The sequence below is a fragment of the Bos grunniens genome, chromosome 1 (assembly GCF_055505025.1).
Source record: "Bos grunniens cultivar Pamir isolate PY7600 chromosome 1, Bosgru_T2T1.0, whole genome shotgun sequence".
NCBI lineage: Eukaryota > Metazoa > Chordata > Mammalia > Artiodactyla > Bovidae > Bos > Bos grunniens.
Genome location: NC_141165.1, coordinates 27,861,579 through 27,966,157, shown reverse-complemented (window position 1 = coordinate 27,966,157; position 104,579 = coordinate 27,861,579). Strand labels below are relative to the sequence as shown.

At 43.1% G+C, this 104,579-nt stretch overlaps 1 protein-coding gene, 1 long non-coding RNA gene and 1 other non-coding gene across 3 annotated transcripts; 2 read left to right on the top strand and 1 right to left on the bottom strand.

The window, feature by feature from the left end:
* Window positions 1-17,891: 17,891 nt before the first annotated feature.
* On the top strand, window positions 17,892-49,375 carry RBP2 (retinol binding protein 2). The gene is made up of 5 exons (XM_086369429.1): window positions 17,892-18,041; window positions 24,416-24,538; window positions 39,011-39,189; window positions 47,514-47,615; window positions 49,126-49,375. Exons 2-5 carry the CDS (start codon window positions 24,466-24,468, stop codon window positions 49,174-49,176), a joined length of 405 nt encoding a protein of 134 aa, XP_086225555.1. The 5' UTR covers window positions 17,892-18,041; window positions 24,416-24,465; the 3' UTR covers window positions 49,177-49,375.
* LOC147379193 (small nucleolar RNA SNORA33) lies at window positions 43,284-43,412 on the bottom strand. Its single transcript, XR_015135405.1, has one exon. It is a non-coding gene; the product is annotated as a small nucleolar RNA SNORA33 (small nucleolar RNA).
* An 11,878-nt stretch (window positions 49,376-61,253) lies between the features above and the next one.
* Window positions 61,254-73,106, top strand: LOC147379191 (uncharacterized). Its single transcript, XR_015151867.1, has 3 exons — window positions 61,254-61,848; window positions 71,830-71,937; window positions 72,098-73,106. It is a non-coding gene; the product is annotated as an uncharacterized LOC147379191 (long non-coding RNA).
* Window positions 73,107-104,579: the final 31,473 nt, after the last annotated feature.

Below are 104,579 nucleotides of genomic sequence, written 5' to 3'. Positions count from 1 at the left end.
CTCAAAGTGATGTCTATTGAGTTGGTGATGCTATCTAACCATCTCATCCTCTCTGCTCTCTTCTCCTTTTGCTTTCAATCTTTCCCAGCATCAGGGTTTTTTCCAATGAGTTGTCTCTTCACATCAGGTGGCCAAAGTATTAGAGCTTCAGCTGTGAATCAATACATGTGATTAAATGGGCTTCACTGGTGGTTCAGTGGTAAAGAATCCATCTGCCAGTGAAGGAGCTGCAGGAGATTAGAGTTAGATCCCTGGGTTGGAAAGATCCCCTGGAGGAAGACATAGCAACCCACTCCAGTACTCTTGCCTGGAGAATCTCACAGACAGAGGAGCCTGGTGGGCTAGAGTCCATAGAGTTGCAAAGAGCTGGACATGACTGAGTGACTGAACATGCATGCACATACACAAAGACATACAAAAACTGAGGGCATGAGAAAAAAAAGGTGAAATCTGAGTAAGTTCTGTAGTCAATTGTATTAATGGTGCCAGCCAATTTCTTGGTTTTGATAATGTTCTATAATTACAAAAGATGTCGCCACTGAAGGAAGCTGCTGCTGCTGCTATGTCGCTTCAGTCATGTCCAACTCTGTGAGACCCCAAAGACAGCAGCCCACCAGGCTCCCCCATCCCTGGGATTCTCCAAGCAAGAACACTGGAGTGGGTTGCCATTTCCTTCTCCAATGCATGAAAGTGAAAAGTGAAAGTGAAATCGCTCAGTCATATCTGACTCTTAGCGACCCCATGGACTGCAGCCTACCAGGCTCCTCCATCCATGGGATTTTCCAGGCAAGAGTACTGGAGTGGGGTGCCATTGCCTTCTCTGTGAAGGAAGCTAGATGGTGGTTATATAGGACCTCGTCATACTCATTTTGCAATTTCTTCTTAAGTCTATAATCATATCAAAGTAAAAAGCTTTAAAAATAACACTACTTATAAAATCCTAAGGGATGTGATTTAAAAAGAGCTCAGAGGAAATATTCATATCCTTAAGTAATTAACACTCAACAAAGAAGTTATGAAAATAATTAAATTATGAATTTGGTAGTTAGGAAAAGCAGTAAAATAAGCATAAAAATAATAGGAAGAAGGAATTGATAAAGCAAAAAGCAGACATTACTGGCACTGAAGATAGAAAAAGAACAAACTTGAGTGTTGGATCTTTAAAATTAAAATATAGAAACCACTGTTAAGTGAAGTGAAAGTCCCTAAGTCATGTCTAACTCTTTGCGACCCCATGGACTGTGCAATCCATGGAATTCTCCAGGCCAGAATACTAGTGTGGGTAACTGTTCCCTTCTTCAGGGGATCTTCCCAATGCAAGGATCAAACCCATGTCTCCCACATTGCAGGCAGATTCTTCACCAGCGAAGCTACCAGCGAAGCCCAAGAATTCTGGAATGGGTAGCCTATCCCTTCTCCAGCAGATCTTCCTAACACAGGAATTAAACCAGGGTCTCCTGCATTGCAGGCAGATTCTTTACCAGCTGAGCTACTAGGGAAGCTCCAGAGAAACCACTAACCAACCAAATTTTTGAAAAAATAAGAAACCATAGTACACAAAATTAAAATTGGAATGAAGAAATAGCCACTGATACAAGGAAATAAAAGTAATTTCAAGAAATGGGAGCTTTTCAAGTAAAATATTTTTCAAAACTCAAAACTGACCTTAGAATAAACAGAAGATCTAAAGAGATCTTTAAATTACTTAGTTGAAACTGAGTAAGCTGTCAATGAACTACCCTTCCTCACAAAAGCACCAGACCCATAAGGTTTCAAAAGCAAATGTTACTAAATCCTATAGGAATAAATAATGCCACTTTGTTTATTTTTCTTTCAAATTTTCATGGCATTTTTATGAATATACTTATTCCTTTTTTTCTTTGTACTCTCATTCCCTGTATACCATAAGCTACCATCTTAGTAAGTTTAGTGTTGGCATATTTTTGCAAGATATGCTTTGTTTTGTGATACTGTATTTTTTATTTATGTAAATGGTATTTTGTTGTATATGGCTTGTGCTGCTGAAATTGCAAGAAGTATCTCCTTGCCCTTAGGTTCAAAAACAGTCCCCTACATTGTCATTCAAAAATGTTACAGTTTTACTATTCACATTGAGGTCTTTAATTCACTTAGAATGCACGTTTGCATGGGCTATCAGGGAAATATATGGTTTTATTTTTCTCTGTATATTGAATCAGATTTGCTTGCTCTTTGGCTCTTTCCCATTGATCTGTGGTGTCAGTTCTATGGCGTATTAACTTCCTGTGCACACAGGGCTCTTTCTCTTAGTTCTCTATTGTGCTCCTTCTGTCTGTGTGTACTTGTGTACTTGTGTATATATTTAGTGCATTTATGACTTTAGCATTGTAATATCTCTTAACATTGTTAGGACAAATCCCCATCTTTCACTCTTCTTAGACTAAGCTATTCATGGGCCTTTATTCTTCAATATAAATTTCAGAGCAAGTTTATCATGTTCCCCCACCAAAAATTTCCACCTAGAATTTTGTTTGGGTATACACTGGATTTATAGATGAATTTGTGGGGGAATAGAGGCCTTCAGAATGCTAAATTATCTAATCCAAGAGTATAACACATCTCCACTTTTATTCAATTATCTATGTGACCTTTAATTGAGGCTTTTAAGATTTCTCCAAAGAGATTGTGTATGTTTTCATTTTTATTTCATTTTTCATTTTTTCCCATATTCTTTGTGGATTTCTTGCCCTTGTAAATAATTTCTCCTTTTTTATTATACTTTCTAGTAAATTATGGCTGACATAAAGCAATGCTATTGATTTTTGTTATTTCCCCTTATATCTGACCAAGTTTCTGAAGTCTCTTATCAGTTCTAACAGATTGCGTGCTGATACCGACTTTTCCTAGGTAAATGATTATATCACCTCAAATAATGACAGTTCTAAGTCTTCCAATCCCTATACTGCTTATACAAAGCAGTCAAGAGCAGAGAGAAAAAGAAGAAAAGCTTCCAAATTCATTTTAAAAACTAGTGCAGTATTTATACCCAAAGCAGACAAGATAGTCTAAACAGAGAAAACTACGTATTAGCCTAATTCATAAATATCTGTGTAGACATCCCAAATAAAAATAATCAAAATGTACTTTAAAAGAACAAGTCACCAGGAAAAAAGGTGTTAATTCCTAGAGTGTAAGGAAGATTAAATGTTATTCACCATGTTAATATGTCAAAGGAGAAATTGATATGACCATCCTTTTGGATGTGGAACATCCATTTCTAACCTAAAAATGAAAGTTTAGTAAAATAAACATGGATGACTGACTTAGGTTAAAAACTGATCAGTCATATTGGCAAGACATTAAAAACATTTCTATTAAAAGTCAAGAATAAGCTATAGATACCACTAATATTTTCCTGGAAGGATTAGATATTGCTGTTAGACAATCAAAATGAGTAAAGGTGTAAATTGGAGTCACGTCCAATAAGAGTCATGTCCCACTCTTTGCAACCCCATGGGCCATAGCTCGCCAGGCTCCTCGGTCCGTGAAATTTTCCAGGCAAGAATACTGTAATGGGTTGCTATTTTAGGGGATCTTCCCAACCCAGGGATCAAACTGTGCCTCTTGTATCTCCTGCAATGGCAGGTGGATTCTTCACCACTAGCACCACATACAGATGACATTATATTCAGGAAAATACAAGAATACAAGCAAACCAACTGAGCAACTATTACAGATAATAAGAGAATTCAAAAAGGCCACAAAATATGCTCATAAATAGCTTTTCTATATATGAACAAGAATTAGAAAATACGGAGGGACAAAAATATTCCATTTACAGTGGTAACAACTGACAAAATGTTTAGAAGTAATTACCAAAAATAAGAAAGATATATTTACAACAAACTTTAAACTCAGTCTTCATATAAAATAAGATGTGAATTAATGAAAAGCTCTACCCTGTTCTTACATAGGAGAACGCAACATTATAAAAATGTCCTTTCTTCCTAAATCAATACATAAATGGAATTTGAAAAGTTTCTCATTTTTATAACAAAATGGAATTTTAAATTAGTGAGGAAATGACTTGAAATGGTGCTAGATAATCATTCACACATTTGCAAAAATAAGTAAACCGAATCAAAGTTTATAAGCTAAAACTGAACATGTAAAGGTTCTAGAAGTAACAGGAATTTTTTGTTTGTCTTTTTTAAATTAATCTTAGGGTAGGGAAAGCCACTCTAAAACACAAACTTCAGAACCAATGAAGTAAAAGTTTGATACTTATAAATTAAAATGTCTGCACAAAACTTTAAGTCTAAAAATTTGCATTTAATACACAGATTTATCACTGTTTTTTCCAAAATTTCACTTAGACAAAGTGTTGAAGAAAACATATTTTAAAGAAGAAGAAATCATGACCCTCATACAACGTATACACTTGGCAGAGATTTTATTTAACTTCTTAATTAATGAGGGAACCAGTAAGATGCTACATTTCTTACAATGGAGGCTTTAACTTACAGGTTTATTATACCCCACCTAACAGAATCTATTCATTTTTGCCACATTCAGAAGTCATTTGCATAGTTATAGACTGGAAACATTTGCACTATTATTATTTTTTAGAGGTTTTTTAAAAATTGAATTTATTACAACATTGCTTCTGTTTTATGTTTTTGGGTTTTGGGCCACAAAGTATGTGGGATCTTAACTCTCTGACCAGGGATCGAACCTGCACCCCCTGCATTAGAAGGCAAAGTCTTAACCAGTCTTAATCAGGGAAGTTCTTGCATTTTTATTAGTTCTAACTTCTATCCCTGAAGTGTTGGAAAAGAGCCTAGTCAAAGACAACCAAGGATAATTTGGATGGCTAGGCTAGACAGGACACTTAATAATATTTTTTTTGCCCATTTCAAAGACTTTTACAATTTTCCTGATACTCTCCCCTACTTGTAATCATCATAATCTCAAGAAAGATTATTCCTGATGACAAATAACACTCTTCTCCTAAGGTTTGACCTGATTATCTACATAGGTGCTGGAGGAGTGTTCAAACAGGTCTCTAAATTTTCTGTGTGGTATCTAGAGTAGCCTGCCAAAAAGGAGACACAGGTTCAATCTCTGCATCAGGAAGATTCCCCTGGAGAAGGAAATGGCAACTCGTTGCAGTATTCTTGCCTAGGAAATCCCATGAACAGAAGAGCCTAGTGGGCTACAGTCCATGGGATCACAAAGAGTCAGACATGACTTAGCAACTAAAGAACAACCAACAATATCTAGAGCAAAACAAATTTGAACAATTACAAGATTATCTTCTATCTGAAAGTCTTCATAAGGCAACTCAGATTGAACTTTCAAAAACATCTATTATTTGCCATCCCATGGCTAAGAAACTCTCTACTAGATTTTACTTGCAAAGTTCAATGACTCTCTTTTTCTCAAGGCTCCTAAAATAACTTGGGTTTCTTCCCCTAAAGGAAGTCACCTTCCTTACTATCTGTGAGTCTGGACCCTGTAAATAAAGCACTCAGACCTGTTTTCCTGGGAGGCCATAATAGGCAATGTCTCTTTAAGTACTACCAGACTTTGTTCCTTAAGAATGACTTGTCATGCCTGATTAAAAGAGCATTGTACTCAAATATAATACTACAGGAGGACCTTGGATGTTTAATCAATTTGTTTAATTATGTTCTCATATAAAGAAAAAGTCTTATTAAACTTACACAAATAACTATATTGCCATGAAAAGGAGACTCAGAAAGAGCTTCTGAATTAGTTGGTAAATTAGATATCACTTTTAAATGTTTCATTTTAGTTTAAAAAAGCAGAGTCTACCAATTGCTATAGGCCACAGGGAGCATGAGAAGACACAGAAAGGGCATCCTTTAGATCCGGAAAATATATAGATCTGGAAAAACTCATATGACATCAGCAATATTCCAAACAAATAACCACAATAAAATGTTGCACATCAGCTCATTCAGTTCTACATAATTAATTCTTGCTCCACTGGATCTTGGGTTAGTAGTCTCACGAAGCCATCTGTTTCCCAGTGGAAAGAGCTCTGGAAATCCCAAATCACTCCACTGATATGGTCTGAAAGTTGCCTAAGTGATTCCAGCTCAAATGCTTCTATCCAAGACTTGATATTTTGAAAGGTCAATATTTTGCAGTACCTGTTTTCACAAGTCTCTGAGATTTTCCTTGTTTGTTGAAGACACAAACTCTGGCCTGTTGCTTGTAAAAGAGACTTTAGCAAAAGTTAGAGTAAAACACAAGCTATTTATAAAAGACAAAGTTATCGTTTTTTGTCATTGAAAAATTTCAAGCGTAGAAGGACTGATGAGAGTTTGTAATAAACAAAAGAATAATACAACTGGGACTTCCCTGATGGTCCAGTGGCTAAGACTCCATGCTCCCAATGTAGGGGACCTGGTTCAGTTCCAGGTCAGGCAGTTAGAGCCCACGTGCTGCAACTAAAGATCCTGCATGCTGCAACCAACGCCCAGTGCAGCCAAATACATAAATAAATATTTTTAAGAAAAGAATAATACAACTGACAAGGATATTTGGGTGTTTGGTTGGTGGCATGCAAAACAAAGATAACCCATTCTCCAAGAAAACATTAAAAATAAATATATCTTAGCTCAATGATAAAGTCTATTTTCTAAGAGGCCAGTGAATGCTGCCTCTGATTTATAAAATTGGATTTTATAGGGGTAAATATCTTGAGAGACGACACACGATAATCCTTTGATATACTATATAATGTTCTTAGACTGTTGAGTAAAGAGATTCCATAAACCTGAAAGGGCTTAGACACCTATATAGCTGTAAAACTTCAAGATTACATCTGATGTGCATTGAGAACCACTGGCCTAAAGGTTACTCAGTTTGAAGTCTTTTTAAAAAGAAAAAAGACTGGCAATCAATATGCTAAATAATAACTGAAATATATTGTTGCTCAATATTATCAGGTACTGATAACACTACCAAGATTCAGATAAATAGGGGGAAATTCAACAGGACAATTTTATAAGACCTTCAATCAGTGTTTTCCCTGAAATTAAAACACACAGAAAGTGAGGCACTGAAAAATCTCCTGGAGCATCCCATAAAGCATAACATTTCTGAAATGCTTTTATTAATAACACCTTACCTATAAAATTTAACTCAGGGAAGGGTGAGCATCTCTTCTGATTTAACTCTTTCCACACAACTCTCCAAACCTGATTATTTCTAGCATCCCTTTTTATAAGGTTAAAGGGCAAAATTTTGTGAGTTTCTTTAGGAATCCTATGGGAAATCTCAAAGGCTGCTTTAGGTGTATAAGACATCTGGCCATTTTTATTATCTTCTATTTTTCAGACCTGATTTTTAAAAGGCAGAAATCAAGAGCTGTCAAAGGAGATTTGGACACTTGATTAAGACATAATAACAAGTACCTGAGAAACAATACTTGGTTGCTTATGAATCAAAGGAACAATAAAACATTTTAAAATAAACAAGAACCTTAACACTTTAATAATTGAGGAATCTTTTTCTTTCTCCTCTTTTTTGGTAATTAAGAGTATAAAGTCAACATACAGCATGTAAAATTACTCAAGTTAATCACAGAATTTGTGCTTTCTAGGTAGATTATACAGAGAATATATAAAGTAGCCAGTCATCCTGATTCCCCCAAAACCGTCCTGGTTTCAGTACAGAAAACTGCATATCCCCAGAAACCCCACAGTTCCAGGCCAATCAGAAAGGTGGGTCACCCCAGAAAGAATAACCATTCAAACTGTAGGTGAAAACGTTAATCGGAAAACCAATGGAGCAAATCCATCAAGACTGAGAACTTTGCAAACATTTTAACAAATTTTGTAGCTTGTGAGATTTAGTATTATAAATCAAGACAAGTAAAATTTACTTGTTTGATTCAGGACAAATCCAAGTTTTATCTTTTATTATGCTCTTTTATACTCACCAAGCCTGATTACTTCTAGCATCTCTTTTATTCTAACACAGATCTCAAGGGGTCCATATGTTCAAAACTAATTTCAAAGCAGTATTTAAAGGCTGTTTCAGTTAGCATGCTATGCATTCATCATTGCTGTCTTCAAGTGGATAAATGAATATCTTAAGTCTTTCTCAGTTTTGGTTTTTAACAAACAAACTGCTGCTGCTAAGTCACTTCAGTCGTGTCCGACTCTGTGCGACCCCAGAGACGGCAGCTCATCAGGCTCCCCCGTCCCTGGGATTCTCCAGGCAAGAACTGGAGTGGGTTGCCATTTCCTTCTCCAATGCATGAAAGTGAAAAGTGAAAGTGAAGTCGCTCAGTCGTGTCCAAGTCTCAGTGACCCCATGGACTGCAGCCTACCAGGCTCCTCCATCCATGGGATTTTCCAGGCAAGAGTACTGGAGTGGGGTGCCATTGCCTTCTCCATTTAATAAACATAACTAGCTATAAACACATAAATAAAAGTGTTTTGTGCCCTCAATAGGCACAAAGTGGTTTAAAAAACAAAAATCCCAAGAACCACTGCTTATGGAAAAGCAAAACCATACTCTCAGTCATATTTCTGTCATTATTGCAGTTGTAACCATTCATATTAATTATAACTTTTCACTAAAGTAATTAACTTCTATTTCACAGAGAAAATAATTGAGTGTTCTGTCATACTGAACCATTTTAGCAGATTAGAAAAGTTTATAATACATTTTTTCCAGACACATGCATTCCTGTGTGGCAAAAAATAAACACATTCATTAACATGACTCATGTCTATAGCTTCTCTTATAGCACGTACAAATATGCAAAATTATGCTTTGTAATCAGTGTGTTAGTGTTCTAGGCTCTTAGTACCTAGATATCCATCAATTACGTAATTAATTTAATTTAATATTAGCTTAAAATTTTAAGTTACCGAGAGATCCTGGAAATGATCTTCAAGCTGACATACTACAGAATACAATTACTGCTGAAATTGTTTATCAGAATCATGATTCGATGGAGCTGGACATAAATTTACATTTTCCATCCTCAAACATTATGGAGGAGTCATGTGAGCTAATTCAATCAACAAACCTGTAATCATTTGGGGAAAATATACCCAATTAGAAATAATTGTTTGCTAAATTACAGCTGACACTTGAACAATGGGAGGGTTAGAAACACCCATCCTCCATGCAACTGAAAATCCCCATATAACTTTACAGTCAGCCCTTCTTGTCCACAGTTCAGTATCTGCAGAGTCAACTGTGGATCCTGTAATGAAAAAAATTATTTAGCAAAAAGTCTGTGTATAAGTGGACCACTCAGCTCAAACCCGTGTTGTTCAAGGATCAACCAGATACTTAACAGTGATAACTCAGAGAAGACAAAGTTGTTTTTATTAACGCACATTAGTAAACTGACCTTGTTTGCCAAACATTTACTTTAATTATGTGAATTTGGATTCTTAAAAAGGTTTCTGAGTGAGCTGCAGAAAGAACAATTTTTAGCACATTTAAAGTGTTAGAAGTTTAATTATCCTATTTTTCAGGACTTTATATCAGCACTTATTTATTCCATAAACCAATCACAACAAAGCTTCTTTCATTCAAAAGATTTTATAATCGAATTAATTTATACCCTCCAGAAACAGAAAAATATACACAAGCACATTGAGAGGTAAAGTTCTTTCTAAATTACAGACAGAGAACTTACAGCTTCAGTTTTATGACTTGTCACACAGGTTAAATGATGCAGACACAGAAATTAAAGAAACTTTTTTTTAACATTTTATTTATCAAAAACAACTGCTCTCTTAGTGGGCATAGATTTTTTAACTAATTTGTATTCAGACACATGAAAAAACAAATAAATAGCCCGATTCTCTGTTATCTCTCACCCAGCAGAAAATAGATATCCATCATTCATCTACAAAAATCACCAAATGGTCAGACCATTAAGCCAAGTTCCCAGTCATTGCTGTTGGCAATGAGGTATAATTTATGGGCTCTAAGTGAAATAAAACCAAAATTAATTGAGAGGGAAAAAAATCCCAGAGAATACAGAGCTGGAAAGGTTAAAATTCTATTGACATTTGGAATTCACCTCTAGGAGCCAACAAGGAAATAGGCTCTGGCTGAAGCCGTCCATGAAGGATACTCTGGGCACAGAGCCTAGGTGACTCTCTCAAGGTGAATCGATTGTGTGTCTGAGCAGCAACTCCAAAATTGTTAAAATATGTTTTTTTAAAAAGATGAAATCATAGCTCTCATATAAATATAAAATGAACACTTAAATTAACTCATTAATTAATGAGGCAACCAATAAGATGTTACAACTGGTTCAAATGAGGATTTAACTTACAAAGATTTGTAATCTCTATTGGACAAAAAAAAAATAATATATATATATATAATATACATATTTATACTAGACCATTCAGGTATGACCTAAATCAAATCCTTTGTGACTATACAGTGGAAGTGAGAAATAGATTTAAGGGACTAGATCTGATAGACAGAGTGCCTGATGAACTATGGATGGAGGTACATGACATTGTACAGGAGACAGGAATCAAGACCATCCCCAAGAAAAAGAAATGCATAAAAGCAAAATGGCTGTCTGTGGAGGCCTTACAAATAGTTGTGAATAGAAGGGAGGCAAATTGCAAAGGAGAAAAGGAAAGATATACCCATATGAATGCAGAGTTCCAAATAATAGCAAGAAGAGATAAGAAAGCCTTCCTCAGAGATCAATGCAAAGAAATAGAGGAAAACAATAGAATGAGAAAGACTAGAGATCTCTTCAAGAAAATTAGAGATACCAAGGGAAAATTTCGTGCAAAGATGGGCTCAATAAAGGACAGAAATGGTATGGACCTAACAGAATCAGAAGATATTAAGAAGAGATGGCAAGAATACACAGAAGAACTGTACAAAAAAGATCTTCATGACATAAATAATCATGATGGTGTGATCACTCATCTAGAGCCAGACATCCTGGAATGTGAAGTCAAGTGGGCCTTAGAAAGCATCACTATGAATAAAGCTAGTGGAGGTGATGGAATTCCAGTTGAGCTATTCCAAATCCTGAAAGATGATGCTGTGAAAGTGCTGCACTCAATATGCCAGCAAATTTGGAAAACTCAGCAGTGGCCACAGGACTGGAAAAGGTCAGTTTTCATTCCAATCCCAAAGAAATACAATGCCAAAGAATGCTCAAACTACCGCACAATTGCACTCATCTCACACACTAGTAAAGTCATGCTCAAAATTCTCCAAGTCAGGCTTCAGCAATACGTGAACCATGAACTTCCAGATGTTCAAGCTGGTTTTAGAAAAGGCAGAGGAACCAGAGATCAAATTGCCAACATCCACTGGATCATGGAAAAAGCAAGAGAGTTCCAGAAAAACATCTATTTCTGCTTTATTGACTATGCCAAAGCCTTTGACTATGTGGATCACAATAAACTATGGAAAATTCTGAAAGAGATGGGAATACCAGACCACCTGACCTGCCTCTTGAGAAACCTGTATGCAGGTCAGGAAGCAACAGTTAGATCTGGACATGGAGCAACAGACTGGTTCCAAATAGGAAAAGGAGTACGTCAAGGCTGTATATTGTCACCCTGATTATTTAACTTCTATGCAGAGTACATCATGAGAAACGCTGGACTGGAAGAAGCACAAGCTGGAATCAAGATTGCCGGGAGAAATATCAATAACCTCAGATATGCAGATGACACCACTCTTATGGCAGAAAGTGAAGAATAACTAAAGAGCCTCTTGATGAAAGTGAAAGAGGAGAGTGGAAAAGTTGGCTTAAAACTCAACATTCAGAAAACTAAGATCATGGCATCCGATTCCATCACTTCATGGCAAATAGATAGGGAAACAATGGAAACAGTGGCTGACTTTATTTTTCTGGGCTCCAAAATCACTGCAGATGGTGACTGCAGCCATGAAATTAAAAGACGCTTACTCCTTGGAAGGAAAGTTAGACAACATAGACAGCATACTCAAAAGTAGAGACATTACTTTGCCAACAAAGGTCCATATAGTCAAGGCTATGGTTTTTCCAGTGGTCATGTATGGATGTGAGAGTTGGACTATAAAGAAAGCTGAGCACAGAAGAATTGATGCTTTTGAACTGTGGTGTTAGAGAAGACTCTTGAGAGTCCCTTGAACTGCAAGGAGATTCAACCAGTCCATCCTAAAGGAGATCAGTCCTGGGTGTTCATTGGAAGGACTAATGCTAAAGCTGAAACTCCAATACTTTGGCCACCTGATGAGAAGAGCTGACTCATTTGAAAAGACCCTGATGCTGGGAAAGATTGAGGGCTGGAGGAGAAGGGGACGATAGAGGATGAGATGGTTGGATGGCATCACCAACTCAATGGATATGGGTTTGGGTGGACTCCGAGAGCTGGTGATGGACAGGGAGGCCTGGTGTTCTGTGGTTCATGGGGTCACAAAGAGTCAGACACGACTGAGCGACTGAACTGAACTGACTAATATCATATATGTATGTATGTGTATGTATATATATAGAGAGAAAGAGAGAGCAAATAGAGGACATGAATGTACACGTGGGAAGGGAAGGAAGAGCTGGTATGAGTGTTACATCTTCACCATTCATTGACAGAAGTCAACAAAAAATGTTTAAAATTGATATAATTTTGAAAGTGATACAATTTTTTTTACAACTGCAGAGGCAAGGGCCAGCAAAACAACTAAAAGTCATTAAAAATAAAAAAAGAGCATCTTCTGAAAAGTAGGAATTTAGTAAGTAGGAATGGGATAAAAGACTTCTACATTTAAAAAAGATTTTATTGAGATATAGTTGGTATATTTATACAATATTATGTAAGTTTCAGATGTACAACACAATGATTCAAAATTTTTAAAGGTTAGACTTCATTTATAGTTGTTATTAAATATTGGCTATAGTCCCTGTGCTGTACAACATCACTGTAGCTTGTTATACATAGGAGTATAGTAGACCTCTTAATAGTCGTACCTCTTAATTCCCTACCCTTATCTTGCCCCTCCCTCTTCCCTCTCCCCACTGATAATCCTACTTTGTTCTCTCTCTATTTCTTTTTCATTATATTCACTACTTTGCTTTATTTTTTAGGCTCCAGATGTAAGTGATATCATACACATTTTTCTTTTTCTGACTTATTTTACTAAGCATAATACCCTCCAAGTCCATCTATGTTGTTGCAAACAGCATAATCTCATTCTTTTTGATGACTATATACTATTCCATTGTGCATATGCAAAGCACATCTCTATCCATTCATCTGTTGATGGACACTTAAACTACTTACATATCTTGGCAATTATAAATAATGTTTCTATAAACATTGGAGTACATGTATCTTTATGAGTTAGTGATCTGGGTTGTTTTGGATATGTATCCAGAAGTGGAACTGCTGGGTCATCTGGAAAGCTTATCCATTTATTATAAGCTTGTAGTGCTTCAATTTTTGTAATATCTGCATGCACTCTTTTCAAAAATGTAGAAAAATATGAAAAAAGTGTTGTAACGAAAGGTAAGAGCAACTAAGAGAAATAATCATAAGAGTTGCACAGTAAGATTAATTTCCTTAATATATAAAAAGCTCTTTAAATCAATAAGCAAGACTAACAGCACAATTTCAAATGAACAAAGGGCATGAAAAGGAAGCTCATAGAATAAGAAAAGTGGTTCACAAAAATTTGAAACTATGTACAACTGTACTTATAAGAATCCATTTTAAAACAAGAAGATACACTTTTTTAAACCTATCTGACAAAGATTTTTTAAATTATTTTCTCATACACGGGGCTGCCAAGAATGTGATGAAATAAGATCTCTCATAACCGGGAAAACCTACTTGAAAACCACTTTGACATTTTCCTTAATGTGTACAAAAACATATGTACACAACAGAGCAGAATAGCACAGTTTGTCATTACGAGTAATACTAACAATCCGAATGACCTTCAGCTCAGAACCAGCTAAATTAAGTATGGTACTTGCAATCAATAGGATACTATACAATGGTCAGGAAGAACGAAAAAATTCTCTCTGTATTGTTATGGAAAGTTTGCCAAGATAAGTAAAAAGAAAACTGTAGATCGAAGTTTGTATACTTTCCTTTTTGGATAAACAGGCAAGAGGGAGAAAATATTTCATATTTGGCTTTATACACATAAAGAAATTCTGAAGAGATACACAAGCAATTGATACAGATGGTTTTGCATTTGGCAGTGGCAGCAGTGGGACCTGAACATAGGTGAACGAGCATTTTCATTGTGTTTTCTATGTTTCCATACTACCTGAATTTCTAACCATGTGAATATGTTACCTGTTCAAAAATGCAATAACATATGAATAAATAAGTAAATAAGAATGAAGTAGATCATGTATGCTGATTTGGAAAGATTTCCAAGGTATATTAAATGGAAACTTCAGGCAGTCCTTAGGACTGGTGGAAGGAAAGCTCAGTGGAAGACGTTTCCATCAGGTGTGACTTTCAACAATAATCCAGGGATTCTTGGAGAGGAAGGAACAGCCCACTTGGGAAGAGGTGGTCTGGGATGACCCCTGCCAGCTCCTTACCTCCTCCTGACTATTGGTAAGAGGATGAGGAGGGTGGACGACAAGAGAATTGCAATTGGGCCCCTTCCTGGGCCAGAGCAATTTGATCCTGATATGAGGGTTTGTGACCTCCTGCTCTCCTAGCCTGCTTTCTGGGAGCAAAGTTGGAGAAGCACAATTCACATAAAACTAAAGCCAGACACAGTGCTGCCTGGTGGCTAAAGGAAGTCTCAGATCTCCTTCTCCCTGTGTCTTCAGGTGAAGACAAATTCAATGGCTTCTACCCGACCTGAGTAAACAAAAATTTACTCAAGGCCACGTGGGGATCTGGGTCTGGAGTCCCACCTCTGGCAGCAGGGGGCACAGACTTACCTGGTCTCCGTAATCTCATAGGAGCATCTGGTTGGGAAACATTCAAACAGATTCACATCCATGGCTGAGGTTGGGCAGTCTGCTCAGCCAAGGGCAGTGCAACCAGGCGCTCCTCACCAGCCCAGCATTGATTCAAATGCAGTTACATGCTCCTATGTGGCTTCCTTGAGGCCACTGTGGGCACAAGGGTGGCCATGGCCATTACTAATACCTATTTCTGAGGTTTGGCTCTCCTGAGTCCAGGGGGCAGCACCTGCAGAAAGTGCTTTTGTGGTCCCCTCTTATGAGGTTCCTCATAAAAGGGGACCATGAAAGGCTGGTGTAGGGACTTTCCTGGTGGTCCAGTGGTTAAGACACAGGTGGTCCAGGGGACATGGGTTCGATACCTGGTCCGGGAAGATTCCATATGACACAGAGCAACTAAGCCTGTGCACCACAGCTACTGGGTTCACAGTCTAGAACTGAAGAGCCAGAACTACTGAGCCCATGTGCCATAGCTACCAAAACCTGTGCGCCCTAGAGCTCACGCTCCACAACAAGAAAAGCCGCCACAATGAGAAGCCTGCACACCACAGTGAAGAGTAGTCTCCACTCACCCAACTAGAGAAAGCCTGAGTGCAACCAGCTCAGCCAAAAATTAAAAAAAAAAAAGAATCCCTGGTCAGGGAGCTATGATCCCACATGCCCCGGAGCAGCTAAGCCCACGCACCACAACAAAGATTCCATGCCGGCAACTAAGAGCCAACACAGCCAAATAAACATTAAAAACAACAACAACAACAAAAACGAGTGCTTTTTCTGGCTCAACATCTTTGGCTACCCTCTGCTCTCTTTTCACACATGCATGCATGCATACTAAGTTCCTTCAGTTGTGTCCGACTCTTTGTGACCCCATGGACTGTAGCCTGCCAGGCTCCTCTGTCCATGGGATTCTTCAGGCAAAAATACTGGAGTGGGCTGACCTCATTGGAATTCATACTTGCTTGCTTTTTTCCTAGCTTCCCCATGTTTTCCCCAACCATTGATACAGCATATTAATGGTTCTCCCACTTTGGCAGGTATCAGAATCAGGCCTGGGGAGGAAATAGGCACACAGAAGCTCAGCATCCTTACAGTAGCATAGGGCCTGCCCTCTGTGTTTTTACCAAGTTCACCAAGTGATTCCTATAGGACCAAAGCTGGAGAATGACCGCACTAAATTTTTTCAGCCATCCAATTTAATCTTCAATACTGCTTTAGGCTGTAACCACTCTGTTTCTCAATTAGAAAATAAGATCCAATCAGCCAGATATAAAAGTGTCTGGATTCAAGTCTACCATCTTCTTACTAGCTGTGTGACCTTTGGGAAGGCACTTAACCTCTCTGAGCCTCATCTTCATCATCCTTATAGTAATATCCCCCTATCTAAAAGGGTTGCTAAGAGAGTTAAAAGAAATAAGCCAGGGCAAATTCTCAGCACTCACAAGGTCATAATTGTTTTGTAATCGAGGGTCAAGCCGCTTATTGGAAACAAAACACTATGTAATAAAAGTTCTTGAATTGGAACCTCTTCATTGATTTTAACACATCAAATGGCATTTGACAAATTGTTGGAGAGTATATGGACCAATACATTATTGATTAACTCACCAATGCTTTCATTTAATTTGAAGTCTTAAAAAGAAAGATTGTCAGTAACTCATAACTCCATTGGTAGTCAAAGTCTTTCTGCTCTTCCTTCCACAGAAAATTGGGTCTTCTGCTGCAGAAAGTCCCTCTCCTATTCACACGCAAGATGAGCAGTTTTCACTCCATGAACATTTGTTGATTTCTCATCTGCCATTTCCTAGGCAGTGAGGATGTGGTGGTAAATAAAACAGAAAAGGCCTCTTCGTCTCAGAGAGACAGACAGTAAATAAACAGATTTTGCCTAATTTGGGAAATGTGAGACATTCCTTCAGTCTGGTGAAAGGAAAGGTTAGTGGGAAGAAGTTTCTATTGGTTGTGAAGCCAGTGGCAACCCAAAAATCCTTGGAAGAAAGGCAGGAATAGCCTCCTTGGGAAGAGGTGGTCTGGGGTGACCCCTGCCACCTAAGGACCTCCTCTGGACAGTTGGTAAGTCGGAAGGGGAGGCAGAGGATAAGAGAATTGCAAATGGGCCCCTTCCTGGGCCAGAGCAATTTGATCCCTGTGGCCCTGGGAGGGATGAAGGTTTGTGACCTCCTGATCTCCTGGCCTGCCTTCTGGAAGCAAAAGTGGAGAAGTACAGTTTGCATAAAACTAAAGCAAGACCCCAGGTGGCTCAAATGGTAAAGAGTCTGCCTACAATGCAGGAGACTTGGGTTCGATCCCTGGGTCAGGAAGATCCCCTGGAGAACGAAATGGCTACCCACGCCAGCATTCTTGCCTGGAGAATTCTATGAACAGAGGAGTCTGATGGGATACAGTCCATGGGGTCGCAAAGAGTTGGACATGACTGAACGACTAACACTTTCAAAGCCAGGCCCAGTACTGCTGGCAGCTGGAGAAAGTCCCATGACCCCTTCCTCTTGGGTCTTCAGGTGAAGACAAGTCTGAGGGAAAGTCTGCTGCTGCTGCTGCTGCTAAGTCGCTTCAGTCGTGTCTGACTCTGTGACACCCCATAGACGGCAGCCCACTAGGCTCCTCTGTCCCTGGGATTCTCCAGGCAAGAATACTGGAGTGGGTTGCCATTTCCTTCTCCAATGCATGAAAGTGAAAAGATAGTGAAGTCGCTCAGTCGTGCCTGACTCTTAGCGACCCCATGGACTGGAGCCTACCAGGCTACTCCATCCATGGGATTTTCCAGGCAAGAGTACTGGAGTGGGGTACCATTGCCTTCTCCGAGGGAAAGTCTAATGCCCATAATCGGCACATTTTGCTGGATGAGACAAGCAAGTCAAAAGGGTGTTGCTCAACAGAAAGGGGAGGAGAGGAAAGGGCTCTGCAGAGAAGCTCAGTGAACACCCAGTTGGTGACATTTGTCTTCAAAGGGCACACCTTTTCACCTCATGAGAAGGAGAGAGGATGGAGCTGGGCAGGCCTGGGCTGGAGAGGCTTCCTGGCTTCCCGGAGCCAGCCTGGAGCCCAGCTGCCTACAGTCAGATGCTCTGAAGGACTTCAGGTAAATACCTGGGGATCTCTGCTGTGTGTGCTCTCAGCTGAATAATTTATCTCAGATCCAGGCTTCTTGAGAAGTCCACATCTTCACTTTTTAGCGTGATCTCAAGAAAGTTTCTTCCAGCTTAGAAAGATTCATCTATAACTGATGAGTTTTCCCAGTCCTCAGAGTCACCTGAGGATTCTACAAAGAGTCAGGTAAACAAATGCCGTAGTGGAGACACCCAGGGACCTAAGAAGATGCAGCATCCAAGTATGTGATTTGTTAGTATGAGTATGTTAGTAGGTTAGTATGAGACTAACTAACAGGAGACTTAAGGGGCCCTATGCTGTGCTTAATCGATCAGTCGTGTCCGACTCTTTGCAACCCCATGGACTCCAGCCCTCCAGACTCTTCAGTCCATGGGAATTCTCCAGGCAAGAATACTGGAGTGGGTTGCCATGCCCTCCTCCAGGAAGGGGCCCTAAAACAGAACTTTTGAAACTGGAGCTCTGCTGCCAATTCTAAGATGAGTGCATTCATGTTAGTCACTTCAGTCACGTCCAACTCTTTGCGACTCTATGGGCTTGTACCTGCCAGTCTCCTCTGTCCATGGGATTCTTCAGGCAAGAATACTGGAGTGGGTAGCCATTTCCTACTCCAGGGGATCTTCCCAACCCAGGGTTCAAACCCAAGTATCTTGTGTCTCCTGCATTGGCAGGTGTGTTCTTAACCACTAGCACCACCTGAGAAGCCCTCTAAGAAGAGTGGTCCTCCGTGAATAGAAGGTGTAGAGGAGTGTAGAGGACACTCCTAGCTGAGTTGTTGAGTGACAATTGCTTTCTTTCAGTGGTCCCTCAATTTTCCCCCTTAGAACCCTCTCCTGTTGCCCCCCCCATCCACTTCACAGACAGATCTGAGATGGAAGATCGTGCCAAAGCTGTGTTTCATTGAAGATCTGTCACATACTTGCTAGGAACTTGAGCTATGACCCTTGCCGTTGCCACTACCTTGGAATTAAACCTGTGCTATGTGCTGGGAACTCTGGCAAGAGCTTTATGTTTATGACCTCCTTTAATTCTTACATGAACCCAAGACTCAAAACACAAATCTGAAACTCAACTAAGTTTCCAAGGATCCCACTGCTAGGAAGTAGTGAAACTGGATTCAACTGGGTGTGCCCAGCTCCAAAACTTTTTAAGATTTTATTTTTCCATTGTTTCCCTTTTTTTCCCCCATTACTCTCTAACAGTAGTTCTCAAATTGTGGTCCTGGACCAGCAGCATTAGCACCACCAGGGAACTTAGTAGAAGTGTAAATTCTTGGGTCGCACCCCAGGCCCTTTGAATCAAATTCTAGGGGTAGTATCCAACAATGTATGTTTTTATAAGCCCTCCAAACGAATATGATGTTGTCTGGAGCTTGACAACCACTGCTCTAGAGGCTCCTCTTAAGTTTTTAAGATATTTACACCTACGTTTCTTATAAACGTCTAGTCAATCAACCGTTATAGCTTCCTTTAGTACCTGTTTACTTCATGTCAATCAGCTAACGTCTCATGTGTTCAAAACACAAGATTTTAGTTTGGGTTGAAACTAAATGTTTTTTACATAAACAATCATGAATGAACTCATGAATAAAAACAGTTGTGTTCATTTTTGCTAAGTAAAATTTACATACATTAAAGGAATATATATTAATTGTAGAGCTTGAGTTTTGGCAATATTCTTACAATCACCATCTTAACTATAGAGCATTTCTATCTTACCTCTCTAAGAAATTTTTCATGCGCATTTTCCTATCTTTACTTCTCTTCCCATAATATCAGATCACTGACCTATCTTATTATCATTGTAGATAAGATTTGCTTTTTTCTAGACTTTCATATAAGTGGAACCATGTAGTATGTGATCTTTTGTGTCAAGTTTCTTGCCTTCAGCATAATGTCTGAGATTCACCCATGCTGTTATATATATATATATATCAGGAGATTGTTCCTTTTAGCAGTATTCCATTTTGTGAATATATCCCAATGTATTTATTAACTTGCGGATGAATGTTTGAGTTATTTCCAGTTTGAGGCTGTTAAATGTGAAACTATTTTCGTTTTTAAAATCCTCACATTTTAATGACGTTTGCTGGGTCTGTAATTTCTATACCAAACTATTTCCGCTTATCACTCTCAGATATTATTCCTTCGTTATCTTCCATCAGAGTTGTTTAGAAGTGTGATATCAATTTGATTATTGTGTTGTTTATGGTAATCTATATGGTTGTTTTTGTTTTCTCTGTAATATTTAAAGTTTTGTTTTGATGTTCTAAACTTCCGCCAGTGGTTTCTGTGTTACATACATCCTGCATATCTGTCCTCAGCTGTATTTAATCAGTTATTTAACTCCTCTGTTATATTTTAAATTTTAATGACTCTATTTTAAAATATTTACTACTCTCGTCATTTTTAATCTATCTTTTTAAAAAATCATTTTATCCTTTTTTTATGTTTTTAGGTGCTTTAAATTTATTTAATTTTAACATACTTATTTATAGTTTATTCGATTATTTTTATTATCTGAAGCTCTTGGAAGTCTAATTGGACTGTAAGTTTCTGCTGATGCTCGCTTTCTGGTGGATTAATTTAATGTGTGCTTTGTAATTTTGGATTATGAGCTCACATTCAGCATGGCTTTATTACAGGACATTCTGGTTGGTCTGGTTTGAAGGTGTGTCCCTCTAGACAGCTTTTACATTTACTTCTTTCCAGCAGCCTACAAATATTACAAGCTTAAGACTCCATTTATTTTAATATATTGGCTACCAGGAAACATAAATTCAAACCCTAAACCAGAGTGAGAGCAGGGAAGAACCTTTTTTTTAACTTAAATAATGCGTGCTCAGTCACTCAATTGGGTCTGACTCTTTGCCCACCAGGCTCCTCTGTCCATGGAATTTTCCAGGCAAGAATACTGAAGGGGGCTGCCGTTTCCTATTCCAGGGAATCTTCTCAACCCAAGGATCGAACTCCTGCATCTCCTGCATTGGCAGGCAGATTCTTCACCACTGAACCACCTGGGAAACCTAACTCACATAGAACCCAAGCCAAATAAACAAACTTTCTTGTTGTCTCTAGGTAGATTTTGGCCTTCACATTCTCACTGAGGGACTAATCCATCAAGTGTTTTGACTTTACGCAAGCCTCTCAGTTTCAGCTTCCCGCTTACACAGGGTAAATGCTCCCCACCCCCATCCCCAAGACCTATGAAACTCAAGTCCCTGGCTTTTTGCAGTTGGCAAACCCATTCTTTTTGTCAACCTCCTTTCCTACCAGCACAGGTTTTTTTGTTTGTTTCGTTACTTTCTTGCAAGGAAGGCCTATAGAGCAGGAGCCCCCAACCTCTGGGATCTAATGCCTGATGATCCGAGGTGGAGTTGATGTAATAATAATAGAAATAAAGTGAATAATAAATGTAATGTGAGTGAATCATCTCAAAACCATCCCCTTACACCCAGTCCATGGGAAAAAACGTCTTCCATAAAACCAGTCCCTGGTGCCAAAAATGTTGGGGACTGCTGGGAGGGGTCCCCAGGAGACAGGTAGGGGTAGGAATCTGAACCTGGAGGGGAATACCTATCTCTTCAACCCAGGAGGCTGAATGCTCAGCCTACAGCAGGTTCTGGCCAGACTTCAAAGGATGAAGCCCGAGGCTCCCTTATCTGTCCACTTCTGCTGCCTTCACTTATCCTCCATTTGTTGTAAAGTTTTCCCTTATTCCTCTTTCCCTTTCATCCTACATTGGCCTTTGGACAACAGATGGGCCATTTTTTTGACTGTGTGTCTTTCTGATTCTAGTATATTTACTGAAAAAAAATAATAAATATACTCTTTTATACCCCTAAACCACACACACTGTTACTAAAAGGCATGGGGTCTGGCTGCTCACCACCCAGAAGTCAATAAACAGGCCAGGCTGGTGGGAAGGAGAGTTTGCTTTATTTCAAATGCCAGCAACTGGTGGGGAGGGCAGACATCTGTCCAAAGGCCAACTCCCCCTACTGGCAACAAGTAGGGTAAGAGTTTTTATAGACAGAAGTGGGGGGGCTACATGTAAAAACAGCACAGTCAGTTCTGACAGTCATTTTCATATTGGTCATTGACGGTCTGATCAGTGCATGTTGACTGTTTCAGCTACAGTTAATCTTCAGTTCTAGGATTGGTGAGTTTCCATTTCTTTGAAGCCAGTTCTTAGAACTGTGGCAGCTCATGTCATGGGTACAGTCTGATCATCATGTAGTTAACTTCTCCACCTGGGGTTTTCAGTATCTCTAAGACAGCTCACCAGAGAAGGCAATGGCAACCCACTCCAGTACTCTTGCCTGGAAAATCTCATGGACGGAGGAGCCTGGAGGGCTGCAGTCCATGGCGTCGCTGAGGGTCGGATACGACTGAGCAACTTCACTTTCACTTTTCACTTTCATGCATTGGAGAAGGAAATGGCAACCCACTCCAGTGTTCTTGCCTAGAGAATCCCAGGGACGGGGGAGCCTGGTGGGCTGCCATCTATGGGGGTCACACAGAGTCAGACATGACTGAAGCAACTTAGCAGCAGCAGCAGCAGCAGCAGCAAGACAGCTCACAGGATATGGCTCAGAATATTGTCTATTGCCCTTGAGAAAGAACTAAAGATCCTTGACTATGCTTAATGAATACAGTATTATTATTTGGTCTTCTGTGACTATTTTCCTTTGCTCTTCTATGTTCTCATTTCTCTGATTAAACTTTTTCTTTGATTAAAGTTTTACTCTGGCAAAAGGCAACCAGAGGATGTGGGGAGGGGGCAAGGACCATAAGGTCCTTCCCTGTTTCAACAGCAGAACCATTTGCTTAGATTTAGAGCTTAGAGCTTTAAAGCATCAAAATTAAAATCAGAGACTTGTGGTTTATCCATCTCAGTCCACACCTCCATTCTTCAGAGTGTTGTTAGGGCTCAGGTCACAACTCTCAGAACCATGTGTCAGAGCAGTAAGTCAACCTACCTTCTGACCTACTGGTATAGCCCATTTGAAGAACAGTTCAGAACCAAGAGTTCTTGTCCAAATGCCAGCCATGCACCCCTCCTTGGTCAAGGTAATCTTCAGCTCTTTCCTGGGGTCTCAAGCAGAGTCCCACTACCCCCACTACCTTCCATCTGGCCTTCCCCAAACATACTTTTCTTGAGTAACCCCACTGCTTAGATGCCTTGGGGAAACTTACTGGGAAACAAGTGAGAATAAGGTTCTCAAATCAAACCCCAATCCAAGCTGCCTTTTCCAAGCTGAATTTGTTCAGTCACTCAGTCGTGTCTGACTCTTTGCAACCCCATGGACTATAGCCTGCCAGGTCCTCTGTCCTTCAGTATCTGCTGGAGTTTGCTCAAACTCATGTCCATTGATTTGGTGATACCGTCCAACCATTTCATTCTCTACTGCCTCCTTCTCCTGCCTTTAACCTTTCCCAGAAGCAGGGCCTTTTTCAATGAGCCAGCTCTTCACATCAGGTGGCCAAAGTATTGGAGCTTCAGCTTCAGCATCAGTCCTTCCAATGAATATTCAGGACTGATTTCCTTTAGGATTGACTGGCTGATTACCTTGCAGTTCAAGGGACTCTCAAGAGTCTTTTCCAGCACCACAATTTGAAGGCATCAATTCTTCAGCACTCAGCCTTCTGTATGGTCCAACTCTCACATCTATAAATGACTACTGGAAAAACCAAAGCTTTGACTATATGAACCTTTATGAGCAAAGTGATGTCTTTAGCACCCTGTTTTAACAAAACTCTTTTCCTTAGAGCATTGGAGCCAGACAGACCTGGATTTGAATCCCAGGTTGGTCAGTGACCAGTAGTTACTTGGCATGTGATTTCACCTCCTTGATACTTTTTCATCTGTAAAATGGAGATGTTTAAACATAGCTCAGAGCTCTTGTAAGAAAACAAGATGAAGGATGTCTGGTGCCCAGCCCAAAGTAGAGTAGAGGTGCACAGGTGTGAGTTCTCATTTCTTGGCTTCACCAGCCAGGCCACAAATGCTGCTGCACAGCCGAGAGACTCCAGCTGAGGTCTGAAGCCTGGGACCGGTGGCCTGTTGTGCATGAGGGGTGAGCACTGGGTATTTGCTGGACAGTGTTCTGTATGGGGCCAGGGGTTCTGTGGGAGCCCAACCAGACAGAAATGAGGTCACCAGGACACCTATGCCTGGCTGTGCCAGGTTCTGAGTGTACATTGCTCATAGTCCTGCTGAGCTTTGCAAAGGAAAGGAAAGTTCCTTTGGGTTGTACTTGTGATCTTTGAGCTTGTTATCTTCAAAGTCGTAAGCCTGACCCACTGGATTATAAAAGTAGCTCATTCTAACATGTTCTTCCTGCAGCTTGCTCCTTGCCATCCAGCACATACCCACGGTAACCAGAGGCCACCACCATGACAAGGGACCAGAATGGAACCTGGGAGATGGAGAGTAATGATAACTTTGAAGGCTACATGAAGGCCCTGGGTAAGGTGGGAGAGAGGGGAGGTGAAAAGGGGAGACAGAGGGCAGCTTTGTAAGGACTGTGATCTGACCCCTCTGACAGTGCCACTGTGGAGTTCCCCAGACCTGTGTGCAAGTCTTGCTCCCCACTTCTTACCAGCTGTATAGTATTAGGCAGGCCATACTCATTTGCTGAGGCCCAGATTCCTTGCTGGCAAGCTGGGAACGATAATAAATGAGGCTATGTCTAGAAGGTTCTTGGCACACAGAAAAGATTCACTGAATGGAGAATGCACATACACACACACACACACACACACACACATATGCACACAAAGGCACATGTATGCACACATGAGGAAAGCCAGACTTGAGAGGAAAACACAGCAGGTCTCCTTGCCTTGTGATCGCCACCAGCTGGATCTGATATTATACACAGATGAGCCCTGCATTGCTCCTTTGTTAGTCTTGCAGTGGAGAAGCAAAAAAAGAGTGGCTAACAAATCTCTCAGCCGAGGAAAAGTCAGGCCCACAGAAGGCTAGGAAGGGCTTTCGTCACATAGATCAAACAATCAGAAGCTCACCTGACTTCTGAACTAGACGCCAGCCCAGGGGCTCCACCAGCATGTGTACTGAGTTAATCTCTTGTGGGATCTCTTCTGGGGCAGGCAGAAAAAACATGAAACCAGAGGAGCTGGGCCCATGGAGAGGAGTTCACTTTTGGGGGCAGCTACTATAGGCCCCAGGTGGTGCTAGTGGTAAAGAATCCTCCCGCTGAAGCAGCAGACACAAGAGATGCAGGTTCAATCCCTGGGTTGGGAAGATCCCCTGGAGAAGGAAATGGTAACCCACTCCAGTATTCTTGCCTGGAGAATCCCATGGACAGAGGAGCCTGGCGGCCTACAGTCCAAGGGGTCTCAAAGAGTCAGACAAGACTGAAAGTGACTTAGCACACACTGTAGGCCAGGCCCCAGACAAGGAAGCTTGCCTGTTCTTGTTCCTGTGATGGCTTCTAGATCACCTTTTCTAGCTTTAGATCTCTCCACATAGAGAGTTCCCAACTGGAACTTCTCTATACCAAGTAAGAGAAAAACGGCTGCAAGTGGAGTTGGAGGCCCAATAATTTGGATATGATGATAGACTGTCTCATCAAGAATGGGAATCATAGGTTTTTCTGTGCAATTCACTTCTACCTTGATGACACTTCCACCGTGGCAATGAATAAGGAGAGCTCATGTGACATGTTGTGCAATTTTCAGAGACTGGAATTTTTTCATGGACTTTAGACATGTTTCCAACACCGAATGGATTTTTTTCCTCCTGGCTACAGTGTTGGGCTTCCCAGCTGGTGCTAGTGGTAAAGAACCCAGCTACCAATGCAAGAGGCATAAGAGATGTGGGTTCGATCCCTGGGTCAGGAAGATCCCCTGGGGGAGGGCGTGGCAACCCACTCTAGTATTCTTGCTTGGAGAATCCCATAGGGAAAGGAGCCTAGGAGGCTACCATCCATAAGGGTTGCAAAGAGTCAGATTCAGCAGAAGCAATCCAGCCTGCACTCACGCACAGAGTGTTACCAATATACTTGGGAGAGGAGGGAGGAGGTAAAAAATCCTCCTACCAGAGCCCTAACCCTGTTGCCTCTGCTTTTAATACTGAGTGAGGATAGAAAATGGAATCCTGCCTCTAACACGTGGGTAAATGCTCTGGAGCTCAGCTCAGGACTAGGATTCTGAACAACACCATACAGAGGAGGAAACCAAACCAAAAGGTCAGCTGAGGCTTTCTCTCTGACCAATTTTTTAACCTTTCTGACCCAGTCTCTTCATCCACCAAATAGAGATAGCAGCCTTGCCTGTCTCTCCAGATGATGTTGGATGTGCTTGTTATTTGGAATGACTGAAAGTACTTTAACAAGAGCTATTTGGTGGGTTCAAGCTTTCTGCAGTAAAACTGCACAAGCCCAACTCAGGGAATATAATCAAAAGGCAATTTTGTGTCCTTTGCTGCTTATTCTTAAATAATAAAAAGTCCTGTGGCGACTTTAGGCACAAAATCAAGTCTCAGTTTAGTTTTCTTCTGTACAGGGTGGGCCCCTGGAGCCCCTCTTTCTAGGCTGGAGGTAAAAGACATGCAGTCCTGTTACCATCCCCTGACCCCTCTGGGGGGTGCCAGGAAGCAGGGCACCCTGTCAGCTCTTTCAAACAATCCTCTTCTAAAGCAGCCTTCCACTGGACTCTTTCACCTCAACTTACAGCCTCCTGATGGAGGAGGGGTGTTTGGATTGTGAATGTGATGTGTGGATGTCTTGTTGCAGGAGGTTTTGGAGGGAGTGGCCTTTCTGGTTCTCCTTGGCACTGGACACCTCTTATCTCTTAGAGCTGCAGTCACGACTTTCCATTCAACATCTTACTATGTTGATTTCACTCTAGCGAGCCACTGGGTTGGCCTCTTCGTGCCAGTCTCTGCAGTGCTGAGAGGTGGGCTCACAGTTCCGGGTGGAGACTAACGCCATAGGGAATGGTAGTAGCTAACCCCAGAATGCGGATGTGGGGTGCCTTGGCTTGCCCAGCTGCCTCGGTGTTCCTACGGTGTCCTAGGAATGTGCCGCAGCTCGAACCCATGACTCTGTGCAGAAACGCTGCTGCCAGAGTCACCTTCCGACTCCAAGAGAGAACACCTGACCCCACTCGTCTGCCCGTGGGGATACAAGTGGGCCAGACAGGCGCTGGCGGTGACTGGAGACAGGTCTCAAGGGCTCAGCCAGAAGCAGCTGTGCGGGGCTCCCCGACCCACTCCCCACCCTTCAATTGAATCTGCTAACAGAAACCCAGCAGATCCATACAGTTCCCTCCACATCCACCCCGCAAGACAAACGTTACTGCCCCAATATTGACAAGCTGAAGCCTGACTTTCTTGCCCCTTGGAGCATGAGGCCCATGGCATTTGGGAAGAACATATGTGGAGATCCTCCCAAGTCCCCAGAAGCAGAAATATCACTAAGTATAATTCCAAAGAGCCTTCACTTTCTTAGACCTTAGTCCCTAGCACCAAGAAGTCGGCTTTCTCTGTGAACCTGGAAGCTAGTTCCGGAGGAAGGAAGTACTCTTTTTTAGCGGGGGAGGGGGGTGGGGGACAAACTGGCTTTGTTCCCAGCTGGCAACTCACTCCATATCTGGCCTCCCCACATGACCTAGCTGCCAGCCTCAGCAGTGACATGTCAGGGTAACCTTTGGGCTTGCCCCAAATTAGCCAGATCATTAGCTGTTCAGAGAGTGAGTGCCAAGGGTCAATGGTACCTTGTTTTCTGGTGTTCCTTAAGGCCCTAGATTCTTTCTTGACAGTAAGGAGAGCAGCCAGTGAACTCCTCTTCCCTGAGGAATCTGTCATGTCCTGAGGTTCTCCTTCAACTTGGATCAGGGGGTCAGAGAATGGAGGAGCGATCTTCAGTCTAAGGGACAGACAAAGTGAGGTCCCAGTGCTGTGACAGAACAGCAGGGGAGAGTCCATTCACTCTGCTCCAGAAGAGTGAAGTCAGAACTGCACGTACATGGGGGATCATTCAGTTTCTCTACCAAAGCTTTAGATGTTGCCGTGGAAGCCAGGGACTGTGCCATCTGAGGCAGGCCCAGGCCCAGTCTCTATTCTCAAAGAGCACAAAATGGTGCAGCCAGTCAAGCTATAGCCATGTACAAGTTGCATTCCTGTTTTCTATTACAGTGTGATTAAATCGCCCCCAAAACGTAGAGGCTTCATTTTCTTACACAGCGATTTTATTATTGCCTCTCTTAGATGTGGGAGCTGACTGGGTTCATCTAGAGAGGTCTTGCTAGGAGGCTCTCACTCCATTGTAGCAGGACAGTGGCTGGGGCCATCTCAAAGGCTTCCTCGTTCCTGTGTCTAGCATTCAGTGCTGGCCAGCCCGAGACCTCAGCCAGGGCTGTGGGTGTCTCCCTGTGGTGTCCCTCATGGCCTGGGTTTCCTCACATCACCCTGGCTGTGTGCAAAGAGAGAGGAGGCAGCAGCTGAACGACCTTTTATGACCCAAACCCAGAAGTCACATAGCATTACTTCTGTTGTATTCTATTGGTTGAAGCAGTCCTGAGTCCACCTATATTCAAAGGAAAGGTACATAGACCCCGCCTCTCAAAATGTCAAAGTCACATTGTAAGAACATCCAGTAGGATGAGACGTAGTGTTGCAGCTATTTAAGAAAGTATAATCTGCCACAGAAGGGACAGCAGGTGATTCTGTCCCTTGGGCCTGAAAGGACTATAGTGACGATGGAACAATGGTGGCCGGAAGTGTGTGAGCTGTGTGCTGACGGGCGGTAACCAGGCTTGTGGTGAGAATCACTCTACAGCCTACACAGATGTTGAATTATGATGTTGTACATCTGAAATTTACATAGTTTTTTTTTTTTTTAAGTGTGTGTGGTTGGGGGTGGTGGTGGGAGACCTACAATAGACGGGTCATTGAAGGCTTCCTGGGACTTCCCCGGTGGTCCAGTGGCTACGACTCTGTGATTCCAATGCAGGGGGCCTGACTCTGATCTCTGGTCAGGGAACTGGATCCAACATGCTGCAATTAAGACCCAGCACAGCCAAATAAAATTATAATAATTTTTTTAAAACCCAGTTAGCTAAAATTGTAGATGCTTATTCTTTGGACTTCCCTAGTGACTCAGTGGTAAAGAATCAGCCTGCAATGCTAGAGATACAGGAGACTTGGGTTCAATCCCCGGGTCGGGAAGTTCCCCTGGAGGAGGAAATGGCAACCTACCCCAGTATTCTTGCCTGGAAAGTCCCATGGACAGAGGAGCCCAGTGGGCTACAGTCCATAGGGTCACAAAGAGTTGGACGTGACTGACTGACTGAGCAGGCATGCATGAAGTCTTTCTAAGTACTTCTGGATGGAGTTTTGAAGGAAGGAGAGGAGTGTTCCACACAGAGATGGAGTTAGCTCTGGCCCTGTGGGCACATGCCAAGTTTGGGTTGATAAGGATGTTTGTGGACAAGGGAAGCAGGAGTCATGTTACCAAGGCAGTGGGGCAAGAAGAGTCAAAAAGGCACCAGGGCTGGATCATAAAGTGGTGTGTCACCACAGGTGGACGTCACCCAAGGACATCATGCAAGAAGAGAATCCTGGGAAGAACGATAGAGAGGAGAGAGAGAGAGACCATGAATGCCCCAACAGCCAGGGTGTAAACAGATGTAAACAGCAGAGATGATCAGAGAACTGAAGAAGCGGTTACAGTGGCCCTGGGAAGATGCCAGAGCGGTGCCAAGGAGGGCCGCCGGGGGGTTGTCCATAGCAGGAAACAGACTAGATTTGGTGACTAAGGGGAGAAGAGGCAAGAATGAGCCTAGAAAATAAAACACCACCATGTAACTTTAATCAGGAAAATAGGAACGTATAATGGAAGGCATCTGTTCTGAAAATACCCAGTTAACTTTGAACTTAGAATCTTTGGGGAAATTTTTATTCCAAACATTGTACACATCAGGAAAAATACAATCCCCTTAATTCACACAAAAAAGTGAGAATCATCTTCTATGAAGAGCATCTTTTCATTGAAATTTTCATGCACAGATTTAAAAGAGCAGTGGCCACTGCACAAGTCCTAGTTGCGGCTGCTGCTGCGTCGCTTCAGTCGTGTCCCACTCTGTGTGACCTCATAGACGGCAGCCCACCAGGCTCCCCCGTCCCTGGGATTCTCCAGGCGAGAACACTGGAGTGGGTTGCCATTCCCTTCTCCAATGCATGCATGTATGCTAAGTCCCTTCAGTTGTGTCCAGCTCTTTGCGACCCTATGGACAGCAGCCCACCAGGCTCCTCTGTCCACGGGATTCTCTAGGCAAGAATGCTGGAGTGGGTTGCCATTTCCTTCTCCCATGTGAGGGTACTAATATGGAGTTATGGGAGAGGGAGCTTCAGAGTGAGCAAGGTTCGTCAGGATGAGGACCTCCAAAGAAGGCAGGAGAAACATTCAGAACACTGCAGAGACCCTGCAGAAACACTGCAAGTGAATAATTCAGAGTCCCTGGGTAGAAATGAATGAACAAGTGAATATGTGAATGAATGTCTGATGACCTAACAAAGAGTTAGTTTCACGACATTTAAATTGCTGCTGGTGCTCACAAATCAATGAAGTTAGACACTTGCGAAAATCTTTACTTGATTGCATTTTCACACAGGGACAGTGCTGTGGGAAAAACCCAGGTGAAGATAAGTTTGGTCCCTTTCTATGGGTCTTCCCTGGTGTGTACTGGCAGCCCCATCTCCCTGACCTCCATCCCAATGGTGGGGACCAGACTTTGGGTGGGGCACCAAGCCATTTTTTCAACCTAGAGAAGGAGGAGTGTTTGATTCAATTTGCATAGAAATGAAAAGTACAAGGGGGCATGGAGACACCTCAGGGTCTCCAGCCTGCCTCTGCTGCCTAGGGAAGGCTTCGAATATATTTGGAGAAGTCCATGAGGGTGAGAGAGGAGGAGGCAGGAGGGGGCAAGGACAGTTCCTCTCTTAATGGATTATCCAGAGGAGGAAATGGCATGGAAAGATGGAGAAGATTGCTCTTTCACTCTGCTTCTCATAACTGCCTGAGTGCTGATGACTTGTGAACTAAGAGTCGAGGTTTGAAGTCCACGGAAGCTGCACTTGGAATGGGTCTCAGATTTCATGTGATGAATCCGTGTGCATCCCTGCTCTTTAATTTACAAAGCTCGCCTGCCCTTTTAGCCTACAACTTTAGCTTTTTCCACAAGCACATTACAAAGCATTTTTAATGTTGAGTAGCATACTCATATTTCAACTTTATGGCTTGCATTGTTCAAAATGCAGTTATGAAAAGTATGCTTTAATAAAGTCACTTCCGTGGGTTTTTTTTTTTTTTCTTTTGCAGCAGCTACAAGCCATATATACTATTCAGAAATAGCTTGCCTTTGGACCTTTTCCTCTGAGATAGAAATTCATTTCACCTGGCTATAAATCAAGCTCAGAGATACCTTTAATCCAGAAAAGCAGATCAAATATATTTGATAACCCTGGTGTTAAAATACCGTATCAGGAAAACAATTTTCCCTGCAAAGTACAAAGAGGAAGTGTTTTTGTAATCTCTGTGTGTGTGTGCTTGTGTATTCTACAGCAGCAGTTAAACCTTGCCTTTTGATTAGAAATATCGAGAATCCAGCAAGAGAACGTTCGGCTCCCTTCCCTGGGGTGGAGCAGAGGTGACATGATTAACTAGCCAGCGCACGTGGTAAAGGGTAGCCAAGAGACCAAGATATTTTTCAATCCAGAGAAGAAACGATGCTTGATTCAATTTGCATAGAGCCCCTAATAAGATTCCCTGGCTCTGGTCAGAAAGACTGACTGGGGCTGGGATTTCCAGGACAAACCCGCTCTCTTGGCAATAGACATTTTTAGGTGCACTCTACCTCTCTGAACTACCAGGGACAAGCAATAATTTCTGTTTGGGGAGCCTTAGTTGTAAATGATAAACAGAATGTACTTGTAGGCAAAGAGTCAGGAGGGTTTCCTAGCTGGGTACCTCTGAACTGGTCACTTAAATTCTCTGAGCTTTGATTTCCATATCTGTGGAGTAAAAATAGACTTGCTCTCTGAAGACCACTTACATTTAGATTTCTAAATTGCTCTGTAATTCCCAATTCTTCCTTAGTACAGCTGACCCTTGAACAATGGGGGCAGGGGGGTGGGGGGGCGCAGTGGGGGCATGTTAAGGGTCCTGACTCTTCACGCAGTCAAAACTGTGCACAGAACATAGAGCTGGCCCTCCTTTTGTATGTAGTTCCTCCGTGTCCGTGGTTTTGCATCTGCAGATTTAACCAACCACAGATGGTGTAGTTCTGTAGCTACTATTGAAAAAAATCCATATATCAGTGGACCTGCACAGTTCCAACCTGTGTCATTCAGGAGTCAGCTGTGGTTTTGTATGACACCCTCCCCTCTGTTTCATCTGGTTAACACATGATCCGTGGTTTTATTTCCTCATCTCCTACCTATGACTCCAGCAGGGTTTAGCATAGCCTGGACCTCACTCAGCACAGAGGGCTAGAGCAGGAACTCAAGTTTCTACCCTTTGGCCAAACTATGGAGTGAGGAAACCAGTCCATGCAAACGAAGGTCTGGTCAGGCTGGATTAAATGCCCTTGTGGCAAGCCGGGGCTGTATGAGGGAGGGAGAGCTTAGATTAGTCAGCATTCTGACTGTTCCTCCAGAACCCAGGATCCTTGGGCTGTGTGGAGTGACAGATGGCTGTGGAGATGCATAAATAGGATCTGAATGCTGATCTGGCCACTGTTTTGTTTTTTAAGCATTAAGAAAATATTTTTATTTATCTTTGGCCATGTTGTGTGGCTTGCAGGACCTCAGTTCCCTGGTAAGGGATTGAACACGGGCCCTGGCAGTGAAAGCCTGGAATTCTAACCATTAGAACAGCAGGCCTCCCTGACCACTGTTTGGCCAGAACAGAAAAGACCAAAGAGTGGGGGCCAATTGCATCAAATACCCACCAGCTCCTTGGCACTGGGTAAAGCACTTACTTATCATTCTAAGGGAATCCTTACATAAATAATGCTATGAAATGAGCTTTCTTTCCCCACTTTACTATGAGAAACAGACTCAGGACAGGAAAGTGACTTCTCTGAGGTCACACAGCTGGAAGATCAGAGACAGGACCTTTGCCCAGACCTCACCCTCACTCTTTTATACCAGGGATTCTAAACGTGTACATGTGCAGAATTACTTGCAAGGCTTGTAAAAACAAGAAGGGCCCAACCCTCTACTGTAGGTTTAGGGTGGATCCCAGAATATACATTTCTAAAAGGTTCTCATGTACTTGCTTGCGGGCCCAGGGGCCTCACTTGGAGAACCCTGGTCCTAGACCACAGTGCCCACATTAACCAATCCATAAGTATCTCTTGAGCTCCCACTGTGTGCCCAGCCCTGGGTCTGGTTCTATGGGGACACAGAGCAAAAAGCCAACATTGTCCTTGTCCTCATTGAGATGAGACTTTGGAGAAAAGAACAACGAACCCCATGAAAAAGAGGAGAATATCAGGTAGTGCCTCCTGGGAGCTAAAATTCTGGGCCTGGAAAGCAGGTGAGGAAGGAGGCAAGAAAGGGTAGGACGTGCTGGAGCAGGTGAGGCTGGGTTGAGAGGGGAGCAGAGGGAGCAGAGGTACAGGGAGTATCTGGAAAAATGCAAAGGACTCTGAGGAAACCAGCCTCTGCAATCAGGGGGCTGATTTCAATGATGCCAGCAGCTACACTTAAGGAGCCATTACCATAGCCACCGGATCCCAGGCAGAAACTCTCCTACACCATCACATTTAATCCTCAAAATAGCCTGATGCAGTTTGTAAATAACTCCACTTACAGCCGCTGCTCTGTGCTGCTTCCAGATCTGGACCCTAGTGACCAGGGATGTGGCTGAAGTTAGACCCCCAGACATCACCTGGCTCATTAGGCTGTATTTCTGGGGCAGAAGGAGAGAAACATGAGTCGGAGGATGATATTAGGCTCTGCCTAGCATAAGCACATGTTTATACCGACTGGAAGGTGGAAGACATTCTTTTTCAGCTTTTTGCAATTTTAAGGAAGGATTCATTTTTAAATCAGAAATATTTGACCACTTGGTCCTGTTCCTCCATTCCAAACAAAGCAACTGTTGCCTTAAAGGGAAAAAAATTGAACAGGGGATATTTTCACAATTGCAGGGACCAGGAGACAGAGATAAAGGCCTCAGGAGGGGTTTTGTCAGCCCTTCCTGTATTATGTTCTGTGAAACCCTGACCAGCTGGAAAGCCCACCATGGAGGGTTCTACAGCCACGTAAGGTTGGGAAAGGGCTTCCCAGGTGGTGCTAGTGGTAAAGAACCTACCTGCCCATGCTGGAGATGTAAGAGAAGCAGGTTCGATCTCTGGGTCAGGAAGTTCCCCTGGAAGACAGCACAGCAACCCACTCCAGTATTCTTGCCTGGAGAATCCCATGGACAGAGGAGCCTTGCAGGCTACAGTCCATAGGGTTGAACAGAGTCAGACACAACTGAACGACTTAGCACACACGCAAAGTTGGGAGAGGCTACATCTTGTACCCTGCTGTTGGAGCTGCAAAGGATCTTTTCCAGATTAAAGGCTCCATAAAGTTTTTCAGCATAGAAAACAGCCAGACTGTCTTGGCTTTAATTCCTCGTTTCTCAAATTTAGTTGATCATGAGTTCCCATTTGAAAATAATTTTGACCACTAGTCTTTTATGGACTGAACCCATGGCAAACACCATGGGGCACCCTGGGCTCTGTGAATGCTGGTCAAGATGCCCAGGGGCTTCACAGTGGCAGAGAGGGCATTTATCTCCCCCCAAACCCGGGGCCTATATACCTTCCCCCCAAACACCCAGGCTGTATGGCTTGAAAGTGCCCAGGTACCATTTTGTAAGTCACAAGGCTGAAGCTATCAGAAAACATTCAGGGTTGGAGTGTATTTCCTCCAGTTCTGAATTCCTGTAGAGTCATAGGCCTAGTAAGCAATTGATGAGTGGTGGGGACAGTTCACATGAACTCTGGGGAACATCAGCTGCTCCAAACAGGGAGGGCTCACACAGTTGGATCAAGAAGCCCTGTGGCTCCAGGGGAAATGTAGAATCAGAAGTTCTTGGTATCTTGGGTAGCTACTGGAAGCACACAAATTGGAGTGGTCTAATGTGATGCGATGCGCCAGCCCAGAGCTTGTGGAGCACAGAGCTGGCCCTGGAGACAGGCCATCAATTACAGGTTCTATTACCACCTCTATTGCTTCCTCACTATATAATCCAAGGCAAGTGGCACAGCCTCTGTAAGCCAGGTTCCTCATTAGTAAAATGGATATAATATAGAATTGATATTCATCTGTGGGTTTCCTGAGAGAATGGAGTGAGTGAAGTTTCCCAGGGGAGGTTCTACCATGGGGCACCATTCCTGGTTGATTCCAAGGCATGTCTTAACTATCACCCCGAAGGTTCTCACACAGCATGGCCCCCAGAGTCACCTTAGCTAAAACTTAGCTCCTAAGTGCCCCCGTAAAATTTTTTCTCCAATTTGTCTGGTTCTACCTTGGTTCCCTAAGCCCAGAACCTCTGTTTTAACCTCCCAACTTGATCTTCCACACATCCATCCAATTGTCAAACCCTTCTGATTGCTTCTCAACTGTGTAACCTTAGACAAGTCACTTAACGTCTCTGGGCCTCCATGTCATCAGAGAGATTTGCGAGTGAGATGCCATGAGAGATTTCTGCCCTTTGAGGAAAGAATTCAACAAAGAGACCAAGATTATAAAGCAAGCACAGAGTTTCTTAGAAGCACAGTATGTGTGGAAGAGTGTACAAAGAAGCAGTTTATTTAGGGCAGAAGCTGAAGTTGGATCCTCGAAGAAGAAGAGCACAGGTGTTCTTACATGGAGGGGTGTGAATAGGGGTAGCTTAGTTTGTGAATATGGGCTTAATCTTCCCAGGCTTAGGTGGGAGTGACTCCCCTTTCCCTCTCCTATGATTGTATCATCTGTAATTCCTTATTTGGACTTCCACCAGGCTCCATTTTGAATCTTTCCCACAGCACCTACTCGAAACCCACAGGCATGGGGGTGGGGTCAAAACCGCAATGCTAATCATATTATGATGATATTACAATGTGGCCAGGGTTATTAGAGGACGACTTGACATCCTCTCTGCACCTGTGTTGGGTGAAGAAATCCTCTCCATCACAAGAATGAGGAGGCTGCCATGGCTGATTTGTCTTTCATCCAATCATCTGCAGTCTGTACATTTTTATTGAGCCTGCTCCACGGTTTTCATGTCAGAGTCCCTTGCTCAGATGCTACAAAGTTTTTGTCTTGAGTGCCATTCCTCCATCATGGCCTCATTAAGTGCAGAACAAGGAGATGGCTTGCCTTCTGCATAATACCTATGCATGAGGAGCCTGTTCTCGGGCCCAGCCTTGACTTTCCCTACCTCATGCTTAAACAGCAGCTTTCAAATTTCTTAAACAATTGAAGTCTTTCCCCAAAAAGCAGCCCCCTAAGGAAATCTAAGGTCTAAAATTGTCCAGAGGTTCAGGGTCTGAGATGAGGCTCAGAAATCTATACTTTTTACATCTTCCCAGGTGATGCAGATGGGCAGTCAGTTTTGGGTTCCATCAGTGAATTCTTATATGTGGCAAGTTCTCAACAAATAGTATTAATAATGAACAGTAGTTGAGCAAGGAGCTGGCATTCATGTACCAGCTTAGGGCAACTTGAACCTTTTGGTCTCTTCAATTTATGGTATGTAATCCTTTTACCATCTGGGTTGCCTAACATAACTTGAAATTATTCCCTTATGATTAAAGTGTTTGTTGCTCAGTCGTGTCTGACTCTTTGCAAACCCATGGTTGTAGCCCACCAGACTCATCCATGGGATTCTCCAGGCAAGAATACTGGAGCAAGTAGCCATTCCCTTCTCCAGGGGGTCTTCCCAACCCAGGAATCAAACCCAAATCTCCTGCATTGCAGGCGAATTCTTTACCATCTGAGCCACCAGGGAAGCCCCTTATGATAAAAGCTGACTTTATATTATTTAGGACCCCAAAGACCATGCAGTTGAGATCCTTCCTGGATTCTACTGTGGTCCAGGCATCCAGCTTGGACCTCTTCTTGGTCCTTTGTGAAAGAGAAAGTGGTAGTGACCAAAGAGGGATTCAGAAAGAAACGGGTCAGAAAGGAAATGGGAGAAGAAGGTGAGTGAAGTGATGCTTCACTTCAGGGAAATGAATCGCTGCTATACAGGGAAGGATAGCAGAAAGAGTCGGGATGCAACCACTGGAGCTGTTCATTCTCTAAACTGAAAGTTACTCCATGAAGTGTTGATAACTACTGGTCTCACTCTTGGGCACAATAGTGTTTATCCCCCAGCAGATAGTACACAATGTGAAGTTTAATCACCTACAACCATAGAGATGGGACTGGAATTCTCAAAGAAACAGCACTCAGTGAATTTGAACTGTTCTTATTCTTGAAGTCATTATTACCTTGGGTTATGAGAGAATCAATCTCAGTGTGTTTTGAAATCATCTAGGTAAACTGTCTCTAAAAAAAAAAAAAATTAAAGATTTAGATCGACATCCAAAGATTCTGGAGAATTCACAGCGTGTGTGTTTGTTGCTCAGTCATGTCTCTTTGCAACCTGACCTCTTTGCAGTCTGACTCTTTGAAACCCCATGGACTATAGCCCACCAGACTCCTCTGTCCACCAGGATTCTCCAGGCAAGAATACTGAAGAGGGTTGCTATTCCCTTCTCCAGGGGATCTTCCTTACAGGGGTCAAACTCCGGTCTCCTGCATTGCAGGCAGCTTCTTTACCATCTGAGCCACCAGGGAAGCAAGAAAATTCACAGGCATTAAGGTCAAATATCAAATATGATTTGGCTAGAGACTGAAAACTTAATAACATTTGTAACAAGGATATGAATGTAACAGTTCTTGTATTAGCCTCTGTTTCTACATCATTTTCACAGGCCAGTAACATTTTGGCTTGGGTGCCATTTTATGTACAGAGGTTAGCAGGAGGTGGGCTCAGCACTTAGATTCTCGCTGTAAAATGAAAAGCTTAGGAAATGAAATACACTATTAAAGGACATGCTCCCTTTTGCTTACAAATAGTGTCTAGGAAATGAATAAGATTTTCTTTAAAATATCAAGGCAAAGAAAAGGTGTAAATGGAGTAGCTGCAACAAAAACTGGACAGTAGTGAACACTGCATGGTGAGTGTGCTGAGTTCCTTGTACTCTCCCCTCTACTTCGGTTTGTTTGGAATTTTTTGTAATAAAAATATAAAAAATTATTCATCTTTTCCTTAAAGACAACAAAAGAAAGCTCTGAGCAAGTGTTGGTTAAGTGTCTGATGCATGTTTAAGCTGCGCTAGGGGCCATGACTAAGGCACAACAGCCTCCTAAAGCTGCTATAGAATGGACATTTGTATGTATGCTTCCTTTTGGAGAGCATGAACGGAAGTTCTGTCTTTACCCAGGATCTAGACTGGTTGCTTTTAAACAGTCTTTTTTAAACCACAAAGACTTCTGTTCAGCAGACTCTTGGGAGGAAACCAATATGTCAGTAGATAGAAGGGAGCTCCTGTGGGGGAGGGGTGTGTCCACGTTGTATATATGTATGTATGTGTGTGTATACGTGTGCACACACACACCCTGGGGAGTTGCAACTCAGGGGTGAACCCTGCCTGCTATCTCCTGTTCCCATCAAGGCTCCCAAGTAGATGCGCAGAGACCCTGGGTTTCCTGACAGTTGGCTGAGATGCCTGGACTGGCCGTATACAATACAGCTCTTGCTTCCCACTTAAGCGAAGAAATGTGGCCAGCCTGAGATCTGCACCTCTGGTCTTAAGTCCTTGGCCTTGTTAAAGAAATGAGTCTGGCTGAGCACCTCATAACCTCCACAACTCCTTGTGCCAACAGATATTGATTTTGCCACCCGCAAGATCGCCCTCCATCTGACTCAGACGAAGATCATTGAGCAAGATGGCGATAAGTTCAAGACGCAAACCAAGAGCACATTCCGTAACTATAATGTGGATTTCACAGTTGGGGTGGAGTTTGAAGAGCATACAAAGGGCCTGGACGACCGGAAAGTTAAGGTACTGACTGGGCTAGAGGTTTCACTGGCGTGCTCTTGGTGCAGGGGCTGGGTTTTGGCTTTACAAGGGAACAATGACTGAAACAACCTGGAGGCATCAGGAGAGTGGCACCAGGATGGACTCAATGATGCTGGATAAGCAAGTACTGAAAGTTTAGTGGGAAGAAGCAGGCTGGCCTCTGAACAAAGCTTATAAGCCAAGGAGAGATTAAAGGATACTGACCTCTCAAGTATCCAGAGTAAGAGACTGACTCATAGACTGACATGGGCCTAGAAGGCAAAGGGAAGAGGGCCAGGGGGAGACATAGGGAAGGATGATAATGGTGCCAAATAAACAGCATAGCTTCATCACAGGGCAGCCCTCCTCAGCAGCAGCCAAGCATTGCCATAGAGGATGAAGCCCTCATGTTGCTAGAGTTTTTATTCTTTTCAGGAGCTGTTGAGCATTCATATGTTCTTACATGAAATATCTCCATTTTCGATGATCCCAACTGATTTATCTATTTATCTTTTAGAAAATTGCAATGCAAACCACACCCAAAAATCAGTAGACTAGATGAAGTCAGGCTTTCTCCAATCCTAGTAACTCAGAGAAATCTCTGTCAAGTTTGCATTTTCAGTCTCAGCCTCACCTTAACTTGCAGGACATAATCAAGGAAACCCTCTGTGCGTCAGAAGGCAGACTTCCAGCTGCTTAAACTGTTTGAATATAGGGAGGCACCTAAGGCAAGCAGACGACTGAGTGCAGAGTGGGAAGTGATCTCCAAGCCTGAGAACTGGAGTCTGCAGAAGAGGCAGGCCCTCACCCAAGGGGCCTTCAGGAATAAGGCAGAAATTGGTAGTAGCAGGGAGAAGTGGGGTGGTGGTGGGGAACATGAGGCCAACAGCAGGTCCTTCTCTCCTCCTGTGTCACCTCATGGTATCACAGCCCAGTGACTGACTCTTGTACTGTCCACGCTCATGCTCAGTGTGAATGTCTTTGGTTTTCCAAATGCAATTACCTGGGTAGTCCCAACAAACACAAATGGGGAGAAATCCAATCTCAGTCATGTCCACACTCACAATCAGTGTGAACGTCTTTGGTTTTCCAAATCTAATTGCATGTGGGTAGTCCCAACAAACACAAATAAGGAAAAATCCAATTTAAGGATGCCCACACCCAAATCTTAGCATCATACAAGTGCCCTGAGATTGCACAGTCCAGCACAAGCCCGTGCAGTTCATACAGGAGTGGGCAGCTTGAAGCCTCATGGTACCCACTCCCTCTCTGCCAATGCGGCCACCAGGACCTCTCTCTTGACTCCCAAGCTGAGGAGAGCTGGACTAAGGCTCCTGTGCCCAGTTATCCATGCTCTCACCTCCACAGAGAGCCAGCCTCTTGGAGGGTCACAAGGAAGCAGGACCCACCAGCCTGTGCTTCCCCTTTCCCTGTAAGCACCTCTCACCCCAGAGTCCCACTCTGGTGCTTCCAGGAGCTCCTTCAAAGTTGCAGATCTCAACTCTTCCCCCAGAGCTCTGGCTCCTCTCCTGGCATGTGGAGGAAAAGAGGTCATCATTCTCTGAGGACGACTCTAAAGCCAAAAAAGCAATATTTTATTTCTCAATCAAGTTGTCCTGAGACATTGATCATCTCAGCCATTGAGTCTGGGTTGAATGGCGTTTAATGCCCCTGCTGAAGAAAAGTGGGAAATGGAAAGCACTTTGGAAATGTTTCCATCAGAGCAGTCTTGGCAGGAGACCCGAAGCTCAGTCCTTGTGGAATCACTCCCCCAGGGTTTGCTGGATCTTCAAGGTTTTTCTGAACTGTGTAGCTGCAAGGCCAAATCATCAGACACCAGAACTGATAGGAAGATTTGTCTCAGGATTTTTGCATCCCTCTGCTGTTCTAACCTAATCAGTTCTAAATGATTCATTTTCCCCTCACTTCTCAGTTTTGGGTGTGGGCTGTTGAAAAGCAGGCCTGTCCTCTGACTCATTCTTTTATCACCTTTGATGTTGAAGAACTCACTTTTGCTGAAATAGATCATGTCCTTTTGATCCTTCATGACTCTTAAAGGACTCCATCTGATTATGCCTACCCTTCTGCCTCTCCCTTCCGCACACTGTCCCCTCTGAGAGCCATCCATCCTCTCTCCCAGATCAGCTCTTAGCCCTGCAGAGAGAGATAATTCTCCTTTCTCACTTCTGGTTGATGTTTTGCCTGCAGCAAAAACCCAGGGCTGATAAACATACATAACACACACACACACACACACACACAATGGGGAGGGGCTGAGAAGTACCCAGACAGTTTTCCCAGCCTCCAGCATGGGCTGTTCCCATGAGAAATACAACACAGAGCAGGTGCCCTCAGCACTACCTTCTTCTTGTAACCTAACTACAACCTTTAGCTGAAGAGGGAGGGGAGAAAGTGGGTGAGTCTAAGTCTCTGATTAATTTCTATTGCTCACGCTTGATAGCACACCCGAGTGCACGCAGAAATTGCTCTGTATGCATGTGCACGTTTGCGTGTAGTGCTCCTCTACTCCTCATCCTCTTAATCTCCAGGATCCAGGACAACACTTTCTTAACTCCTTGGTCATTTGCATGAGCCCCTCTGAAAATCTCGTCCAGCAGTTTGGAGGAGAGAGGTTGGGGGTAGAGTTGCAGCAGAGGCCCTTCAGGGCCCTGCAGGGCCCAGTTCTGTGATGTCCAAGGGCAGGAGTGATGAAACCACATTGATCATGCATTTGACTCTTTTCTGAGGGACTCAGGGACCGCCTTCTTCCTTCCTGTGGGTTGTATACATTACTAGCTTCCTACACTTACTTATTTCTCAGAATTTAAAGCTCCATAAAAAATACGCAAGCTAGGGAGTTTTGGGGAGAATGGATACATGTATAGGTATGGCTGAGTCCCACTGCTGTCCACTGGAAACTATCACAACACTGTTAATTGGCTATACTCTAATATAAAACAAAAAGTTTTAAAAAATAAAATACACAAGCTACCCAAAGTAAAATAAAACTAAGAAGCAGTAATTGATGTTCACGCCACAGAATGTCATGCAGCCATATAAAGGAATGAAGTGCATTCACACATACTATAACATGGATGAACTTGGAAACTGTTATGCTAAGTGAGAAGACAAAGCCAAAAGGCTACATATTGTATCATTTATATGACATGTCCAGAATCGGTGAATCTGTAGAGACATTAATGGTTGCCATTACTAACAGGTATTGGGTTTCTTTGGAGAAGGCAATGGCACCCCACTCCAGTACTCTTGCTTGGAAAATCTCATGGACGGAGGAGCCTGTTAGGCTGCAATCCATGGGGTCACTAAGAGTCGGACACAACTGAGCGACTTCACTTTCACTTTTCACTTTCATGCATTGGAGAAAGAAATGGCAACCCACTCCAGTGTTCTTGCCTGGAGAATCCCAGGGACAGGGGAGCCTGGTGGGCTGCTGTCTATGGGGTCGCATAGAGTCAGACACGACTGAAGTGACTTAGCATAGCATAGCACTGGGTTTCTTTTGGGGTTGATGAAAATGTTCTAGATTTAATTAGTGGAGATGGCCTTACAACCCTGTGAATATACTAAAAATGACTGAATCATATGCTATAAAAGGCTGAATTTTATCTTATCAGAATTATATCTCGATTAAAAAATAATGGAAGGGAAAACAGATATAAAGATGGTGGTTAGAGTCATGATTTTGAGAGGACCCATGAGAGCCCAGGGAAAACCGACTCTGCAGGAGGGGCCCTACCTAGGGAGGCAGGAGGCAGAACTGCCGCTTAGAAGAGAACAGATGTACTGGGGAGGGTTTTAACATGCTAATAGTGTCCTTCACTGCTCATAATTTAAAGAGCTGTTACTTTCCTTTAAATAAAACTTATTTCGGAGTGATTCAAATTTACAGAGAAGTTTCAAGAGTATAACCAAGACTATCTGTACACTCTTCATCAAGAGTGACCAATTGTTGACATTTTGCCTCATTTGCTTTATCATTTGTTCTTACTCTTTCTAGTATATACACATTTTTTTCTTTAACATTGACACAATACCTGTATCTAATTTACCACAAAAGGTTGTTGTTATTGTTGTTTTCTTGTGGCCATTTTCAGGGGCCTTAATGACTTCAGTGTCTTATAGTCTCATAACATGGCTTTTGCCAGCTTTTTCTAAACGTGTTTCTGCAGAAACACATTCAGGTAAGCAGATTCATTGACTGGCTATCATGGGCTGTTTTTAATGGTGTTAACTTTGTGGGCTTCCCTGGTGGCTCAGATGGTAAAGTGTCTGCCTGCAATGTGGGAGACCCAGGTTCAATCCCTGGATCAGGAAGATCCCCTGGAGAAGGAAATGGCAACCCACTCCAGTACTGTTGCCTGGAAAATTCCATGGACAGAGGAGCCTCATAGCCTATAGTCCATGGGTTCCCAAAGAGTCGTACATGACTGAATGACTTTACTTTGGACACGGTGATGGGGAAATTGCAGTGTGAGGCCAACTGCCTTTTCTAATTTCCTACAAGTCATCCTCTTCATCTTCATGGAACACCACTCTCCCTCTTCTGCATGGCCCAGAACCAGTGGTTTTCCACTCTTATATCCATCTCCTCAAACTCAAGATCTGTGAAGGCAATTAAATCTCTTTTTAAAGCCTCTTCCAATGCATGGATAAAGGACACCAACTAAAAGCAAATTGAGTGGTGGCATTTTAGTTCCTATAACCATTTTCTTCTCCCTTCTGATTGTTTGCTTCATGTAGGAGTGTAGCTACAGTATTATAGGTATTACCACAATTCATTAGTAACCAATTTACTCTGGGGTCAGAATAACTTTTAGTTAATCTTGTTCCCTAACATGAGTTATTAAAAGAAGACATTGGGACAAGCCCTCATGCGCCAACATTTTTCTCCTTTGTTCCTTCCACAAATTTGTTAAACCCCTACTACCTGTGAGGCCTGGGAGCTATTGATAAATAATGAATCAGACCCCCTTTCCTGCCCTCAAAAATCTCACAGCCTCTTGAAGTAACAGACAAGTAGATGACAATTACCATCTAGTGTCCATGTTAATGGACACGTGTACACTCCGGTGATACCAGAACTAAAGCAAGAAGGCGGGATGACTAAGACACTGTCAAGAACTATCAGTGAAAAACATATACACATGCTCATTTATTTCCCCATGTGGATTTATCCTCAAGATTCCATTTCAACAAAATCATTTAATCACAGACTTATTCAGCAGTGCTTCTCAGGGACCTCCTATATGCTGATGACTATGCTGAGTCTGGGGCTGAAGAAATGAACAGCTGCCATGGCCTCTTCTTTTATGAAGTTTATTGTCTATTGGAGACAGACATTCCTTCAGTCAACATGCATTAGGTGTCCTTGGTGTGTAAGACAATATGGGCTGGGGGACTAGAAGACACTGTCCTTGCCCAAACAGAAGATGTGAGTCCTTTCTTGTCTATTTGGGAGGAATCTCTGGAATATTCCAGATAATAAATTCCTTCCAAAAGGACAAAAAGAACAACCTATGAATTAAGTTTCTCTAAGACATTAAAAAATGTGAGGCTTGGGATGGCCCTGAAGGAAGAAGAGATATATTTTCTTTATTAAACATGTAAAATTTTATTGCTAAATTAATTGGGGGAATATTAATATATATACACATTAAACAAAAAATTAAACACTAAAAAGTGAAATTCCTTCCTATCCTGGCCCCCAGCCCCTCAGTTCCTTCCCCAGGGACAACCACTATTAAAGATTTTCTTGCCTCCTTGCAGAGAACATATTCAAAACATATGCGTGCATCCCCAATCCCTCTTTCTTTCATGTACATGGCCTTCCTCCTTGCTTCTTTAACTTAAACTATACACTATGGAGATTGTGCTTCTCCATAATATAGAACTGCCTCCTCCTTCCAAGGACTGCAGAACAGGGAGGAACCACACTATATTTAACCAGTCGCGCACTGATGGGATTTATGAGCCTTCCAGGCCTTTGCTGTAACAAACAATGCTGTGATGGGCTGAGGAGTCAAATAAGGAGAAATAAAATTGTACATAAAATATTTAATTTGGTCAAGGTCAAATATTATTTTAGAAATAGATAGACTTAACAATCTGTAGAAAACAGATTTCTACCAAAAAAAAAGATAGACCTGAAGTTGCAAGGACAGTGAATTAAAATAAACACACAGATTTGTTTATCACCAACTGGGTGTGCAAGATAGAGGGGAAATAAATGTCTGGTCCTTAGTATAATATCATTCATAGAGGTATAATATGGTTTGCACATACTTGGAAGAAAACCAGCTCACATCAGGGTCATCCTTGAAGAATGGCAGTACCTACACACCACCACTGCCTGGATGGGAATGATATCATCACTTCATGTGCAAGCCTAATGTGGGCACAGAGGTGGGTGGCTTGGAGGACCACTTAGGGATAGCACAGACTGTCCTTAGGCAAGTAATAAGACAGGTAAAGAGGGAAAAGAAGGAGGAGAAGTGGGGCGGGATGTGAACTTGGTAAATATATAAATTTAATAAGAGGTTGGAGCCTTTTGTGGCATCTCCAACCCGCTGGTCAACTCAGCCAGGTTGTCCATCACAAGCTCTGCATCTCTGCTACCTTCTCTGTGCTAATTGGTCAGCAGGGCTGCCTGGAGAAAACCCAAGACCAAGGGAAAGTCCACCTCCTGGTTCTGGATGACAAGGTTAACTTTGGAGTGATCCATGCAGCCCCCTGCTAACTAGGGAGTTTCCCTGCCTTTATTCTTGCCCTCCAATGGGCAGTCCTCCAATGTGTTTCCTGCAGGGAGAATTCCCAGAAGTAGAATTTCTAGATCAATGTTATATTTCCAAAGGTAATGTAAAATTGCCCTCAAAAAGATTCATACCGATTTATATACCCACTGGCCCTGTATGAGGGCCCATGTTTCTCAGCATCCCCTCCAACTCAATGTGTTATTAGACTCTTTGATCTTTGACCACAGGATGAATTGTATCTGAAAAACAAACAACCTTAAAATGTGCATCTCTCTTATTGTAAGTGAGGTTGAATATGTTTTTTATGTTTAAAAGCCACCTGCTAGGGTGGTTTTGGTTTTGGTTTTGTTTTTTTTGCCTGTACTTTAAATTTATTTATTTTTAATTGGAGGACAATTGCTTTACAATATTGTGTTGGTTTCTACCATAGATCAACATGAATCAGCCAGAGGTAAACATATATCACCTCTTTCCTGAACCTCCCTCCCATTTCCCACTCCATCTCAACCCTTCCGGTTGTCACAGATCACCGGGTTTGAGCTCCCTGCAAAACACAGCCAAACTCCCACTGATTATCTATTTTACACATGGTGATGTATGTTTCCATGCTACTCTCAGTCTGTCGCACCCTCTCCTTCCCCTCCTATGTCTACAAGTCTGTTCTTTACATCTCCGTCTCCACTGCTGCCCTCCAAATAGGTTCATCAGCACCATCTTCCCAGATTCCTGTGTGTGTGTGTGAGTGTGTGTGTGTGTGTGTGTGTGTGTTAACATATGATATTTATTTTCATCTTTCTGACTTACTTCACTCTGTATAATAGGCTCTTAGGGTGTTTTTTTTTCTCCTTATAAGTTGTTGGTTTGGTGTCCTGTGTTGAATTTCCTATTAGATTAATGATCTTCGCCTCATTGATTTATAGGAGGGCTTCCCTTGTGGCTCAGCTGGTAAAGAATCTGCCCACAATGCGGGAGACCTGGGTTCAATCCCTGGGGTGGGAAGATCCCTTGGAGAAGGGAAAGGCTACCCACTCCAGTATTCTGGCCTAGAGAATTCCATGGACTGTATAGTCCACAGGGTCACAAAGAGTCAGACATGACTGAGCAACTTTCACTTTCACTTTGCGTATAAGGAAATCAGGTCTTTGTCTGATATGAGTTACAACTACTTTTCCCAGTTTGTTATGTATCTGTTGACACTGGGGTATTTTTCCCTCCCAGAAAATTTACATGGCAGCATAGTTAAATTCATCATCATTTTCCCCCACTGATCTAGAATACTGTCTTTACCATATGGTAAAATGGAGGAATAGAAATCTTTCCAAGAGAACAGAACTAGCCATGATTAGCCGGTCTGGCTGGAATGAAGAGTGTGTGTGGAAAGGAGTCTGGGGCGGGGTAGGGAGGGTGATGCTGGCATGGCTGTGGCTTGAGGGCTCTGCCCTGGAGCCAAACAGGCACCCGAGAGTGGCTGCAGGGTCTACAGCTGCGGGTTACATGCGTTCAGTCCCCATCAAGACCATGTGTTTGATTTTGCCTGGAAACCTCTCATTGCAGACTCTGGTCGTCTGGGAAGGTGATGCCCTTGTGTGCGTGCAGAAGGGGGAAAAGGAGAACCGAGGCTGGAAGCAGTGGGTTGAGGGGGACAAGCTGTATCTGGTAAGTCTCAGGGTCCACCTAGCTCCCCTCTACTCTGCTTTTGTCAACTGCTGGTTCACCTCGCCATGCACTTTGACAAGAAAAATGGCCCTCCCTCCTCCCCTAAGCACCAGCCAAACAAGTGTGGTCATACAGTTAGAAAGTCATTCCTTTCTGGCTCAGGGGACTCCAGGAGGAACTCTATATGGCTATTTCTGTGAATGGCTGCAATTAAAAGGAAAGTTCAAAATGCTGAGTTAGGAAGCTGAAATCCAAGGAGAAATGTAGAGAGTCTGTTAAAGACCAGCTAGGGAGAAATGTGAGGCACAGAATTAAGAGGCCCTGGAGGAGGCTGAGACCAGGCCTCAGTGATGTGAGCCTCGGAGGAGCGGGGTCACCATAGGGGTGGGATGTCGTGGGGACAAGTTGTACTGCGGGCCGCTGGGCCTGGGAACTGCCTGTAGATGACAGGCACTCCCCTCCCATCCTAAGGTACATCCACCTGATCCCAAAATATTTTATGTTAATTTGGCACCAGAACAGAGCAGTTGGAACGATTGCTGATTTCCTTAAATAAATTACGCCTGTCTAGATAGCTTAATTTTTCACACTTCAGTCTTTAAAATTGATGCATCCAACATTCAAAGAGTGAAAAATCTTTCACTCCTTCATGCATTCAGTCACTCATTTGTTAACTGAATGACTCATTCAGTGGATGGCTCTTCACTCGTTCATTCATTCACCTGTAGAGTCAGGCAGATACCTGCCTCCAGCGTCAGTATTCAGGTCACAGGGTGTCCTTCAGAGCCAGTCTTGCCTCACCTGAGATCTTTATTTCAGAGACAATGTCAACCAGTGATGAATGGGAGGGAGTCACCATGTTTTCCATCGATGGTTTTCCCTACGTGCTCTGGTTTGGATGATAGATTTTTTTAATTGTAGTACAAACCCTGGTGGTCCCTGTGGCTAAGACAATGGATTCATTGTCAACTGGAAAGATTTTTGTAGTTGTCCCACACTTGTGTTTTTCCTCTCCCCTCAAAGGGTCATGAGATGTGGGTAAGGCGTGGGGACTCCCTCTGTCCAGATGAAAGGCAGCATCTATTTTACGCAAGCAGGCCTGGAGGAGTCCCTCTACAGCCCAACCTACCAGAGGCCAGAAAACCCCTCACCAGGCCTTCCAAACACTCCCCTTTCAGATCCTTCCCTTCACCGTGGCTTTGCTGCCTTTTGTAAATTAAGCAATGTTGCTTTAATGATGAGAGTAGGAGAAATCCCGCCCAAGAGGGTAATTTCTTTGCATTTTTCATTTTTATAGCTGTTCAAGCTCAATTCAAGTGTCAAAATCAAATTACTGCTACCTGCAGGGCACGCCAGCTGATTTGGTCTCTGAAATGCTCTTTGCCTGGAATGACTAACTGTTCTCTTTATTCCAGCTCCCCTCCTCTCCGACTCGGACACCCAGAGGGCTGGGGGTGGGTGGAAGGAAGGCCTGGCTTGTTAGTCGCTCACCTGCTTTTTGGTGTTGCAGGAGCTGACGTGCGGCGACCAGGTATGCCGTCAAGTGTTCAAGAAGAAGTGATGGTTTGAGGAGGGCCTGCTGAGCATGCACTCCATGCTCGCCGTGAAGGGTTCTCTGCCAGCACTGGGGAGCAGCCATGGGGACCCCCCTGGTCCTGACAGAGCCTATTAAGATATCTGGGCCTCTCCCACTTCTGAGATGGTCCACACTATGTCTATGGAGTGTGTTTCCTCCCTGAATAAACCTTTTTTCTCTTTCAGTTCAGTTCAGTTGCTCAGTCTTGTCCGACTCTTTGCAACCTCATGAACCACAGCACACCAGGCCTCCCTGTCCATCACCAACTCCCGGAGTTCACCCAAACTCATGTCCATTGAGTCAGTGATGCCATCCAACCATCTCATCCTCTGTCGACCCCTTCTCTTCCCGCCCTCAATCTTTACCAGCATCAGGGTCTTTTTAAACGAGTCAGCTTTTCGCATCAAGTGGCCAAAGTATTGGAGTTTCAGCTTCAACATCAGTCCTTCCAATGAACACCCAGGACTGATTTCCTTTAGGATGGACTGGTTGGATCTCCTTGCAGTCCAAGGGACTCTCAAGAGTCTTCTCCAACACCACAGTTCAAAAGCATCAATTCTTCGGCATTCAGCTTTCTTCACAGTCCAACTCTCACATTCATACTTGACTACTGGAAAAACCATAACCTTGACTAGATGGACCTTTGTTGGTAAAGTAACGTCTCTGGTTTTTAATATGCTGTCTAGGTTGGTCATAACTTTCCTTCCAAGGAGTAAGCATCTTTTAATTTCATGGCTGCAATCACCATCTGCAGTAATTTTGGAGCCCAAAAACATAAAATCAGCCACAGGTTTCCAATGTTTCCTCATCTATTTGCCATGAAGTGATGGGACTGGATGCCATGATCTTAGTTTTCTGAATGTTGAGCTTTAAGCCAACTTTTTCACTCTCCACTTTCACTTTCATCAAGAGGCTCTTTAGTTCTTCTTCACTTTCTGCCATAAGGGTGGTGTCATCTGCATATCTGAGGTTATTGATATTTCTCCCAGCAATCTTGATTCCAGCTTGTGCTTCTTCCAGCCCAGCGTTTCTCATGATGTACTCTGCATAGAAGTTAAATAATCAGGGTGACAATATACAGCCTTGACGTACTCCTTTTCCTATTTGGAACCAATCTGTTGTCCCATGTCCACTTCTAACTATTGCTTCCTGACCTGCATATAGGTTCCTCAAGGGGCAGGTCAGGTGGTCTGGTATTCCCATCTCTTTCAGAATTTTCCACAGTTTATTGTGATCCACACAGTCAAAGGCTTTGGCATAGTCAATAAAGCAGAACTAGATGTTTTTCTGGAACTCTTGCTTTTTTGATGATCCAGCAGATGTTGGCAATTTGATCTTTGGTTCCTCTGCCTTTTCTAACCAGCTTGAACATCTGGAAGTTCACAGTTCACATATTGCTGAAGCCTGGCTTGGAGAATTTTGAGCATTAAAAAAAAAAAGACATCTGGATGGGTTTTAAACAGGAGTGTGTAACAGTAACAGACACAGTCTTCCTTCCTTGAAAGCTGGTATTAAACCAAAATCAAAAATCACTCCTCTTCTTTGAAACCTTTAGTCTATTCCCGTTTATTTCTAGAACTGTCAGTTTTATTCATAAGCGTAAGTGATTGGCTACATGGTGGTTTTCTGTGAAGCTTTGGTTATTGTCTAGTTTTTAGTTTAGTTTAGCCTTGTTTATTTGTTGTTAGTTTCTGTGTGGGGTTGTTTTACCTGGAAACATTCTCTGACCAACACAGCAGCCCCTATTAATTCTTGGACATTGCCTATTTGAGATTCATTCCTTTGGATAGCACATCTATGTCTTCAAGATTCTATTTTAAGAAGCATATGCCTTCCAGTTTGTTCTTTCCCTGGAAGAGCCTGAGTGGAACTACCTCTAAAAGCCTCTGCAGGTCTGCAGTACCAGCTGCTCTTGGTTCAGGTCAGCCCTTTGCCCTACAGCTCCAGGCAGACCAGCACGCTGGCAGAGAGGTCACGAAGCTCTGTGAGGTAACCTGAGTTCAGGTCCTATTGCGCCACTTCTTACCGGGGTCACCATAGGCAGATCATTTGACTCTCTATCCTTGTTTTCCTCCTCCATAAAATGGAGAAGATAAAAATAACATCTTCTCCACTGGGATGGGTCACTGTGAGGATTAAGTAAGTTAATACAAACAGATTGCTTGGAACAGGACCTGGAATGTGTAAGGGCTCTCCTAGCTCTAGTCGTTATGTAGAGTTACTCCCTCCACAACCCCAGGGGTCCAGATGAGTGGATGCTAAGTAGCAAGAGGTCAGCTCCTCCAAGGCCTCCGGTGCTTCCAGAACATTAGGTTCGTTACTCTGAGCGGTACACAAGTGGAATAGTGCACCTGAAACAGCAGAGTAGTTAACAGGGATGGATTTAAGGTGGATCATTCGTGGGGTCCTGGGAAGGCATCTCCTCACTCCTCAGTAATGAGGATCTCACAATCAGACAAGCCTTGCCTTTGAAAAGTAGGCTCATGCCAGGAGGGGTAGCAGGTAGTGTTAGCACACTCTGGTATGATTTGAATGATCATTGATCCCAAACATCCTAAATGGGTTTGGGGATGGAGAGAAAGGCTGCCAGCTGCCTGAGTGACCCAGGGTCAGTCTTGGCTCAAGCCCTTGTGACAGGAGGCTGTGACATGGGCCTGCTGGCAATCTGTGCTCCCCCAAAGCCATGTGATGTCCAAGGAAGTGACCCATGGAGCTTCACGCTGGCTGGGGACCCAGGGGAGGTGGGAGTTCTCCCCATGGTTGAGAATTACTTATATATTACTTATATTTATTAGTAATTCTTGATCCTAGTTTCTGCAAAGTGTATTCTAGGGAATGGTAGCCCCCCAAGATTCTGTGCAAATCTTCGTGGTCAAATGAACTTCAGAACTGCGGAGAACTACATCCTCTTCTTGGGAATGCAGAGTGAGAATTAGTGTCTTTAAAGCCCTGCAAAGGCCTTCAGCCAAGAAGCTTGACCTTAAACCCCAGCATTCCCTTCACCCTGCCGTGTTTCCTGTCCACAGGGTGTTTTGGAAACACTGTACATCTGCACTCAATGAGAGAGGACAAATGACTTCATTTAAAACCCTCATTTCCCAAGTGGGATTTTCTCAGTAAATTTTTTTTCCTGCAAATGGAGAGTAACTGAATTACTTTACATATGGTGTGAAAGACTTGCTGTGGCAGTATTCATGCTACTGATCATTCTTTTTCAACTAAAATGCATCTGAACTCATCAGAAATGGTCAAATGAGAGGTACCCATTTTATCTATGTTTTATGATTTTATTTATTTATGCTTTAACTTTATTTGGCCACACCATGCAGCATGTGGGATCTTAGTTCCCTGAGCAGGGATCAAACCCATGTCCCCTGTATTGGAGTATGGAGTCTCAACCACTGCACCACCAGGGAAGTCCCTAGAGGTGCCTATATTAAAGCCAGGGGAAATATTTGGGACCTTGGCTAGTCGCCCAGTCCTGCACTCACTGTGAGTGAGGTAGAGGAAGTTGCCTGCCTCTTGTTTCTGTTCTTTCAGCCTGTTTGAAAACCAAATCATGACAGGATTGCCTCGCCCTGGTACTGACAAGGCTGTCTGGGGACAGAGTGGAAGGGGTTACGCTGGTGGGAAAGATTCCCAGACTTTCAGGACCCCAGCCTTCAAAGTTGTTATAAGGCTGGGGTTAACTATAAGGCTGGGGTTAACTGTAAACCTGGGAGCTGAATCTTGAAAGTTAAAGAGAACTTGTCACATGAAAACCTCAGCTCACAAATGAGCAGCGCTGCCAAGTGGCTCAGTGTGGACTTACATGTCAGCCCTTGGATCAAATCCTGCCCCATCTCCCTGTAGCTGTGTGACAGTCTGGCAGTTACTTCTCCTCTCTGAACCTCTGTCTATCAGCAAAGTGAGGAATATGGACTGTGATTCATGAGGAGTAGTCAGGATTGAGTAAGATCTTGGCAATTGACTGAAACAACAGCCAATATCACTATTATCCAAACTTAGACCAGTGGTTGGCTGGATTCATGGATTCAAAACCTGCAGATGTGGAGAGTCAACTGTATTATGACATTTCATATAAGGGATATAAGCATTTCCAAATTTTTGTTTCCATGGGTGGCCTGGAATCAATCCCATGAATACTAAGGGACAAATATGTGTGTATAAATATACAGATGTATATAGATATATGAACTTCCCTGGCAGCTCAGATGGTAAAGAATCTGCCTGCAATGCAGGAGACCCAGGTTCAATCCCTGAGTCAGGAAGATCCCCTGGAGAAGAGAATGGCAACCCCAACCCACTCCAGTATTATTGCCTGGAAAATCCCATGGGCAGAGGAACCTGGCGGGCTACAATCCATGGAGTCACAAAGAATCAGACACGACTGAATGACTAACACACACATGTATGTATACACATTCTCCATCCCAATTCCACATATTTATATGTACATATATAATAAGTGATCCCCTTCATTAAAATTATTTGCTTTCTAAAAGCTTTAACCCTAAGATTCTGACTATAGTCCTCCAAAGTAAAGATCACCAGGAAGACTTTGATTAGAAACACAGATTCCTGCCCCTCCCTTTCAAGATTCTGGCTCCAAGGTCTCAGGCACAGTCCAGAAATGTGCATTGTTATAAGCTCCCCAGGTGAGCACCCACAGGTGCTTGGCAAGCACATTGACAAACACTACCTTGTTCAGGGAAGCATGATTGATTCACTTTACATACACACTATCAAGCAAAAGCCAGGCCCATCTCTGCAGGTGGCCAAAGGTCATGTGAACCACCCACACAGTTCTTTCTGCTGTGTGGAATCAGGACTGCTGCCCATGTGGCTGAGCCCTGTAACAGAAGTGATGTCACACTCTGGAGCCAGTTTGTGACAGGGGAGGCATTCAGGCCCTGGAGGATGATGGTGGATGATGGGGACAGGGCACAGCAGAGAAGGAAGTGGCCGAAGCAGGAGGCAGAAAGGCAGCGAGGGCTTGGGGTGGTGGTCGCGCCACATCCACCTGTGATGGTAAGTGAGGAGCTGGGTGAAGAAGGTAGTTTCTCAACCAAGGTAGGTTATGAAGGCCTTGCTGGGCCTCAGTGGGAGCATCATGGGGGTCAGTGCAGGCTTCTGAGAGCCAAGTGATGTGATTCAACTCATAGGCCAGCAGTGATGCTCGGCCACTGTTGGCAGGAGGGATGGAGGTGAGGAAAGGTACTCAGGCTGCTGCAATAAGTCATTCATATGAAGAAGCAATGAGGGACCCATATTAGGGCCAGGGGGTGGTTTTAGGATGCAGGCGAGGAAAATGAGAGATGCTGGGAGGGGCCCCTGTACTAGGTGGTGGTTGCACGAAGCTCTGAGAGGAAGTGAGGCCACAGGATGGTGTGAGTTTGGGGAAGAGGGAGAAGGAGCCTCAATGCAGCTTAGCAGCCGAGGGGAGAGAGGGCTAAAGAAGGTCGTGGGCTTGGGTTAGGCCTGCTGCAAAGGACGTTGACAGAGCAGTGACTGCAAAGCGCATGTGCCTTTCCCATTACCCACTGCCACGCTCCAGTGGCCAAGTGCCACCCCCTACACCTTACCTCCCTGCTGGGGCAGGAGGCCGGGCTGGGGCTGAAAGAGGGCCAGGCTGCAAAGACACTTTTGAGGCCAGGAAGTGATGATGACACCAGGAGGGAGGCGAGAGAGGAGGAGAGGGAGAGGGGGGAGAGAAAGGAGGGGACAGGATGGGAGAGGGGAGGGGGAAGGGCAGAGGGAGGAGAGGGGAAGGGAGGGGAGGGAAGAGGAGAATAAGAGAAGATGGGGCAGGAGGGGGAGGAGGAGAGAGGAGGAGGGACTTGGGATGGAGCCCCTGTTCACCTTGAGTAAGGGCAGAAAGATGCAGACACAACCTTGACTAACCAGGCAGAGCAGCAGCTGAGACACACCCCAGAGACTTTCTCTAGTTTTGTTCCCCCTACACACACCCTGAAGCATGAGTGCGTGCTCGGTCACTTCAGTCACATCGGACTCTCTGTGACCCCCTGGACTGTAACCTGCCAGGCTCTTCTGTCAGTGGGATTCTCCATGCAAGAATACTGGAGTGGGTTGCCATTCCCTTCTCCAGGGGATCTTCCCAACCCCAGGGATGGAACCCGAGTTTCCTGCATCTGCATTGCAGGTGGATTCTTTACCACTGAACCACCTGGGAAGCCATAAGCATAGGAAGTTTTATTTAAATGAAATTGGCAAGTCAATACAGAGCAGGTATGTTTACAGGAGCTCAATAGACCTGGGTCCTTAATTGGTGTTCAGAGAGGGGATACAGGCCACTTTTGTTAAGTACCTCATCAGTGCTAGAACACTCTCTAAGATTAGGACAGAGGATCCCATTTTACAGAAAAGGAAAGCTCTGACTGGCTCCAACACTCACGCAGAACTTCACTTCTGGTAAGGCATAGAGCAGAACTGGAACCCAGGTGGGTCTGTCACCAGAGTCAGAGACCTTTCCTGGGGGAGGTGGCCCCTGGCAGGAACAGGGTGGCTCTCCCCATTCCTTGATGTCCAGATCCATCCCAGTAGGATGCTCAGGAGACCAAAGGCCATTTCTTCCTTGTTATTTGAAATCAGGTTTTCTTTTTCTTAAATTAACATTCACTATGTCTCTTCCAAGACTAAGTCTGTGGACAAGACGTCACTGGAAGTGACTTGTTTGCATTCTCCCGGTTGGGGAGTTGGGTCACGCCTCTGTAAAGAGCCTGACAGAACTGATGTACAGAGCAGGCTTCCTGGAACTGATTTTTCCACTTGAACTGGCTCTTTTCATTCATGATTTGTGATTGGTTAGAAGGTCAGGGGTTAGGGATATTTAATTTTGGCTCACTGATTACATTGGTTATGTAGATGGATGCAGTGAAAAGCTGGGGCTTAAGAAAATGAAATAGAAATGAACTAGACAGAATTTTCAAGAACTTCCAAGATTTGGTCATAGATTTTTCTGGGGCTGGCCTCACTTTAGTTGCTCCTCATGCTTCTTGGATTGCCAAGGTTATGGAAAGTGAAGGGGCACCAAGGAGAAAACCTGGAAAAGATGGTCAAATTCCACCTTTTTTTAGAATAGTCTAACAGAAAATGCATTCGGCCAATAAGAGATTAGTCAGCACCTGCCAGGGTCAGAGGCTGGAGACACAGATGAGTCAGTTTACTCCTGTGAGGGAAGCAGCCTTGCTAGGCATTTCTCATGAAGGGGATTTGGTACCGGGAATTGCTTACACAGAAGATGGAAAGCTTAGAAGCCTAGTAGGAGATGTGGAGCATCCAGAAGCTTGGCAATCGCAGGAAACTGCCAGTACCACGTACAGGGATGGATGCATCAGGAGGAACATAGTTATCAGAAGCCAGAAGCCAGCTGCCGGGCGGGGCTGGACCACAGCAGGAGGAGCTATCAGAGAAGGCCAAAAACAGAAGATGGAAGAAGAGATGGAGAATCACCCTGTCTTCTTCTTCTTTCCACCTTCCAATCTCCCATCAGTCCTCCCACAAGTAGAAAGTAGCCCAAAGCCTGCTGCCTGGAAGCCTGGGAAATGGAGTTCCCTGCAAGGCAGAGCAGCACAGGGAAAGGAGGGGAAGGCATCTGAGAGCAAGCGGGCACGAGGGGCACTAGGGGGAGTGGCACCCAGGCGCTGCCCTTCAGGAGCTTCCAGTCTGACTCAGGCCATCTCTGCAGTACAGGGAAGAGGGGGAGGGTCATCATCAACTGACCCCTCCTGTGCCACAAGTGTGCCAGGTGCTTTCCGTAGGGAGGTAGATCTCTTAATCCTCAACACAACGTTGCACAGCTGTTCCATCCCCACTTTCCACAAAAGGAAACTAAGGCTTGGCAGGGCAGGGAGGGTGACAGCCAGGCATGGTGGGGGTGGGGAAGCTTTGGGTACAGCCTCACAGAGCTTAGGCTCCTGTTTGCATCTCCCGTGCCTGGCTCCTGACATCCATCACTCTCTGGGCAAACGTGACCTTTTCCAAATGCAGACAAACCTTAACCCCAATCTTAAAGGACGATGAAATTAATAAAAAGAAAGCACTTACTGAATTGAAACAAAACAGACTATTTTATTCACCTTACTTTTAACTCCTATTAAGTACTTAAAAGCTCAATGGAAACGTTTTATTAAAGTTCACTGTTTTAAACTTTAAAAGCCATGGAAAGTTCTCTAAAACTTCCCTGGAGCCCAGATCCTTGGCTCTCACCATAACTCCACAGGCCACACCACAGCTCTAGCAGATCTGCTTACCTGTGTCCAGGTGAGTGTTGGGTGTGAGTGCCTCTGAACCCTTTCTTTGTGGCACTTTTCAAATTGGTAACTGCTTAGCCATTTGGAATTCGTGTTCTTTGTCATGCGCATCCTCCTGGATCACAGACAAGGGCAGAGGCAGCTCTGGTTTGCATACTGCTCTCTGTAGCCTCCATGCCTGCTGCTACCTCTGCCCTTTGCCTGTCTGCATCGCAGACGTGGTCAGTCAGGAAGTATTCATCGGGCACCCTGGTGCCAGGGCCTGTGATAGATGCAAACATTTTTCTTCATCAACCTATTCATTCCAGGAGTGTTACTGATCATCTACCAGGCCCAGCAGGCGGACACTGATGGGACAGAGGGAAGCCAAGCAGCCATGTTACCTCCTCCCACATTTTTGGCCTCACAGCTTTGCAAGGCAGGCATCATTATCCACATTTATAAATGCAGCTCAAACAGGGTGAGAAGGATTCCAAAAGCACACTCCTGATTTGGAAGTGACAGAGTCAGGCATCTCTTCTCCCTGCTTGACGCTGCTCCTCCTCCTTACTGGATGGGGCAGGAGGCAGAGGGAGAACCTGCAAATTAACTAGAGAAATCAGAAGATGCTGCTGCTAAGACTTTCCTGGTGATCCAGTGGTTAAGACTCCGTACTTCCTCTGCAGGGGCTGCAAGTTTGAGCCCTAGTCAGAGAATTAAGATCTTGTAGGCAGTGAGGTTAAAAAAAGAAGATGCTATTGTTTTATGTGTTTTCCATAATGTTGTTGTTGTTTAGTTGCTAAGTTGTGTCTGACTCTTTGGGACCTCATGGACTGTAGCCTGCCAGGTTCCTCCGTCCATGGGATTCTCCAGGCAAGAATACTGGAGTGGGTTGCCATTTCCTCCTCCAGGGGATCTTCCTGACCCAGGGATGCAACACAAGTCTCCTCCATCGGCAGATTCTTTACCACTGAGCCACCAGGGAAGCATGATAAGAGAAGAAAATAAAAAGCCCTTATAATCTACTATCCACAGATAAACAAGATCTTGTCTGTAAGGCCTGTGACCCAGAGCCTGGCAGGTAACAGTCAGGCAACAAATCTAAGACAGTAGTCTGTAATTCCTTTTTTTAAAGAATAAAATGGCACTATTTTTAAAACCAGAAAGGAAAAATTTTGCCCTCCAGGGAACATTCAGCATTGTCTGGAGACCATTTTTTGGTTGTTGTAACTAGGGGTAGAAGGCACCAGGGATGCTAACACCCTACAACACACAGGACAGCCCCCCCAAAAAAGGTGTTGTGGCCCCAGATGCCAAAAATGCCGAGGATGAGAAGCTGGTCTTATGGAGACTTCTCTGGCAGCATTATTTCTTATAACATTATTTTCAGCAGACAGAGTGATCGATTCCCTGGGTGATGATCTAGAATTAGTTGGAAGGCTCTTTTTTTTTCCTTGTAATCTAAGTATAGGATTAATCGGCTTTACCCCAGCTTCACAGATGGGCTTCGGGTGTTGCCACTGTCTGTCTCATCCCACGTCCCCTCTGTTTTCTTGGCTCGCTCAGGGACCACGGAAGTTAGACAAGACCTACTTTTTTGCAGAGTCAGGACTTCCAAGATTTAGTTCCTATATTTTAAAAAGGATTTTTTCAGATCAGATGACAAGTTAAGTATGTATTTATTTATTTTTGGCCACTCCATGAAGCATGCGGGATCTTAGTTCTCTGAAAGAAAAGTGAGAGTTTCTCAGTCATGTCTCACTCTTTGTGATTCAAGAGTCGACCCAAGAATTCTCCAAGCCAGAACACTGAAGTAGGTAGCCTTTCCCTTCTCCAGGGGATCTTCCCAACCGAGGGATCAAACCCAGGTCTCCCGCATTGCAGGCAGATTCTTTACCAGCTGAGCCACAATGGAAGCCCAAGAATACTGGCGTGGGTAGCCTATCCCTTCTCCAGGGGATCTTCTCAACCCAAGAATTGAACTGGGGTCTCCTGCATTGCACGCAGATTCTTTACCAACTGAGCTATGAGGGAAGCTGACCAGAGATCAAACCCGTACCCCTGCAGGGGAAGCTCGGAGTCTTAACCACTGGACCGCCAGGGAAGTCCCTAATTCCTATTTTTAAGTGCTTGCCCTGTCTGAGTTCCTTCTCTCCCTGTTGCAGGCCTGGAGATCCCTCTTAGCCCCGTTAAGACCTTGGGGGAATGTTAATGCACTTCCAATAATGGGAAATCTGAAAGCCCGTGCCATGTGACGTGAGCCCAGCCAGATTAGAATGACTTCAAATCCCTTTGGACTCAAGGAACAATGGCTTTGTCAGAATTGCAGGGATAATTAGAAAATGTGGTGCTACTTTCTCTAATCGGAGTGAGGTTCTGGGACCACAGAGGCATCTGCAGGGACATGGCTACATTTTCTCTAACAGGTGAGACTACAGAAGACCTTCCATGGTCAAAACTCGAGTCCCTTGGCCAGAAGTCAGGTCCGCAGTTTGCTGTATGTTAATTACACTTCAATAGAGCTCTTTTGGGACCTGGTTATAACTCTGGCTGTTAGGGTAGGGATTTCAATAAAATTCACAGAACTGAAGCTAAGATGTGACTTGGTGGTCATCTGACACTCCTTCCCTGCTAGAAGCCAGAGAAGGGACTTGCTAAGATGCCTTAGTGATGAGGACGCCGGGACTCAAATTCAGATTTTCCCGACTTTCGCTCCACAACACTTCCCAATTACATTTGGCTTAAGGAGAATAACCTCCTCTTTGAAGACTTGCTGCCCGCTCCCATGCTCTTCTTTCCAAATGGGGACCACAAGGGAGAGCACTGGGGTCACTAAAAGGGCCACTTGACAAGCATGAAGCATCTTTCAGTTTGTGCAGCGTTTTCATACTTGTGTGCGATCTTCGTGAAAACCAGGAAGAAAAGGCAGGTAGTGTCACTATCCTCTCGGCAGAGAAGAAAACTGAGGCCCAAGAGGGTCAAGTGACTTTTTCCAGGTCACTCCAATGCTTAGAGCAGAGCCGAGCTTCAGATGCAGTTCTCCTCGCTCCTCTGGGGACCACATTTGCTCCAGCCCCGGGAAATCCAAAAGGCAGGAGAAACCCCAGAGTGCCCAGAAATTCCTGATGAGGGCCATCCAAGTTTGGGAGACTCTTTGGAAAAGGAAAGAAAGAGCCTGAAAGAACCAGGCACTCACTGACCTGGAGGGTGGACGTCTCAATGACCAGAGGAGCCCGCAGCCTCCTGTGGCACCTGGAAGGTACAGGGAAGGGGGTGGAATGGATAGTCCCTGATTCTGGTTCTCTCATCAGAATAAGAAGGAGGAAAAGGCCATACACACCCATCTCCCTGTACCCCTGCAGGTGGCAAAGATCAGGCCCCGCCAGCCCACAGGTGGACTCTGCTCCTTGAGTACTTTGAAAACCAGCTTGTCCAAAGTCCTGTTTCCAATCCCTTATTTTGTACCAAACATCAACAGAGAAACTTCATGGAAGGAACCACATCTTCTAATGGATGAGTCAGTGTCTTCTCCTTGATGGCATTGATGGTCCAGCTGGGAGCACCCATACAGATTGGCTCAGATCTGCTCAGATGGGCTTCACTGCCACATAGCCTGGAGTGGGGGTGGGGGGCAGCTGCCCCAGCCTCCCTGCTTAGGAATGTGCTTCTCTCTCTGCTCCCTGTCCCCTTCCTATCACACCCACACTAGAAGGTACTCAGAGGTGGGAAGGGAAAATGTGAAAAAGCAGAACCTGTGGGTAGGAAGCAGAGGAAGAGCTGGGTGATGGGGAGCTGCTGGTTAAAGGTTAAGGGCTGGGGGCTGGGATGAGTCTAGCACCAAAATTCTAGGATGTGCAGGTGGTGGGGTTGTCCCAGAGGGCATTGTTATGTACCAGTCATATACACAGCAAAAATTCAACATCTCTGGGCCTCCATGGGGCACTAGACCACAAATGAGCTCTGAGTGGGCAGGGAGGGGAATAAAGACCTGCTGCTGTTTCTCTACCGGTGTGACCATGAATGCATTTCTTCACCTCTCTGAGCCTTGTTGTGGCAAGTAGGTAGACTAATCCTTGCCCACCTCTCAAGGTTGCCATGGGTCTTTGTATGATCAGGCCACTCAAGATGTCCCTTCTCTTTCTCTCCGGACATCCCCTGCCTGACTAGTGCCTGCCACACCTACACCCTCCGCACAGGATCGACCTTCCTGAGTGCTTGCCTCAGGCCCCAGCTAGTGGTTGTTCTTATCAAAGAGGCTGTGAGGAGCGTGCCCCTCTGCTGGTTTCCCTGGTAACTAATGAGCCCACCTGTCATCAATTCCCCTATAACTGGCAATTTCCCCTTCTCCTGGGGAGCGGAAACTGCTGCCATGTCCTGCCTCCACTGCACACAGTGGGGTGTTGCTGTAAGTCCTTGCTTCAGATCTCTATTGCTAATTCTGGGCTCTTTCTTTGGTCTTGAAGCTAGACAGCTCTTGCAGGCCTCCTGGGTATAGCCTAACAGTCTTCAAGAAGCTAGAAGATGTCATAGTCCTAAAATTCTGGGAGTGCTTCCCGTGAACTACAGTAAAGCATGTCTCTGTTAGGACATGCTGGAGAGTTGCTTGCCCACCCAATCTACAGTTCTGCCCTGCGCCCCTCCTAGTTCAGTCTCAAGTTTGTTCTGGGACCCACTCACCTCTAGAGGGAAACTTATTGATTTTGGGGCACCCTAAGTTGCCCAGTCAGGCTGAAACGATTTACATTTCATGACTGGGGAAGGGGACACTTGCACTCGTCCCCCACCCTCACAAGAAGGCAGAGACTAGCCATTTTGAAGAAAAGCATCTTGGGAGGATGTCCACAACAAGGATGGCAGAGCCCAGACACAAGGACAGCCTGCATTCTTGACAACGTCATTGAGCCACCTGTAGTCCCTCGCCTGTGTAGCTGAAATTTGGCCTCTGTATCCTGACTCCAAACTGAATCTCAAGGACAGAGTTCTGGATGAAGTAGAAAAGAATAGCTTTATTGCTTTGCCAGGCAAAGGGAGACACTGCAGCCTAATGCCCTTAAAATTGTGTGTCCCAACCTGGAGTGAGGAGTGAGGAGTTTTATAGAAATGGTTTCAAAGAGGGTGTGACCAGTTCATGGACCTTATTCTGATTGGTTGGTGGTGAGATGAGTGGGAGTTAGTATCATCAACCTTCTGGCTCCAACTGTTCTGTGGTCTGCATGCTTATGGGCAGCACAAGTTAACTTCTCCTACCTGACAGGGGTTTCAGTAACTGCAAAACAACTCAAAGATACTGCTGTGTGTATCCTTTGATGGGAAACCAGGACCCTGCCCCAAGGCTGCACTATTTCCTCCTTCGTGTCCCCACATCCCCTCCCTTCCTGATTAACAACCGTTTGAACCTGCCCATTGGAACTCAGGGAAGGTCAAGAAGTCTGAATGAAGCCTACCTGTAAAGAAAGAAACTTTGTGGGGTGAAGGGGTGGGGAGAGGAGCAGAAAGGCTTTCACGCCCAGGAGCCCCACGGGGTCCTGCTCAGTTCCACCTGTACCTCTAAAATTGTGAGAAAACAAATAGCCTTATGCTTCAAGCCTATTTGAATTGGAGTTCCTGTGACTTGCTACTCAAACATCTTAACTGCCCGCAGTGATGGTGTCTTTCTCCCACTAGCCACTGAAGCCATCCCGGGTGCTGCTGGAAACTGCCACACTTCTCCACACACACTAGGATGCAAAGCAGTCACACGGTGTTGGGACAGAGCAAGGTCACCACCCCCCACCCCCAGGATCAACGGTCACTCTCAGGTCCTGCTCTTACCCTGGCCACCCCTCCTGCCAGCCTGCCTTAGGTCCTAGAATGCCTGCCCCAAATCTCTGCTCCCATTCTGTTCCTGAGTCTTCTCTAGACCTGGATTGAACCCTGGGCTCTGATGCATGAAGGCCCAGACCCTTGCCCTAGTGAGAAGGCTCCCCGCTTGGGCCCATATACTTGCTTCTACTCCAGACACAGGAGTCCACATAACTCAGAGGAACCCTCCATCTTGCAGGAAGCCCCAGCTCCTATCCTGGGGTCAGTGGCAGCCACTGAAGGGCTTCAAGTACTACAAAAGACATGTTTTTATAGCTCCATGTTTAGAAAGACCCTACTGGTGGCCATGTGGAGGGTGGACCACAGAGTGGGCCCAGTGGGCCTGTGTCTGGGCCTCCAGGCCCCAGGGTCTGTGTAAGGCTGTAGATTGATGGATCCTCTCTGGAGTTAAAACTTTGACATTGAGCTATCCTTTTGAAACGAATAGTAATATAGTAATAGTTTATAGTAATATAGTAATAGTAATATACTATATAATAGTATGTTATATAGTAAAGGCTACCATTTGTGAGTACTTACATATGAGGCACAGTGCTGGGCCTCTCCCATCCATTCCCTTCCTGAGTCCTCACAATAACTCAGTAACCATTTTTCGTCCCCATTTTATAGACAAGGCTCCCTGCTGTTCAGAAAGTTTAAGTAACCTGTCTAAGTGCCTCCAACTGCAAAGCAGCAGACCCCTCAGTAAACCCAAATCCAAAGCTCCCATTGCTCTTAAGCAAGTGCTGGTTCCAGTCCTATACATCAACAGCACATTTCATAGTGCAGGAGAGGAGAAGTGTTGGCCAATGGGGCTTTTTGAGGAGCACGCTGCCACATAAGCTTGCATTTGTTCATTGTTCACTGGGTGCAGAGCTTTCCCTGAAGAGGTCTCAGGGCCCTTCAGAATCTTGACCACCCCTCCTCTGCCCTGAGCTCAGGGATGTGAAAGTGATACATGTGAGAACAATCAGCCCCTTTGTATTTAGGTCATGCTCTCTTTATGGGTGGGTATGATGCAGGGGGAAAAGGATGCCAAAAAGTCCTGAGGCTCTTGTGTATCCAAGAGATGGGCCCTGGGTGAGCAAACAGTTCAGTCTACAAGCAAGACACCTGCAAACACAGAGGAGGAAGAAAGTTTACAGGTTCTGTCTCCTTCTGGATTTCTGAATGCCAATGGGAAATTCTGCCAAGAATCCAGCCAGACCTCAATCAGTAATGCTGTTAGCTCTCTAGAACCTTAGATTTTGTTTACTTTCACTTGTCTTTTATTTTTGCTCATTTACCACCGTGCTTTGAAAATTGGTTCCATCCCAGGTCAAGGAACTGAGACGTCACATTTGACAAGGCAACTAAGCCTTCAAGGCACAACTACTGAGCCCATGAACTGCAACAAAGAGCCTGCATGCCACCAAAGACCTGATGTGGCCAAATCATAGTTTTTAGTTTTTTTAAAAGAGAAAAGAAATCTTCAGCTGATTGCACAGCAACATCCCTGATCAGCCCGTTTTGGCCGGGTCCTGCCTTCCCCTGTAGTATTTCCTCTGATTCAGAGGCCAGGCAGGCCTCTCCAAAGCCTGAGAAATCCCTGAAGAGTCTAGCTGAACCCCAAGCTCCCAACCACAGGCCTTTCCCTCCCTGGTTTCAACTTTGTTAATTAAGAAAACAGACCGGGCTTGGTGTGAGGGAGACTATTGTGCCTGCCTCTCAAAAGCAAAGGCACCGCTGTAAGAGCCAGTTGGCATGGCGACTGAGCCAGGAGGATGCTTTCAAAATGGGCAATTTAATTTAAACAATCATTGAGTTTTTAAATAAATGTCACATTCCCATAATTGTGAGGACAGCTAATTGGGCAATTAATTGTTTGGAATTTTTTATTTCTGTTCTCTCGGTCCACTTAATGTCTGTGCATGTGTGTGCATGCATGCACACACACACACACACACACACACACACACACACACAATCACTCACAGTATGGGCCAAGTTACTAATCCCATGTGAGGAAAATTCTGAAGAGCTCAGTCTCCATGATTGACCATTAGATGGTGGTTGATTCATCAGTGTCATCACTTCCTAATCATGTTCAACCCAAGACACTGCTCCTAGACGCCTCAATCCCCAATTCCCACACCAAGGATGTTGACAAGGGTCAAGGTATTGTCAAGCCCCCCTGCAGACACACACCCACCGGACGGAAGTGAAATTTACCTGGTGGAGGGACTTGGACTTGTAAGGTTATCACCTGGACCTTCATGCAATTTTTAATTCTGAAGCCCTTGGGCTAGGTACACATCTAGGTTCACTTGTATAGCCATCTTTTTAAATCACTGCATGCATGCTCTGTCACTCAGTTTGCCCAGCTCTTTGTGACCCCATGGACTGTAGCGCACCAGGCTCCTCTGTCCGTCGAATTTTCCAGGCAAGAATACTGGAGTGGGTTGCCATTTCCTTCTCCAGAGGATCTTCCTGACCCAGGGATTGAACCCAGGTCTCCTGCATTGGCAGGCGGATTTTCTATCACGGAGCCACCTGGGAAGCCCTAACCTCAGTAAAAAATGTAGATATTGTCCTCTGAGAGAGAAATTGCCTGGACTGTGTGCAGGTATGTTATTTGCTCTGGTGAATCCTGGATTCCGTGGTTACAGGCTTGGGACCTGAACTGGAACTCAGCCCTTTGAGTTCACTGCTTTGATATAATAATTCCCATAAAATAATCTTTGTTTTGCATGCATGCTCAGTCGTGTCCAACTCTTTGTGACCCCTTGGACTGAAGGTAGCCTGCCAGGCTCTTCTGTCCATGGGATTTTCCTCTGCCCATACTATATGGGCAAGAATACTGGAGTGGGTTGCCATTTCCTTCTCCAAGGGATCTTTGGGACCCAGGGATCGAACCCACATCTCCTGCATTGGCAGACAGATTATTTACCACGGAGCCACCTGGAAATCTTTGTTTTAAATGTTTCCAAAACTCTGATCCAGTGAATAGCTCTGTTTTGCTGGGTTCCTGAGTAAGCTGACTTCAGAGGGAATATTTTCACCATACCCTGCCTGGGACAGACTCTCCCTCCAAAAACAATGTGGAGTGCTGGTTCACTCATCTTAACTATTTTTAAAAATTCAAATTGCTGTTCTGAATAAGCTAGAAGGAGCCGAATGTACTCAACTTGTGTTTCCGCCCAGGTCAGCAGGCTGACTCTGGTGTTTAATTGAGCTGAAATCCAGAGATGAAGAGGTGGGAAATAAGAGTCTATCACCCGGAGGGAGAAATGGAAACACTACTCACTTGTCTCGGATTACAAATGCCATTCTGACCTCTCAACATTGATTGTGAGTCTTTTCAGTGCAAAGCATCCCCTTTTGTTCTGATTTCCTGACAACTGTTTAATCATAGTCTATTCATAGAAATTATAGTAGAAATCTCTTGTTTCCCATATATCAAACAAGATAATGCACAGGGAAATCAAGTTCTGGAAACAAATAATTGAGTTGAAAGTCTCCCATCAGGAGTGAAATCCTAAAATGTGTTTAAGGCTAGATATGTGGATACAGACTAGAGGACAGGGAGAGCATTTGTCCTCCACAAACATTTCCACATAAATTTGCCCTCAACCTAGGGTCCAATTATCAATAAAATAAAAATAATCTAATTTTAATGGCACAATGGAAAGACTTTAAAGAGGGAAACTGACATGTATTGAGTATCTCTCATGTATATTATTTTATCTGATTCCTACAATGACCCTATAGCATAGGGTCTATTAAGTGCATTTTGTGGACAGAGGAGGGTTTCTCAAGTGGTGCTAGTGGTAAAGAACCTGCCTCCCAATGCAGGAGACATAAGAGACATGGGTTCGATCCCTGGGTTGGAAAGATACCCTGGAGGAGGGCATGGCAACCCACTCCAGTATTCTTGCCTGGAGAATCGCATAGGAGAGAGGAGACCAGCAGGCTGTGGTCCACAGTGTCCCAAAGAGTTGGCCATGACTGAAGCGACTTAGCATGCACACATGCACTCATGAACCAAGAAACAGAGGCTAGAGAGGAGAAATAAGTGCCCAAGATTGCCTGCCCAACAGTTTCTGGGTTCTTTCTCTTTTGCCACCCCATTCTACTTCCCAAAACAATTCATCTGCCACAAGTCCAATGTCCCAACAGGTACTTACCTAGCTGGTGATCAATAGCTTTAGGTCAAGCAGCTGTTGCTGAAACTTCCCAAGGGCTTGGGGCTGTAGAACTGTCCTAAGGCCAGACAAGGTGTTTGGCAAACTCACTACAAAGCAAACATTGACCTGGTCTCATTCTGTCTAGCCCATCGCACCCCAGATGGCTACAGGGACCTTGCCAGTCCCCTGAGCTCAAGAAAGGCAGAAGAGTGTACAAGCTTTTAAAAAAAATAAAATCAATACATATATGATGTAGAAGAAAAAAGTCAACTCAATACAGAGAAGTGCAGAGAATGAGAAATGAGAGTGAAAAATGAGAAATCCTATCATCCAGAGACAGCCATTGATAACATCTTAGAAAACACTCTCTTGAGCACTTTTCCAAACGTAAGCACACAACAGCAAGTATGTAGAACGGCATCAAAGGGGTCTTCCCTGGGAGTTCCCTGGTGGTCCAGTGGTTAGGACCCCACACTCTCATTGCTGAGGGCCCAGGTTTGGGAAACTAAGGTTCCACAAGCCACTCAGCAGGTTCAAAAACAAGGCAAAGAGTGTCTTGCTTTACATGTTGCTCCATATCCTAATTATTTTCACTCAGAAATGTTTTAAATATGCAAGCCCCAATTCAGTCTCAACACTGCAAGGTATTCCACTGTATGAATTTCTACCATTTACTCAACCAACTTTTGACTCTATAAATTATTTTTGTATAAATTATTACTATGATAAACAACAGTAGAACAAATATCCATGAATATATATTGTTTTTGTTTGCTGAGGGGCCCTTCTCTGATTTTGTCCTTAAGCATGAATTGCCAGAAGTAGAGGGCTAATCAGAGATCTAAGACATTTTCTTCTTGTCTTTTTCTTTCATTGTTATAAAAATATGGTGAACGGCCAACTGGACAGAAACAGCTGCCTCAAAATGGCTGGAGGAAATTTTCTTTTATTCCTTGGGTTTTTCTTCTAGGCAATGTTCTTCATCTCTCCTTTGCCTTCTTCATGTTGCTTGCTCTCATATTTATTTATTTTTTTGGTCATTATAATGTAGGCACCTCTGACAAAACTTCATTTGTAGACTCTGTCCCACTGTACCCAAAGGCTGTTTGTCTTCTCCAAGCTCTGGAAGCTGGCGTAATGCAAGTCTCTCCAGTCTTATGGGTGCAATAGAGAGGAGGACTCATGGATGAGTTCCATGAAGGCTGGAGGATTTCAGTTTTCTCTCCTGGGAGTTTATTTAAGCTATAGGCATCTCCCCTAAGGTTTTAGAATGGTCCCTCCTATACCTGCTTCCCTGGTGGCTCAAACGGTGAAGAATCTGCCTGCAAAAATGTGAAAGACCTGGGCTTGGTCCGTGGGTGGGGAAGACTGCCCCTCCTCGAGAATGGAATGGCTACCCACTCCAGTACTCTTGCCTAAGAAATCCCATCGACAGAGGAGCTGGGTGGGCTATAGTCTGTGGGTCGCAAAGAGTCAGACATGACCGAGCGACTATCAATTTCACCCCTTCTTCATAAAGGAGACTAAGAAATGTTGAGTCCTATTGCCAATGAGACCTTTCTAGGGTAATTAGGGCCTTGTTTTTTAATACTATACAGAATATCTGCTTATGATCTCAGTCTAATGTTGCCAGATTTGACAATAATAATAATAATAATGATGCCAGGACACCCAGTTAAATTTGAATTTCATATAAACAAAAAGTAATTTTTAGGATGTGAAAGAAAGTGAAGTTGCTCAGTCATGTCCGACTCTTTGCGACCCCGTGGACTGTAGCTTACCAGGCTCCTCTGTCCATGGGATTTTCCAGGCAATAGTACTGGAGTGGATTGCCATATCCTTCTCCAGGGGATCTTCCCAACCCAGGGATTGAACCCAGGTCTCCCGCATTGTAGACAGATACTTTACCATCTGAGCCTTAGGGTAGGTATGTTCTAAATATTGCATAGAATAAAAATTACATTGTAATTTTATGAATATAATTAAAAATTATATTACATAGATAAAGAACTATTATTGTTTATCTGAAATTCAAATTTAATTAGAGATTCTATATGTAAATTGGCAGCCCTGCCTTGATCAGTCTTGCTCCAGATGGGGAACAACAGTTGTGGGAATTCTCAGAATTTTATTCACTCGCATTCTTCTGGAAAGTTTACGAGTCATGGCAAGTCAAGTCATGTTCCTTGACCACCACTCTTTGGGCTTTTGGTCATAAAGTTGTACCCCTTTCCTTGATTGGCTGCTACTGATTTTTATTTTCGGGGCGAAGATGAGGTGGATGGCCAAGGGAGGTTGGTTTTAATTCTGTGATTCTTTCATTAAGTATTCCAGGAAGGTGAGTTGTGATCCAACTTCATATTCTCTCTCGAGCTCAGGAGTTATATTCTTTACTAGAACCTTTAGAAAAAAACAAAGGTGAATCCAATCCATAATCCCCAGCAAGTCTCCTGGGAAATCTGTTTTCTCTGTTTCCTAATTCTCTTATACTCCACTCTCTCTGAAGCCCCTCACTAGCAAAATGCCCTCAAAAGTATGTCTCTCTACTTCCAGACTTTGAAACTTTTTTTCATCTCCTCCTTTCTTTCTATCAACTCTTTTTACTGTCTTGGTGTGGAGGTGGAGTAGGGAAGGATTGAAGTAAGGATAAAGTGAAACCAGGTAGAAAATTAAGAGGGAGTGGGTTCTCTTTGGTAGGCTGGGGAAGAGAAATATCTTGAATATCTCCAAGCTAATAATTGATATCTCATCTCAAGTTCAGTAGAGATCTTTATAGTTTAGTGATCAGGGAGCTTAAGCTGATTTTTCCAAGGTCACATAGCTACTCAGGGATACAGCTTGAACACACCTTTGGATTCCAAAACCTTGGCAGTTTCTATCTCACGACCCTGCTTATCTCATATTTTAAGTGTACATCATAGTAATGATATTTGTGCAACTTTCATTACCTGATGGCAGATATGGTGATCAACTCCCTAACATTTAGTCCACCTCTATTTTAGTTTGCTGGGGCTGCCACAGTGAAGTATCACAAAGTGGGTGGCTTAAACAGAAGAATTCATTGTCTCATAGCTCTGGAGGCTAGAAGTCCAAGGTCAAGCTGCCTGCAGGGCTGGTTCCTACTCAGGGCTATGGGAAGAATCTGTTCTCAGCCTCTCCTTGAGCTTCTAATGGTTTGCTGATCAGCTTTGGTGTTCCTTTGCTTCTGCTGCATCACTGCAATCTCTGCCTTCATCTTCACATGCTGTTTCCCTGGGTGCAGGTCTGTGTCCAAGTTTTCCCTTTTTATAAGGATAATGGGCATATTGGAGGAGGGGTTCACCCTACCCCAGTATAACCTCATCCTAAATAATTATGTTTGTAATGACCCCATTTCCAAATAAGGTCGCATTTTAAAGTACTGGGGGCTAAGAATTCAACATGTAAATTTGAGGGGTGGGAAATGGGAACATAATTCAACCCATAACTTCTTCCCCCAAATCGATATGCCTTTGCTGAGTATGGACTGCAATATCAACTTGGCTCCTTCCTCATCTGTATTGTTCATGATGAGTAAGACATCACTTGTGGGAATAAACTGCCATCCAGGGAGTGCTTTCCCGGGTGTCTTCCCATCCTCTCTGTCAGGCCCAGGAAGCAGTGCCTTATCTCTGCAGTGAAAAATGAAATGCCCGCTCATCTAGGGGACTGGGCTGCTCTGTGATTTGTTCTGTTCTGCACATTTCTTTTTGTTGGCTTATTCTCAGTGTAGGGGTATTATGGCTGCAGAGTCCCTTGGACTGCAAGGAGATCAAGCCAATCCATCTCAAAGGAAATTAACCCTGAATATTCATTGGGATGACTATTGTTGAAGTTGAAGCTCCACTACTTTGGCTACCTGATGGCTTCCAGACTCACTGGAAAAGACTCTGATTCTGGGAAAGATTGAAGGCAAAAGGAGAAGGGGTGGCAAAGGATGAGATGGTTAGCTAGCATCATCAACTGAATGGACATGAATTTGAGCAAATTCCAGGAGATAATGGAAGACAGAGGTATTCACCATGCTACAATCAATGGGATCACAAAGAGTCGACATGACTTAGTGACTGAACAATAACAACAATTCTAGATGTCATACCCAGACTTGTCAAACTGCGATAAACTAGTCTATTTTGGGGGCTTTTTCTTTAAGAACTAGGAAGTTTTTTCTACAAGGTCCTGGAAGTCTTCCCTCTGGGTCTCATTGACTGTTTCAAAACTACATGCCCACTTGTAAACCTGTAACTAACAAGATGATGCAGTTCCCACTCAGCAAAGACATACAAAATGTGCAGGCCCCAGCCAAAAGTAGGCAATTCAGTTAGATTGGTCTTTGTCGTTGTTGTTCTCACTGCTTTCAGCTTGGTGGAATTCACAGGAAAACTAGAAATTCAAGAAGGTGGGTTGCTGCCAAGTACCATTGTTCATATAAAGCTACTGATGGTCAGCTGTTCTGGGGAAGAGAGCAGGTCAGTGCCTCTAGACCCTCAGGGACTGAGTCCTGAGGAATGATTTTCCTCTGAGAAAGGACAATGTCCCCACCCCACACCCCACAACACCTTTCAGGGTGGGGGGTTGTTCAGGAGGGGAAACAGGAACCACTCTAAATTCACTATCTGTCTCCTCTAGACTCCAGACTGACTCTTCTTGAAGGTCCTCTTTCCATTCAGAGCTGGACCACAGGCCCAAGTCCAGGGCTCTAGAGAATCTGTCTCCTCCCTTTGATATTTATATACAACTACAACTCCTTCTTGACTTCTGCCATTGCTTCATTCCTGGACTGATGGAGGAGCTGAAACTGGAGCCCATAGCAATTATCCAGCCCAAGTCTTTCATTCTGGAGAAGATGCCCAGAGAAAGAAGTTGACTTGTCCAAAGCTTCACAGAATATTGGTGACCAAGGTGTGCTGGAGAAAAACCCTACTGAGGGCTGGCGTTGGCTAAAAGCTGGCCAGGGACAGGTTTTAACCCAGCTCAGGTTTATGCTTATATTTCTTATTGAGGAGGCACAGAGGGAAGGGTTAAGATAAATGTCATTGAGGGGCAAGGCAAAGAAATACCACTGTGTAAGTGCAGTTATGTGTCTGTCTTCCTCCACTCTTCATATTTTTAAGAATCACTCATGTTTTGTGTGTTCATACCCCCCCTTTTTTTTTGCATAGCATTGCATTATATGGACATACAATAGCTTTTCATCCATTCACCAGCTGATGGACATTTCGACTGCATCCAGTTTTGGGCTACTGTAAATTAAGCTGCTATAAACATTCACATAAAAATGGTGTGAGGACTTATGCTCTCATTTCTCTTGGGTAAATGTTTGGATAAATTTCTCTTGGGTAAATAGGAGTAGAATTTCTAGAAATTAAAGTAAGTATATGTTTAACTCTATAGACACAAACTGTTTTCCAAAGTGGCCTTATGATTTTACATTCACGCCAGTAGTGTGTGAAAGTTTCAGTTGCTCCATGTTCTTGCCAAATCTTGGTATTGTCTTTTTAATTTTAGTCATCTAGAGGGTGTGTGGTAGTATCTCACTATGTTTTTGACTAATGTTGAGCATCTTTTCATGTATTTATTTGCCATCTGTATATATTCTTTAGTAAAGTATTTGTTCAAGCCTTTTGCCCATTTTTAATTGGGTTGCTTGTCTTATTATTGAGTTCTGAGAAAGCTTTCATGTATTTTAAATACAATCTATTGTTAGATATATGCTTTGCAATCATTTTCTACCAGACTAGACCATGATATTTCATTTTCTTAATAGTGTCTTTTGAAGACACTGTCTTTAATGAAGTTCAATTTAATCATTTTTTCTTTTATGATTCATGCTTTTTGTGTCCTATTAAGAAACTTTTTCTAACCCAAGGTAGCTAAGGTCTTAATTTATATTTTCTTCTAGAAGTCTTTTAGTTGGCTCTTACATTCAAGTCTATGATCCACTTTATGCTAATGTTTGTATATAGAGTCACATAAGGGTCAAGAATTGTGTTTTTACATAAAGATATCCAATTGTCAGTCCTACTCTTGAGGCTCCTGATACTTAAAAAAAGAAGCTACACCAAAACAGAATCTTAAAATATTTTCACATATTTTAAATGTTCACACTAAATGAGTTAGTACTCTTAAATTATGAAAAGACAGTGATCATATGTATAATCTCATTTGCTAAAATGATCTCAAGGTCCCTGAAGACAAGCCCCACTTGCAAGCCTGTTTCCTTCAGCCAACTTGTAGCTTCTCAACTTGTGGCTGTCCACACTAGCTGAAAAGTGAGATGCTACACTTTTACAGTTGTATAACAACAACAATAATGATAATCTAAAGGTTTACCTTCCCAAAGTATTGACTGCCTGCCAGGAGTTGGGGGAAGATGCAAAGAGTCACCAGAGAAGTTTAGTCCTGCATGACACTTTGGTCCAGGAGTTTCTAGGTAGAAGTGGAGAGAGCCATGCCTCCCAGCCTTCCATGGACTAGATGAACCCTAGGAATCAGAAGTGGGAGGGATGCACGGGGTTACATGAATTTCTTGGTAAACAAAGGCTGTGAAATGTGGAGAGGCAAAAGGTCCATAGGCATCCAGCAGACCTGGCTTCTAAGCCCAACCACCCCTAAGAGCAGCCTGCTTTCTTGGACCTTCCTCCCAGTATACGATATGGGATATGCCCAGGTGATCTCTGTGGTTACCAAATATGATCTTATGCATGCATGCATGCTAAATTGCTTCAGTCGTGTCTGACTCTTTGCAACACTATGGACCATAGCCTTCCAGGCTCCTCTGTCCATGGGATTCTCCAAGCAAGAATACTAGAGTGGGTTGGTCCTCCTCCAGGGAGCTTCCTGACCCAGGGATCCAAATGACTTAATGGGAAGGCTCAAAAAATGGAGCATGTGATAAGAAGCACAATCAACTTAAAGGCAACCCCATCGACCAAAACTGAAGCAAAATGAGAAATAACTAAAGTAAGGACTGTATTATAAAATAAAATAAATATAAATGATTCTATATTAACATAAATTTTATTGCATAAGTAATTAAATGAGAAGAAGGGATGACTCTTCTATAGGGAAGAATCCCCAAAAATAAATGTAGAAGAAATGAGAACTGTAAAAAAATCTTGTAAATCAATTTATACCTCAATTTAAAAAAATAAATGTAAAAAATCATGATTTTTTATACTACAGCAACAGTTATTACAGGCAAAACCTACTGATGGATGCTCAAATTAGTATGAGAAAGTTTGAGGATAAACAGAATATTTGCATAGTTTTGAAGTATTTCCCCCAAGGTATTTATTAATTATAAAGGTAAAAATAGCAATTTTATACTAGAGAAACCCAGAAGACACCCCCTCAAGCAACTGCTCAAGGTTAATTATCACCAGTAATAAGGCATATTGACATCATATACCTCCAGATATACATGCTGAGAAGGTCACATCACTCTGAGCTATTCCTGTCAGAAATCTATAACCTCAATCTAATAGTGAGAAACTTCCAATAAACCCCAAATGACAGATAATCTACAATATAACTGACCAGTGTTCTTTAAAGTGGCAAAGTCACCAAGGACTAGGAAAGACTAAGAAACTTGTCACAGATTAGAAGAGATTAGGAGTCCTGGCAACTAAATGTAATGTGAGTCTACATTAGTGGAAGAAATTCAGGTCAGGCCTAAAGTTTAGTTAATAGAAATTAATAGCACTAATAGTCACATTCATAGTACCAATGTCAATTCCATGGTTTTGATCACTGGACTATGGCTAAAGTGTTAGCATTTACTTTCAGGGGAACTGAGAGATGAGGACTATTTTGGCAACTTTTCTGTTGCCAAAAATTAATTTCAAAATAAAAAGTTTTTCAAAAATACTGCTATGTACTTAAGTGAAGTAGAAGTTCCCCTAGACACTGCAGTCTGGCAGACACAGGCTGGAGTCCCCTGTCTTTCCCAGTTTCCTCTCCAGCCTGTTAAGATGTCTGAAACCCCACCATTCAGGATGCACACCTTTCAACTAAGGTTTTGAATCCCATGATTCAAGATGCATGCCTTTCAACTAAGGTCCAAATAGTCATGTAGCAGACATTTGTTAAGCACTTTCTACCCCCAGGCACCTGCCAGGTACTAGGGATAAGTAGTGAGTAAGACAATTGGGATTTCTGTTCCCTTGGAGCTTATAGTGCCATTAGCATCTTAGTGTGAATTAGCTGGTTTGCTTCATTTTCCACAGCAGCCACAAAGCAGGCTACTAAGGAGGAGGGATATTTTACTGAATGAAAGAGAGAAGGTTCGGAGCAGGGAGCAGGTGTGCAGAAGGTAGGTCTGCACAGGGGCTTCCAGAAGTTCTAAGATCTGTGTATGGCCCTGAGACAGACAGGATGGGGCACTGGGAGCCAGTTCACCCCCTACCCTGCATGTTAAGGCCAGCCATGAGGCAGATTCCTGTGAAGCCTGAATTGAACCTGAAATAACAGGAATAACAACATCTGGAGAGCACTAATTATGCAGCATGTACGGTCTCGTGACTTTAGTGGTGATGACTCATTCAATCTGCCTAACAACCCTAAAGTAAGCTACCATTATTATCCCATTTTACAGATAAAGAAACTGAGGCACTAGAAGTTTAGAAATTTGCCCAAGTTCACACAGTGGGTGTGTGGTGGATCTGGACCATGGACTGGGGCAGTTTAGCTCCTGAGTCTGTGCACTTAACGTTCATTCTCCAATGCTTCTCCTAGAGCCGAGGGGAAACACAGAGAAGGAAGACGAAGAGGGCACAGAGCCAGAACTGAGGCCTTTTCTGCATCTAAAGGAACAGCAACAACAACAACAACAACAAACCCTGAATCTTGTTTTGTATGAGTGCCTACAATGTTTTAGACAAAGCTGCCCAGGGCTTTCCACATATTAGGCGTGTAACATTCACACTTCTGAGGGCTATCATTCCTAATTTACAGATGAGGAAGCTGAGGCTTAGGGAGGTGAAGTATTTTTCCCAAGGTCACATGAGTCTGATATTAGGGCAATCCAGAATTTAGCCGATTTGTGGAAAGTTTTAGACTTGGCGACTATCAGTCTCACCCATGGCCTGGTACCAAATAAGCCCTCTCTTTCGGTCTCTCCCTCTCTTTCTCTCCTCCCCTCTTCTTCTCTCTCTCTCTCCCTCCCTTTCCCACAGGAAAGTTAATTATTTAATGCCCACAGTATAGATCTTGAGTATGGCATTTTGCAGCGCTGAGCTTTAACAGTGCATGTTTAAATACATTTAATCCAATGAATATTTCAAGGTAATTAATCTCCACAGGGTAAGAGAATGCTCAGGTTTTCCAGCACATCATAATACATCTGAATCAGCTAAGGAAATGATCTGCTCACTCCGCAGTAGGTCGAGAAAGATTCACTTAAAGACTTTCAGAGCTGACTCCCTGTGGTTAAAGAGCAAAAATGCTGCCACTGAGAAGTACTTAGGCACCGCCTAGTGCCTGAAAGTATTTACGCAGAGAGAATATGGCTAACAACTTTAGGACCAGAAGGCAATGGCACCCCAACCAGTACTTTTGCCTAGAAAATCCCATGGACGGAGGAGCCTGGTAGGCTGCAGTCCGTGGGGTCGCTAGAGTCAGACACAACTGAGCGACTTCACTTTCACTTTTCACTTTCATGCATTGGAGAAGGAAATGGCAACCCACTCCAGTGTTCTTGCCTGGAGAATCCCAGGGACAGGAAGCCTGGTGGGCTGCCGTCTATGGGTCGCACAGAGTCGGACATGACTGAAGCGACTTGGCAGCAGCAGCACCAACTCTTTAGGGCTACCAGGTGGTGCTGGTGGTAAACCCGCCTGCCAATGCAGGAGACATAAGGGGTGTGGGTTCAGTCTCTGGGTGGGGATGATCCCCTGGAGGAGGGCATGGCTACCCACTCCAATATTCTTGCCTGGAGAATCTCCATGGATGGAGCAGCCTTGTGGGCTACAGTCCTTGGGGTCCCAAAGAGTTGGACTTGACTGAAGGGACTGAGCTTGTTTGGGGATTTTTGGAGGGGTTTCCCTGAAGCTATCTGTTTTATGTTATAATATACATATATAATATATAATATTTTGTATTATTAATTAATATACAATTCAGTTCAGTCGCTCAGTCGTGTCCAACTCTGCACAACTCCATGGACTGCAGCATGCCAGGCTTCCCTGTCCATCACCAACTCCCAGAGCTTTCTCAAACTCATGTCCATCTAGTTGGTGATGCCATCCAAATAATATATGATTAATATTATAATTACTTTTATAAGATAAAAATAGAATTTTATTATATATATAATATATCAAATATACACCACCATTTTTCATGGAAACGACAGTGGGAAACGGATGAGAATGAGTGAGAATTATGGTCACACACCCATGTCTCCCTGCCTGAATCCTGTAACCCTTCTGTGAGGTGTTGAAATGACTGTGTTTGTTGAAGGCTGAGTTTGAGGCCATGGAATTCCATGCAGCTAATAGACCTTCAGTGGTCTCCAAATCATGACATTAGTAGTCATAATGGCTGCCATCAACTGAAGGCTTTTGGTTGTGACCATGTGTGTATATAAGTATGTTGTATGCCATATATACATAAATGTATATGAAAGATTTAAAGCTCTTGTCAGTCCTGTGAGAATTAATATCATTATCCCATATTGCAGATAAGCAAACTGAGGTTCAAGGTCACACAGCCTGTCAAAACCAGGCCTACTAATCTCCATATGACACTGCCTTTGTAACACATGTTAGATTTCAGTCAGCTTGTGCTGCCAGCATCCAATCAACTAATATGCATTTGTATCTGTCCACTGGACGCATGATATTATGCTTGGTACTGTTGGGAGAACACACACAGAGTATGATGTCCATCCTTGAGAATTAAATGATTTTATTGCATAATGTAACGCATAAAGACTTAAAAATTAAGTAATAGCAATATATATACACGCATATATTTTCAAGCAGACAAAACAACCTTAGAAGATAAGACATTAAAACAATGTTTTGGCTTGTTTAATTGCCAAATAGTATGACAAGAGGGCTTCCCTGGTAGCTCAGCTGGTAAAGAATCCGCCTGCCAGGCAAGAGATCCTGGTTCGATTTCTGGGTCAGGAAGATCCTTTGGAGAAGGAATAAGCTACCCACTCCAGAATTCTTGGGCTTCCCTGGTGCTCAGTTGGTAAAGAATACACTTGCAATGCGGGAGAACTGGGTTCGATCCCTGGGTTGGGAAAAAGCCCCTGGAGGAGGGCATGGCTACCCACCGCAACATTCTTGCCTGGAGAATCCCCATGGACAGAGGAGCCTGGTGGGCTATACAGTCCATGGGGTTACAAAGAGTTGGACACAACTGAGTGACTAAGCACAGCACAGCATGAGAAGAATTTCCATGGAAAAGTTCATGAGGGGGTCTCTGAAAGCTGGGTAGGATTTAGGTGGACTGTTGGGGGACAGGTAGCGCTTTCCCGGGAAGAAGCTACCCCAGAGGGCCATGAAACATGGTGAGGTAGCCACAAGACACTCGGATGGGGGCTCAGAGACCCAGAGACTCGGTCCCTGGCTTGCTGGGCATTGAGACAAAGAATCCTTCCCTATCTGTCCCTCAGTTGGCCCACTTGCAAATTTAGGGTGTTGGCCCCTCTAGGAACCTCGTTGGTCTGAAACTCTATTATTTCACAAGTCTGGAAGTTTGAGTCTCAGTCCATAAAGAACTGCATGGTGTTTGGGAGTTTTATTGGTGGTGGAGTGGCTGCATTCCTTCAGCTGCTCATCACCTGGAGGAAGGAGAGGCAAGGCTCCCCACCCACACTCATAAACGTGCCAAGGATGCCCCCTTGTGGTCACTGGCAGCACACCCTTGGGGTGGTCTGGAAAACCAAAGACATGCAGCATCATTACCCAGATGGGGGGTATGGCATTTCATAAAAAGATCATCCCAGCTTGGTGCACTGCAACCCATGTGTAAAAGAAGGAACACAACACAGTATAGAAGGGAACCCCACCTGACAAGACAGCCGGTGGTGCGTACTTTCCCATGAACATTATGCAGCTCCCAAAATACACATGCTTATGTCTATCTCCAGGCTTTGAACATGCTGCTCTTTCTGCTCAGAACAAACCACACACTCATACATTCACACACCACTAGGCATATATATATATATATATATATGTATATATCTTTTTGTTCACAATATTCGATGACATATATTCCATTATTACCAACGAGGATGAATTTCAACTCAGGAGCATAAGAAATGTAATCTTTATTTTGCTCTAACTCAAAATAGATTTGGATCTGAGCCCTTATTCTGCTAGGTGGAGAGCCAATTTGAAGGTCCCCTTCAACCCCCTGATTGCATCTAGCTATGGGGGCAAAATGATGGGGATTTGTGTAATATCTTGGACATTTCCTGTTCGTGCTGACTGAGAAGTCTCCTGACCTCTAGCCCTTGAGTTGCACAAGCCTCTTTGGACTTCTGTGGTTTTCCTCCCAGGGACACATCTAAAGGTTCAGGAGGGAAAGGACCTTGCTTCACAGGACCCAGCAATAGCAGTGAATTCTCCCACCACCACCCACCACCCCTTTCTTTCCCTAGGAATCCTTTGCAAATTTCAGAAGCTGAAAGCTTTCGATGGCTTCACAGCACAAGGACCCAGTCCAATAACAAGAAGATAGGCCTGCAATGAGAAGCATTCAACAACCAAAAAAAAGCCTTGATTTTTGGTGATGTCAAGATCATGAACAACAAGGAAAATCTGAGGAACAGTTAGAACTAGTCAGAGAATAGGGGAAATAACAACCAGATACAACATGGGATCCTGAGAATTAACAAAAAACTGAATGGGGTCTTCAATTTGGTTAACAGGATTGTAGCAATGTCAATTTCCTGGTTCTGGTAACAACAGATGTTTATACAAAATGTTAATAATTGGGAGTGTATAGGTGAAGGATATATGGAAACCATGCTATTTTACAATTTCTCTGTGAATCCAGAGGAAATTCAAAATAAAAAGTTAAATAAAAATCAACTTGCTTAAACTTCTAGGACAATGCTGCTGCTGCTAAGTTGCTTCAGTCGTGGACAATAGTTCTCAATTAAAGTAAGTTGCTTTATAAATAATAAAAAAAAGAACTTTTCTTGCACAAAGCACTGATACTTTTAATTAAGCTTTTTATTTTGAGGTAATTGTAAATTCACATGCAGTTGTCAGAAAGAATACAGAGATATCATGTAACTTGCTCATTTTCCCCAAAGGTAGCATCTTGTAAAACTACAGTACAAGATCACAACTGGGATACTGGTACTGATACAGTTGAGATATAGAACTTTACCATCACCACAGTGATTCCTGCTGCTGCCCTTTTTAGCCACACCTCCTTTTATCGCCCCCATGGTCCTCTCGCTCCTGGCAACCACTCATCTGTTCTCCATGTCCACAAACTTGTCATTTCATCCACACATACTGTAAATAATATAGTATATAACCATTTAGAATTGGCTTTTGAACTCAGCATTGTGTGCACGCGCTCAGTCACATCCGGCTCTTTGCAACCCCATGGACTGTAGCCCACCAGGCTCCTCTGTCCATAGAATTTTCCAGGCATGAATGCTGGAGTGGGTTGCCATTTCCTTCTCCAGGGGATCTTCCCAACCCAGGGATAGAACCCACTGTCTCCTGAGTCTCCTGCACTGGCAGGCAGATTCTTTACCACTGCACCACCTAGGAAGCCCAGCTTCATTCTCTGGCAATTCATCCAGATTGTCATATGTATTATCAGTAGCCCCTCCATTTTTATGGCTGAGTAGTGTTCCATGGTGTGTATGTGCCACAGATTGTTTAACCATTTTCATGCTGAAGGGCATCTGGATTGTTTCCAGTTTGGGAGTTAACACAAATAAAGCTGCTGTAAATAGTTGGGTACAGGTTTTTTGTGAATGTAAGTTTCGAATCTTTGGGATAGAATCCTAGAAGTACAGTGACTAAATTGTATGGTAGATGCATGGTTAGTTTTTCAAGAAGCTGCTACACTTTTCCTGAGCAGTCTCACTATTTTACATCTCCATCAGCAATGTATGAGTCGTCCATTTGTTCCACATCTTCATCAGCATTTTAGCCATTCTGACACGTGTATAGTAATACCTCACTGTGGTTTTAATTTGTATTTTACCAATGGCTACAGATGAACATCTTTTTATGTCTTTATTTGCCTTCTGTATATTCTCTTTGGTGAAATTCTCGTTTAGCAAGATTCTTTTCATGTTTTTTGCCCATTTTATAATTGAATTATTTGTTTTACTGTTGAGTTTTGAGCATTCCCTGTGTATTCTAGATACTAGTCTTTTGCAAGACATGTAGTGTATAAATATTTCTTTCAGCCTGTAGTTTATCTTTTTTATCCTCTTAACAGAGTCCTTCACAGAGCAGAACATTTTCAATTTTTATGAAGTCCCATTTATCAAATTTTTCTTATTTGGATTGTGCTTTTGTGGTCAAGTTTAATAATTCTTTGCCTAGCTTTAGATCTGCAGATTTTCTCCTGTTTTTCCTTAAAAAGCTCTATAGTTTTATATTTTACACTTAAGTCTATGATTCATCTTGAGTTAATTTTTATGCAAATTATGAGACAGAGTGAAGTTCTCTTTTTCCTCTCTAGATATCCAACTGCTCCAGTATCATTTGTTGAAAAGCCTGCATTTCTTCAATTGAATCGTTTTTGCACTTTTGTTAAAAATCAGTCCAGCATACTTGTGTGCATCTATTTCTGGGTTCTCTATTCCTGTTCCACTGATCTACGTGAATATACTTCTTCCAATGCCATGTGGTTTTGTTACTGTAACTACATAATAGGCCTTAAAAAGATTATTCCTCTCACTTTATTTTTTTTCAAAATAGTTTTATCCATTGTAGTTCCTCTATCTTTCCATACAAATTTTAGAATAATTTTGTCTATATGTACAAAATACTTTGCTGGAATTTTGATAAGAATTGCAAATATATATAAATCTGTGCATCAGTTTGGAAAGAGTTGACATCTTTTCTATACTGAGTCTCCTAATCCATGAGCAAGGATTGTCTTTCTATTTATTTTAGTTGTTGTTCGGTTGCTCAGTTGTGTCTGACTTTTTGCCATCCCATGGACTGCAGCACTCCAGGCTTCCCTGTCTTTCACCATCTTCTGGAGCTTGCACAAACTCATGTCCATTGAGTCAGTAATGTCATCCAACCATCTCACCCTCTGTCATCCCCTTCTCTTCCTGCCTTCAATCTTTCCCAGCATCAGGGTCTTTTCCAGTGAGTTGGCTCTTCCCATCAGATGGCCAAAGTATTGGAGCTTCAGCTTCAGCATCAGTCCTTCCAATGAATATTCAGGGTTGATTTCCTTTAGGATTGACTGATTTGATCTCCTTGCATTCCAAGGGACTCTCAAGAGTCTTCTCCAGCACCACAGTTCGAAAGCATCAATTCTTCGGCACTCAGTTTTCTTTATGGTTCAACTCTCACATCCATACATGACTACCAGAAAAACCATAGCTTTGATTATACAGACCTTTAGATCTTCTTTATTTTATCAGTGTTGTGTAGTTCTCAGCATACAAGTTCTATACAAGTATTGCTACATTTACATCGAAGTATTTAATTTTTGAAGCAATTATAACTGGTAGCTTGGGCTTCCTGGTTGGCACTGGTGGTTAAGAACCTACCTACAAATGCAGGAGATGTAAGAGACACGGGTTCAATCCCTGGGTCAGGAGATCCCCTGGAAAACGGAATGGCAACCTACTCCAGTAGTCTCGCCTGGAGAATCCCATGGACAGAGGACCATGGTGGACTACAGTCCATAGGGTCACAAAGACTTGGACATGACTGAAGAGACATAGCACACAGCATTGTATTTTTAATTTCATTGTCCTTGTGTTCATTGCTAGTATATAGCAATCAATTTTATATGTTTATCTTTATCATGCAAACTTGCTAAAGCCACTCATTTGTTGTAGTTCCATGGAGATTACTTGAGATTTTCTACATAGACAACCATGTCATCTGTAAATACAGACAGTTTTATTTCTTCCTTTCCAACATGTATGCTTTTTATTTTTCTTTTCTTGCCTTAATGCATGAATTAGAACTTCTATCACTATGTTGAATAAGAGCAATGAGAGTAGATGTCTTTGCTTTGTTCCTAATCTTGGGGGGAAAGTATTCAATCCTTTACCATTAACTATAATGTTACTGAAGGTTTTTAGAGATGACTTTTATCTTGCCTGGAGAAGCCCATGGACGGAGGAACCTGGAAGGCTATAGTCCACGGGGTCGCAAAGAGTTGGACACGACTGAGAGACTTCACTTTCACTTTCACTTTATCAACTTAAGGAAATTCCCTTCTATTCCTAATTTTCTGAGAGATTTTATCATTAATAGGAGTTCAACTGATACCATCATGTGATTTTTTTGGCCCATTGATATGGTGTATTACACTGATTGATTTTCAAATATTGAACCACCCTTGCATCCCACCCTTGCATGAATAAACCCCACTTGACTCTGATGTTTGAGCATTCTTTGGCATTGCCTTTCTTTGGGTTTCGAATGAAAACTGACCTTTTCCAGTCCTGTGGCCACTGCTGAGTTTTCTAAGGAGCGGTGGCTGTGTGGACAAAGGAGGGCCAAGAGGAGTTACTCCACGTTCAAGGTCAGGAGGGGCGGCTGTGAGGAGATATCCCTCGTCCAAGGTAAGGAGCAGTGGCTGTGCTTTGCTGGAGCAGCCATGAAAAGATACCCCACATCCAAGGTAAGAGAAACCCAAGTAAGAAGGTAGGTGTTGCGAGAGGGCATCAGAGGGCAGACACACTGAAACCATAATCACAGAAAACTAGTCAATCTGATCACACGGACCACAGCCTTGTCTAACTCAATGAAACTAAGCCATGCCATGTTGGGCCACCCAAGACAGGCGATCATGGTGGAGAGATCTGACAGAATGTGGTCCACTGGAGAAGGGAATGGCAAACCACTTCAGTATTTCTTGCCTTGAGAACCCCATGAACAGTATGAAAAGGCAAAATGATAGGATACTGAAAGGGGAACTCCCCAGGTCAGTAGGTGCCCAATATGCTACTAGAGATCAGTGGAGAAATAACTCCAGAAAAAAATGAAGGGATGGAGCCAAAGCAAAAACAATATCCAGCTGTGGATGTGACTGGTGATAGAAGCAAGATCCAATGCTGTAAAGAGCAATATTGCATAGGAACCTGGAATGTCAGGTCCATGAATCAAGGCAAATTGGAAGTGGTCAAACAGGAGATGGCAAGAGTGAATGTCGACATTCTAGAAATCAGCAAACTAAAATGGACTGGAATGAGTGAATTTAACTCAGATGACCATTATATCTACTACTGTGGGCAGGAATCCCTTAGAAGAGATGGAGTAGCCATCATGGTCAACAAAAGAGTTCAAAATGCAGTACTTGGATGCAATCTCAAAAACGACAGAATGATCTCTTTTCACTTCCAAGGCAAACCATTCAGTATCATGGTAATCCAAGTCTATGCCCCAACCAGTAATGCTGAAGAAGCTGAAGTTGAACAGTTCTATGAAGACCTACAAGACCTTTTAGAACTAACACCAAAAAAGATGTCCTTTTCATTATAGGGGACTGGAATGCAAAAGTAGGAAGTCAAGAAACACCTGGAGTAACAGGCAAATTTGCCCTTAGAGTATGGAATGAAGCGGGGCAAAGGCTAATAGAGTTTTGCCAAGAGAACACACTGGTCATAGCAAATACTCTCTTCCAACAACACAAGAGAAGACTCTACACATGGACATCACCAGATGGTCAACATCGAAATCAGATTGATTATATTCTTTGCAGCCAAAGATGGAAAAGCTCTATACAGTCAACAAAAACAAGACTGGGAGCTGACTGTGGCTCAGATCATGAACTCCTTATTGCCAAATTCAGACTTAAATTGAAGAAAGTAGGGAAAACCACTAGACCTTTCAGGTATGACCTAAATCAAATCCCTTATGATTATGCAGTGGAAGTGAGAAATAGATTTAAGGGACTAGATATGATAGACAGAGTGCCTGAAGAACTATGGACTGAAGTTCGTGACATTGTACAGGAGACAGGGATCAAGACCATCCCCATGGAAAAGAAATGCAAAATAGCAAAATGGCTGTCTGAGGAGGCCTTACAAATAGCTGTGAAAAGAAGCCAAAAGCAAAAGAGAAAAGGAAAGATATACCCATATGAATGCAGAGTTCCAAAGAATAGCAAGGAGAGATAAGAAAGCCTTCCTCAGCGATCATTGCAAAGAAATAGAGGAAAACAACAGAATGGGAAAGACTAGAGATCTCTTCAAGAAAATTAAAGATACCAAGGGAACATTTCATGCAAAGATGGGCACAATAAAGGACAGAAATGGTAGGGACCTAACAGAAGCAGAAGATATTAAGAAGAGATGGCAAGAATACACAGAAGAACTGTACAAAAAAGATCTTCATGACCCAGATAATCACAACGGTGTGATCACTCACCTAGAGCCAGACATCCTGGAATGTGAAGTCAAGTGGGCCTTTGAAAGCATCACTATGATCAAAGCTAGTGGAGGTGATGGAGTTCCAGTTGAGCTATTTCAAATCCTGAAAGATGATGCTGTGAAAGTGCTGCACGCAATATGCCAGCAAATTTGGAAATTTGCTCAAACTACCACACAATTGCATTCATCTCACACGCTAGTAAAGTAATGCTCAAAATTCTCCAAGCCAGGCTTCAGCAGTACGTGAACCATGAACTTCCAGATGTTCAAGCTGGTTTTAGAAAAGGCAGAGAAACCAGAGATCAAATTTCCAACATCCGCTGGATCATTGAAAAAGCAAGAGCGTTCCAGAAAAACATCTATTTCGCCTTTACTAACTATGTCAAAGCCTTTGACTGTGTGGATCACAATAAACTGTGGAAAATTCTGAAAGAGATGGGAATACCAGACCACCTGACCTGCCTCTTGAGAAACCTATATGCAGATCAGGAAGCAACAGTTCGAACTGGACATGAAACAACAGACTGGTTCCAAATAGGAAAAGGAGTACATAAAGGCTGTAGATTGTCACCCTGCTTATTTAACTTCTATGCAGAGTACATCATGAGAAACGCTGGACTGGAAGAAACACAAGCTGGAATCAAGATTGCTGGGAGAAATATCAGTAACCTCAGATATGCAGATGACACCACCCTTATGGCAAAAAGTGAAGAGGAACTAAAAAGCCTCTTGATGAAAGTGAAAGAGAAGAGTGAAAAAGTTGGTTAAAGCTCAGCATTCAGAAAATGAAGATCATGGCATCCGGTCCCATCACTTCATGGGAAATAGATGGGGAAACAGTGTCAGACTTTATTTTTGGGGGCTCCAAAATCACTGCAGATGGTGATTGCAGCCATGAAATTAAAAGACGCTTACTCCTTGGAAGGAAAATTATGACCAACCTAGATAGCATATTCAAAAGCAGAGACATTACTTTGCCAACAAAGGTCCATCTAGTCAAGGCTGTGGTTTTTCCAGTGGTCATGTATGGATGTGAGAGTTGGACTGTGAAGAAAGCTGAGCGCTGAAGAATTGATGCTTTTGAACTGTGGTGTTGGAGAAGACTCTTGAGAGTCCCTTGGACTGCAAGGAGATCCAACCAGTCCATCCTAAAGGAGATCAGTCCTGGGTGTTCATTGGAAGGACTGATGCTGAAGCTGGAACTCCAATACTTTGGCCACCTGATGCGAAGAGTTCACTCATTGGAAAAGACCCTGATGCTGGGAGGGATTAGGGGCAGGAGGAGAAGGGGACGACAGAGGATAAGATGGTTGGATGGCATCACCGACTCGATGGACATGAGTTTGAGTGAACTCTGGGAGTTGGTGATGGACAGGGAGGCCTGGCGTGCTGTGATTCATGGGGTCACAAAGAGTCGGACACGACTGAGCGACTGAACTGACTGAACTGAACTGACTCTGATGTATAACTACTTGTACATATTGCTGAATTACATGTGCTAATATTTTGTTGAGGCTTTTTATGTCTAAGTTCTTGAGGTCTTCAGGGTTTTTATTTTTGGTATTAGGGTAACACCAGCTTTATAGAAGGAAACGGCAACCCACCCCAGTATTCTTGCCTGGAGAATCCCAGGGACGGGGGAGCTTGGTCACACAACTGAAGTGACTTAGCAGCAGCAGCTTTATAAAATGATGTGGAAAATTCCGTTTCCTTTTCCCTAAAAGAGACTGTGTAGAATTTGTGATAAATCCTCTTTAGACATTTGGTAGAATTCTCCAGTGAAAGCGTTTGAGCCTGGAGACTTCTCTTTGAGGAGTTTTAAAATTATAAACTCAATTTTTAAAATAGTAATAAAGGTATTCAAATTGTCTACTTACTGGACTGGGTAGCCATTCCCTTCTCCTGGAGATTTTCCCAACCCAGGGATCAAACCCAGGTCTCCTACATTGCAGGCAGATTCTTCACCATCTGAGCCACCAGGGAAGCCCTTAATTCCTTAATGGTAATAAAGTTATTCAAATTGTCTATTTCATATTAGGTTAGTTGTGTATTTTTTAGAAATTGATCCACTTCAGCTTCATACTCTTTTCCCTCTCCTTCCAGGACTCTGATGACACAAATATTCTTCTTTATGTATTTCGTTTTCTTGCTGAAACTTTCTTTTTTCACTTTTCACTTGTTTCAAGCGTGTTCATAATTGCTCACAAAACATTTTTAAGATGACTGCTTTAAAATCATTGTCAGATAGTTCTAGCAATTCTGGCATCTTGGTGTTGACATCTATTGATTGTATTTTTCCATTCAGTTTGAAATCTTTCTGATTCTTTGAATGATGAGTGATTTTCAATTGAAATCTGGACATTTTGGGTATTGTGCTTGACTTTTGACCTTATTTGAACCTTGTGTTTTAGCTGACTTCCTCTGACACGCTCTAGTGATGTGGGGAGAAGAGAGGCATCTCATTGGCAGATGCAAGTAGAAGCTCAGGTTCACTACTTAGCCTCCTTTGACACCTAAGAGCAGTATTGGGGAGCTCCTTGTTACTGTTAGGTGGATGTAGGAGTTACAGCTCCCCATCAGACCTCCACTGACACCTGTCTAGCTAGGAGGGGTAGGAATGTATCATTGTTTTTCCCTAATGGGCTCTGCTAACATCATGAGGGTCAAGGGGACAGTGGTCACCTTACTGCTAACTCTCCATTGATATCACTCAAGCAGGAAGAGGGGCATCTCTTTACTGACATGCAGAGGGGAAGTCCAGGCTCCCCACATGGTCTCCACTGACACTGTGGCGGGGGGTGTGCAGGGATGAAGGATCCAGCTTGGTGCTGGCCTTCCCTGACACCGCCACAGCAAGAGGGTTGGGACACCTCGTTACGGTCTGGCGTGGGTGCAAGCCTAGGCTCACTATTTGGTCTTTGCCGGCTTGAGTAGAGTGGGGCAGCATTTTTTTCTGTAGTGTTTGGCTAGAGAAAAGTGGCTATCACCTAAAGCTTTCCTGTCTTTCTAAACTTCCTATTTCCTAATCCATTGGTTAGTAAGAATGGGCTCTTATTTGGGCTTTTTTTGTTTGTTCGTTTGCTTGCTTGTGCCCACTGGCGTTTCCAGATTGCTGGCTTCTTCAGTTCCAAAGAAGCTGATGATATATAGCACAAAACGACAATCCAGGGAACTCACCATTGTGTCATTATTTGGGTCTTGGGTTCCTGGATGGTCTGTTATACTTAGGAAGAATAGTTGGGAAAAGTCTGTCTACTTCATTTTCCTGGAAGTGGAAGTCAAGTACTGATATTTACAAATTTTAAAACATCCAAATTGTTGAATTCTCTAGTCTATGTCCTGTGTCCTTCTTTCCTCTCCTCCACCTACTCAGTGACTAAAGGGGACTTCTCATAAGTCTGTTTTTTATACAGTACATCTTACCTCTGGGGAAGTAATCATAATATCAGATCAGATCAGTCACTCAGTCATGTCCGACTCTTTGCGACCCCATGAATCGCAGCACGCCAGGCCTCCCTGTCCATCACCAACTCCTGGAGTTCATTCAGACTCATGTCCATCGAATCAGTGATGCCATCCAACCATCTCATCCTCTGTCATCCTCTTCTCCTCCTGCCCACAATCCCTCCCAGTATCAGAGTCTTTTCCAATGAGTCAACTCTTCGCATCAGGTGGCCAAAGTACTAGAGTTTCAGCTTTAGCATCATTCCTTCCAAAGAAATCCCAGGGCTGGTCTCCTTCAGAATGGACTGGTTGGATCTCCTTGCAGTCCAAGGGACTCTCAAGAGTCTTCTCCAACACCCACAGTTCAAAAGCATCAATTCTTCGGCGCTCAGCCTTCTTCACAGTCCAACTCTCACATCCATACATGACCACAGGAAAAACCATAGCCTTGACTAGATGAACCTTTGTTGGCAAAGTAACGTCTCTGCTTTTGAATATGCTATCTAGGTTGGTCATAACTTTCCTTCCAAGGAGTAAGCGTCTTTTAATTTCATGGCTGCAATCACCATCTACAGTGATTTTGGAGCCTCCAAAAATAAAGTCTGACACTGTTTCCACTGTTTCCCCATCTATTTCCCATGAAGTGATGGGACCGGATGCCATGATCTTCGTTTTCTGAATGCTGAGCTTTAACCAACTTTTTCACTCTCCACTTTTACCTTCATCAAGAGGCTTTTTTAGTTCCTCTTCACTTTCTGCCATAAGGGTGGTGTCATCTGCATATCTGAGGTTATTGATATTTCTCCCGGCAGTCTTGATTCCAGCTTGTGCTTCTTCCAGCCCAGCGTTTCTCATGATGTACTCTGCATAGAAGTTAAATAAACAGGGTGACAATATACAGCCTTGACGAACTCCTTTTCCTATTTGGAACCAGTCTGTTGTTCCATGTCCAGTTCTAACTGTTGCTTCCTGACCTGCATACAAATTTCTCAAGAGGCAGATCAGGTGGTCTGATATTCCCATCTCTTTCAGAATTTAGTTGACCGTGAATAAGGGGATGGGGGGAGGAATTTTAGAACACACAAAAAAGGAAATATGAGGTAAAAAAAAATTGGGTCAATATTTTTTGAAATGGTAACCTCATTTCAAATGTATTATTTTTATAGCACCTGCAGCAATCCATAAGTTAGGTATTATGATCAGTTTACATTGAAAAGACTGAGGTTGCTAGAGGTGACAAATTTCCCCAAGGTAAGAAGAAAATGTGAAGAGACTGAGTCAGCTATATCTGTCCCCTCTATTAGGAAAGTGAAGGCTTTCTCAGAACCCACACTGACAGACTTCTACTAGCATACCACTGGCACAATACTGTGTAACATGGCCATTCCTCACTGCAAGTAAATCTGGAAAAGCTAGTCAGTGTTTCAAGTGGATGGCTATAACGAGAAGGTTGAGAATGGCTGTTGGGTCCAGCACCCTGCAGGTCTGCCATAATCCATAGCTGTTATCCAGGGGCCTCTCCTTATGCTAACCAGCCCAAACTCCCAGGGGATCTACTTCATTTTTAAAAGGTATATTCAATATGCTTTCATATATGGGAACTTTAAAATAAATAATAGGTTGAAAAAATTTTTAACTTAACATCTTCCTCACATCTGGGAATCTGAAACTGTAATGACCTATATATGGTAAGGGAGAATTTTTATATTTAACCAAAGAGGACATAAATTTAAGCAGATTGAAAAGTTTGATAACAGAAAGTGAGCACCTTGGGCACTATTAAGAGACACCATCTGTATTAATCAGGGGTCTTTATGAAACAAAGCATATTTATGTAGGTGTGTATGAGTATGCATGCATGCTTAGTCATGTCCGACTCTTTGAGACCCCACGACTGTAGCCCACCAGCCTCCTCTATCCATGCAATTTTCCAGGCAAGAATACTAGAGTGGGTTGCCATTTTCTACTCTGGGGGATCTTCCTGATCCAGGAATCAAACCTATATCTCTTGCACCTCAAATCCTTACCACTGCGCTACCTGGGAAACTATATGTGTGTGTGTGTGTGTGTGTGTGAGAGAGAGAGAGAGAGAGAGAGAGAGAGAGTTATTATGAGGAATATAATTATGGAGGTTTCAAAGTCCCAGACTTGCCATCTGCAAACTGGAAACCCAGGTAAGTTGGAAGCATGATTCAATCTGGGTCCAAAGGTCTGAGAGCCAGGGAAACCAATGGTTTCCATCTCAATCCAAGGGCAGAAGATCAACATCTCAGCTCAAACAGGAACGGAGCAAATTCTCCCTTCCTTCACTTTTTGGAGGAAAGGGAGGCCCTCAGCAGATGGAATGATGCCCACCATACTGGGGAGGGCCACAAGCTTTACTCAGTCCAACTGAAACACTAATCTCATATGGAAACACCTTCACAGACATCCCCTCTCTACCCAGATAATATTTATTTAAATAGCTGGGTACCTGGTGATCCTGTCACATTGACACATAAACTTAACCATCATATTACCCAAAATGGGCCTTCCTGGTGGGTCAGATGGTAAAAAATCTGCCTGAAGTGCAGGAGACTCGGGTTTGACCCTTGGGTCCCCTAAAGAAGAGAGTGGCTACCCACTCTAGTATTCTTGGCTGGAGAATTACAAGGACATAGGAGTCTGGCAGGCTACAGTTCATGGGGTCGCTAAGAGTCAGACACAACTTATGTGTGTGACTAAAAGTGACTTTCACTTTTACCAAATACCCTGAAAGTTATAGGAGCTCTAAAGGCCATATACAAAGATGAATTGACTGCCCTCTTTGTCAGCTTCAGCTCATCTATTGAAAGGGGTCAGTGTGTTCTCTGGACCTGTCTAGAGTCAAGATGTAAGTGGTCACAAACAGTTTTGTGGCAGTGTCATATGTTCCTGAAGTGCAAGGAAGACCCACAGAGGGAGGGAGAAAAGAAAACATATGCTGTAAACCATGGCCAGAGCTAAGGGCCTTGTTTGGTTATGCTTTCCTTCGGGGTCACTTGGCACAGAGAGTAGTCAAGCTCAGGATTGGAGGGAAATCTCTTCTACTCTATTGGATGGCTAACTGTCCAAGGAGTAAAGCACAGTAGAAATAGCAGGCAGATATAAGACTCCAGATGTTGGTGATAATTGTATTTAACCTTTCCTAAAGGAGCATTAAAGAGGCTTTAATACTTTGGTGGGGGGGGAACCCCAGTGTGTGAAAAAAGAAACAGTAATTGCTGACAGAGTCATTTTCCATCTGAACGAACCATGCCAGAATCAATTTCTGATAGGAAGGAAGGGCCATGAGAGGGCATTGTGGATTACGGTCACGTTCAACATCACATGCTAAATCTCTAAAAGCTTCTCTGGACAGATTGTAAATTACCCTGACCTTAAAGAAAATGTTCACATTAAGGCTTTGGTTTTTTGAACATTCCACCTGGACAGTCTGACCTGGCTTTCAATGAAATAAGAAACAAGCCAAGAAACCAGCTGAGTCACACAGAACCAAGGGTCAGGCTTGGTTTGATGATTGACTCAGACTGTTTTCTTGCCACCCATATGTTGAGGAGAGAAAAGAGCATTATTTCCATAAATGATGACCAAACCCAGGGCTAATTTGGAATGACTACTTGCTACCCTGGGCTTCCCTGGTGGCTCAGGGGTAAAGAACCTGCTGCAGTGCAGAAGATATAGGTTCTATTCCTGGGTTGGGAAGATTCCCTGTAGAAGGAAATGGCAATGAACTCCAGTATTCTTGCTTGGGAAATCCCACGGACAGAGGAACTTGGTGTGCTACAGTCCATGGGGTCGCAAAAGAGTCAGACATGACTTAGCGACTACACAACAATAACAACTTGCCCTACCAAATTCGCTGTGGCTATTACTGTGCCAACAAAGGTCCGTCTAGTCAAGGCTATGGTTTTTCCAGTGGTCATGTATGGATGTGAGAGTTGGACTGTGAAGAAAGCTGGGCGCCAAGGAATTGATACATTTGAACTGTGGTGTCGGAGAAGACTCTTGAGAGTCCCTTGGACTGCAAGGAGATCCAACCAGTCCATTCTAAAGGAGCTCAGCCCTGGGTGTTCTTTGGAAGGAATGATGCTAAAGCTGAAACTTTGGCCACCTCATGCGAAGAGTTGACTCATTGGAAAAGACTCTGATGCTGGGAGGGATTGGGGGCAGGAGGACAAGGGGACGACAGAGGATGAGATGGTTGGATGGCATCACCAACTCCATGGACGTGAGTTTGAGTGAACTCTAGGAGTTGGTGATGGACAGGGAGGCCTGGAGTGCTGCGATTCATGGGGTCGCAAAGAGTCGGACACGACTGAGCAACTGAACTAAACTGAACTGTCAAAAATCAATGTGGGAGGAGAACAAGATGGTGGAAGAGTAGGTGGACATGGAGTACATCTCTCTCCACAGATACATCAGGAATACACCTTCAAACAAAAAAGTGCATGCAGAACACCAGCTGAAAGCAGACAGGAGTACCTGACCAGTGAAAAAGAATATATAGACCCACGCAAAACTTGGTAGGATGAAGGAACTAGTGGGAAAAACAGGAGTGTTAGTAGGACTGGACCTGCCCTCAGCAGGTGGAGGAACTGAAGCAGGGATCCGATCCCCACATGGAGCAATTGTCTGAGTCGGAGGAGAAACATTTAAGGCTAAGAGTGAAACAGTTGAGCCGTGACAGCCTATATGGAATGAGAACCAGACATACATACCCCAGACAGGGATGCAGTTGCCCTAGAAGGCGCAGTGGCTGGGAGCTGGAGTTGAGGGATTGTGAAGCAATCCCAGGGTGAGGGCTGCTGTTGACTGCGGAGAGATGGATCAAGGGGGTGTGAGGGAGGAGATTGTGGTGGGAAATGCCAGTGGAGGAAAGCCAGGCAGCCATGGAAACAAGGAGATACTGCTGAGTCACGCTTAGAGGGTGGAGCCAATACCATAGCCGCTTTCTCCCCACTTGCCATTATCTGCAGCTGAACAACAGAGAGGCTGGCCTGATGCACTGAACTACAGAGTAAGACCCCACCCAGGGTGCCCCTTTAAGTGCCTGATGCACCAATCTACAGAATAGGATCCCAGCCAAGGAGGCCCCTCTATGTGCCTGCTGCATCAAACAGCAGAGAAGGACCTCAGGCAAGGTAGCCCTCTAAGTGCCTGAATGGGAGGAGCTAGGAGAAAGACTGGCCAAAGAGACCTTCTGATCGCCAGGTACAAGAGGCTCGAAAAAAGACTCTTATAGGGCCATAACTCCTGCAGCGGAGACAGTCCGTGTCGCTGTACACTGGACACCACCAGGATCCCTGCAAGCCAAGCACCTGGGCCACCTTCACACTCAGCTATCACTGTGGCAGGGCTGCCACAGGCAAAGAAAAGTCTCATATCTATGCACACAGGGTTGCTTTGGTAGTGTCCAACTCTTTGCAACCCCATAGACTGTGGTCTGCCAGGCTTCTCTGTCAGGGAGTGGGGTTCTCCAGGCAAGAATACTGGAGTGTATTGGCCAATACTTGTTGCCATACCCTTCTAGAGCACTGTATTTCCTGCTGCCCTAGCTGCCAACTCCCCTGAGTACCTGGTGCTGCCAGAATCCCTGTGACCCAAGCAGCTGCACCACCTCCACACCTGGCCCTCACAGGGGCAAACCCAAATCCTCCAGGTCAGCCTCAGGAGCAAACCCCAGTAGACGACCCACATGCAGAGGTGGAAATAAAATCACAATTGAAACCCAGGGGCAGTGTGGCTAAGGAAGAAGACCTAAAACCTTCCCACTAGCTGTACAAGCTGCAAATTAAACCCACACGATCAACTAGGCAGATTCTTTGTCTATGGAATATATAAAAGGTCATTGAGAGCTCCCACAAAAGAAAATGCACTAGTTCTGAAAGCTGTGGACATTGGAAGCAAGAACACACAGAAGTAAGACCAGATTAGAATCTGAGCTGCCCCCACAGCAGGTCCAGAGAGCAGCACAGTGTTTGAGGGCATCCTAGGGAGGTGAGGTGGACCGTGACTCCCAGCAAGGGAAAGGACTCTGACAGCAGTGACTCAAGAAAAACATGTATTATTCTTATGTTTTGATTTGTTCTATAGATTCTTTTGGATTTTTTTCTTTTTTTCTTTTCTTTTTATTCCCCCCTCTATTGTAGTTGTCGATTTTATTGGCACTATGAAATCTAATTAAGCTTCTGAACTTTTTTTTTTCTCAGTCACAGTTTTTTTTGCTGTTGTTATAAACCTCTGCCTCTACATTGGGCTTTTGCAGTGCTGTGGAGTTTTCCTTTGTTTTCTTTTTTCATTTTAATTTTTTAAATTAAACCCAGCATTATTGTTTTTCATACTCAAAATCCCTTCATTAAGACCCAATTATAAAATCGCTCAAGGCTTCTGGTTTCTGTTAATATCAAGCTGGTATACTCAGATAAAAACTCTTGATGAGATAAGAATAAATATCATATATTAATGCCTACATATGGAATCTAGAAAAATGGTACTGATGAACCTATTTGCAGGGCAGGAATAGAGACACAGATGTAGAGAACAGACGTGTGCGCACAGTGGGGGAAAGAGAGGATGGGACAGATTAAGAGAGTAGCATTGGCGTGTATACACTACCACAGCCATGTGTGAAATAGAGAGCTAGTGGCAACTTAGAAACAGGGGAGTCAGCTTGGTGCTCTGTGACGACCAACAGGGGTGGGATGGTGGGGGGCAGTGGGAGGCAGGACCAACACGGAGGGGATATGTGTATACTTATGGCTGATCCATGTTGTTACATGGCAGAAACCAACAAATCATTGTTAAGCAATTATCCTCCAATTAAAAAAACAAACGAAAACAACCTTGGGTCAATATCTGAATGAAAACCTCTATCAAAATGGTAGGAAGGAAGACTTATGGGATGATCAGAATTCCTAAGATCATCTGCTATTACTGCTGTGACCAGTAGGAGCTAGATGGGCACATGTCAAAGCCTGAGACTCACCGAAACTGAAGTCTCACTTTCCCCAAATCAATACACATACAGACTGAGGATAAACCAGATATAAAGCTGCCTCCTCCTACCCATCAACCTCAGGGGACTGCAGGAAACCCTACCATGGCTATAAGCAAGGCAAAAGAATTCAAAAGAAAAGGAACTAAATGTCTTTAAGAAGGGATAGCCACAGAATACCCTGTTGTGGATTTGTACTGTGGGTACACTTGACCTGGGTGGGACAGAGGCATTTAAGTCATGAATTTGGTGTGAATAGATCTCAGTTGCTATCAGGTGCATGGCAAAACCAAATAAAGCCTCTTTGAAGGGCACGCATCTAAACCAGGCTTCAGATATCCCCCTAAATAATTTAAAGATGGGCTTGCCTGGTGGCTCACGGGTAAAGAACCTGCCTGCCAATACTGGAGATGAGGTTCAATCCGTGAGTTGAAAAGATCCCCTAGAGAAGGAAATGGAAACCCGCTCCAACTATTCTTGCCTGGAAAAATCACATGGACAGAAGAGCTTGGTGGGCTAGAGTCCATGGGATTACAAAAGAGTTTAACACAACTTAGCGACTAAACAACAACAATTTAAAGGCAATGACTAGTTATCCAATCAGAGATGACTAAGCATCAAGGAAACAAGAACCAGCAAAACAACAGAGAGAAGAAATAAACCCACACATACTTCTGCTATTAAAGCCAGATTTTAAAACCCAGGCTTCCATGTTCATGGAAATAAATAATAACCATGAAAATAACTATTCAGAGACTATGAAAAATTACATACTATATCTGAAAAAAAGAACCAAACTAAAAATAAAGATAATAATTGAAATTTTAAACTCAATGATCACATTGACAACATGGTGATACTATGAGGGAGAAATGAAGAACGGGAAGGTGGGGTCAGAAGACCTTATACAGAATGCAGGACTGAGAGAAGAAAATGGAAAAAATTCACACTGGCTAAAGAAGTGTGTAGAAGCCATGGGAAATGTGGTACAAGGTTGGTGCAAACATTGGCATGCTAGAAGATATAAAAGAGCGAAAAGCAGATGGGGTCAAGAAGTTTTCAGGACTGATAAAAGAGACCTATTCTCAGATTTAAGAGACTCAGTAGATTCCAGCAAAATAAAACCCATTCCTAAACAGCTCATACTAAAACTTCATAAAATCAAGACATAGAGAAAACCTTAAAACAATCAGAGGAAAAAAAGATTATCTTCAAAGAAGGAACTGACAATGGACTTTTAACAGCAAGAGGGAAGACTGATAGAGCTTTAAAGTGCTCAGAGAAAATTAGTGCTAAACCTATAATTCTATACAAAACCACAAATGAATGAATTTGGGAAGAAAAGAAAAAAATGAATTTGGTCCCTTTCCCTAGAATGTGGTCCCCCATAAAATTCTTGACACTCTGAGAGGGGCCTGAAAAACCCATGTTGGTTGATTGCACTTTAATATGATGGGCTAGGTGATGAGTTTTGTTTGAGAAAGTCATAGAACAAGGCCCTGTAATGGCACACAGAGTTGGTGGGAAAGGGAGGAGAGGATACTTGAGAGGCTGAAGTTGCCAAAGACCAACCAGGCTTACCTTATAATTTAAAATACCTGCTTTCTCCTTTCATTGATTCCTCAAATAGATGCAGCAAGGACCAGCTCATTATCCTTACCTTACAGGCAGAGTTGATACTCAGAATACTAAGGCATCAGCACTAATCAATTAGAAGAGATGCCTAATACCAGACTAGCTGCTGGCTATTGCATAAGTTCAGGGGAGTATGTTGTTACTCCTTTAGTGGCTACAATAGGGAAAAACCCAGGGGAGACACTTGATCAGCTTCAGCTAAGATGATAGAGACATTCAAGGTAGCAGCTATCTAATAATTGGTATATTAATACATTTGTTGGCATCCTAATACATACCTGCTAAATATAACCCTTCTAGCCCTTCCACCAGGCTCCTTAGTGGGTCTCATTCTTCCTCTCCTCCCTGATCACTGCCTCATCTTGCCCCACCCCTGCCCACAACTTCAAACGTTTCAACAAAGCTGCTTCCCTGTATTCTATGAGGAATACACCTTAGCAAAAAAAACCTTTCTCAAAACCCTCAGACAGGTATTGCATATTCTGCTTTGGCAACTGCCTGGATATGACTATACCATTTTGCAACTCAAAAGTTGAGTTGCAACTCAAATGGACTTTATAAAATGAAAAGCAGGATTTATGCAGAAAATAAGATGTATTTATTTGCTTTATAGTCAGATTGAAACTAAGGTTCCTTCATATGACAAGCTCCTTTGCTACATTTTACATTTGCATAAAGTAATTTATTTTCTTTACTATACAGTTTACATTCATAAAAGTTAGAAAATATAAATAACCAAAAACACCTGTAATTTTTTCTAACTCCCTCAGATACTGACTTTACCTCTATATGTAAATACATCTGTATATATGTATGGATATATATATATATGATTCAATTAACATTCACTTTATATGTAAATCTTTTCAGGATAAAGTTATATCTGTATTCATTGTCAATGTCAGAGGCACCAAAGTATGGCCATATTTAGCAAAGAAAACACTTTCTTCTTCTATTTAGATTTTAGTGAACGGATCAAGCACTATCCATGTGAAGTTGCTTTGACATCAAATGCAAAGTCCTGAAACAGTGCGGCTCAACGTGATTTGGATTATCATCTTCAGGTACAAAAACATCATGAGCTCAGAGCCCAAGGACTCCATTTTTAAACCTTGGGGCTTGAACTGCATTTGAATTCAAATCAAGTAATGCCCTTAGATCAACTTGAGCTGACAAATTCTTTAGAAGAAAGTGGAATAAGGCAATTTGATGGAAATTTTACTGTGCAGTGCCTTGTCACTCCAGATATTTCACCTTTACATTAAATTTTTTTTCAATTAACTTAAAGGTAACTGCTATATGCCTGATATTCAGGCTATCTGTCATTATTATTCATTTATTTATAAGCAGAACTATCATTTACAAGGACCTAATTCTTAAGGAAACATAATTGTTCTAAACTGATCAATTTGCTTATATAAAACTTTGTAAAATCTTTCCTCTGGAAAGAAAGTTAAACATTGGTTGTCAAAGCATATTCCCTGGGGATCCTCAAGCGTATACAGCATTGTTCCAAGGATAATAAAGCTTCAACAAAAATTTGCTGACTTAAGTGACTTCCTGAAAAAAAAAAAAAGAGCAATGCATGCTATAAAATATGCAGAAAGAGCTACTTCACTGGCACCCGAATGAAGTAAAAAAAAAAAAGTCTATTAATATATCCTGCACCCACTCCCTTCACCCATTTCATTTGAAAAGAATATAGAATCACAGACTTAAAATTCTAAAGAAACTAAATAGAAAGGGAGTTTAGAGTTCATTTTTCCAAAATAAATGTATTTTGTAGGTAACAAAATTGAGACCCAGAGAGTTCATTCCACAAGACCACCCTGAGCCAAAAAGAGTCTCCAGAACCTGCTGGTCATGACTTAACCATGGATAGTCTTAGCACCCCACATATGAAGAACTGATAGAAAGTCTAATGTGTGGACAGCTGTACAGGTCACTAAATGACAAACTCCCAAAACTCTGCTGCCATATTTTCAATGTCTAGCAATTCCCACCTATGAAATCACCCCCTTTATTCATTCAAATCTCACTTTAAACTCTGCCTCCTCTAAATATGTTTATTAAAAAGATTTGAAAGTGAACTCGCTTGGTCGTGTCCAACTCTTTGCGACCCCATGGACTGTAGCCTACCAGGCTCCTTCGTCCATGGGATTTTCCAGACAAGAGTACTGGAGTGGATTGCCATTTCCTTCTCCAAGGGATCTGCCCAACCCAAGGATCAAACCTGGGTCTTCCACATTGCAGGCAGACGCTTTACCATCTGAGCCACCAGGGAAATCTAAAAGATATGAGGCTAATGCAATTTTTAAAAAGGTAAAGCTATACTTGTATCAAAATCAAAACATGACTAACGATCTGGATATTTATGCTTTCAGGTAAACAAAAGAAATCATTCCATCTACCCCAAATCCCCCAACAAGCTGGCATGGAGTAAATTTAACAAGTTTTAAAATTTTGGAAGGTAATCATACTAAGTGTACAGCATATTGTAGTCGAACAATGCTTTTGCAATCAGTCAAAACTTTGCCTCTAGTGTCAGGCAACCATAAGTTTCATTCTTCTTAGAAGACAAGTCAGTGGTTCTCCAACTCAATTTAGTCTCCTGCTGGTTAGTATGTGATTATGTGGTCAAGACCCATTCACTTCATGAAGAAATCCACCTGAGAACCTTAACATTTCCTTTAATAGGAAAAGTAACTGACATGCAATGATGAATCAGTAATAGAGCATGAAGATTACCCTACTTGACATTCTTCAATGGTTCCCTAGAGCCTTCAAGGTAAAGTCCTGACTTCTTACCCTGGCAGTCAGGGACTTTCAGGATCTGAGCTTCATCTATCTTCCTGTCCCATTTCTCAATCCTCTCCCTTCTTACTCTTTGGCCCAAGCATGCTTAACTACTTTTAGTTCTCTGGAAAAATCGAACTCTCAAGTCCTTCCACTTAAAATGCCCTACATATACCCTTTGACATTTGTCTTGCTAGCTCCTACTCAATACTGTAAAGGTTTACTCTATCCATGTGGAGTAGTTATCACTAGGTAATTAATGTCAACTACACCCCAAATACAGGAACAATCAATCCACTTTCAGTGAGACATCAACATTTGTCTTTTCATGACTAAACTTTTGGTAAAATATTTTATACTCACCACTTTCACTGCTTTATCATTCAATCATTTCTTAATCCTTTGCAAACCTATTCCCTCTAGCATTACTTGACTGAAAAAAAATTTTTTAAGGCTACTGCTGCTGCTGCTAAGTCGCTTCAGTCGTGTCCGACTCTGTGGGACCCCATAGACGGCAGCCCACCAGGCTCCCCCATCCCTGGGATTCTCCAGGCAAGAACACTGGAGTGGGTTGCCATTTCCTTCTCCAATGCATGAAAGTGAAAGTGAAGTCGCTCAGTCGTGTCTGACTCTTAGCGACCCCATGGATACTGACAATAGTTTTTCCCCCCCAAAACCAAGTTTCCTTAAATTCTCTAAAGCCATCTAGACTACTGTCAATGAATTGAATGATTATAAGTCACCCTATTCTATTCTATCTCCCTTTCCTTCTGTAGCATACAGTTTTTCTTGCTGTCTTATTCTAATTGTGCCTTTTCTGTATCATTTTCTGGCTCCACTTCTTCCTCTAAGTAAAGATATTCCTCTTGGTTCACGAGATTCAAAATATTAGCATTAGAATATCTCCCAATCCCTTAACTTCAAAACAAAGTCAAATCATTTGTGTATCTTGTTGATTCTAACTTCTTAGTGAAAAAGAAAAAACTCATAGTCCAGTAGAAAAAGCAGTCATTTTGGAAATAAACTTGGGTTCAGATCTGAAGTATGTCACCAGCTCTTGAGCAGTGTGGCACAGAGCTTATTATTTAACCCATTTGGGCTTCATCGTCTCATGTATTGGGGGCTACCCAGGTAGCATTAGTGGTAAAGAACTGCCTGCCAGACATAAGAGAATGGGTTCAATCCCTGGGCCGGGAAGATCCTCTGGAGGGCATGCTAACCCACTTCAGTCTCATCTATTGGGCTTCCCTGATGGCTCAGACAGTAAAGAATCTGCCTGTGAAGTTACAAATTGAAGAAAATAATGACTATATGTTAGTATTACTATATAAATTGTAGCATGCAAAGTGCATATTTCAATTAAAAAAGTAAGCACTCAATGAAATTTATTCAATATTACTGTTATTTCCATACCCACTTCCTCCAAACTTGTCTCACTGTTCCAATCCATTTCTTCATACACAACAATGAAAGATAAATCTTACAGAGTACATACATAAACATGTTAATTTTCTGGCTTAATTGTTACCAACTGCTTACTGAATCAAAGTCCAATTCCTATTTCAGTAAATTTTCGGATTTTAGCACCATCCTTTCTTTCTAGCCATCTGCTTCATGCACTTCTAAAGAATACCATTCTTCAAGCAAACTAGACTTTTTGTGGTCCAAAAGTCCAGCTCAAATTCTGCCTCCTTATAAAAATTATCTCCCCAGTTGGATATTTTATGCTGAGTATTTTCACTCGTACTTCTTATAAATTTGTAATCCCTTTTAGTTTGGCCACACAGCATGCAGGATATCTCAGTTCCCTGATCAGAATTCAAACCCTTCACCCCTGCATTGAAAGTGCAGAGTCTTAACTGCTGGACTTCCACAGAAGTTTCTTAAATTGTACTCCCTTTGAAGGGAGAAACTAGGCTCTTATTCTTCTACTCACCAGTTTGCTAAGTGATGAGACATGTATATATTTTAAAAATACCAACTAGATTTTTCCTCAAGGAATTATTCTCACTTCCTCAACTTTTAATGAAGGGGTGGGAACAGAAAAGGGAGGAAAGGATGTATGTAGGGTATTAATAGAAGCACAAGTGAGCTTCCACTTGGAAAAAGGAAGAGTTGAAAAGTCACCCCAGAAATCCAATTGTGTCCAATCTTTGGGAAACCAATTATCAATTTGCTAAGCTTGTTCCTATTTATTTTCTTCCCCAGAGTTATTTTCTAACCTTCTAGTCTTCTCTAAACCAAAGAGTAAATGGTTTTACTCTTTACTTTTAAACCCACAATTGAACATACAGGGATACACACACACATAATGTAATTTTATGTATTGGTTCATATTTGAGAATCTTATTCCTTTAAAATGAAATTTCTTTCAACCCAAATCCAAGAGGTATAATCTTCAGGCAGCATCTAGTATAGTGCTTTGGATATAGTACAAATTCAGTATGTACATTACATGAAATAATGTATAATGCACAACTACAGAACTTAATGGAAAATATATAGTCCAAGTGAGTATGATACTTGGGGCTAAGCCTCTCATCAATACCAACTAGGTAAACTCTTGGGTGCCTAGTGATGTACAAACATTTTTTTTTTTAAGGTGAGGAACACTAAGACCCACAAAGAAATTACATTAGCAATAAAGCTCCTGCTAAAAGCCAAATTACTTGATGCAGAGTCTATATGTCTCCCTCTGAATATTACTTTCTACACACACACACACACACACACACACACACACACACAAACTCTTTTCCTTTCTGATAATTTAAAGGTCTACAAAAGCTCCAAGGCTACTTTCAGGCCTTTGCTACACATTTACGTGTAGCAAAAGGTCAAAGTTATTTGGCCCACTGTGTTTAGAAAATTAAAAACTAAATTTATTTTAAAAAGTGGGAACTCAGAAGGTAGTGGTAGGCAAATGCTCTAGCAGTTCATTTTGCAATCCCTACGGCTCAGGTCCTTATGCTAGAGTTCAACTACCTTAATGAAGATGTATTTCAGTGGAGGAGAAAGAGCACAGGACTTTGAGGACATACCAAATCCTAACTCTACGATTTACTGTGTGGCCTTGGCTGGGACACTTCTTTGAACTTTAGTTTCCTCATTGGTTTCCTGAAATTCAAAGACGCTTGCTCCTTGGAAGACAAGCTATGACCAACCTAGATTAAAAAGCAGAGACATTACTTTGCCAACAAAGGTCCATAGAGTAAAAGCTATGGTTTTTCTAGTAGTTATGTATGGATGGAGGGTGGACCATAAAGAAAACTGAGCACCAAAAAACTGATGCTTTTGAACTGTGCTATTGGAGAAGACTCTTGAGAGTCCCTTGGACTGTAAGATCAAACCAGTCAATCCTAAAAGAAATCAGTCCTGAATATTCATTGGAAGGACGCATGCTGAGGCTGAAACTCCAATACTTTGGCCACCTGATGTGAAGAGCTGACTCATTGGAAAAGACCCTGATGCTGGAAAAGATAGAAGGCAGGAGGAGAAGGGGACAACAGAGGATGAGACGGTCGGACGGCATCACCGACTTGATGGACATGAGTTTGAGCAAGCTCCGGGAGTGGGTGATGGACAGGTAAGCCTGGTGTGCTGCCATCCATGGGATCAGAGACAGGACAGGGCAACTGAACTGACTGAACTGACTT

What these genes read in the sequence shown, in the direction of transcription:
- RBP2 (XM_086369429.1), top strand. Translation starts at nt 24,466, where the DNA reads ATGACAAGGGACCAGAATGGAACCTGGGAGATGGAGAGTAATGATAAC. An exon ending in AGGCTACATGAAGGCCCTGG is followed by an intron (nt 24,539 to 39,010) that starts GTAAGGTGGGAG and finishes TTGTGCCAACAG; the next exon opens with ATATTGATTTTGCCACCCGC. An exon ending in AGGGGGACAAGCTGTATCTG is followed by an intron (nt 47,616 to 49,125) that starts GTAAGTCTCAGG and finishes TTGGTGTTGCAG; the next exon opens with GAGCTGACGTGCGGCGACCA.